The 142,626-nt window shown below is 46.3% G+C and overlaps 4 protein-coding genes, 1 long non-coding RNA gene and 2 pseudogenes across 11 annotated transcripts; 3 read left to right on the top strand and 4 right to left on the bottom strand.

Annotated features, from left to right (window-relative positions):
- Positions 1–5,496: 5,496 nt before the first annotated feature.
- GDF6 (growth differentiation factor 6) lies at positions 5,497–21,451 on the bottom strand. The gene is made up of 2 exons (XM_070392382.1): positions 21,037–21,451; positions 5,497–6,485 (listed from the first exon to the last, which is right to left on the bottom strand). Exons 1-2 carry the CDS (start codon positions 21,449–21,451, stop codon positions 5,497–5,499), a joined length of 1,404 nt encoding a protein of 467 aa, XP_070248483.1.
- Positions 21,452–58,095: 36,644 nt separating this feature from the next.
- Positions 58,096–62,678, bottom strand: UQCRB (ubiquinol-cytochrome c reductase binding protein). Its single transcript, XM_070392179.1, has 4 exons — positions 62,589–62,678; positions 59,745–59,816; positions 58,959–59,125; positions 58,096–58,295 (listed from the first exon to the last, which is right to left on the bottom strand). Exons 1-4 carry the CDS (start codon positions 62,605–62,607, stop codon positions 58,218–58,220), a joined length of 336 nt encoding a protein of 111 aa, XP_070248280.1. The 5' UTR covers positions 62,608–62,678; the 3' UTR covers positions 58,096–58,217.
- Positions 62,679–62,807: 129 nt separating this feature from the next.
- LOC138993113 (uncharacterized) lies at positions 62,808–69,084 on the top strand. The gene is made up of 3 exons (XR_011468228.1): positions 62,808–63,229; positions 64,225–64,270; positions 67,865–69,084. It is a non-coding gene; the product is annotated as an uncharacterized lncRNA (long non-coding RNA).
- LOC138993134 (large ribosomal subunit protein eL30 pseudogene) lies at positions 63,471–63,851 on the bottom strand (annotated as a pseudogene).
- Positions 66,749–84,243, bottom strand: MTERF3 (mitochondrial transcription termination factor 3). The gene is made up of 9 exons (XM_070392214.1): positions 84,149–84,243; positions 83,496–83,523; positions 82,069–82,411; positions 80,599–80,751; positions 76,597–76,786; positions 70,726–70,873; positions 70,103–70,174; positions 68,267–68,428; positions 66,749–67,010 (listed from the first exon to the last, which is right to left on the bottom strand). Exons 3-9 carry the CDS (start codon positions 82,394–82,396, stop codon positions 66,816–66,818), a joined length of 1,248 nt encoding a protein of 415 aa, XP_070248315.1. The 5' UTR covers positions 82,397–82,411; positions 83,496–83,523; positions 84,149–84,243; the 3' UTR covers positions 66,749–66,815.
- Positions 84,244–84,592: 349 nt separating this feature from the next.
- On the top strand, positions 84,593–133,333 carry PTDSS1 (phosphatidylserine synthase 1). 7 transcript variants are annotated; one of them, XM_070392165.1, is made up of 15 exons: positions 84,593–84,861; positions 93,224–93,315; positions 100,414–100,470; positions 101,756–101,833; positions 104,322–104,366; positions 107,529–107,653; positions 109,628–109,786; positions 112,665–112,816; positions 115,815–115,956; positions 116,743–116,855; positions 118,442–118,507; positions 123,429–123,528; positions 129,614–129,682; positions 130,387–130,456; positions 132,291–133,333. In XM_070392165.1, exons 1-15 carry the CDS (start codon positions 84,683–84,685, stop codon positions 132,389–132,391), a joined length of 1,548 nt encoding a protein of 515 aa, XP_070248266.1. In that variant the 5' UTR covers positions 84,593–84,682; the 3' UTR covers positions 132,392–133,333. The 7 variants fall into 7 exon arrangements, with proteins under 7 accessions (XP_070248266.1, XP_070248267.1, XP_070248269.1 ...); XM_070392166.1 differs by lacking the exon at positions 100,414–100,470; XM_070392168.1 differs by lacking the exon at positions 101,756–101,833.
- LOC138993093 (small nuclear ribonucleoprotein G pseudogene) lies at positions 88,077–88,966 on the top strand (annotated as a pseudogene).
- Positions 133,334–142,626: the final 9,293 nt, after the last annotated feature.

Genomic DNA, 142,626 nt, shown 5'->3' with positions numbered 1-142,626 from the left:
TCTTTTCTTCCAGGGCTTTTATGGTTTCACAACTCACATTTAAGTCTTTTGTCCATTTTGACTTTATTTTTGTGTCTGGTGTAAGCTGGTGATCTCATTTCATTTTTTGCATTTTCCCAACACCAGTTATTGAGGAGACTATGCTTACTCCATTGTATGCTCTTGCCTCCTTTGTCATAAATGTCCTGATTGACCATAAATGTGTGGGTCAATTTCTGGGATCTCTGTTCTGTTCCATTGATCTATATGGCTGTTCCTGAGATAGTACCAGGCTGTCTTGATTACAATGGCTGAGGCTATTCAGGGTCTTTTTGGTTCCATGTAATTTTTTAAAAATATTTTTTCTAGATCTGTGAAATATGGCATTGGTATTTTAATATGAAGTGCATTGAATCTATAGATTGCTTTGGATAGTAAGGACATTTTAATGATATTAATTCTTCCAATCCATGAACACGGTATGTGGTTCCACTTGTTTGTATCTTACTCTATTTTTTCTTCAGTATAGTTTTCCAACTATAGGTCTTTCAACTATAGGTTTATTCGTAGGTACCTCATAAGTAAAAAAAAACATATTTCTAAATTTATGTATTATATTTATTGAGTGTTTGCTATGTGTTGGGCACTATTGTGCAGAAGATGCTAGGAATAGAGCACTAAACAAAACAAGGACAAGAAAAATATATTTATGGGGTCTCATTCATTAAACTTAAAAGTTTTAGAAAAGCCGAAACCGGTTTGGCTCAGAGGATAGAGCGTCGGCCTACGGACTGAAAGGTCCCAGGTTCAATTCCGATCAAGGGCATGTACCTGGGTTGCGGGCACATCCCCAGTAGGAGATGTGCAGGAGGTGGCTAATCGATGTTTCTCTCTCATCAATGTTTCTAACTCTCTCTCTTCCTTCCTCTCTGTAAAAAATCAATAAAATATATTTTTTTTTAAAAAAAGAGTTTTAGAAAAAACTAAGTTATTAAATCTTTTACTGCCGAAACCGGTTTGGCTCAGTGGATTGAGCATCAGCCTACGGACTGAAGGGTCCTGGGTTCGATTCCGGTCAAGGGCATGTACCTGGGTTGCGGGCACATCCCCAGTGGGAGATGTGCAGGAGGCAGCTGATTGATGTTTCTATCTCATCAATGTTTCTAACTCTCTCTCCCTTCCTCTCTGTAAAAAATCAATAAAATATATTTTTAAATCTTTTACTTTTATACGCTGCATATTAATGTTAAAAACAAGTTAGCTAGTCACTTCAATGCACAAAATGTCCACTAAGGGACACCAAAATAATCATATTGACGAGGGTCTCCATTCATCCTTGTATCACCAATGCCTAGCTCTCCTACAATTCTCAAAATTGTGTGCAGTTTGAGTGTTATCTCCTCCTAGATTGTCTAATTTTTTTCACATCACTCACAAGTAATCTGAGTTAACCATGATTGTTTTCTTAAAATGCAAATGTCTCCAAGGTTGAGGAGCTAAGAGATATTTACATCTTCATGTATTTCAATTAAATTGTGTTTCTCCTACATCTGAGTTAAGGAATAAACTTTTGATGGAGGGAAGAGAAGAAAACAACTTTAGAGATAGAAACGTTTACAGAAAGGGAAATCTCTAGATTGAGGACATATTAAGGTGCAGGGCTGGGAGTCTTCTGGGCAGTTGGGAGGATGGGGGAACTGGGTGAGTGGTACACAAAGAGTGGTGTGAAGATGCAAAGAATTCCTCCACTCAGCAAAGAGAAAGACCTCTTTTTTGTTTTCCCAATGATTATCTGTTTCCCAAATCCAGAAGAAGTCAAAATTGCTTTGTTAAAAAAAGTCCATTTGGGTTAAAAAAAAAAAAAAAAAAAAAAGCTTTTACAAAATAACCTGAAAATGCAAATGAGCATTGTTTCCATAGGAAAATGTTTCTCAGCTATAAACAGCCCTCTTACAACTAGTCTATTGAAATATGACCTATTTGTAAATTGACCATTATTCTGACTATCAAAACACAAAACCCACACCCAAGGCAGTTTCAGAAACCTCTAGAGCAGCGGTTCTCAACCTTCCTAATGCCGCGACCCTTTAATACAGTTCCTCATGTTGTGGTGACCCCCAACCATAAAATTATTTTCGTTGCTACTTCATAACTGTAATTTTGCTACTGTTGTGAATCGTAATGTAAATATCTGATATGCAGGATGTATTTTCATTGTTACAAATTGAACATAATTAAAACATAGTGATTCATCACAAAAACAATATGTAATTATATATGTGTTTTCCGATGGTCTTAGGCAACCCCTGTGAAAGGGTCGTTCGACCCCCAAAGGCGGCGCAACCCACAGGTTGAGAACCACTGCTCTAGAGAATCCACAGAAACTCATCAATGACCTAAACTATAGGTTTCTCAAGGCAAGCCTGAAGCTAAGAACTCACTGAGTTTTGCAAGCTATACACAACTATCCCAGCAGCCACAACTCATATATTCCAAAACCACAGACCATGCTGGAGGCCACTGTGGTAGCTTCTCCTCCACCAGCTGGCTGCCCTGTTATCGTGGCTCATGGCAAATTTCTCACACTGACATTTAGGGACCAATTACAGAGCAGATAGATCATCTGTGGGCACAATTATTTAGAGGTTAACTCCTTGGGCTCTAGGGTGTGAAAGAACTAGGTTTAAATCTTAGCTACTACTTCCTGGCTGGATGACCATGGCCAGTTAATTAAAGCCTGCACCTATTTCCTCATCCGTAAAGCGGGAATTATCATAACGCCTACCTCACTGGGTTTCTGGAGGGTTTAAATGAGATGATGCATGGGCAACAGTATTTCCATCATGTGGTAAGCACTTGGACTTACACTTGTACATGGGTTCCCTGATTTACAGCAAGTGAACAAAAAGAAAAACATTTCATATCTTCTGCTTCCAATGGGCCATAAGTGTAAATAGTAATTACCGACATCTTGGTTGGCCTAGGTAATTTACAGCTTTCTTTTTTCAACATTAAAGAAACCAAGAAATAATCTAATTCCTATGTGGGCTCTTGAGATGCTGAAATGGGGCAAAGGCCTATAAACACTGTTCTAATAGCTGAGAGGGATTTGGTGAATGAAAATTTCATGAAAAGAGAGTTATGGAAGAGTTATGAAGCAAAAGTGTCATTCCCTAAATTATGGCTTTTAAAGTAACCAGTGTCTTTTCAGACATTCAGTCTCATACTGGAACAAAATACCACTGACAACTATTCCTTGACAAAGTAATTTTTCTAAGTAGATTCATATAAACCAGGCTGAGTTTTTAAGGGGGAAAATGAGTTTAATAATACAGTATTAGATTGAGTATCACCCAGGAAAAGTATACTGTAAAAAATGTTTTGAATATTAAATTGACCTCCGGTAAATTTAGTGTTGTAAATACTTGTATTATAGTGAGGTAGACAGTTAAAAAAAAAAACTCTCCATTAGACAGACTTAAAAATTTTTGTAATAATATTTAAGAAAATGATAACATTAAGAAAGAATGAAATATCTGATTAATGTTTAACTTTGTACAACTCGAATATAAACTTTAAAAATATTAGAAATTATAACATTTGAGTGCATATAACGTTTTGTACATTAAGATGAATTGCATGCTGTCCATTTCCTCTTTGCATTTCCAGTCACCTTAAATAAACAAATATATACAGTCTTTAACAGAACAACAGTGCATCCAAAGCAAATGTGCATTTTAAATTATTTCTCCTGGCCAACTCTTTTTCTTTTTTCCTCTCAGCATTTTATATTAGCATTTACTATCATTCTCACCCTTTCTTTGACATGTAGTTCTCTGAACCAAACAAGCAAGAGGTTTAGATCCAGAGAGAGCAAAACCACTTTGGAAAAACAAAATGTTTGTCATGATTGGTGTAAGGTCCCTTGTTTAAACCATTTCATGGTCAAAGATGAGGAGGAAGCAAACTTTTCAAAGGGCCTGCTTATGGGCGATGTTTGAAAATAATACTGGTGCAGGCTGGGGGGAAGTTCATGTTTTTGACGATCTGGGAGTGGGCATTCCAATTGCTCTGTGCTCTCTCCTGCTTCCTTCCTGAAGATGAATTCCACCCCCTGCCTCCTTCCTCACTGCCAGGTCTCCCATCTCCCACCCCAAGCTCAATGTAACACTTTGCTCTTTTCACAGTTTCTCATTACAAAGCTTTAAAAACATTGCCTAACTGGTAATTACAATCTGAAACAATTCTTTGGAGGGGAGCCCTGGGCTATTGCTGGCTGGTAATCTTTCAGGAATGTCACAGACGGAGAGGAAGAAACACAGATTTTAAAGAAACTTGGGAGACAGGGACTTGGATACCCTTTCATCCTTCCCTTCTCTGCTCCCGGCCTGCCCCTTCCGCCTGCCCCTTCTCCCCATCCTCCTCGGGGACCCACCACCTCACCCTTCTGTTTCTGGGGTCCTTTTCCCTCTGCACCTCTTCCCTTGGCTATATAGTTCCCCACCCCTACCCATTTTTTGTTTGTTTGTTTGTTTGTTTAACTGGGAAATTGCCTTCCCCTTAAAAGCAGATGTCTGAATTTTGGCAAATTCTGTTCAAAGAAATCAATGAGAAACTGACACCAGGAGGGGCTTGTCCTAGGTTACCTCCAGCCAGGGCTCATGCACCTGAGTGTCAGGCGTCACAGGCAGGCCTTGCGGTTTCTCACTATCCTCAGGGGGTTCCACTTGGACTCATTCCTGTCATTCCATCCATACCAGCTCCCCTTTCCCCACCAGGAAAGGCAACTGTGAAGGCAGTGTGACCTGCGCCCCTGGAGTGAGATGCAGGTTGCCAGTTCCCTATGCCGGGGGAGGCCAGGGCAGAGCCGGGTGCTCCATGAAAAAGGCCCACCTGGCCCCTCCGCCCTCAGTGCTCCTCTAAGGCCTTTCTCGGCTTCCCTCTTCCTGGTGCCAATTCCTCTACTTTAACACGCTCTGTGTGGGAGGTCACGGGGCATGGGCCAGGACGTGGCGGGAAGACACCCCTTCCTTACCCAGGAAGAAAACAATCAAACCAAGATGTGGTCAGAGGGGATTCTCCCTCCCACACTGTTTCTCTTCTTAAATTATTTCTCTCTCTCTCTCTCTCTCTCTCTCTCTCTCTCTCTCCAATCCACGAAGCAGTTGAGAAACAGGTACGTGTCTCCCCTCCCCCACCTCCTACCAAACCCTGTGAGACACACCAGGAAATCCAAAGCCACGATCACAAAGATTAAAAAAAAAAAAAACGACAGACAGACATCCATCGTCCTTGGCTTGTTTTTTCCAGGGCGGCCAGGCGGGGTGTGAAAACGCGCCTCTCCCTCTGGGCTGGCAGGTGAAAGGTTCCGGGAAGGCCGGGCGCCCTCCGCTCCCCTCCGGCTGCCGCAAGTCCAGGCTGCTGCTCCCTCCCCTCTGCTCCCAGGCCAGCTCCTCTCCCGACGCGGCGGTCAGGCCTCCCCTGCGGTCACGGGCCACGGCGGCGGGCCCGGCGCCGCTACCTGCAGCCGCACGACTCCACCACCATGTCTTCGTACTGCTTGTACACCACGTTATTGCCCGCGTCGATGTACAGGATGCTGATGGGAGTCAATTTGGTGGGCACGCAGCAGCTGGGCGGCGTGGAGCCGGGGTCCATGGAGTTCATCAGCGTCTGGATGATGGCGTGGTTGGTGGGCTCCAGGTGCGAGCGCAGCGGGAAGTCGCACACGCCTTCGCAGTGGTAGGCCTCGTACTCCAGGGGCGCGATAATCCAGTCGTCCCAGCCCAGCTCTTTGAAGTTCACGTGCAGGGGCTTCTTGCTGCAGCGCAGCCTCGACTTCTTGCCGTGCCGCTTGCCGTGGCGGCTGGCGAAGGCCGTGCGCCGCCGCCGCCGGCCGGGCGAGGGCAGCCAAGGCCCGACGGCGTCCGCGTCCGGGGCGCCCGACGGCGGCGGCGGCGGCGGCGGCGGCCACGACCCCGCGCCCGGGGGCCCCGCCGCCTCGGCCGAGTCCAGCTGCTGCTCGCGCATCTCGGCGAACAGGTTCTTGCGCTGCGATCGGGTGAACACGACGAGCAGGGCGCGCTCCTGGGGGGGCCGCCTCCTCCGGCCGAAGCCCAGACTCCGCAGGTCCGGGGGCGGCGGCCGCTGGGGCCCCGGCGGCGCGGGTGCCTCGGCCTCCCCGGCGGCGTCCGGCTCGTCCCCCGCGGCCCGCAGCTCCAGGCACAGCTGCTTCCCCGGCTGGTGGCGCAGGCCCTGCCCCACGTCGAAGACTTCCCAGCCGGCCCGCGGCGCCCCCTGCGGGTCCAGGGTCCGCGCGTCCAGCAGCCGGGGCGACAGGCAGGGGAAGAGCTGCACGCGCAGCGGCCCGGCGGGCGGCCCCCAGGGCTCCGCGGGCGCCTGGCGAAAGAGCCGCAGCTCCGCGCCCACCAGCTCTTCTTTGTCTGAGAGCGTGGACACATCAAACAAATACTTCTGTCTCCGGAGAGCGGTGTGCGGGAGATCGTCTGCGAGATAAAAAATAATTACCGTCAGTTTCACTTAAGGGGGAGATCAGCCCGGTGCTGGGCGGCTGCCCCCGGGAGGGAAGGGCGGGAGCGGGGCCAGGCGCGGGCCTGACCACCCGGGCTGGGGCCGGGCGCACGGGGCGGGCCCCCTCCTCCCTGGCACCCCGGGAGGACCTCGGTGGCTGCTGGAGAGCGGCTGCGGCCTCTCGCATTTTCCCCCCAGGAGCTGGCAAGCAACCAACCACGAATGCGCCCTTTGTGGTTGCGAACGTGGGGCGCACTTCCCCCCAGGTCTCCTCTCCGCGGGCTCCGGGTCATCGTTCACGTCTCCGTGTAAACGTCACCTCCTCCGAGAGGCCATCCCGGACCACCTGGATCTAAAGCGCCTTCCCTCGCTCTTGCTGAAACCGGTTTAGCTCAGTGGATAGAGCGTTGGCCTGCGGACTGAAAGGTCCCAGGTTCGATTCCGGTCAAGGGCATGTACCTGGGTTGCGGGCACATCCCCAGTAGGAGATGTGCAGGAGGCAGCTGATCGATGTTTCTAACTCTCTATCTCTCTCCCTTTCTCTCTGTAAAAAAAAATCAATAAGATATAAAAAATAAGATAAAATAAAGCGCCTTCCCTCGGTCTCTATCAGGGCAGGACGCCGTTATCTTCCTACACTTAGTACTATCTCGGATGACCTGGTTAATATTTCTCCTTCGTGGTCTTTTTCCCCAGCACCGGGCCTCCCCCTTCCACCAGCCCGTGGGAGCTGGGACCCTGCCCAGTCCATCTTGCTCATTACAGCACTTAGAGCCGCGCCTGACCTAGTGAACGTGCAAGCCAAGGAGTGAGAAGCTTCTAGAATAGCCATTCTCAAGCTGGCTGCCCGGTTATGATCATCTATAGACTAGAACCTAAAAATCACCAGCTGCCTGGGTTTGCTTCAGACAACTGAATCAATGTGTGAGGACTGGGCCTGGGTATTGGGTCTTGTTGGGGGATTTGTTGTTGTTGGCTTTTCTAACAGCTCCAGTATTATTTAAAGGTGCAGTCCTAGCTTAGACCCACTGTGGTCTGGGGGCGGGGGGAGTTGCTGCTCATCAGGCAGTTTTGCTGGAGCATTTGATCCACTACCAAGCATACAGGATAAAGAGTTAAGTGATTTCTTTCTTTCTCTCTTAAATTCACCATTTAAAAAAAAAAAACAACACAAAAGAGCAATGAGGTTTTCTGAAGTCGTTTTTCATTTGCTGCCGGGTGAGGGGGTGGGAGGGGGGTAGCAAATGAAGAAACACAAGCACCAGGCATCTATCCATTCAGAAGATCCTAATGGACATTTCTGGAAGGAGAAAACCACAGCCACAAGTACACACACACACACACACACACACACACACACACACACACACAGAGTGACCTTCTCCCCTCCTCCACCCACACAACTTGAAGATAAATCTTTTGGTTACAGGTGAGAAATAAAAATTCAGGGTATGTGGCGTGGGGGGTGGGAAGGTAGGGGGGGTGTGAGGGAATAACAGGCTTTTAAAATCCCAAGTGAATTCTTTGGGATGAAGACAAAACTGGACTTTTTTTTTTTTTTTTTGACACATTTGTCTATAAAGCCAGCCCCACTTCAATGTGCAAGGCAGAAAGCTAACCAGATTTTTCTGGGCTGCCTTCTCATAAAATATTTACAACCCAGCAAATACAAAAATCCCCAAAGCCCCCAGCTTTCCCCAGAAGCCAGTAAAATGTGGGTCAATTTCAATAGTAAGTGTCACTGGGTCCCTGGTTGGACCCTCACTGCCAGTCCAGATGTGGCCCCAGGGCACCAGGTCTGGAGCCTCAGCCACACCCAGTCCTCACTCGGGGCGACTGAGGGCTGGCTGCCTCACTCTTATACACAAGTCCGGACCTGAGGGGAGTGGCGGGAAGGGTTAGAGAGGTGAAAAGGGAAACGCTCCTGGAGGCAGCTGATTTATAGAAGCCAAGACCTTCAAAACTACCAGGGTCACGTGAAAATCAGTGGGAATTCAGCACACTTTCTTCTCCTCCTTTAAAGAAACCCGTGTCTGACCATGCTCAGCCACCACCCAGATCTCTGGACCTATGGCCTTAGGCTTCACTTTCCTGCCTCTCATATTTCTCCCCAAACCGAGGATGTGGTGAGAGGGACAAACCTAAGACACTTCCTGCACCAGCTAAATTTCTGAGGGCTGGCTGACATGTTTTTCACCCTTACTTTATCCACAAGCACAGAACAGTTCCCATTCTACAGATGGGGAAACTCAAGGCTTGGAGACATTAAGTTCATTACCAAAGTCTGAGAACTAGTAGTCAGTGGTGAGGTTGAAATCCAACCCTAGGTCTATTTAATTCCAAGGTGGAAACATTTAGCCCAAACATGTCAAACTCGCAGCTTGGCGGGGGCGGGGGGTGGGGGGGGGATGGGGGGGGGGCCCTGAATGCCTTGTTTATTTGGCCGTTGTTAGCCTTTGAGTTTGACATGCTTGATTTAGCCCCTAAGCCTCATTGCCCCATTGCCTCCCCATTATAGTCCAGGTACAAGGATCTCAAAGCAACCAGTAGTTGCCAGGGTATAAGGGATGTGATATAATCCAAACTGTATTTGCAGGGCTTGCTAGGATAAAAGCCATGTCCGCTGACATAATTCTTAGGAGAGTTTGTCAATGACCGGAGAAAGTTAGGCAGGTATAAAGGATGATTTATTTCTCTCTAGTGCAATATGGAGAGATCAGCCTGCTTCTGTTTGCATTTTTTTTTAAGTGTGGGCTCATCAATGGCTAGCCTGCATTTCTCTGGTCCTCAGGAGTGGTCAGAACAGGAGAAAGTATCTACAGAGAGAGATTCTGCAACCAGGGGCACTCAGTCTTTCAAGGCATGGGAAAGAGTACAGATGAGGGCTTCCGCCTGCATCCTGCTCCTGCTCCTCCCACGCCAGCTCCATTCCATGCCTGACGGACTTCACCTGCATGTGGGCACCCGCACCCACAGGTGCAAGCTCCCAGGCTACAGGTGCACACATGGGAGCTGTGATACACTCTGATGAGGACAGGTCTGATGGAGAAGCTCTCCAGGCCCTGGAGGTGGGCTCATGCTATTTGGGCAAGAACTCTGTGGCTGGCGTATCGCTATAGAGTAGTAGCTCTCAACCCACTAGATTTATAAAGAACAAACAAACAAACAAACCCTAACTCTGCTGGGAACCCTCCATCTGCATCCTTAGTATCACACAGGAAGTTGCTAAAAATGTAAATTTTTAGCAACTAATCTAATCTAAAAAAAAAAATAAAAATCTAGAATCCTTGGCTCTTCGGATTCCCCACCTTTTGGGGAGGGCACCATTGGAAATGGATGAAATAGGGCTCTCTAAAGCCAGGTCCAGAGCAGGATCAAAGGGGTTACTCCAGAACCAAGTCACCGTCTTGCCCCAGCCCCTGCCTGTGCCCCCGACCCCCTGCCCCAGCCACCCTCACATTTTTTTTACTCTTTCATCGCCCCCATTCTCTCACTGGGTCTCCAGAAGCTCTAACCCCTACACAGAGGGTCCAAGAAGGTGGCTGCTCCGTGCAGCTCCCCTGCAGACCGCATTCCCCGCCTGTCTGGACCTGCTCTGACCCGTGCATCACAGAAATAGCCCAGAGGAGGCATCTGACCTGGAGAGTGCACGCACCGCTGTCCGCCTGTCCGCTGTGACCCTGCAGACACTTTGCCTACTGACCGGGCATCACAAGGCCTGGCTCTGCTGCCATGGCCACCTGTGGGTGGGAAGCTGGCCCTTCACACTCCTTTTCACAAAGCCTCCTTTCCCATTAGGTTCTGTATAACTCAGGGCTGGTGTTATCAAAGGACCCTCTCTCCCAGGCCCTTGACATTGGGAAACATTGGGCTTTTCATTTCACAATCTGTTTGTGACACCTTCTTACATCCTGGAAGTGACTCATTTGCTTTAGACCTTTAAATAAAATTGATCAGGAATGCATCATGGAATTCTTTTGTTTTTATTTTTGCTTTTCATTTGCATCCGCCTCGTTTGTTACAGCTTGACTCAGACTCCAGTTAACTCGGTGTTGTTGAGTATTAGACATGTAGACCTTTTAAGTTACAATCACTGGATTTGGGCTTATCAACTTTCCCTGGTGGGTGGTAGAGGAAAAAGAGGGAGGGGAAGAGACGGAGCAAACCACCTGCATATTTGGAGAAAATCCTTCATAAAGAGGTCAGCTTTTTTTGAGTTGAGAGCAAGTTGGTAAAAGGCACAGGACACCTCAAACATGCACATCTGGTGTGGAATTGATAGAAAATAAAAAAGGGCCCTAACCGGTTTGACTCAGTGGATACAGCATTGGCCTTCGAACTGAAAGGTCCCAGGTTCGATTCCAGTCAAGGGCATATACCTTGGTTGCAGGCACATCCCCAGTAGGGGGTGTGCAGGAGGCAGCTGGTCGATGTTTCTCTCTCATCGATGTTTCTAACTCTCTATCCCTCTCCCTTCCTCTCTGTAAAAAATCAATAAAATATATTTTTAAAAAAAGAAAATAAAAAAGGAAAGCAAATAACTAAACAGGAAGCAAAGAGCTGGTCACTTGCAAGGTAGGGACTATCACTCCTACTTTAGGTGGGGAAACTGGCATCTAAGAAAGGCATCTGTGCAGAGTCACAGTATGGGGCTGAAGGAACCGAGAGAAGCAAAGAGAGACTAGATAGAAAAGGATGCCCAAGGCACCCCAAACCAGACCCCCTGGGAACCTGAGCCCCTGGAGGGTGGCCTCGGGGCCTAGGGATAAGCAGCAGCGTGGGAAACGCGCCTCGCCCAGGGTTCCTCCTGCTGCCAGAGGCTGCCCTGGACCACCCTGGAGGGTTTCCGACAATCTGCCATTTCGTTTGGGCTCAGGCAGAAAGGGCCCACTGAATTTTTTCCAAGACATCTCTGAGAAAAGCTTGAGATCCCTTGTAAGAGTCTAGTTGGATTTTGTCACTCACTGGCCCCGGGGTGTGCCGGCGCTCCATCTCTCCCAAAACCCAGGGCCCTTCTGGCGCAGGCTCTGTGCCTCCCCAACGCTCCTGCGCACGTCTGGCTCTCGGTGACCTAGACCGGTCTGCCCCCACCCACCTCCTCCAGCCATCCCGCCTGCCCCAGTCCTCCAAAGCACAGACCCTGCTTTCCCACCCCAGCTCCCCTAAGTGAAGGGGGGGAGATAATCACCATCTTTAGGAAACTCCAGAAGTCTTTGAAGCTAAGCCCCTCCCTCACCCCTCTCTTGAGCCAGCAGGCAGCAATGAAGCTTACGGGGTCTTTGTCCCAGGCACGTGCTCAGGGCTTTGATGGCCTCTGTCCCTGAATCCTCCCCTCGAGTGTCCAAGGTCCACCCTACAGCTAGACTCGTGTATTGATGAGAGAACTGGGGCTCCAGGAGGTGTCTTAACTTGTCCACTCTCCTGCATCTAGTGAGGGACAGGATCTGAAGGTCCTAGTTCCAACCCCCACCTTCAGCCCTCAGCCTTGCCCCTCTCCCAGGGTTCCGATAGGGCCAGGAGCAAAAAGGGAGGGAGGAAATGTGTCCCGTTCATCATCAATGTCATCAACACTAGGTGGGCTGGAGTCCCCCAGGAAATTTTTAAAAAAAAAACAACCAGGGAATTCATGGCTGGGTTGGAGTCACTTCTTCCTCAGGTCCCTCAGCGTTAGCACTGCCCTGAGATGCCACAGTTCACACAAGTTGGAAACAGAATCAGGTGCACTGAGTGAGAGCAAGATGAGCCACCAGCCCTCCGCCTTCCACAAGCCCGCTTGCCCAGTGAGTCCTGTATAAAAGCGGCCTCTCTGGATGCTCCAGCAATCCCCCTCTCCTCTGCACTCTTGTCCTGAGTATGGCCTCAGCTGAGATCTGAGCCTTGCAAACTGCTGAGCTGCTAAGCATCCTCACAGAGGCTCAGCCTCAATGGGGAGTCCACACAAGTCGGCCTCTCCCGGGTGCTCTGGCTTGACCACCCAGCATGGTAATCATAACAGCGAACACTCGTGTGGCATTTACTATGTGCTGGCACAATCTCAATTCTTAACTTACAGACTTATTTAAGCCTCAAAACGGCCTATGGAAAAAAGTATCCCCATGATGCCCGTATGATGGTTCAGAAAACTAAAACAGAGCTTATAAGTAACTTTTTCAAGATAGTAAGATAGTCTATGCCCCTGCCCTGGACATCCCAGGCTTGTTCTCTGTGCCTGGTAGCACCCCCGAGAAGGTTCCAGCTCTCTTGCTGCCGATCCGTGGTCTCCAAAAGTCACTCACTTTCTAATCAGCAGAACTGACGGGATGCGAACAATTGGACTTTGGACAGAGAATTTACAAGGAAACTTAATTTTCTCGTCTACAAAACGAGGATGATAACATGAGCTCACAGTCACTAAAGAATGGTCGGAAAATGAGATAAGGAGCAGGAAAGATATCTGATGACATATGCAAGTATTAGCTACTTCTAACAACAGGGGAATGAGCACAGGAACCTGGAGTCTAGGAGTTACTGGCTGGATGGCCTTGGGTGAGTCACATAATCGCTCCCAGTCTCACATGCCTTAACTGTAAGGTGAGAGAACCACCCCTACTCTACACAGTCATTGCCAAGGTCAGGGCCAAAGCACCCAGGGCAGTGCATGACACAGGGAGCTCCCAATGAAGGCAGCCAGTATGACTACAGCTACCCGCATCCAAGCAGGAGAAGACGCCTGCACCTGGTCTCCTCTTGGCCTTATTCAGGTCAATTATAGCCAGAGGATTTCCAGGAGTGAGTGGAAGAAAGGGGCTGGATGAGAGAGACAAAGAGAGAAGCAGAAGCTTCCATTTCTGGCTCATCTAAGTTCCAGAGAAGGGCAAGGCCTCACCCCCATCACCTTGATCTTTTCCAGTCCCCCCACACCATATCCACCACCTGGGTCCCACCCACAAGGCCCGGTGAACACCTGACCTCCAGCCTGAACCTCGGGGAGGACAGGGACCTGCTGACAGGTGCCCTCCTCTGTGGGATCAGGGCCAGTGCTAGCCCCGATGCTAACCCTTTTAGCATCCTGGCTGAGCCTGGCAGACCTAAGAGAACTGGGGGTTAGTCTTCTTGACCCTCCTCCTCCTCCCCCCTTTAGTGCCCTTTTGTGAGGTATGGCCTGTCCGTGTCTGGGTGGGAGTGGGGGCAATGTTCCCGTCTTCTTCACTCTGCAAAAGCCAGGCACCTGTTGGAGGGGAGAGTGGGGTTATAGCAATGAATGACCCCTTGGACTGCAGCACCTCCAGGCCAGCCCTGTGAGTCACCCCAAAGTTCCAGTCGGTGGGTCTAAAAGGGTGAGTGCCTCCTAGCTGCACACACCAATCAGCCCGGCTCTTCTCTGGGTCTCTCAGCTCCCCCAGTCTTTCCCTACAATAGATTGCCCTGCATTTTTCAGCTTCTTCCTCTTTTCAAAGCCTGAGGTGAATCCTCCACAGTCTCGGAGGGGCTTGCCCACCCCCTCTCCGCTCCTCTCCCCACCCTCCTTCCAGGAGGGGCCTGGGCCTTGCAAGCCCCACGGGATGACGCGGGCCTGGTGGGCTGCCTGGGTCCTGCAGGGAAACCGGTGTGAGCCAGGTGAAGCGTGAGGCACAGGAGTGAGGCTGGGAGCAGGAGGGGAGGCGAACCCGACTTCCACCCCACAGAGATGGAAAGCGTAACTCCGCAGGCCCAGGGAGCCAGGGCCTCCGACACAGTGAAGCAGAATGTGCGGGGATATGCGGGCCGCCCAGCAGGAGTCCACACGCACTGCAGGCGGCTTCTTTCGCCTCTAGAAGGACACGGATTCATTGATAAAGCGGTGTCCATGCACTGGGTGCAAACCTTCGTGGCCCCGCGCTCTGAGAGGGACCCAAGAGCCCGGCCGCGACCCTGAGATCCGGGACACTTCACAAGGCGTTTCTTTTCACCGGGGTCCCACCCTAACACCCCCCCCCCCCCCCCCCCGCATTCCACCGCAGCAGCTCAGATCTTAACTTGACATCACTTTAGAGGCGTCCCAAACAGAAGCACAGTATGGTCCCCACACTTTCCTAGTGTCCCCCGAAAGTCGCTGCTCAGGGGCCGCCCTCCAAGCACCATCAACTAGCCCCCTCCCTGGGGCCCAGGAGAGCGCCGCAGGCCCAGGGAAGGGCGAGGGGGGAGGTTGGATGGGGGTAAGGGGCGAGAACTCAGGAGGAGAGAGTCGCCTAAGTAAAACCAAGGCTTGGGCAGGAACGCGTTTGGGCCTTTGGACTTGCGAGCTTCAAGGTCAAAAGTAGAAGAAAAGGGTGAGTGGTTTCCCCTCTCCCACCAGTTCAGAGGTTGCAGGTGGGGGGAGGGGTTCAGATGGGCCGTTGTAGGAAGACACGGGGACCCCCGGCGCCCAGGGGTTCTCCGCTGGAGAAAACTCTCCCACGACGCGTTCCTCCCGTGGGAGGCCGGGCGCAGCTTCCGAAGAAGAGCTCGCCCGGCCCCGCTCCACGTGGGGGGACTCCCTAGATGACGTTGTAGCAAAACGAGATTCGTGGTGGCAGCTCTGGGCCAGGGCCTAGCACCCTTCAATATGGACCCCGCGGGGTGTGGAAGCGGCAGTGGACTGGGAGGTGGGGCGGGGACTGGACCAACTTGCTTGGAAGCCAGATTTGCAAAGCGGACCGTGCCGATTCGCTTTGGTTGCTACAGGACATAGGAAAGGATGCGGACACCATCGCCGCCACCATCACCCCCAAAGCCAGCACTCTGAGCTGCCCCTGCCCCCCACCCCCTTTCTGCTGGGCTCCTGAAGCTAAACCCAGCCAGCTGGGGCCAGAGGTCCACCCGCGACCCACCCCCCCCTCCTCCCGGGCTTCTCGCGCTGGCACCCTGTCCTGCCCCTAAACCGCGCCCCGCCCCCAGGCGGCCGGGCCACTCGGTGCGCGGCGCGCAGCTCCTGCAACTCAACCCACCGCTCCGCGCCTCCTCCCAGCGCCCGCCGCCCCGCACCCCACGCGCTCCCACCCCTCGGCCCCCAGCGTCGCTAATGGACTGTCCCGGAAGGCAGAACACAGCAACCCTGGGGCCCATTAGGGGAAGAGGACCTATTCAATTCCTGTAAACAGGAGGTACCATGTAACCAGCATCGAACTTAAAAAACAAACAGCTGGGGCTTTAGACAGTGGGGAAGGAAGCGGTAGAAGCCAAGCAACGAAATGGCCCGGCGGATCCAAATTCCCGCTCTCCACACCTCGCGGCCTCGGCTCGGAGCCCTCCTTCGGGTCCAGAGCGCATCGCTTGAGCAGGGTTACTGGACACGCGAGGGGTTATCGAACGAATGCCCTTCACTCTACTCAGAGCCCCAGGGTTGTTGCTGATTTGCTCTAGGCCGTCGCATGCACGCAGCAGTCCTGGAGGGAAACAAAAGTCCTCATTCTGCCCTATTTCTACCGAACCCTCTTCCTCCTCTGCCCGTCCTGGTCCCTCTCCCTCTCCCCCCGTCGCTCCGGCAAGATATCTCCAACATCAAAGAGGCGTGCCACCCCCAGAACCCGGAGAACTCCGACTGGAGAAAAACGGGGTGCGCTAGGGCCTCTGCCAATGCAACGCCCCACGTCGCCCGGGGTCCTGACCTCACGCACCCTCTCCTGTGCCCTAGAGGAGCGTTCATTTCTGGGTTCGGTGTTCTGGGAAAGGCATTCCCACGGCCTGTCATGGGCTGTGGCTTAGGTCATTTTGTTTTAAAGTGTGCAGAAATGACACAACTCTAGGGTGCAAACTCCCCGGGCCAGGGAGCCGCCCGCGTGGGGGACACGCTCCTTGTCCTGGGATTAGCCTATTAGCCTCTCCGGTTCAGGAAGGTCGCCCAGAACTCCCGCGCCGGCTTGCATTCTGGCTGCAGAGGCCGTAGGTGTTCCTAGCTTCTGGCTAAGGCGGCCCTGGTCGGGGGTCGCCTAAGGAGTCCTCAAGGCCTTAGGGATGCGCTGACAATAACTGATGTTGAACCACAAGCCAATCAATGGCTACGGGTTTGGTTGGGGCCTTAGTGTTTTAATCATTCCAACCAGAAGTTCAGAACAAACTTGTGGTTTAAGACTTCCTTCCCTGACTCCCGGACTTTTCCCCAGGACTTGGTGGTTCCCCCGGCTGGAGGAGGGTCCGGAACCTGCTGGGAAACGCACACCCCGCGCCGGTGCTGACGCGGGCGCGCGCACAGACGCGCACACACTCGGACGCTCAGCAACCCTTTACCAAAGCCGTTCCCTCTTTCCGGGGAAATAAAAGCCTAGATTGGAACCTTCTGCCGGCTTCCTCGCTTGGCCGTCTGGTCTGCATTAGTGTTTTTATAAGGGACTCAAACAAATCGAATACAAGGTCACCAAATAATTAACAGTTGTGAATTCCCTCCGTCCCCATTAAAATACTTCCCCGCTTATATTTCATTTTCCGTTTGCCAACGACAACAGGGTCCGGGCAAAAGCGCTGCTGCGCGGATTACAAAAGCGCTCTGCGGCCCAGGTCCACCCAGAAATTCGCTGTTAATGCGCTGTTTTGCATAAACTTGCTGTCCCAGGCGAACCTCAACCGTGAGGGAACTCCTCCCCGCAGCACTGCGACCCTGCAACGGGCCGGCCCTGCCCCCAGAGAATCACGGCCCAGAAGGTAAACCAAGAAGCCAGCAATCAGCTTCACACTCTCCTGAGATTCACGTCTAGGGTGTCGAGTTCTCCAAGGATGCTCCTCCGATCTCGTTTTGGGTTTTATCTGTTCCCTACTGCCTCCTTTTTGAGCGCACTATCGTGACAACAACCAACAAGGACTTCTAAAGCGTGTTCTTTCAAAATCACCTGGAAACCTAAGTCTCAGCCATAGTCTCAGCCTCGTTTTGGTGTCCTCCTCCTTGGGAAGTGTGATTGCCCCCCTTGTTGGAATTGTGTGGCACTTCTCACTGCATAAACTGAACGTCCAGTTTTGTTTCTCTCCCTCTCTTCCTCCCTTCTATCTCTCCAGTCACGTTGAATTCATAGAAGTTCTAGTTGTCCAACTCTCCCAGGCCCCGAGTTCGGGGGATCCAGACTTGTAGTAAGTTATATCGTGTTCTAACTGTAATTTCTCTCTATCCAGCCTGGTCCATTCTGATCCCACACACACATGCACACACACTTTAAATCTTTATAGATTCAAAAGAATTTAAAAAGAACAATGTGAAGGCATTTTAAAACATCAGGGATCACACAGTTTGTGCCCTGCACAAGGGATATACAGAGGAAACAAGGCAGACTCTTCAATCCACAGTTCCCCTCCGACTGCTGGCTGGATCTTAAGAGCCTAGGGAAGGAGATCTGTCCATTGTTGTGCTTCTGGCCACAGTCTTTTAGAAACCTCCCCACCCCTGTACAGTGTTCTAGGCAAGCACAAGGGTCTCCAGAGATGAGCTTCACCTCTCACTAGCGGTTCCCTGTCTTCCTTAATTCACCTGTAAAACAGTGATTGCGCCACGTTCCTGGAGGTGGTTGTTAGAATGGAATAAAATGTAACTCATGTGACAGGGTTTAGCCTAATACTCGGTACACAGCAAATACTCAGAACATCTTGGTTTGCTATTATTTGCATAGCAAATCGAAAGGGGAGGACATATTACTTTTTTTCAAGTGCATTAAGTTCTCTTGGGGGCTCAGGGGTGGGGAGGGTGGAATGGGGGAGGTAGAACAAGTCTTGCTGTCTTAATAGACCCCAAACGCTCTTCATTCACTGTGGAAGGCGTTCATCCCTGCTCTTCCGCTCTTACTCGCAAGCTTCAGGTGGAATGTCTAGGGCTCCGGATTCCCGGGTGAGGGAAGCTTTTTGGCCAGCGCTGCACGTGAATCAGCAGCGCTCGCCTTTTGCCCTGCGCGCCGGCTTCGGGATTCCTGCGATTTGCTTTGCTCCTCCCCCTGACCGACCCCTGCTCCTCGCAGCCCGGCCCGCCACAGCCGAGGGCGATTTAAACATCCTCCAGGCCAGGCGGCCAGGCCCCACGGCCCACGGGGTGGGGGCGGGGACGTTGGCGGGTCTGGCGCGGCGCAGAGTCCCCACGTGGGAGGGGCGGAAGTCCTGGCCAGGGGCCGGGGATGCGCGGCCGGCGGGTCCCTTCCATCACGGGAGACTAGACACCGTTTGATGTGTTATGACATGAACCCTCAATTAGATCGCTGAGTGGAAACACGCCAATCAGGGGCCCGATGCTAAGCAAGCCCCGGAAGGTCCGGCCGGAGGTCACCGCCGGTGACACATCAAATCAAAATCAGTGAGAGGGAAAGTGAGGCTTGCCCTTGATCGAGCTGGAGCCGCAGCCCGCGACGCGCCCCTCCTCCGAGCGCCCCCTCCAGCCTCGGCCCCCGCGCCTTCCCCGTCAACTGCCCGCCTTTCTTCACGGGTCCTGGGGACCCGCGGGCGTGGAGAGGACCGCGCATTGGAAGCTGCGGTCCAGGCGCCCCAGCCGCGCCTCCTCCTGCCGGGGACCGCGCGGCCTCGGCTCTCCGCGGCGTTCCCGAGCTGAAGCCGGACGGCTGCGTCCCGGGCCAGCGAGCCCGGAGACCTCGGCGGGGAAACTGAGAGCCCCCCTCCCCACCTCCCCTGCCTTGGCCTGGGCGCGCGGCCAGGCCCTCCCCCGGCTCCGGAACCCAGGGGCTCCCAGCGCGGCGCCCCGGGAGGGGCTGCGGCTTAGGCAAGGGTGAAACCAGCCCGCGCCTGACCCGGACCTAGAGCCCCAGAGACCCCTTACAGACACCTCCGACCCCCTGCGGAGTCCCCTGGTCACGGGCCAAACTCCCTGGCGAGGGGTGCCGCTTCGGGGAGGGGCGGCGTTGCTGGGAGCCTCCCTTGGGGGGGGGGGCCGTCCGCGGGGCCTCGGGGATTTCTTCCCCAGGGGAAAGGCCTCTGGAGCGATGTTCTCCCCGCTCCTCCGACAAGGGCGGCAGAAAAGGCGGAGGATCAACGGGAGATCGGGAGGGAGGGGGACAGAAGCAGAGGTGGCAGTGGAGGGGGCAGTTGGCTGGTGGTACGGTGGCCGGGGACCCGGTTCCGGCGCTTCGAAGCAGCCAGGGCTGTGCGCAAATGTGCCGCTTGTAGCCCTGCGATCACCATAGAACGCCCGGCGTTCACTGGCCGCCTGGCCTTCCAGCGGCCCCTGAACCTCGCGGGCCTCCGGCTGGGCTGCAGCGGCGACTCTCGCACGGCCAGGACCCGGCTCCAAAGGAACACGACTGCCGGCGAGGAGCCCGAGGTCCGGAGCCCGGGAAGCCCAGGGCCGTTGGCCGGCTCTGAAAAAGCCCCGAGGACATGCGGGCACCCCAGGCAGCCAGGGCAGCGCAGCCCTCTCCGCCCGAACCCCGGCGTTCGCAGGTCCTCGGGGGACCCCACTTTCACTGGCCAGCAGTGGGAGTCCGGGAGGGTCCATGCGCAAAGCTAAAGCCGGGCAGGATAAAGGAGCAGATAACAGCCTACATCTCCTTTATCTCCTTCCTTTCGTCCCCTCGCCTCCCTCCCCATTTCCCCTTCCTTTCCTTTCCTTTCCTTTCTTCCCTTCCTTCCCAGGCTCCATCCACGTTATTCTCTCTCCTCTTTAGGAGCTGAGTTCTGGCTTCTGCAGCTCCCCCTCCAATTTCTGGGACCAAGGGGAGCTCGAGGTCCTCTCTCAGGCATCCCAATCCAGCACAAGCACCGGCGGCAAGGAGGGGGCGCGCGCTTCTGCACCCCCCACCCCAGCCAGGCGCCCCCGCCGCAAAGGGCCAGGGACTGCGGCCCTGGTAGGAGCGACAGAGGCGCGTGGGCTGGCCGAGGGAGGTGGATGTGCACACCCAGCACCATGTGGACTAAGTGCCAACAAACCCCAATCCGAGCTGCCCTGCCCCTGCCCCTGCCCCTGCCCCTGCCCGGGCTCCCCTGCCAGTTGCTGCCTCTGCAGAAACGACTCGGAGCAGCGGAAAAGCAACCTGCGGCAGCAACAAAAAACAAAACCAAACCCGAGGGCATAGGGCTCCAACCCGGCTGACGAGCCCAGAACCCCTGCAGCCGCGGGGAGAGGGCCCTGCAGACGCGGCTCGCTGACGCGCTGCCGCCGGCTTGTCCCGGAGCGGACCGGGGCTCCGGGCGCTCCAACGCGCACTCTGGCCCCAGGGCCCGCTCGGTCCCCGCCGCAGGTCAGGCCTTGGACCGCGCCCCCCGCGAAACCCACGACCCCGTGGCACGGTTCCACCGCGGATCCACCGCGACCCTCTGCGGCTCAGGTCGCTTGCCCGCCACCTCCCGCCCTCCACGCTTCCTCCAGCAGCCACCAGAGGGGCGGCCACCACGCTGCTTTCCACAAAAGACAAGGGGAAGGAGGAAGGGAGGAGGGAGGAGGGAGGGAGGCTGCGAACTGTCATTAAAACTGCATCCAGAAACTTACTCGGAGTTTTGGGGAAACAGTGTAAGAAAGGAGAGGTGTCTAGAGCGGGAGGGGAGGTCACCCGTGCCGCGCCCTGGCCTCGGGGCTCCCGGGGAAAGGCGTCTGGCGTCTTCTTGGCCACTTACCGAGTCCCCTGTCTACAAAGCTAGTGATCGTGTTGGCCGACTTGGAAGACTGGAAGAAACTGGCGTTGATGCCCAGCTTCTCCGCGATGGAGTAAGTCCTGTAGATGGACAGCATGTACTCGTGGGGCACCACGCGCGGGGTCCCGCCCGGTGGTTCCTGCGCCTGCGGCGGCGGCGCCTGGGGCTCCTCTTGCGCCCGCGGTGGCGGCTCCTGCAGCTCCGGGGGCGCCCGGGCCGTGGCACTCTCGGGCGGCGTCCGGGGCATCTTCCCTTCCCGGCGGCTTCGCATTCCCTTGGCGGAGCCCGGGTCGGCGGAGGACGAGGAAGAGGAGATGGAAGCCTGCTGGAAACCCGGCAAATCCCACAGGAAGCTGATGAGGAACACGGCCGAGAGCAGAACCCTGGGAGTATCCATGGCGAGCGGGTGGCAGCGTCTTCCCCAGAGACGGCGGCGGCGGCGCGGGGCGCGAGAGGCGCGGGCTGGCTGGACAGCGGCCGGGCCGGCTCCCGGGGCGGACTCCGAGTGCGAGGAGCCGGGTCCCAGCCACACAAACCCCGGCCCTGCCACGCCCCCTCCCGCCCCTAGGCTGGAGGGGGGAGAGGGTGAGGGAGGGGAGGGGAGGGGAGGGGAGGGGGGCGGGGGTGGGAGGAGAGGCCGGGTGGTACGGCCGGAGGGGAGGCGTGGGGGAGAGGGTCCGCGGCGTGCGGTGTGCGAGGGAGACGCAGCGCCCCTGCGGGACGCGCTCGGGGTTGCCGGGCGGAGCGCGCCGAGCGGGCCAGGGGCGCCGGGCAGGGGAAGGCGGGCGCGGCCGCCCCGCCGCGAGGAATCCAGGGGCATCCGCAGGGCCGGGGTCCCCCTAGCCCTGTCTGAAGCTCGGTCCCTCCGCAGCGCCAGGCAGGCTCTCGATCCTCGCCATCCGCCTCCCCTTTTCTGGGAGCCTGCGGCCCGGGCGGCGGCGCCCCCCGGAGACAGCTCGGGGCAGGCACCCCTGCCGGCCCCTGCGCGCCGGCTCCGGGCGGTGGTCCCTTCCTTCCCTCCTCTGCCCCCGCTTCCAGGCCCGCCGTTCGCTCCCCTTAGGATCCAGCTCTGGGCCGGAGAAGCCTCGCCGAGCGCCAGGCCCAGGGCCCAGCCCTCAGCAGCCCCATTCCCTCGGCTGGGCACAGCTCTCCACCAAGACAGGGCGTCTGTTTCCGACCCGCAAGGTCAGGCAGAGGTCACTCTCTAGAGCCTGGATGGATGCTGAAAGCCACTGCGCTCCTCCAGGCCGCAGCCCCTCTTCGGGAAGTCCCCGACCTCCTCTGACGCGGGCTCGGCCGCTGCTTTTCTCCGTCTGCCCCCCGGGTCCTCTTCCCGGGGGCGGTGTGTCCCCCGCCTCCCCTGCACCCCCATCTCCCCTCTGTTCTTTCCCTCTGCCTTCAATCCTTCCTCCTTCCCCGAGCGCTCTCTGCATTCCAAGCCCTCTTTCCCTAGCCCGCTTCTCTGCTCGCTCTGCCCTCCCATCGCTCTCTGCCTTCCCACTCTCTCCCGCCCGGCCTCCACCTCCCGGGCTGCGGACCCTCCCTTCGCAGCTCTTCCCCAATCTGTTTCTCTTCAGCCCAGCCTCGCCCCATCACGAGTTTCCTTTATCTGTCCCCAGATTCTTCGGGCCGGCCTTCCCGCCCACTGCTCCGCTCCGCTCCGGGCCGGACGCTGCAAGGCGAGGTGGGCTGCTTCTCTCCCGCAGCGAGCGGGGTGCCCCCGGGGCCCTGAGGACAGGCGTTTCCCCTTACATGATTCGGGTGCTCGGGCCCCAACCATAACATGCTCTCCCTTAAGGTCCCAACAGCTCTCAGGTTGGCCTCACTGTGTTCACTTTCACAGATTTTTTAAAATGATACTAAGAGAGGATAGATGACTTCTCCAAGGACACTTGGCCAAGGACAGAACCCAGGGCTCAGGCCCCAAACCCAGTGTTCTTCCCCTTCCCGGACAGCAGAATCCATCACTGGCCCAATAGCTTGATCTCATTCTTGCCCTTGCCCTTCCTTTATGGTTTTATTTGAGCTCAGACAATGTCTTCCCACCTTACTGTGTGTGCGCGCGTGTGTTCCCACTCCCTCTCTCTTTCTTCCCTGTTCTCTCCTTTGCTGTTTCATTTCTTTTCTTGTCCCTACAGGGACCACTCACCTGACTGCTGGGGGAGGGGGGGCGGGGTTGTTGGGGGTGGAGTTTTGCTTCCCTGCGCCCTTCAGGCCTTAATTCCTTCATGTCTGGGCTGTACACTCCACCCCCCAGAGCCCTGGCCTCCCCCAGGTAATGGGGAAAAAGAGAACTTGTGAATTGGGCGGGTCCTAAGCCCTTTACATATATTATCTCATTTAATCTTAAAAAAATCTTTCTGAGGTAAGTACATATTACCTCCATCTTACACAGAGAGAAACTGAGGCCCAAGTCACCCTGCCCCAGAGTCTGGGCCCTTAACCCCTGGCCTGTGGCACTCTCCTCCTGATCTCAGAAGGGACGCCCCTCTGGCCAGATCCTGGTGTTGGTTTCATGAGCTTTAACTTCTGAGTCTCCTTGGTGCTTTACCATGGCCTTTTCTTCCTTCCGCTCTTTGTGCTTTAAATTATTTACTAAATTAACAGTATATAAAAGGAAACGGAACTGGTTGAAAAAATGGCTTCTCAGGTTTTTTGCTACCACAACGAAGCAAATAGTTTTGCTTTTATGGGTTCCCTTCCATTTCCTCTTAATTGTTGTGTGCACACATCGTCTTCATAGGCTGTGTCGTCTTCTTCCTTTGTAAGTTAACATTATGGCAAAGCATGTATGTTGGTCCTTTGGCGGGGGGGTGCCAAGCCCATTTCCTTCCATGTCTCTTTTCGGTGCCCCCTGCTGCTCCCTGCAGGTCTTCGCCACCCTGACATGGCCCACTCAGTGTCACCTCTGCAAACCCCCTCATTTCTCACTTGCAGGCACAGCCTTTTCCCTTCTCCCTGCCTGTCAGCCCTGGGATGATTCATGTGTGTTGTTGGGCCTGCTCTGCGGCTCAGCTCCCTCTGTCCATCTGCCTGAGTGTCATCCCGTAGAGGCCTTTTCCTGGTGCTGTCTCTCCACCTCTTCCTCCAGGGCAATGAATACTTGTGGTTTGTACTATCAGTATTTTAATTTCTATCAGTATGGAGTCTGGTGAACTGATGATTCATGGTTTCAGTCTCTCCGTCCAATAAAACGTTTCCTGCCGGCAACTGAGGGTTTCTGTATTCCCTTTCCATTTTGCCCACAGCAACTATTATCTGTTTCAAGTTATCGGTAAACAGGAAGCAAAGGGATGAGCCTATCTGCTCGGGCTGAGGGCCCCTCTGCGCACTAGATGGGGTTCTGTGTAAGAGTAAATGACACCAGGACAGGGACCACCCAGGCCTGGCTTCCCGGCTTAAGGATTCCCCTCCTTCATTGCCACCAGCCTCTGGTCTATGCAAGGAAAGTGCTGGCTGCCCTTTGCAGCACTGATTTCACAGATGAGCAAAGAGAGGAACAGACAAACTCAGTGGAAGGGCTCAAGGTCACAAGCTGTCAGAAATCTAGCCAGGACTAGGAGACAAGTCTTTCTAACTCCTAATTCAACTCTTCTCATCTATTGAAAAAAAACACATTTCATTTTCAAATATAGTGACAATGATCCACAGTAATGTAGAAAGCCTTTCTCTTCCTCCCTTTCCAATAGGAATGTTAACAGGCCATGCCAAGGCCTCTGCTGTGTGTGTGTGTGTATGTGTGTGTGTGTGTGTGTGTGTGTGTGTGTGTGTTGTAAAAATGAAGATACAAAGAGCACACTACAAGTCAGAGTCTGCCTTTAGATCTCACATTTGGAGAATTTGAGTTTTCAGTCCTAAGATTCTCTCATAATTTCTTCAGCACATTTATCTACGAAGAACATGAAAAAAAGGCGAGAGGCTCTTGAACTGAAGTGAGAGGCAGTTTTAGCAGCTTCACCAGGGCATTCTTTTCCTGGTTAGATTTCCCCCCCCCCCCCCAAAAAATTAGAAGGAAACAGAGAAAACTGTGCAGTCTGGTATAGCCTGCCCCCTTGTGGAGGCTCATGGGATTATCCCTGGAGAACCAAAATCATGTGAACATGGGAATATTTATAGGAGGTTGCAAGATGGGCAAGGAAAGCGACATCTATTAACGTGATTTTAAGAAATTAGAGAGTCACATTTTAGGTGTGTGCAGAATTTGGCAACAAAACATCTATCAATGCAAGATCTGCCTGCCCAGATACATAGGACCAAAAGCAAATAGAACTTCCCTGTTCCTACCTGAAATCTGTGCTGTTTTGTCCTTAAATTCTTATTTTATATTAACTCAAGAAGAGAAGATTCTCTTAAATAAATAAAGGAATTTATATCTTTTATTATGTAGTTTTCATTGAAGTGTCACTTGAAAAGGCAACTTTTATTACAGTGACTGAGAAGGTTTGACTTTTAGCATGGTCCCTCCTCACAGTCGAAGTAACTTAAAGGCTCTGGAAATATATCCCAGGGAGACATTCTAGCACCTGAAATTTACACAAATAAGATCTTTAGTTTGAGGTACTATCTTCATAAAATCCCAGTGGAAATGAAAATGTTGTCAGCAGGATCCCCATTCAGATTTTACACCACTATTATGCTATTCTGAATAGATTGGTAAATGGATCATTTGATAGGGTTCGACAGCTGTCACCTATGTTGTCCAAGAGAAATGAGACGTAAGTCTTGTGGATCTTGATTAAAAGAAGGGTAATGACAAAACGGACTAAGGCAGTGGGTTTAAAATGTTGTTCCTTAGCATTTCAAGAGCTTCCGGCAAGAGGAGCGAGGAGGGATTCATGTTGCCCGCGATTGCTCCCACCTGAGCAGCTCTGCTTTTATGTTTTGGGTATTTCCCTAAAATTGTGCCTGCAGAAAAGGTCCCTCAACAAAGGAAAAAAAAAAGGAAAGCCATTGGCTTAGAATCCTGAGCAATGGTTCTCAAAGGGGGTCCTGAGTATCAGAAAGAAAGGTGAAGACTGTTTGCTTTGGAAAGGCAATAAGATAAACTTCTCCTTCACAACGTAGACTGGGGGCTGTCAGCCCTGTGATTCCTCCTGCTTCCCCCAGTTTATATTGAGACTGATCTTTCCGTTTCCTTTGTTTGTTTGGGCGCTGCTATTCCTTCACAGAAAGGGTTACAGACAAATTCAATGTAATGGAATGGAGGGCTGTGCCCAATGACATAAGCTCTCTGGGCCTCAGCTTCCCCACTCTATTAGCTGAGCCTGGTGTGACCTGGAGGCCCATGTCTGCACCAGTATGAGAGCACTGAGATGGGAAGGTGATTAGATCCAGTTGTGTATATTGAAAGAAGCAGGAAGACCCAGGGGGAAGGGGGGATCAAATCCATCCAATCTCTGCTCTCCTTTGTTTGGTTACACATGGGGCACATAGCAGTCCAGCCATCACCAGTGATTCTGTAAATTCTCAAAGCAGCATCAACATCACCTGGAAATGTGTTCAAAATGCAAATTCTTAGGCCACACCCAAGACCTTGTGGGGGGCCCGGTGATCTATACTTTAACAAGCTGGGAAGGTGCGGGATTCAGATGCACGCTGAGGTTTTGAACATTGGTCCACACCATGAAATAGGGGCAAGTTACCTGCCAAGTATTTCAAGACATGTTTTGATTTTTAAGAGAAAGCTATAAAAGAAATGCATAGTATGCAACTTTATTACCAAATTAATGATTCTCATTTCTAACGAGCAAATAATTTTCATTCCTCATGCAAACCAGGGGTGTTTAATTGCTTACCGTCATGCCAGGCCAAATGCTGCTAATCTGGTCGGATCTCTAACAATCCGTAGGGCTGTGCCTGTTTAGAACCTGAAAGGGAGGCAGAAACTGCATCAGAATGAAGTTGACTGTCAACATCTTCTTACAAACTCTAGATGTTAAATAAAATAGGGCCTTGGAGCTGAAGGTTCGGATCCCAGCTCTGTCACACTCTAGCTATACAAACTCAAAATCTTCTAACTCTAGGTTGGTCAGCTCAGATGAAGGCGAACCTATGTCCCTCTAGATCAGGGGTGGGCAAACTTTTTGACTCGAGGGCCACAATGGGTTCTTAAACTGGACCGGAGGGCCGGAACAAACGCATGGATGGAGTGTTTGTGTGAACTAATATAAATTCACAGTAAACATCATTACATAAAAGGGTAGGGTCTTTTTTTTTTTTTTTTTTAGTTTTATTCATTTCAAACGGGCCGGATCCGTCCTGCGGGCTGTAATTTGCCCACGGCTGCTCTAGATGTTTTAATGCAGGATATATACAACACCATATGTAAATTCTTATTATATTAGTAAGCATAATGATTATCATTGGTTACTCAACCATTTGGGATTTTTTAAATATCAAATCATTCTCTGTTCATTTTAGCAGTTCTCAATCTTTATACTTTTGCCCTGGAATTACATTTTAAAACACTCATTTTAACTAACTTTCATATCCTCTGAAGAATTTCTTTTTGTTAAGTAACTTCTCTCAAAAGGCTAAATTTGTTTGTCGTCGTGAGCTTTCACTGTATTTCACTGTGAATTTGTGGCAACACTTTTCTTCTGTAATGATTCGACATGTTTTATGCTTGTCCAAACATTCTAGATTGAAAACACATTGCAGCTTGCTAATGGGTCTTGGGATACTTAAATTGAGCAAAGTGCCTTCTCAAATGAGCATATAGGTTGCTTATGAGAGTGAAGATGATTACGTTCTAAGAATGATTTGATCCGTGCCAAATCTTGCATAGAAAATTACAATCATAGGAAATTGTCTTTCCTGTTGAGGATCACATTTGGTTTTTAAAATTACTACCAACTTTGTAAACATTAAAATAGAGGCAATAAAGATGCGAAACTTCACACAGGGGATCTACAATATTTGGGTAATTATGAGCATATGGCCATTTTACATGAGATCTCTGTTAAAAGTGTATTTACTAGGGCTCTGGGAAAACAGAGGTTCTGGAATTTAGGGCTTATTTACATGTACAGAGAGTATCACATTTATTATCGATATGTCATAATCTACTTTTGCTTCAGAACTCCAAATAGTATCAGCTAAGTGATTGCAGTATCTGTTGTTTATTGTTCTCTTGTCTATTTGTTAATATGCCAGGTTTTCGTGTAAAAGAAATGACAAGGAACAACAAACGACTCCATCGAAAGTGGTGAATGCTTTCTCAGTCATTTCAGAAATCATTTCATATATTTTATGGCAATATTTAAGGCATGAGACTACACTGACTAGCTTCAATATATTCTAGTCAAATAGAAATGATTACTGTAACTATTTTATTTCATGTAGTTAAAAAGTAATACTGCCGAAACCGGTTTGGCTCAGTGGATAGAGCGTCGGCCTGCGGACTGAATGGTCCCACGTTCGATTCCGGTCAAGGGCATGTACCTGGGTTGCGGGCACATCCCCAGTGGGAGATGTGCAGGGGGCAGCTGATCGATGTTTCTCTCTCATCGATGTTTCTAACTCTCTATCTATCTCTCTCCCTTCCTCTCTGTAAAAAATCAATAAAATATATTTTAAAAAAAAGTAATACTTTACTGTGCTTGTTCCTAGGAATCACTAAAAATAAAGACAAATCATTTATTGTTTTTTCACTTAGAATTAATTTAATGAACACTTAAATCTGAGAAATGGTTGAAATTTCATTTTGAAATTGATAAATACAGGACTTAAGAATTTGAAAGTCAGTGTAAGCCCTACTTTTCCTCAAAAAGCCTTCCATCCAGGACTTTGCTTCTCAGATGCTAAGAGTTACAAGTTAGAATGACTTAATCTTAAAAACGAAAGTAGAGACTGAAAGTAGAATAGTGGTTGCCAGATGCTGTGGGGAGGAGGGAATGAGGAGTTAGTGTTTAATGAACACAAAGTTTCCGTTTGGGATGAGGAAAATGCTCTGGAGTTGGATGGTGGTGATGGTTGCGCAGCAATGTGAATGCCACTGAACTGTGCACTTAAAAATGGCTAAAATGGTCATTTCATGTCCTGCATATTTTATCACAATGAAAAGTACAAAGATTTCACAGAGCAACTTAAGAAATGCCCCTTTTGTAAATTAATATGCTTCAAGACAGAACTTTCTAGACAGCTTTGTTGAAAATTTTGGCTTTTTGACCTCTTTGCACAGACTCTGTTAATAAGAATAATGACTGAGGGTAAATTTATATCGATCTACGCAACTGTCAAGTGGAAAATCCGTGTTAGCCCTTTTGGGATTAAAAAACAACGCCCCCACCCCGCTTCTTCAACTACACCATGTGAGCCGTCCTTGATTCCTCTTCTTATTTTTTTTCCTGAGATAAGATCTTTTCAGTTTTCTTTCCGTTATTCCCCCTTGCCTGACTCCTTGACACTTTTGGATCACAGCCTCTCCCACTGTAAGCTCTTTCTATATGAGTCACCCCTGCCCTGTTTGGCCTAAGTGGTTTCAGTTGGGTTTTTGGATCTCATTGTCCACACTCTTGCTCTGTTATCCTCTCTTTCCGTTCCCCCACCTCCTCTTTCTCCCTGCCTTTCCTTTTTCTCTTCCTCATTCCAGCACTTTTTCTACTTCTCTAACTAGCTAACATTTGGGACGGAAGCACATTTTAAAACGTTCCTTCCATATTGATCCTCATTTAAGCACAGATGAATTGAATCTTATGTTTTTTTCTTTTAAAACAAACCAAACCCTACCACTTGAAACTAATCTACTTTTGCTTTTATTTAAATGTGTCCCTTGATACATTTATTTTCTCACAGTGGCCCTGGAAGGGGGCGGGGCTGTCTTCCCATAGGGCTTTTATGATTTGATACTTGTTTAATTCCTCCCCTGTACAGTGCATTTTTATGATTGGAGCCACCCCTACGATACCCTTGCTGTATTTTTTTTGAAGGTTCACATGGCTGCCATCGATTGTTTGACCCTCTCTTAGAAGTTAGCTTATATTTTAGCAACGACTGGCAATGCTTAATCTCCCAACACAACAATACCTGAAATTATAATGCTAAAGGTCTCTTCAATAGGCATTTTGGCTACTCATGGCATTCAAGGCCTGCTACATTCTAGCCCGAATGTTGTCTCCCATCACTCCTGAGTACACACCTGGCAGTTGTGTTGTACTTGGTGCCCGGATCCTTCTGAACCTGCCCCTGTTTTCTCACCGGGTACTTCCTGCACATGCCTGTATGTGCCTCCTCTAGAAGGCTGGCTGGCCCACCTGCGTCCTCCCTACACCTGTTCTTATCCTCCCTACACCTGTTCTTAATAGCAGTGGTGCATTTTAGTGCTGGCCTCTACCATAGCTCTTGCTATGTCTTGCAAGGAGAGGGGGAGGGTATTTGTGGACATGAAGGATCATTTTTAAAACCTCATGGGTTATTTGATCAGCTTTCCCGTCTTCCATGTTCTCTGACCACCTACACCTACACACACATCCTCCACTGCTTAGGGATTGCCTTATAGAAGCCATCATTCGCTGGGGCCATATATCACAGAACTTTCCCGAAGAACCACAACTTGGTCAGATGGATACATTAAGGAGTATTTGGGAAGAATATCTTTGCTTTGCCACAAAAAAAATCCTATTATACCTACCCTTCTGCCTGAGCCCAGTGAGGGCCTCCTCACATGGATGTATCTGAGAAGGACAACCAGGTGACTTTTCCCTGCCAAAGAAGAGACGCGCCTGAGTGACAGTCTTCGAGAAGAAATAAGCAAGTTCCCTTGCTGTCCAAGACATGGTCATAATGAAAGTTAAAAGTTAAATTCCCGCTTATCATACTGTGTTTAAAAAACACACATGCACTTGTAAATAGATTTCCCCATTAAAGTCTTTATTGTTGTTCTTTCTGGGGGACCAACTAAAGCCCTCATTAGAGCTTTGGAGGATAAATTCTCAATAAAGTAAACTTGGATTTAAATACAAATATCAGCATGTGTGAGATATAACACATGGGCCTAGCACTTAATAAAACTTTGTGTATTTTGTAAATTTCCTCCCCAATCTATTTCTTTAGTACCAGAGCTCTGTTTTGTTTGTTTGTTTGTCTGATTGACCAGGTGCCCTTTACCCTCTCTTGTAGACAGAACATTATTTGGGAAATCTGTGTTTCCCCACTCCAACAAACTCTTACGCCAGCCATAAGGAGGGGCAATAGGCCCAGGTTGGGACACTCCAGTCATAGTGCTCCAGCTGCCCACCCCCCAACCTCTGTGATTGGTTTAGCATTGGAGAAAGACAGATGCTCAGCCAATCAGGACCCTTCACCAAGATTTTTCTAAATGGAGTTGGGGAAGATGACCCTTTTCCATTCTACTGGCTAAGAGAACTAACTGCCAGCAACCTTGGTTCAAGCCCCCTCGGAGAAAACGGGAAGTTCATAGAAAAGAATGGAGAGCATCCCAGAGAGGCTAAGGTGGGAGGAAGAGAAAGAACGATGGCGTGGAGTCTCTAGTTCCCTCCATCTATGGTCCCTCCCTGCCCTGCTTGGCCTAAGCCGGTTTCAGTTGGGTTTCTGTCACTTGCCACCAAGAATCTTGGCTGATACAGAAAAGTTGATTCCAGTCACTGACGTCCCCACGTGTAATCCTAAAGCTAGCATGGTCAGGTGCTCTTTCGATTCGGTGAGCCATGCCAATGTCATTCCAATACATCCCAGCTTCAGTTTAAGATTGTTCAAGCTGGATTTCTGAAAATCGCATTGGACTTTTTTTGGATTCAGCTCCTCTTCCCTCAGTTTCTCCACAGCTCAGTGACCTTTAGGGAGAAAATGTGTTTCTGCTCCTCCTCTGGAGACACACAGCACATTGGGTTCCCTGAAGACGGTCCAGGAGAGAAAGAGAAAAGATGGGAAGAGTCTCCCAGAAGTTTCTCCTCAGGGTGAGACTTGGCTGGTTAGTGTTGAGAGCTTATGGCGGCCCCATTGCTCCAGGCTATTCTGACCTTATAACAGATCCTTTGCACTTGCCTGCTTTTGGAGCGCGCTCCCCGCCTCCCAGTGCCTGGTACCAGAGGCCCTGTAGTGTGGAATGAATGAGTGCATGACTAGGCACGGCATTATTCTTATTTTTAATATATTTTTATTGACTTCAGAGAGGAAGGGAGAGGGAGAGAGAGATAGAAACATCAATGATAAGAATCATGGATCAGCTGCCTTGAGCCTGCAACCCGGGCATGTGCCCTGGACCAGAATGGAACCCGGGACCCTTCAGTCCGCAAGCTGATGCTCTATCCACTGAGCCAAACTGGCTAGGGCCACAGCATTATTGAAGGAGAAAGGCACTTATCCCTCCACTCTGAGTTGTTCTCTTCCTACGTCCCAGGAGCACTGCTTGCATTCCAGTCCTTACCCTCTGCTTCCCTCTCAGCGTAGTTCTCTCCCTCAGGCCAATGAACCACAAGCTCATCTTCCTATGGGGCACCTAGGAGACACGGTGGCAAAGCCGGTGTTTATTCATTAGATGGTGAATGAATGAACAGAGTCTGAATGACACTTTTTTAAAAAATGTGTTTTTATCATTGTCAAAACCTTGACTGCTGCCAGTCTGTCCAAGTGAATGCCCTGCTGGCACCAGCATTTGTGGCCCTGGGAGACTCATTTAGAAGTTCAACCTGTTTACACACAACTAAAAAGCTGTGGCCCCTGAGACCTTCTTGGGGGTTTTCATTTGCTCAAACCACTGTTTTCTCCATGAGCCTGCTCTGGACCAGGCAGGGGTCAATGGGAGGGCCCTGCTGGCTGCTATTTGTCTCTATGGTGGGCTATTTGCAAAGGGAGCTTTGGGGGTGGGGGTGGGGGCTGGTGGGAATTGTGGGTCCACAGAGCAAGGAAGAGGATCTGTCTTTGGTTTTGAGATGAGTGTAGTGGCAGAGCCCGGGTCCGCTTCTCACTGAAATGAGGTAAAAGACTTCCTCGTCCTCCACAGAAGGTTCTGTGCTTCTCCCTAGAATCACTATTACCCACTGTGCCTGGAATTACTATTCCTCGGAAACCATTTAAAAGAGACGTATGCGTATTTACTCCTCGTGAAATCGGGCAGAAAGACATCAAGGAGTGTGTGCCCCGTTTTACTGGCCCTAAAATGGATCGAAAATGCTGGGTTTTATTCCACCCTGTCACATCGGTCAGGTTCTTGATGATGAGAGCGGCGGCAGGAATCCAGAAACCAGGCTGAGGGCGCCCCCTGGTGTCCAGACGGTAGCGTGCGCCTCTCTAAAGCCGCCAGGTGAGGGCCAGTCTCCACGCGCCTGGATTGTCCTGTGTTGTTCTTTTCTGAGGTGGGGCAGGTCCTACCCTGGAAACTCAGCCTCGTAGACCAAAACCATCGGGGGACTTTCTGGCTGTGAGGAGTCCAGTCAAACCAGCCTCCTTTTATGATAAAAAATACAGAACGTCACTGTCCTCCACCCACTGGGGAGAGCAGTGCCCCAGGTCCCCCACTCGGCGTCTCCCCCACATCCCAGCTGAGACGAAGCTGGGGGCCTGTGTGGCTGTGTGTGTGTCACTCTGTTGGATGTGAGATGGTTGAACACACCAGCAGGGGCCTGGGGCGGGGACGGGCTGCGGAGAGAAGAACGCACAGGAGAGGTGCCCCCCTGCGCTCGGCTTCCAGGTCTGGGCCCTGGACAACCCACCGCACAGCCCGACCTCCTCCCGCCCGGAGGGGAGTCTCCCCATCAAAGGTCACTGTGAACCGACGTCCGCCCGCTCCTCAGGGTGGCCCGGGAGCAGCCAGAGCAGCACAAGATCCTGGCCCAGAGGGAGCAGGTGCTCCCAGAGGACTTGCTGGTGGCAGGGTGGGCCCTGGCACCTGGGAAATGGGCATCGCCATGGCAACCACGGGGGAGCGCTCGGCAGAGGATGAATCCTGCCCCCTCCAAAGTCCTGACAACCAGTGGTCCAAGGACGGAGGAAGGAGCCACAGTAACTAATTTACTACAATGCATGTCTCACCGACTGAGAGAACAGAGCCCAGAGCAGATTTTTACTTAGAAAAACAAGGAAATGAAAGGTGTTTTTTTTCACCTTGTGGGCTGGAGCCATTCACATCTGTTATATATATTTATCAGTTTCCCACTTCATTTCATAAAGGCTTTGAGGTATCTACATTTAAAAAGTACCCAGATAAAAAAAATAAAGGAATGAACAGTTCATTGGGGGCGGGGCTTGTCTGATACCTGAACCTTTTCCCACGTTGGAGGAATTCCTCTACGTTGGAGTCCGGGTGGGGGGCAGGGCCATCTCCTCCCGATTCCTCCAGGCACCCCGTCTCCTCCCGATGCCTGCAAGGCCAGGCACCCCGCCTGCACTGCTCCCCGGGCCGTGAGGGGCTGTGCACTGACTGCTCTTGTCAGAATGAAGCTCCCACTCAGGCCTCCACCCGCAGGGACCCAGGCCCGTGCCCAGCGGCTGTGGCAATAGTGTCCTCTCCAGGTTGCCCCTGTGATACCATTAGGTTGTGGTTTTGACTCTCCAGCCTCCATTGGACCTGTCCTTTCCTAAATAAAAAATAAAACTTTTTAAAATATAGATTTTTTTTTTTTAATTTCAGAGAAGAAGGGAGAGGAAGAGAGAGATAGAAACATCAATGATGACAGAGAATCATTGATCGGCTGCCGCCTACACTCCCCCCACTGGGGATCCAGCCCACAACCTAGGCGTGTGCCCTGACCAGGAATGGAACCATGACCTCCTGGTTCATAGGTCGCTGCTCAGTCACTGAGCTACGCCCATGAGGCCCTAAATGAAACTTTTTATTTTCCTAGAGATTAATCATAGTGAAGATGAATAAAGAGTATGAAGCATAGACTAAGGGAAAAGACAAATGCGAATATGCAGACCATTGTAGCTGCTCTCTATGAGTTAAATATTTGGTCCTGGCTTCCTGGCAGCTTAGGTGAAAGGGGGAATGTGATCTGTTACTCAAACTCTTGAAGATAATAACACATTCTATCTTCCTCAAAGGAAGTAGAAATTTTTCTAAGAGTTGGACTTTAAAAGGAATTTCTTATCATGGGGTTTCTCATAGTGGCTCCTGGAACTGTACTGTACCATCTCTCTAATATTATGCAAACAGCAAATGCTTTTTTTGTTTGTTTTTTTAAATAAATCTTTATTGTTCAGATTATTACAGTTGTTCCCCCTTTTTTCCCCCATAGCTCCCCTCCACCCAGTTCCCACCCCACCCTCTGCCCTTACCAGTGGTTCTCAACCCTGGCTGCACGTTATAGAATTACCAGGGGAATGTAGTTTAAAGTCTCATCCCCTAGGCTGCATCCCAAACCATTGAAATCAGAAGTGTTGGGGTAAAATCCAGCCTCCAGTACTTTTGAAATTATGCAGATGGTTTTATATGTAGCCAAAGATGAGAACCACTGCTTTAAAGAAAGCTGTGGTTCAAATGATCACCATCATCACCAACATCATCATCATCATCGTCGCCATCATCATCTCCACCCTTATTTATTTAACATCTTGCCCCATCTTCTCCCAGAGCTACATATTTGGACATAACAGGAAAATCACTTGGCTGGGAATAAGGCAACAAGGAGTTTTTTACATTCTATCGGTAACGAGCTGTGTATGACTACCGCTACAGAGGATGATGAAGCTTACATTTACTGCATTCTTATTATGCGCCAGAAAAGGTGCTCAGACCTTTGCATATTTTATTTCCCTGAATCCTCACAACCACCCGTGAAGTAAGCGTTAGTTTACAGAAGAAGTAACTGATGTTCACAAAGGCCTAGTCCAGGGGTGGGCAAACTTTTTGACTCGAGGGCCACAATGGGTTCTTAAACTGGACCGGAGGGCCGGAACAAAAGCATGGATGGAGTGTTTGTGTGAACTAATATAAATTCACAGTAAACATCATTACATAAAAGGGTACGGTCTTTTTATTTTTTAGTTTTATTCATTTCAAACGGGCCGGATCCGGCCCGCGGGCCGTAGTTTGCCCACGGCTGGCCTAGTCCCTTGTCCAAGATTATAGAATAAGTAGCAGAGCCAGGATTTCAACTCCAGCTGTCAGACCCAGAACCACACCTTCCTCACCATCTTTAACACCACCTCCCTCCATGACTTGCCCTAATTATAGAGCTGGTAAAGCGGAGAATACAAGATTCCCTTCCACGGTCGCCCAACTTCCAAACTGGCAAACTTGAACTAATATGCCGTTCTTTCCGTCATCCACACAAAGTCAGGTTGATCTCTCTCCTCCTGGCCTACTCGGTTTCCTGCAAGAAACCTGAATGGCAGGGAAAAAATACTCCTGGCTAGAGAAATGGAAACAATCTAATCCAGCGAAGGGGGTCACTGCATGGAACTACAATTCAAGGGAAAAGTGAGTCCCCCAATTAAATGATCAGGGGGTTCCATTTGTATGAGGAAAAACACAATTCATAGATAAGATTTAAGACCAGAATCTGCAGACTGGGAAATTTTTCTCGCACTATATTCCATATGGCAATAGCAAGGGGAGGCTCTGATTTCTTTAGAGGCCATGAAAAAGTATACATGTGCAAAACTCAATTTGTGTTTTCTTTCCTGCCATTTCACGAGATAGACAAATACAAGCTCATCCTACAACAGAAAGCACATTGCATTTCGATAGCCCCAGAAATATGTAATAGCGATGTCTAAACGCACAGGCTGTTTCATTTCAAAGTGCCCTGGTGTCCTGGGTCACAATTTCGTGGGAGTGAACGTTCAGAGGGTTCCTGGTGAGCTTCAAGGATATCTAAGGCAACGTCTGAAATTGATTAGAGTGATATATTCCAGGAGGAATGTTTCGTGCGACCTCCCTGGAGGGGACTGTCATCACGCTCCGAGGAGCCCTGCGAGTACACAGTAACTCACACCTGACAACAGGACCTGGTAGGCAGGGACAGGCGAGAGGCCACGGTCATCCCAGATATGAGACCAAGTGATGCGTGTCTCTCCCTTTGCAACCAGGTGAAGAAAGCCCCTCCAAAGGCCGTATGCCCGGGAAATTTTATTACAGATTTGTTCTAAGCAGGGCAGAGGGAGAGGGGGGCTTAAAAGGGGGTCCCTCGGTAGGTTTCTCTTCCCAGTGGGGGGCGGGGGATCAGGAAGTGGCCGATGGATGATTCTCTCTCATCATTGGTATTTCTGTCTCTGTCTCTCTCCCTCTCCCTTCCTCTCTGAAATCAATAAAAATATATATTTTTTAAAAAAACAAAAGACTAAATTGGAACATTTAAAAATATTAAAGGAAAGGATGTAATTACAATAGGACCAACAGATGGAAGAAGCAGGAGGGAACAGATAAGCTTCCTTGGTATTTGCTGCCCATAGCAAGAAAACAGGCGACGGTAGAAGCGGCCTGATTCTCTAGCTGTATAGACATTGCTGGCTTGTTTTTATTCTCATTACTCAAGTGAGTCCTAGAGCGTGTGCTGGGCTTTTATCAGCTTACATGGCTGGGCCAACTTTGCATAGTGCACATATTCTGTAGAAATGAATATTTATGCTGGGATAGTTGGACAAATACACAACTCATTGGAATTTCTTTCCACAAAAGCTCTCAAACGGAAAGAAAAGCTGAATCCACATATAATGGGATTTGCTGAATGTTTGTCCCAGGGTCGTGCCAATGTTGGGACGAGTAGGAAAGTAATTCTATGTCTATTAGGTGGTTAAAAAGCAGTTGCATAAAATCATCACCAAGTATCATTTTCATAGGGCCCCAATTCACTTTCACCAAGTAATTCTAGAGTTAGGAACCTTTCCAAAGAATTCCTGCAGAGCTATACTGGGATAAAAGCTGGCCCATTGTGAATATAAAATGGCAATTTTATTTAAACAGTTGTAACTCCTTGGGTCTCTTCGGGCTGACTCTAATATTGCTCCTTGTCTATGTACTTTGGACACATTTTCACTTTTCTCTAAAAAGAGTTCTACTGCTTAGTCATCTTCCTTTGCTACCTCTGCCTTCTACCGAGTTCTTTGTTGAAAAAAATTGAATAATTTTTGCTTTGCAGTATTTGGACAAATTCATAAGAAAGTTATCACTATTAATCCCTAATGCATGTCCTTAAATTTGGCACACTGACCAAGCCACTATACTATCAATTTTTCAGCTGTTAAATTCAGCTGATAAGTCTTAATACCTCTAGTTTCTCAACTGCCAAGGGTTCTGCTCCATTGCCTTCCTACCATTTCTTTGCCCAGAGTGAGTAATGACTTTCCACAGCCAAATTTAAAAGGCTGACTTAAATTATGGTCCCACCTGTGTCACTTCTGTTGCAAACGTGGGCTAATAAATGCATATGACCTAGAAAATTTTTAGTAGTTTTTTGCAAGGCATTTCTAGTTTATGACCTTGAACTTGAATTGACTATGCATTGGCCAAGTAATCTCATCATCAGACTTTAGCCACCAGAATTAGTTTGAGCTTCATCCAATAATAGATTATGATTTAACTTTTTAAAATGTGTTTTTATTGATTTTAGAGAGCGGAAGGGAGAGGAAGAGAGAAACAGCAATGAGAGAGAAACCTTGATCTGCTGCCTCCTGCACGGCCCCCGCTGGGGATGAGCCCACAACTCGGGCATGTGCTCCGACCAGGAATCAAAGCTGCGACCACAGGATGATGCTCTACCAACTGAGCCACGCTGGACAGGGCTGATTTCATTTCTGATTAGAGGAAAAAATAGATTGATTTGTGCAGCCAAGAAATAATTATTGGGTATGTACTATGTGCCTAGGGTGATGAAGGGTGGTGAGAGTGTTGGTTGTTTGTTTTTCTTTCCTCAGTGGTGGCAATGAGCTAACCAAAGAATATAAGTCATGATTTCTACTTCATGGGTGAAGTAGTTTCCATGGCAATAGGTGCTAACAAAGGTGCTTTATAGGTGCCCAAAGGTAGTCTAAGCAAAGGCTCTGTCCCTAGTCTACTCTCTCGGTACCAACTCGGGATGGCCATGATTTTACCCTTCTTCTCTACTAACCCTTGAACAGATTAAAGAACCGAACCCGACTTCTTGGGAGTAATTGGTATCTATGGGGAGGCATATCACATAAGCTGTACCAGCCTATGCTTGCAACCTTGCCTAAAACCTATCCTAAAAACTCCCCTCAAATAACCACCCAGTTTGCAACCGAATGTCTTGAAACAGAAACCCACATTACCTGCGAGTATTTTCACCCTACTTTGTCTCCTCTTGAGTTCGTCTTCACCGCCATTCCCACCACAGAGCTTTTCGCTTTCTGGGAACTCTCTTCCCCAGATCCAAGTGGCTCACTCCGTCTTCCTCCAGGTTTCTTCTGAGGGTCACCTCCTCAGAAAGGCTACCTCACACCTCCTATCAGAATAGCAACCCTGCCATGGCTTTCTAGCTCCTGTTCTCTTTAGAGCACTGATCCCTACCTCCTGGAACTATCCACTTCTTTGCGATGTGTCATCTACAGAAAAAGGTGAGCTCCTGGAGCACAAGGATTTTGTCTATTCTTAGAGCAACGCCTGACACATAATAAGCACTTAATAAATATTTGTTGAATGAATGAATGAATGAATTATCTAAGAGATTGTGAGAGCCTCTAGAGCAGCGGTTCTCAACCTGTGGTTCGCGACCCCTTTGGCGGTCAAACGACCCTTTCACAGGGGTCGCCTAAGACCATCCTGCACACCAGATATTTACATGACGATTCATAACAGTAGCAACATGACAGTTATGAAGTAGCAACGAAAATAATGTTATGGTTGGGTCACAACACGAGGAACTGTATCTAAAGGGCCAGAAGGTCGAGGACCACTGATCTAGAGCCAGAATGTGTCTGACTTATTTTTCAACCTCCAGGTAACAGTAGGCCTGGGGCAAAACTTGATGATGCCAAGTAGCAGTGTGTGCAGCAAAGCAACTGACCTTTACTGAGTGTCTGCCCTGTGGCCGGTCTCTGCTGTGTGACTTAGGCTTGGCTTCGTCCTCACAACTTTATGAGGTTGTTGCAAGGGCCCCCACTTATGAGGGGCGGAGACTCAGTGTCAGATTACTGATGTGACTTGCCCAGCGTCACACGGCTCGGGAAGGGCAGACTTGGGATTTGAACCCAGTCCTCACATCAATGTCTATATTCTTTCTTCCACTTGGTTGGCTCCCCTAAGGCCCCAGCTACAATTAAACAAATGGATACTGGACCCATATAAAGTCCTGTAATTAATGACGAAAAATTAGAAAACTGTGTTCTAAGGAAGTTATTTTATGTTCCCTGGTTTTTTTACTTTACTTTACTCCTGGTCACGGATATTTTCAGGTTCCCTGTCAAGAGGAATAAGGCGGAAGTCATTATGATAATAAACATGACAGCTCTTGAAACCAATTGTGAATGTAAAGTGCTATATAAAGCAGCGATTGTGAGGATAAAGTCATTGTTATTATTTTTAAATTAGCCACATGCTTCTCTGAGAAGTTAACTTGCTCTTGCAGCTCTTTCGACTTAACCTAAAGCATTCACAACTTTATTATTTTTTAAAAAAAAAAAACAAGGGCTTTGAAAATACACTCCAACCCTCAGGTCTCAATGAAAGACTTTCTTTGCTTAGAGGTGCACTGTTGCCAGTGTGAGGACGATGCGGCAGCAAACAGCTCTTCCTCAAACTGTGTGCAGTGAGGGCTGTTTGGAGACTTGGGCGGGGTGCGGCGGGGTGGGGGTGGGGGGGTTGCAAGAGAAGTGAACCCTAGACTGATTAGATAAAATGACTGACCTTTAAATATTTTACATTTTCCTAAGTCTGAAGTCAGTACCATTGCCAGATGATGCTATTGCCTGGTGGTTGTGGTCCATGCACTCAGAGTCAGCTAAGGACACACCAGGAGCCGAAACATCTAGAGGCAGTTGTCTGTGCTGCTTTGACTCAATAAAGGTTTTGCCATGTGGTGCTCCTGTCAAATAAAAGAAAACAACACAAAATAAAACAACCACTTGGCCCTGCTATTTAAGAGCTAACTACTCGTGCCCTAGCTGGTTTGGCTCAGTGGATAGAGCATCAGCCTGCACACCAACGGGTCCCAGGTTCAATTCCAGTCAAGGGCACATACCTTGGTTGCAGGCTCCTTTCTGGTCGGGCCCTGGTCAGGGCCTCGTGCAGGAGGCAACCGATGGATGTGTTTCTCTCACATTGATGTTTCTCTTTGTCTTTCCCTTCCACTCTCTCTAAAAATTGATGGGAAAATATCCTCAGGTGAGGATTAACAAAAATAAACAAAAGAAAGGAGCTAACTACTTGGTACTCAGCTTTAAATACAACCTCTATGCTACTGACTCCTCAATTTACTTGTCAGTCCGAACCCCTTACATGGACTCTAGTTGTCCACATACCAGCTGCTACTCTGTATCTCCATTTGGATGTGTAATAGGGCATCTCAGCGACAGCACAGCCAAACTGAGCGCTTAACTGGCCCTTCACCTCAACTACCCAAACCAGCTCCAACTGCCCTCTGCCCCATCTCAGGAGTGGCAACTCTCTTTTTCCAGTGGCCGAAGTCAAAAATCTTGGAATGTTCCTTCTCTTCACAGCATGTGCCTGGTCTACTAGAGCTCTTGCCAGTTTTACCATGAAATATATTCAGAATCCGGCCCCTTCTCACCACCTTCACTCCGCTCCCCTGATCCTGGCCACCATCATTGCTCACTTGAACTCTAACAATTGTCTCCTAATTGGTCCCCTTGCTTCTGCCCCTCTACCCCACACCCCAATGTAGTTCCCATAGTGATTTGTAAACAAAAGTCAGATCATGTGGTTCCACTACTCAAGCCCTCCAATGTTTCTCCATATCATTCATAAGATAAGTCAGATTCCTTAATATAACCTCTGGGGCCTTATTACTTGCCTGGGGCTTCTGTAACAAATTACCGCACCCTTCGTGGCTTAAAACAAAGGAATTTTATTCTCTCACAGTGCTGGAGGCCAGAAGTCTGAAGTCCAGGTGTTGGCAGGGCTGGTTTCCTCTGAGGCCTCTCTCCTTGCTTACAGATGACCATCCTCTCCTTGTGTCTTCAGATGGTCTTCCCACAGCGCATGTCTATAATTCTCAGACTTCTAATGAAATCAGTCTGCCAACTGTGAAAGGCCAACAGGGTCCCTGCCCCAGGGGTCTGGAAGACGGGGGATCCCGAGGGGTCTGACACTAGGGAACATGAGTAATCTCCCAAATTGGTTTTCAAGGCTTTTCTCTTCTGACTCACTTTCACTCGCCAATGTATTTGCTCACAGGGCGTCAACTATCATCTCTGTGTGGGTTTTCCCCGGAATCACAGAGCCTGGCCTTCTCTGAAGCACTCTCCTATCTGTATGGTGGACATTTCCACATGGTGCCATTAGTGCATTAGTTCAACCATTTGTCACACATTTATTGGCTAGTAAGTGTTCTAGGTATAAAAATACATGAGAAGTCTTGCTGTCTTCATGGAGTTTATGTTCATGGAGGCGCACAATTTCAACACATCCAGTATATTACCATCTTCTATCCCCAAATCAATTCCATCACCATCCCACCACCTGCTAAAATTTACAACTCCAAAATCATACTTATTTCTTCTCTTTCTCCATCATCTCCTCAATTCCATTACCTTTCTGTCCTTGATCTGGTTAAGTTACCATTTGCTAAGCAAGATATTTAACAATATAATAGCAATAAAGGTTTGCTGGCTTGAGCCAAATTTTATTAGAGCCCCTTAACTTCCATCTCCAAACTTGTCACCCTAATATTTTTATCAAATTATCATTCTTAAGGTCCCCTTTAACAGAGATTATTGTCTACAAGGACTTGTACTTCGTGCGTTAACATTTGGCTTATATCTTTGAAACATATCTCCGAATCAAGGTTCTCTTTATTGTTAAGGTTAACTTTCTAAGACTTCAAAAGGTCTGAAAACTTTATTGTCTACAAAACGAAAACAGGCCAACAGACATGGTCTGGTTTTTTAAGGCCAGATCTGATGTAGAAAAGAAACATCTTTGCTGCTTAAAAAGATGCTGATGGTTCAGAAGGGGACTCTAAGGATTCCAGTTTTAAACAAACTCTAATAACAAAACACTTTCAGCCAAAAGAGAAAGCTGATCTCCAGACATAAAAGGTGCCAGCAATACCACCTTCCTCCCAATGACGCCCGATGACGCATCTTCCACCCGGGTTGTGGGAGAGCCAATCAGTTCCCTTTGAATGAAATCTTTATTCAACTGTTTAAACACTCCTGGGGGAAGGGAGGGGGTAGACAAGAGAAGCATTTCAGAAACAAATGGAGACCCAAATGCCAAGTTTCTGTTCTTGTTACTGTTCAGGTTTTGGCCCTGTGAAAACAGTCTCAATTCCATGTTTTTCATTAAACTGGTTTGTTTGGCAAAATCCAATGATAAATACAAATCTCTGAGGTCAGTCTCACCTTACTCGGGAAGCTGGAGCTGGGAAGTTCAGCTTTCTGTGGTCAGGGAACTTTGGAAGCTGCTGATCTGCCATTGACAACAGGAGGCAAAGATGTGAGCCAGATAATTTTTTCTTTACAAATGTACAAATCTAGGACTTTTCCCCCTTAAAGCCCAACAGACAAACAATCCTTTGTTGATAGTTCAGCACCAGGTGGGGGAGGAGGAAGCAGAGTGGATGAAAAAGTAAGAGCCATTGATAGGCCAAAGTCTGTTCTTTAGTTGCTAATAAGCACCAAAACTGAGCCTTGCCTCTTCCCTCAGTTTTCCTTATCCTTCGCTACTCATAGGCAATCACACCCCTAAAAGGGTGAGCCAGTAAGGGAACATGGGAGGGAGCAGGGTCCTAGGTATTCTGCAGAACAGTTTGTCAATCTGAAAGAGTTGATATTGACTATTGACTTCTTGGTACCCAGATCCCCTTTCCTGGTATTGCCTTCCAGATCACGTGCCCCTGCAGCTGATTTTCTCCAGGTCAGTAAAATATACTCTATTCCCCCTCCTGGCATTAAAGACAAAGGAGTCTAAATGTAAAAACGAATCTGTTTTAGTGTTAGAAATCTGAAGACCAAGGTTAATGTTTAGTTCTGTGTCACAACTTGTGAAATTATAATGGCCAGCATGTATTAGGTGCTTACTAAGTGTCATGCACCGTTCCATGTGCTTACCAACCTATCACGCAGTCTTATGAAACTAATCATGTTATCATCATCTTTTTTTTAGAGATGAGAAACTAAACAGCTAGGAAATGGCAGAGCTGGAATTTGAACCCAGATAATCTGACTTCCGTGACCATGCTCTTAAACAATTCCAGACAGATCTGGCCTGCCCCTAAGTAAAAGTATGTGACCAACAGCCAAGTGATTGGGCAACACTTCTCCCCACCCTTATTCCCAAGGGTGACGGGTTGTACATGAGGGCCACCTAGAAGAGCAGAGAGAACCACACGAGGGGAGAGCAGCAGCAGCATTCATTCCTTGGGCCAGGTCCTGCCAAGAGTACACGTCTCTGTGAGGAGCCAGACACAGGGCCCCTACATGCCAGCATGTCAACCAACCAATCAGAAAGGCCTGAGAGGTGCCTTAAAATTGCACTGTTGTTAATGGGAGAGAATGCAAAGACAGCAAGTGCCCTCAAATGTGGATAAGATTGAGGTGTTGATGCTGGACATCAATATGCATAATGAGATGAGTGCCCTTATAAGAAGAGACGTGAGAGAACTTGTTTCCCCTTTCTCTGTTTCCTCCATGTGAAGATACAAGAAGATGGCTATCTACAAACCAAGGAGCGGACCATCACAAGACACTGACCTGCTTGGGCCTTGACTTTGGACTTCCCAGCCCCCTGAACTGTGAGAAATATATCTCTCTCTCCAGTGACCTACCAAAGATATGTAGGTAGGATTCAGTGTGTGGTCTAATACAACCAAAAGATCTATTAGAAGTTGTCAGGCTGCTATAACAAATACTATAAGACTGTGTGTCTTAAATAATAAATATTTATCTCTCACAGTTTAGGAGGCTGGTAAGTCCAAGATCAAGGTACCAGCAGGTTGGTGTCTGGTGGGAGTAGAGAGAGAAGAAGCAAGTTCTCTCACGTCTCTTCTCCCATCATGACAGCTCCACCCTTATGGCCTAATTACCTTCCAAAAGCCCTATCTCCAAACCATCACACTGGGGATTAGGGCTCAACAGATTAATCTGGGGGGACTCAAACATTCAGTTTATAGCAGGTGCCATTCTATAAGACTTCATCAGCAACAAACAGCAATTACACAGAGAGAGAGAGAGAGAGAGAGAAACAGGGAGAGAGGCGAGAGAGACAGACAGACAGAGAGAAAGAAGGGAGAGAGGAGTGGGAAGGAGAGAAAGAGAGAGAGAGAGAAACTGTGAAGGCCAGGACTCCGATCACAAAGCCTTTAATTCCCACACTATTCCCAAAAGGCTTATTTCATGTCACTGTGTCACTAGGGCAGACAGCTTATCTGTTTTGTTCACCACTGTACGCCCAATGTTTCACTGCCTGGGCCATAGAAGTACTTAGCTAGAAGTGTTGAATTCCATTACTCAGACTATCCCATTCCTCATCTTCTTTCTGAAACTTTCAGTGCATTCAAACCTCACACAAAGTCTCAAGATTCCGACTAGACTAAGCTACTTCTGTTGACTCACAGCAGAAATGCTATAATTTATAAGTTATTACCAATATTTTCATAATTGAAAGGAAGTCAACATTCCAGTGTAAGGATAATATTGGGTGGGTCAAGTTTAACTTAAAGATTTTCCAAACTATCAGAGAGAAAACCAAAAATACTCTATCTCTACTTTTGTTTAACTCAGGCACAACCTCTACAATTGAAATACAAATTTTTTTTTTTGTCCAATGAAAGAATCTCTTTAGATATTAAAACAGCTGCCTTCATCAGTCCCTCTACTCTCAGATCCCTATCTTAAATCTCTGAACTAAAGTCCATAGGCCCTTTTCTCCTAGGAATGACGAAGCTATGGAATCAAAATTATAAATCCAGTCAAGCCCCAAGAACAGGCTCCAAGTTGAAGTGTTAAGGTCTAATGTTGATATTTTGCTTTTAAGATTAATCAAGTCAAAATTTGAAACAGCTGTTCATTGGCAAATCGCTTTTCTTACTTTTCCCTGATCTTCAGATAACAGTCTCAACAGTTAAAAGATGAAAATATAGGTCAGTGAACTAAGCCATGTTTTTAGGCCTCAAATCTTTATACCAAAATTTCAGTGTGTGTTGGAAAGAAAAGAAACTTGGGGAGAAAAAAGACAAGTGAACCATTGCCCCCAAAGGACTGTTCCTTCTTTTGGCTCACCCATCTGTGCTGTAAGTATCTGAGTAAGGTATAGACACAAGGCACTCTCTCTAACCCCAGAGACAAGGTCCAGCCAATGGTTAGCATGTGCTTTGGCTTCTCAATCAATTTCCAGTAGGAAGCTCCTCCCACACCCAAGAAAAGGCATCTGAGTGTGTTGCTTTTCTACCAAGTTTAGCTCATGAAGTTATGTAACCTCGTCTTGCAATTTTCTAGTTTAAGGGCTTTAAGATTTGATCCTTGCTGTGGAGGGCAATTTAGGACTTATTCCTTCTGCAGTGGACAAACTGCTCCCAGAATTCCAAGGGGCTATGAAAGCAACTTTTTGATAGTTGGGTACTTAATGTTATGCAAATGGCAGGAAAGCAGCAATGGCTGCTACCCAGGAGTGCTCTGCCAGCAAGTTCAATCCAAAATACTTTATAGATGACAACAATGACACAACACATATTAACGAGTGAGAGATTTCCAAAATACACTTCAGAGAGAATAGCGCTTTCTGGTAACATGCATGCTATTAAAAAGTAAAAGAAGGTGAAAAAAAAATGAAGAGAACTGAAGGCACATTAGATATCTTACTTCATGAAGAAATGAAGAGAGATAAGGCACTGGCACCGAGAAAGGTTTGGAGTTTGCTTTTTTTTTTTATGTGAGGGGCATACATACTGTATCAGTGATCCTTAAACTAGATGATTCTGATTATATATATATTTGCATACTGAGTTAGAACCTCTGGGTATGTGTATTGCAGAAAAAGCATCCAGATGGTTCTCATGTATACATACCCCTGGTTAAGAAAATTTGTACTGTATACTTATTTTTTATTCTTTACTTTTTCCTAATACCATAATTTTCTCCAACGTCTTTAATCTTTTAATGTTCTGACTATAAAAACAATTCTTTGAAAATATGGAAAAGCACACATTAAAGTATTAAAATCACCTCTAATCTCATTAGTGTTTTTATTATTTTAGTGTTTATATGTCTATACATACTTTTAAAATTGAATTTATCAGGGTTATATTGGTTAAGAAAACCATACAGGTTTCAAGTGTACATTTCTGTAACACATCATCTACATACTGCATCATGCACTCACCACCCAAAGTCAAGTCTCTTTCTGTTGGCAGTGAAAATGTCACCAGTTGTTGCTGGCATTGGAGCTGGGTTCATCAACCTCAGTACTTGAGTTCTGACTAAGAAAGAATTCAAAGTCAAGAAGAGGGTCTCTTGTAGAGAGCATATATATGGTCATGTTTTTGTATCCATTCAGCTACCCTCTGTCTTTATATTGGAGCATTTAAGCCATTTACATTTAAAGTTATTATTGATAGGTACTTATTTATTGCCAGTTCACTTTTTATACCTATGTTCCTCTCTTTTTCTACTTTCTTTCTTTCTTCTTCTTAAAGTAGACTCTTTGACATTTTTTTTGCAATACTGGTTTAGTGGTAATTAACTCCTTTAGCATTTTGTTTATTTTTTTCTGGGAAGCTCTTTATTTCTCCTTTAATTTTAAATACTAGCCTTGCTAGGTAGAGTAGTCTTGATTGTAGGTCTTTACTTTTCATCACTTTGAATATTTCATGGCAATCCCTTCTGCTCTAAAGTGTTTCTGTTGAGAAATCAGCTTACAGCCTAATGTGAGCTCCCTTGTAGGTAACCATTTTAATTTTGATGTGTCTTGGTTTGTGCAAAAAGGTAGAAATGCCTTAAGAAATAAAAAACTTTTGAATAGAGAAACATATTAGGCTCCTTGTCTTTAGACAATGGACATTTTAAATAGTATCTAAAAGAGAAATTCAGGTCTATGACAGATTTGAACAAGCTGACTTTTATGTGAACATAAAATACAAAACATACAATATGTTAGCTAAATCTCTCGAACAGAATTGAAAGCAGAGCAAATGTAATCAATTTGTGATATTATTAAAACCTAAGGGGAAATGAAATGTCTGCTTTGGTACCGCTGGGTGTGTCTGTGTTTCTCACACCTCAAGTGTTATTGTGGATATTCCAGTGGCTGGTTGCAAGATCCTGATGGTCTGCTAAACCTGGCTTTGTCCAGGCTTGTGTGGAACACACATTGGAGATATTTGGGTTTAAGAGATCTCTCTCTTCCTTGCATGACAGAGAGTTTTAAAGGATTTTCTCCCCTCCTCACCAACCATGCTCCCTGTCTAAATTCTTTAAACCTTTGGACTCTGTCCTATAAAAATGCAAACGCACAAGTGCACAAGGAGTCCCACTGCAGCTCCATTTGTTATAGCATTCCACTGGAAGCAAACCAAGTGTCGATCAGCAGGAAAGTGGTTGAATAAATTATGGGACATCCATAACCTGGAGGGTTACACTTTTCTTAAAAAGAATGAGTTTTACACATTCCACTCACTGCTCTGCTTAAAACCCTACAGGGTTTCCCATTGTATTCATGTAAAATTCAAACCCCTTCCCCTGGTCTAAAATGCCCTCCACCAGCTGGCTACGCCTGCCTGCCGTTCTGACCCCAGGGATTGCACTCACCCCTCCTCTGTTCAGATTCAACACGATGGCTTTCTCCATCAGCTTCTCCTTGGCCGCTACCAGCTTGTTGCCACCACACGTCCTTTGCACTTGCTGTTCTCTTTGCCATGAGTAATCTTTCCTGGACCAATCTTTTTCAGCCTTGGTTATACATTAAATCCATCTGCATCCCAGGCTGTATCCCAAATCAATCAATTCCAAGTCTCCAGCAGTTCCTAAGCATCAGGCTGTTTTGGTTTGCCTGCTTGTTTTTAAGCTTCTCAGGTGATTTTCTGTGCAGGCCAGCTTGAGAATCAGGATGGTTTCCTATGGTGGCTCCTCTTGAACATTTAGGGTATAATTAAATGTCACATCCTCAGAAAAAGTATGATTACATGATTTTAAAACTAAATATTTTGTTTAGTTGGACGAGTTAAAAAAGAAAAGTATCTATATATATAAAAGCCTAATATGCAAAGTGTCCCCTCGGGAGTTCAACCGACCTGGAGTTCAATCGCTCGCTATGACGTGTGCTGACCACCAGGGGGCAGCGTGGAATGAAGGAAGGCCCTGGCCAGCAGCCAGCAGCCGGGGAAGGGAGGCCCCGGCTGGCAGCCGGCAACCACTAGGGACCCTACCCGTGCACAAATTTCATGCACAGGGCCTCTAGTAAGTAAAGATGAGCACAGAATGAAATTGTACATGTAAAGATAGTATGTGACAGCATACATTGAAAAGTCAGCATAGCAATTCCAAGGGGGACAAAATTTAAATTTCATTTTGCTCACCTGCTGTGATGTTGTACCAGTTACCTAACATCTCTGAGCCTCTATGAAAAGTGGATAGTCGTACCTGCTTTAGAGAGATTTTTAAGGAATAATGAGACCACCAATGGCACGAAATGAACACTAGGTAAATAGTATTAGGTATTGTTAGTTAACAAGTGGCTGGTTAAAGCAGTAAATTCAAAGAACATAGAAATGTCAAGTGTCTGGGGATCAGAGAGAGTTTCTCCGAGTAGCTAGAACTTGGGCAAGTAGAGAGAATAATGAGGGTTGTGAGTGGCATCCCAGGATACAGGAACAGGAAGGACAAGCATTACAGTGTGTTTGGGGAAGAGGGAGTTAAACAGGAAAAAAGAGCTTGCCCAGTCAGACAGTACAGCAGCGGTATGTCAGGATGGGCGAGCCTTCTGTTTTCTGTCATGCAGCATCTTTTTGGCACTGGCATTTCCCTGAATTAAATTGTGTAGAAGAGTAAGTCTCTGATTGGAAGCAGATTCATTAGGCAAAGAGGTTGGGGGAGAGGGGGGCGCTGGAGGGGACTAGAAGATGGGCTTTGGAAAGCCATTCTCTTCAACAGGAATGTGTGTGGTCTCTTGGAGGCTGACTCTGAGCCATGAGTTGGCCAACCTCAAAGAAGAAAGCTTGTAAGGTTTCCTAGGGACAGACCACAAACCAGCTCCTAGTGGCAGTACTCGGGGCTCCCACTGGGAAAACCTTGTGGCGAGCCCAGCTCTGTGTGACTCAGGGTCCTGGGAGGACCCAATTCGGCAACTGAGAAACTTCAAATGAAGGGACTACTGATAAAGGACTGGCAGTTGAACCAACAGGGATGAGGGTGGGGAGGGAAAGAGCTGTAGGAATCCTGAGAGGGGCTGATTGACAGAGAGTGGCCTTCTGCAGAGGAACACAGCCAACGGCCAACCTCTGATCCAGTAGTGGGTGGGCTGGGGAATAAATTCCACGATTTTTCTCTTCGTGTCTGCTGTCTCCTGCAGGTGACTTCCCATTGGCCAAGTCCAAGCCAGAAGCCAGACGGCAAGGGTGTTATTTATATGTAATTCACACAGGTCAGCATCTGGGGGTGCAGAGCAGAGTGAAGTGTAGAGTGCCTCTGGAATATCCAGCACAGCAAACAATCTTACACGGAAGGGGCTGATTACCAGCCTGCATCCCCCTTAGGAGGTCTCCCTTAGTGGGTTCCCTCCATGCCTCCCTCTCTACCCCCCAACCCCACCCTTGCACATGTCATTGGACCTTTTAATATCTCTAAAAAGATTGACAATTGGACCTTCTAGTATCTCTAAAAAAATATAGCCCAGCCCTAAGAGGGTGGCTCAGTTGATTGGAGTGTTGTCCAGTACACCAAAAGGTTGCAGATTCAATTTCCAGTCAGGGCACATACCTACGTGGTGGATTCGATCCCTGGTTGGGGCATATAGGAAGGCAACCAATTGGTGTTTCTCTCTCACATTTGTTTCTCTCTCTCTCCCTCTCTCTCAAATCAATAAAAACATATCCTCGGGCAAGGATTAAAATGATATATATACACATACACACACACTCTGCTCATACCATATACCTAAATTCCATTGGGATTAAAGATTATGATTTTATTTCTTATAACTAAAAGTACTAAATGAAAACCTCAATGGATATTTATATAACCTTGGAGTAAAGGGAGGACTTCTCAAAGTATGACCTTAAATGCAAAACCACAGGAAAGAGGACTGATTGCACTACATAAAAGATGGAAACTTCCATTTGACAAGAACCACCATGAATAAATTTGAAAAGTTGCCAAAAAAATAACCAAAACAAATTTAAAACAAGAAAATACATTGTTAGAAAATTTAAGTAAAAGAAGTACTGTCTAAATATATAAAGTTCTCATACAAATAGATAAGAATTGACCCAAATTTGGAGTGGAGGATATTAGGAAGAGAACTAAACAAATAAGGAAAAAGCTATAAAAGTAAAAATAGATGCATAGGCAAAGGACATGAATATGATTAATGAGGAAAAACAACTTGATAACAGCATATGGAAAAATGTTTACTCAATCTAAGAAATGCAAATTTAAACAGAAAACTCTCCAACTAAACTCACAAAGATTATCCTTTAAAAAAAATAGTTTACCGATTTTTAGAGATTGAGGAAAAGAGAAATATTGATGTGAGAGGGCAACATCAATAGGCTACCTTTTCCATGCCCCTGACTGGGGATTGGGGATCCAGCCTGCAACCTAGCATGTGCCCTTGACCAGGAATCAAACCAGCAATCTCCTCCTCATGCACGGGACGATGCCCAACCTGGCCAGGGCCACAGAGATTAATTTTAACTAGAGGCCCAATGCATGAATTCGTGCATGGGTAGGGTCTCTAGGCTTGGCCAGTGATCAGTGCTGATTGGGGCCTGCCGGCAGGAGGGAAAAACAGGGCAGGGGGAGAGAGGGGGAGAAGGAACTGTGGGAGGTTGGCCACTGGCCCCCAAGGAGGAAGCCAGCCCTTGGCCCCCATGGAAAGGGGCCACATCCCGTTGCCACCCCACCCCCCCATCCCCAGTTCCCCATCCCTCCAGGGCTCGAAGGCCCCGGTGGGGTTGGGAGAGGGAAAGGGGCTGCGTCCACCACCACCGACCCCTAGATCCCCATCCCAGCCTGAGGCCTGAAGGCTCTGGTGGGGTCGGGAGAGGAGGCAACAGTAGCCAGGCCGGGTGCAGAAGGAACAGACACTGGACACCGACGCTGTGTGGTTCCCCACCTCCCCCCGTCTCCTTCCGTCTCATAGTGACTGGTCGACTGACTGTTCCAGTCGTTGGGTCATAACGGTTGCTTAGGCTTTTATATATATATATATATATATACTAGAGGCCCAGTGCATAACATTTGTGCACTGGAGGGGGAATCCCCTCAGCCCGGCCTGCACCCTCTCACAGTCCAGGACTCCAAGGGGTCCTTAGTGCTGCCACGGAGGCAGAAGAGGCTCCTGCCACCACCGCTGCACTCACCAGCCATGAGCCCGCTGGCGAGCCTGGCTTCTGGCTAAGCGGTGCTCCCACTGTGGGAGCACACTGACCACCAGGGGGCAGCTCCTGCATTGAGCATCTGCCCCCTGGTGGTCAATGTGCATCATAGCGACCAGTCATTTTGCTGTTCAGTCAATTTGCATATTAGCTTTTTATTATATAGGATGAGAGCATTCAATGCAGGCAGGGGTGTAGAAAAAAGGCCCTCAAGAATTCTTTAGAAGAGCATAAATTATTACAAAACTTTGAAAAGCAAATTGGCAGTTCAGTATTGAGAAACTAAAATTTATCCCCTTTAACCCATTATGAAAATTCTGGGAACTTTCACTTCCTAGAATCTATCCAAACACTTTCTTGCTCACAGCATCCAAACATCTCAATATGGCAAATACTTTTCCAAGTTTAATCTCCCAGATATTTGCCACTCGAGCAATGCAATGCCTGTTCTTCCATATGCCTGTACTTCCATGCTTCTGAGCATGTCCCGTTTATTTTCTTCTTGTAAAGCACTTCACCACCTTCTTGGTTTGACTGGCTTTGCTTACTCTATAGACTCATCCAGGTTGTCAAAAGGTCTTCTCTGATCACCCTCCAGGCTGAGGGCTGAGTTAGTTTCCTTTCTCCATGTTTCTATAACACTGGGTGCATATTTTTTAGTTAATTTACATATCTATTTACATACAGATGTGTCCACCATCTTGATTTCTCTCTTGGTGGTTTTCAACTGGTGGCAATTCTGTCCCCAAGGGACATTTGGCAATGTGTGGAGACATTTTTGGTTGCCACAACACGGGGGAAACTAGAGATGCTGCTAAGCATCCTATAATGTACAGGTAAGCCTCCCCAATAAAGAATTATCCAGCCCTAACCGGTTTGGCTCAGTGGATAGAGCGTTGGCCTGCAGACTGAAAGGTCCCGGGTTCGATTCAGGTCAAGGGCAGGTACCTTGGTTGCCGGCACATCCCCAGGAGGAGGTGTGCAGCAGGCGGCTGATCAATGTTTCTCTCTCATCGATGTTTCTAGCTCTCTATACCTCTCCCTTCCTCTCTGTAAAAAATCAATAAAATATATTAAAAAAAAAAAAAAAAAGAATTATCCAGCCCCAAATGTCAAAGTGCCAATGTTGAGAAACCTTGTCCCACACTTAGCTTCTGCCTAGCTTGGCACATAAAAGCATACCCCCTCTCCTCCCAACCAAAACCATGAATAAGGGTAAAATGATATTTATAAGCCAAATTTCTTCTTCTATAGAATAGGTGTAATAGCTATGCCAGAAGTTTGCAGGGAAGATATGAACAGGGCCTGATTCTCCCATCAATATTAGTTCATACTAAGAATAAAGTGCATAAATAAAATTACAGACACAGAATCTTTTGGCGTTGAAATGAATCTGAAAGATTTTGTAGTCAAAGCCTTTCATTTTATAGCTGAGGAGCACCAATCTGTAAAGGCCAATGATTTGCCTAGATCAGTGGTCGGCAAACTCATTAGTCAACAGAGCCAAATATCAACAGTACGATTGAAATTTCTTTTGAGAGCCAATTTTTTTAAACTTAAACTATATAGGTAGGTATATTGTTATTAACTTAATTAGGGTACTCCTAAGGCTTAGGAAGAGCCACACTCAAGGGGCCAAAGAGCCGCATGTGGCTCACGAGCCGCAGTTTGCCGACCATGGGAAACTGATCATTGGTATCACATTTTAGTTTCCAGTTTAGTGGCAAACCACATTTTAAATGCATGCATAAGAAAGGAATGAGAAACTGACTCTTTTGTAACAGAAATAATTATTTGGGGGGTTTGGCTTGTAAGTACAATTTTCATGTATATTTATAAAATGTTCTTTAAAATAGAATACTAAGAGAGCAATGATTCAGTTGAATAATGTTACCAGAATTTCACAGGGATTTATTTTTAAATTACTTTTTGGCATTTATGCAGAAATGGGCAAATGTATTAAAATACAAAGTTAAACAAATACATTTTTCAATTGTAGGAGAGATATCCAGATATCAGAATCCAGAATAACTTAGTTTGTCTTAATACAAAATACCTAAGTCCCTCAAATACTAACAGGCTTTCTGGAATTTATGCTGAAAATTACCTTGTAATGAATGATTCAGTTCGTCTTCTCTGCTCAATTGCTAATACATACAATAAAATTTCTTAACAAAATATAATTCAGAGGCACCATCCAACCTGACATCTCAAATTCTAATATGTTATGGCTTTTAATATGAACACCGGTATAACCAGAATTTAAACAAATTATGGCAAATAAATTAAAACATTTAGATTTTAACATCTATAGACTTTATTAGGTGTTCCTTATACAGTCATCTGGTATGTTTAAAGAGTGAGCAATCATATAAGAGGAAATATGGTCATAACTGATTGAAGTAATAAAATCCTGAAACTAAATAACATCTCATAATTCATTGCACAGCATATATTAGATTTCATTACATCAGTATATAGCTTAGTAGTAAATTCTCCTGATGGCCATAAACTTCTAAGGTGTTGTCATCCTGAAAAATGAAGGGGAGGGAGTTGGTGAGGGTACAGAATGGTAAATCTTCAATAGTGTGGTGTGGTGTACTTTTAGGTTGTAAAGTTGTAGCGCATCACCACCTAGTGGCAGAATTTAGTACCTTATTCTAATAGAGACCTTTCCCCTGTATTTTCTAGTTATGTCTCATTCACCCTTTAAGTATATTCATATCTGATACTTTATTTCCTAAAACTTATGTCACCCAAAAGGGTAAACCCATTTGCACTTCACCCACCAGACTTTCAAGTACTTAGTTAGTATAGTTTTTATGTTCACCTAGCTTTTATTATTTTTTCAAATATGTTTTTATTTATTTTAGAAAAGAAGGGAGAGGGAGAAACATCGATGGGCTGCCTCCTGCACCAACTCCCACCCCAAGAGGGATTGAGCCCGAAACCCAGGCATGTGCCGTGACCAGGAATCAAACTGGTAACCCTTGGGTTCATGGGACGATGCTCAACCAACTGAGCCACTCTAGCTGAGCTTCACCTGGCTTTTAAATTCTAAATTCTTTGGTTATTTTCAAAGCCATAAATAGGTCTATGTTAGCATCATCCTGTTTGGGAACACAGGATTATTATGACTTTGGTAACTTTAAGCTTTGGCCCTGTTTCCATTCTTATTACTGAATCCTGTAGCAGTCAGAATAGTGCTTACCATGTGCCAGGAACTGTTCTGAGTACCTGATATATAATGAAATTGGTTAATTTCAAAACAACCCTCTAAAGTAGGTTCTATCATTAGCCCTGTTTTAGAGCTGAGGATACTGAGGCACAGAAGTCAAACCATCCTATTAAGTTACCCAGTAAGTGAATGGATTCAGATCTGGGTAGTCGTACCTAGAATTGGCTATGAATCACTTTATTATTCTATCTACAGAATGATGAGCCAAATAGGTTATATGAATATAATACTAATCAACCATGTAGGAGATTCAGGTTTACTTAAAAAGGTCTGAAGGGAGAAACTGGAGCACTGAAATACTGGGTGGTGCTTGGTTGTCTGAGAATTTATTTCAGTTACCTACTTAGGTCTAACAGGGAAGCATCCTGACTCAAAAATATTTATTCTTCAACTGACCCTTATGCAAATAGTCCCTCACTAAGATGTCCCTTAACATTGTCATCGACCACTATCTTTATCAGTTTCTATGTGGTTTATAATACTGTTCCAAACATGAAATTCAAATGTATTGCAGTCAAATCACAAATCTTACAAAATATTGAGCCTATTAAAGAACTGATGGCCCAAGCCGATTGCTCAGTGGTTAGAGCATTGGCCGCAGACTAGAGTCTCAGATTCAATTCCCGTCAAGGGCACATACCTCGGTTGCAGGCTTGATCCCTGACCTGATCGGGGTGTGTGTGGCAATCGATGTGTCTGTCTCCCTCCCTTCTACTTTCTAAAAATCAATGGAAAAAATATCCTCAGGTGAGGATTAACAAAACAAACAAACAAAAACAACTGTGTTTACCATAACCAAAACCTGTACATCAAAGGAAAATTTAGGCAACTCAGACCAAATGAAAAAAATTGACATGATTCAGAATAGGTGTTTCAGAAAATAATCTGAATATCAAAGAGAAGGGAGGCTCTTAGGAAATTTGATCTAATATTTTAGCAAATTTTTAAGACAATTATGTTCATGTTGCAAAAGTCAAACATAAATAAATGTGTCAACATACCTAATTTTCATGGAAAACAAACATAAAATATGTACACACATGCTTTTGTTTTAGGAATTTTGCCTGACACAAAACTTTCCGGTTTTGTTCTTCAAGGGAAGATCCTACAATCCACACAGGGGCTTGTAGAACCCTGTGCAGGCTGCAGGTTCCAGAGTTCCTTTCCCACTTGCTGGGCTTCTAGGCACGCTTCCATCACAGAAACCATTTTACAGTTTAGGGGTGGCAATGACATCATTGAATGGTTTTAATATATGTATTTCTTAAAATTACCATAACCTGAAAATTTCAAACTATTATTAGTATCTAACCCTTACAATATACTTTCTAACAATCATTTCGAAAGTAGAAAGTCTCTGGGATATGGGGAGAAAACACAATGTCTTTATATTTTTGTCTGATTTTTGTTTTCTAATACACAGGAACACAGATACCTTATACAGACCCTGGGGCTGTATACACAATTTTAAAAGATAGGATGCGAACTCAATTCTATTTTGAGAGCAGTGGTTGCAGAGGGCACAACAGTGGTCTCGATCCCGGCACACCAGGGGGTGGATACTCGCTCCTGCATTCAGTAACTTTCGAAGTCTGAGAGCCAGTCTGCTCACGTGCAGTTTGCTTCAGATAAAATGAAGTGATGGCACTTGTTTCTCGATCCACTCCATTCCTGCAAGTTAGGCCCCAAGGCTATTAGCTATCTTGCTAATCTGCAAATGTAATATCAAGGTGACTATTCTATTTGGAAGAATATTATCTCTCTCAGTAAATCAAGAAGTTATCCAACCAGTGAAGGAAACTGATTAAAATGGCTGAGTAGCCCTGGCCACATGGCTCAGTTGGTTGGAGTGTTGTCCCATGCACCAAATAGGCTGCGGGTTCGATTCCTGGTCAGGGCATGTACATAGGTTGCAGGTTCAATCCCCAGTCGGGGGTGGGTGCATGTGGAGGGCAACCGATTGATGTTTCTCACATCGATTTTTTTTTCCTCTCTCTCATATCAATAAACACCCTCAGTTGAGGAATAAAAATGAAATTTTTAAAAAATGGCTTCTCTTAGCTCCAGGAGGCCATTAAACACTAATTGAAGAATACCTTGTAAGTTTGAAAAGAATTTAACAGATAAGTAAATTCAGTAGTTATTAAGAATAAAGTTTAGAATTCAAAAACTCCAACAAAAGTTATAATAGACATTTATTTATATATTTGAAACCAAGATGGTTTCAAATTGTGCACTTCAAGTTTAACCAACATAATTAAAATACTGAGGACAGATGCATCCACAGATTGATTCCATGATTATTTCTTTGCCCATTCTTCTCTTTCTTTTCTTTCCCGAATAACCTCTTTCAGATACGGTTCAAGGTAGAATTTATCCTAAAGAACAAATAAAAGAAAAATATCATATGCTACCATCACCATCGCATACTGGTATACTTCAAACACTCAACAGGTCTTAAATAACAAAAGAAAGTCACTGAAAATTTCATTTCCAACTTAAAAAAGTATTTTCTAGCAAACTAAGAACTGTCTGCTTTTCTAAAATGTAAAACCCATGAAGATATTGTAATCAATTGCTTTGATAGGTTATGAGAGGAAAGTCTGACAGAAAAGCAAAGGAAATGAGAGTCTGTAAGCTTTTGCCTAGTTTCAATGCACTTAGGGGCAAGGGTTTGCTTCACTGAGTCCTTCCTGGGAGCTAGAGCGCCACTCAATGGGCTGATCACATGAACAGCATTTTTTCATCTGAGCAGGAAGCAGAGTGTAGAGGGAGAACACAGCCCGGGAAAGAAAAAAACCTGGATATTATATATTAGAAACTTGCTTAGTGACTTTGGAACAGTCACTTCACCTTTACGTCTCAATGTTTGTCTCTAAAATGAAGTTAACATTTGCTCTATAACCTCACCGTACTGTCATAAGGACATTTATTTGCGACAACATTAAGAACCCTAAAGCGCTATGCAAATGAATGTTTCTCTGTCTGTAATACTCAATCCTTAGTGGCCAATATTGTCAGATACACAGAAGCTGTTCTACCTCCTCATATTTTGTCCACTGCTCTTTAGGCAGGATCTGCTGCCTCATGGACAGGTCCAGTGCTCTCTTAATGCGAAACACCCTGTCGTTGTACAGGTTCTCAGGAAGCCTTCTGATGGCTTCTTCTACATCTTCATTCACATGTATTGTATCATCTCGCATTAACCCTATGATAGGAAACAAGAGAGATTGAATATGTGTCTCAAAAATCAGGAATTTTTAAAAAACGAGTAAAATATCTTTATGACTTATAAACTTAAGACTTGGGTGAAATATCAAGAGTTACGTATGACCAAGCTCAATGTATTTCATACATAATCATGGGTTATTTAGTGGATTATTTCTAAAATGGTACTTTGGAAACAATATACACGCCTTTTAAAATCTATTGCCACAGAATTCACATTTTATCTAAAACAAATTTTAAAATGTCTACCTTGTTTTTAAACACAAATCAAACTGGAAAAATCTCTACTTTCAGAGTTCACGGAACTTAAATTTTAAACGCTAAGTGAAGGAGGGAGAGGGAGCGCATACTAAGGAAAATGTCCAGCTACTATTTCAAGAACATAAATTATTTCACCTCAAACATTTAAGACAATTCCATCCCTCTCTTCTCAAAATAACTGGCGTGATTTAACATAACAATAAAATGTGACCGAACTTTAACATCTTCTAAGGTACACAAGCATAATTAGCTACTTTTCTGGACCCATAATGACTCTTGCAAAAATACTACTCTCAGAAAAAAGAAAAAAAACAGAAGGAGGAAGTGCAGACACTCACCCAGTTTATTGAATCCTGCAGCATTGTAATACCATTTTCGAATACCCTCCAGCCACCGGCTTGATGCTGCAACTGATATTGTCACACTGTTAGCTGCTGCAATTCACTTGCTGTACTATATGAAAATGCTGATAAGTAAGCAGCTGCTTTCTGATAGTTAATCTGTTAGAGCGTGCAAGCATAGGAAGGTATTTCCTTTCAACAGTGTATACTCTATATGCTGTAGATAAAAATTCCTTATTTTATCTATGAGCAAAAGAAACTGCGGGTAAAAACAAGTTGGGCAAGTCATAGAAAAAAAGGTAAACTCAAACACCTAATGTACAAGATTTACGAGTACAATTATTGCCACTCAAAGGCAAGCGTGCCATTCCTTTATGTCCCCCTGCAACTATCGGAATTAAAGGGGTGGGGGATGGGAAAGAAACTCAGAACTTCTCAATTATTTGTCGTTTCAGAACTAGATTACAGGTAACAAATTTAAACTTCCCTTTTAAAGGGACTTGGTGTTGTAAGAAAAGAAGGCGACATTTCAGGATAGGGTGGCGGTCTAGATGACCCTCCTCCTCCAAAATTTGTATTCTACATTACCTTTTTATTACTTGGCGACCCTCTTTAGAACCACATGTATTTCTGGGAGGGTTTTGATACCATTACTTAGTCCAGTGATGGCGAACCTTTTGAGCTCGGCGTGTCAGCATTTTGAAAAACCCTAACTTAACTCTGGTGCCGTGTCACATATAGAAATTTTTTGATATTTGCAACCATAGTAAAACAAAGACTTATATTTTTTATATTTATTTTATATATTTAAATACCATTTAACGAAGAAAAATCAACCAAAAAAATGAGTTCGCGTGTCACCTCTGACACGCGTGTCATAGGTTCGCCATCACTGACTTAGTCACTTAATATTGAAAAGGATCAGCAAAAGAAGCCCATTTTCCACTCCCCAAGCTTTCCACCAAGGGAATGGATATTTGAAAACGGATGAGAATAGGTCATGCTAAAACTCCTTGAGGAATAACATGATAGTGCCTGAGGTTTACAGGAGAAATGTGGTCCAGACGGGGAGGTAGAGAAAGCTTACAATCGCCTTGAAAATCTTGTCTAGGGTTAGCCCCTTGCCAGGCAAACTCCTTTTCCTCCAACCCCGCCTTGCCCCTACTCCTCAGTACATCAGAGTACAAGGCTTCGGTAACCCTCCTTGGAAACGAAGCACCAGGGATAACGTGGCTTCTAGCAAAACAAGTACCAGAGAGCCAACAATCGACAAGCATACTTGTAGACAATCAATGACTTGTGGGCTTATTAACCGGTGATGGTGAGAATGATTACCATGCATCCAACACTTATTGTGAGCCCAGCACCGTCCCATCTGCTTGACCCAGATTCCCACGCCTATCCCTGAAAAGGGGGAACAGGTCTCACAGACGTCACCCCGCCACCCCGCCGGAGATGGAAGCCAGCCAGGTCGATCGAGCTCCAAACACTGCGCAAGGGCAGAGCGCCTTCAACATTCGCAAAGTTCAGTTAAACAATGAATTCTCAAGGGCCCCCCCCCCCCCCCCCCCCGCTCCCAAAAAGCTCAATGTCGCTTAGGTTGATGAACAGCTTCACGATGAATGAGGGCAGGGAAAGGGACCGATATTTTTTTCAACAGCGACGTCAATTTCCAGCGGTTCTCAACATGTGGGTCGCGAGCCCTTTGGGGGCTGAACGACCCTTTCACAGGGGTCGCCTAAGACCATTGGAAAACATATATAATTACATATTGTTTTTGTGATGAATCACTATGCTTTAATTAAGTTCAATGTGTAACAATGAAAATACATCCTGCATATCAGATATTTGCATGACGATTCATAACAGTAGCAAAATTATAGTGATGAAGTAGCAATGAAAGTAATTTTATGGTTGGGGGTCACCACAACATGAGGAACTGTATTAAAGGGTCGCGGCATTAGGAAGGTTGAGAACCACTGAAACCGTCAGAGGGCAGAGATGAGCAACAACAACAAAAAAGCAAATAAAATTCTATTTGACGTTCACGTTCTGTTTTAAATATTCCGGCAATTTCAGTTTCCTATTCAATAACAGATGTGTCTGCCTCGGTGCCTACCATACATCCAGATGTCTTCAAACCCACAGACCACGCTGACGTGCCGACAAGGTGGACTCGAAGCTCCCCGTCCCCTTGGCTGCCCTCCCTCCTCCAACTCCCGGTTTGGGAAGCGCGAGGGGTGCAATGCCGCCTCCAACCCCATTTCCTCCGGCCACTCTTGCCTCGGTTATCAGGGTCAAGGGCAAACTAACACCGCCCTCGGGACCAACATATTGGTTATTGGATAGGAAACTGAAATGACCGGAATATTTAAAACAGAACGTGAACATCAAATAGAACCGTGCCTTTCCGTTGCCGTTCTTGTTGCTCATCCCCGGCGGGAGCGTGCCCCGCGCTCATGCACCTGCGGGCACCTGGCTCACAGACAGCACTCGGGTCCTGTCGGCTGAAAGTCACCCAGTGACGTCCTTGTGCCCTTGAACTCTAGTTCTCAGGCCAAGCGGCGGCAATGCCCAGCGCAGGCAGATGGGACCCAGGGGTGCCCAGGCCGCCGCGGGCACCTACACCACCAGCCGGTCCGCACCCCAAGCCCCTCGGCAAGCCTGGCTGGGGTCGCCGGGGGGCAGGCGGAAGGCGGCCTTCACGCTGGACCGGAGCCGCCCCTTCCCTTCTGCCGCGGAACCCGCCAAGGAGAGAGAGCAGAGGAAGAGACGCAAGCTGCTGCGAGAATGAAAGGCTGGGCGCAGCGACACCCAGCAGTTAGGACACCAATTACCTACCGGCAGGCCGGCTCGCCATTTTGACCCGAGACTGAAGCGTTGCCTACTGGGTAAGTCCAAGAGGGCGCGCGGGGTCCAGTGCGCAGGCGCCTCAGCTCTGAGCGCGAGGCTCGGGAGGACGCCCGCGCAGGCGCAGTTCCCGCGGCGACGTACGGTAGCTGTCACGCGGGCCATTCCGTCGGCGTCCTTAGCAACGGAGTAAGCCGGCTGTATGACGCGCCCGGTTCCAAGAAGCATTCCGCGTGACCTGACGGGAAAACCCCAGGGAAGGAATGAGGGCGCCGGGGCCATATCCTGGGTCCTGTTAGTGACGAGCGGTGAGACTTTGGGCGATATTAATCGCGCCCTTGTGCCAAGCAACGCACTAAGCATAGTCTGGGCATATTCTCATTCAATTCTCTCATTTAATTCTAATTCTTAAGTACTATGATTATCCCTATGGGAGAGAGGAGAAAGCAGGCTTAGAGGGTTGGATAAATTGTCCAAGGACACGCAGCTAGGAAGAATCCAGATACAACTTCGGGACGCCTTCATTCCAGGGCCATATGCCACACTTCTAATCCAGAAGACACTAACCCTCTCTGGCCTTCAGCTTCTCCAGCTGAAGATCTGCATCAAACCATTTCAGTACAAGGTTAAAGGTTGGTTCAGGGGAGGGATGGGGGCGGATTTAATGTCAAATCTAAGCTGTATCGCAGAATTTGCATGCAACTAAGGTAAAAGCAAGTACACTTTTAAGGCTCAGCACCAACATATTCAGTTTAGGGCATAAAAATCTAGGGACAGAAAAAAATCAAGGGAGTTAGTATGACTGGTGCTTATTCAGTTATGGTGAACTACCATTACTACTTTTTTTTTTTTTTCTTTTTAACCATGCTCTGGCCAATTTTATTAAAGAAAAATTTCCCATGATTTACTTTTCACCAGTCTGTCTGGCATGAATCTAATGATATCAGAATCACCTGGGTCAATGATAGCCAGTGTGCATACCATGTAGCATTTTCCACACGATGCGCCCGATTCAATATTATTGCCACTGTGGTGATGGACACCAGTCTTGGCCATCATGGCATAGTACCCTATTTCAGATTTCCTCAAGGCCCCAGCTGTTGTTGGCGAGGATGACCAGCTTCGCTTTGCCTTGTCGGATTATCTTCAGTGTCTGCTTGTACCTCAGCCCGTACTTTCAACTTTTCATAACGAGTTGTGGAGCCTAGAGTTGATCGACTCCAATGATTTTTTTGTCTTCTTTGCGGCCACCATCTTCTTGCCTCAAGTGTGGGACGTCCCCCAACCAAATGCAGCCACCAAGATGGCCGGGGAGTGAGAAAGCTCTTTTTTTCTTTTTTTAAACATATATTTTTATTGATTTCAGAGAGGAAGGGAGAGGGAGAGAGATAGAAACATCAATGATGAGAATCATCGATAGGCTGTCTCCCGCACGCCCCCCACTGGGGATCAAGCCGACAACCCGGGCATGTGCCCCTGACTGGAATTGAACCCAGGACCCTTCAGTCCACGGGCCCACGCTCTATCCACTAAACCAAACAGGCCAGGGCCATTACTGCTTCTCAGTTAGCTAAGACTGCCATAAAATATTGTAGACTGGGTAATTTAAAAAACATTTTTCTCACAGTTCTGGAAGATGGAGACCCATCAAGGTGTCCGCATGTCAATTTCAGGTGAGAGCTCTTTCTGTGGCTTGTAGTGGGCTGTCTTCCCACTGAGTCCTCATGTGGCAGGGAGAGAGCCACCTCTGGTGTTTCTTCTCTGTAAGGGCACTAATCCCCTCATGACCTCATCTAAACCTAATTATTTCCAAGAGGTCCCATCTCCAAATGCCATCACATTGGGGGTTAGAGTCTCAACATATGAATTGTGAGGGGGACACAATTCAGGCCACTATCCACTAACACCTACTTTTGTTTTCTTTGGTCTTGAGACCTAGGACAGTAGAATCCATCTCGTAAGTTCAAAAGGTTAGATCTAATCATCTTAGTCCATTCCAGTTCTAAAATTCTCTTTTTCCTTGTGCCACTGCAATTTCTCACGTAATCTTTTTTAAAAAAAATATATTTTATTGATTTTTTTACAGAGAGGAAGGGAGAGGGATAGAGAGTTAGAAACATCGATGAGAGAGAAACATCCATCAGCTGCCCCCTGCACACTCCCCACTGGGGATGTGCCCGCAACCAAGGTACATGCCCTTGACTGGAATTGAACCTGGGACCCTCGAGTCCGCAGGCTGACGCTCTATTCACTGAGCCAAACCAGTTAGGGCTCTCATGTAATCTTTTAGGCACAACTAAATAAACACATACCTAAATGGTCAGAGAGATGTGAAGACATGCAGGACATGTGTACATTGGCACGTTGCCTTACAAGAAGTACTCAGCAACTCCCGTCCCTTCCTCCTTACCCTGTAAGCTTCAGTGGCAAGAGAAGGAAGATCTTGTGAGGGCATCAGATACCCAGGACTGTCACAGAATCCAGCTCCTGCAGGGATTAAATCTCCAGTGCCTGGAAGTTTGCTGGGATTCATTAGGGTTTTTTTTGTTGTTAATCCTCACCCGAGGACATTGTTCCATTGATTTTTAGAGAATGGAAGGGAGGGGGTAGAGATAGAGAAACATCAATGTGAGAGAGTCACATCAATTGGTTGCCGGGGCAAGAGATTGAGCCTGCAACCAAGGTATGTGCCCTTGACCAGAATCGAACCTGGGACTCTGCAGTCCAAGGGCAGAAGCTGGTGGTTTTAAATCATTTGAAGTTTTGGGACTATCCAGTACATCACCAGTAACAGGAAGGCCGCTATACTTGGCCCTGACCAATTACAAATTTAATTTCTCCGGAGGTCTCAGGACATCTAACACGCCGCAAAATACTGGTGCCCAACAGACACTGGTGTAAAACACTATTATTTCTCCCAATTCTGAACTGAGCCAGTAGTTTTGCTCCATGTATCAGCTGAGGCTGGAATATTCAGATAGCTTTTGCACTCACATGTCTGGCACGCAGTTGGTATGGCTGGAACGGCTGGGAGTTGGCCAGGAATCACTGTACACCAAGAGGATAAGACCCAATCTGCAAGGGCTTATCAATCCTCCACTTCAGAAGCTTGATAATGTCCCATGGACCAAATCACACTGGCTCAGTTCCATCCTGGAGGAAACTATGTGAGTGCAAATAGCAGGTGTGATTCCCTAGGGGTCCCCAGTGTTAACATTCTGTTCAGTCTTGAGAGTGTAAGGCAGATAACTGAAGTCATGATGCCTCATTTTCCAAAGACTCACACTCACAGGTTAAATCATTTGCCCAGGATTACACATCTCAATAATAAATGTAAAAAAAGTCTCAATTTGTTATAAATCTTTGTATACAGACAATAACTCAAAAGTTTGTTATGACCTTTTACTGTCTCATTGACATCTACTTTCCTTCAAATTGCTTTCCTCCCTATGCTTTTTGCTTTTCCTGATTATCAGTAGCCACCTGTGGGCAACTCTGAGCATGTGTGTTTGGGAAGACAACACTGTAAATAGTCCAAAATTGCATGTTTTGTAGCATTAGGTGAGTAGATATTAGATAAATAATACAGTATGCTCCAGAAACTCATTTAACATTTCAAAGAAAATACAGATGTTTTGTGATAAAGCCACTTTAAAACCCCTGTGACTGCCCAGCCAGCGTGGCTCAGTGGCTGAGCGTCGACCTATGAACCAGGAGGTCACGGTTTGATTCCAGGTCAGGGCACATGCCTGAGTTGGGGGCTCATTCCCCAGTAGGGAGTGTGCAGGAGGCAGGTGATCAATGATTCTCTCTCATCTTTGATGTTTCTCTCGCTCCCTCTCCTCTCTAAAAAAAAGAAAAGAAAAAAAATAGATTAAAAAAATAAAATAAAAGCCCTGTGACTTTAAGAGGAAAATCCTCCACTTCTCATCTTCACCAGAAATGGCAACGCCAGCCTATATATAGCAAAACCGGCTGTTTCTCTAAACTTGCTATATTGTGAGTTTTCTCCTTCCCCAGAAGGAAGGAAATGGTTGAGTCAAAGAATTAAGTCACTAGGAACTTTTAAGAAAGATCTACCAGAAGTGTACTCAAATTTATAATATCAAGAAATTGTTTCCAATATCAATTGAGGTTCAAGGCATTTCTTTTGAAGTATATTAATTTATTAATACATACTTTTATTTTACATGATTACATTTTAACATTCATCAAAAACTAAAGAGTTTTTAAGAATTTTTCAAAGTCCTGTACTGAGGCTTTGGCAAGATCTTCACAAAATATTTCATCAGGCACTGATACCAATTTGTCCAAAGAGATGTAGTTAGCTTTTGCTGGATCATACTGTGCTCTTCCTAAATAGGCCAGAAATAAATGTCTTTCTTGGACTTTAAACAACCTTGCATTAAATACCTACAAAAGAAAAAGAGTTTTAAAAAATTATGCACTGAAAGATGAACTATTAAAATGTTTATATGGCTAAAAATGTTAATAGGCTAACAAATGTAAAGTATTGACCACATGCTCAGTAAACCTGATAAATGCCCAAGGTTTATAGCTTCCACTAAGAAATTATGGTTAAAAAGGGACTCAAAACTTACAAACAGAACAATTATAAAAAAAAATGAAGGGCTACACTGTAGTCAAAGAACACTGACTAATCAATCCAGAGACAGGAAAATTTCATTCTGTTAATGATCCATTAAAATATCAGGGAGTAAAAAAAAAAAACACAAAACCTGGCCTGAGAATTACTGATTCCCTGTTCCCTGATGTGGACTCCAGCTCTGCCTCAGAGAAGCGCAGAGGGAGTGGGGAGACAAAGTTTTATGGAATCCTGAATATAACCAGAAGTGTACCAATCTTTCCTTAGCGAGATATTTCCTCATGTCATTATCCTTTACCATCCACCATCCTGCTCTGAAATGACAAATTAACCATACCTATTAAGTTATAATTGTTTCCCATGTTAATTAATCATAAAACTGCTGTGCCAACAATAACTGTTATTTGCTTGAGACAATTAGTTTCACACCAGAAATTTAGTCTATATCAGTTTCCTCACAGCCTATTGTCAGTTAATGTATTTTTCCATTGATAAGATTTGTTTTGTTTTCCCAGCACTACCACCCAGACCACTAGGAGTCTAAGAGTCCCAATACGGTAGCAACAGTTCTACGACTGGGGTTTCAAGAATCTAGAGTTTGGGGTGACTAAAATCTATGTGTGTATGTTTTTATTTTTAAATGTATTTTTATTGATTTCAGGGAGAAAGTGAGAGGGAGAGAGAAAAAGAAACATCAATGATGAGAGAGAATCACTGATTGGCTGCCACCTGCACGCTCTACACTGGGGATGGAGCCCGAAACCTGGGTGTGCGCCCTTGACTGGAATTGAACCCAGGACCCTTCAGTCCCCAGACTTATGCTCTATCCACTGAGCCAAATCAGCTAGGGCTCAAAGTGCTTTTTGAGCCTTTGCTCCAAAGTGTTATCTTGATAAAAAGATGGGCAAAAGAAATATGACTTTCACACAACCCTCACCACCAGACTGCATCTGGTCCAGTTCCTTCACAAACAGCACGGCATTGTCACAAGCGAGCAGCATTATGCTGGAGAGCGGCAGCAGATGGAGGGCAAGGACGGCTCTCACGGAGCTGTGCGCATTACCTGCGGGAACCTGACAATGATGTGGTGGGGAATGCTCATCACATTGTGCACAAAATCAAAAGTCTCCGTAAGTTTCCTTTTATTCGCAGTTAACATCTTTGGGATTTTGGTGATCATATGTTGAATTTCGTTATGTTTAAAACCTAGTTCAAGACGATAAACCTAAAAGAAAGTAGAGTTGCTATAAATCATGAATAGAAAGTTATCTTGGTACTATGGTAGAGGACACATTGATTCTTCTAATATTTAAAATAAGGACAGTAAATTCTGGAGACAGCTATGCCAATGCCCTCATGAGATCGTAGCTTCCTACTTCTGGGGTAACTTGAATTTCAAATCCCTCTCCTGAGAATGAGCTACTCACAGCATGGGCAGATCCCAAAGGAGCTCTCATCATTATGCGACAGAATGACAGTGGCTTGGGAGACCCGGTCAGGTTGTCGTTTTGGGCCCTACCATACAGCAGTAAGATTTTCAAAGTGCTTTTTGAGCCTCTGCTCCCAAGTGTTATCTGAAACACTACATGTCAAAATTCCAGACAGAGATGAAAAAACTACACACCCAAACGTGGGTTCAGTCTTCTATGTGCAGCCCGAGTGCCCCCACCAATCCCCGGCTTGTATCACTCCGCACACTCTCCCCACTAGACTGGAAGCTCCATGAGAGCAGGGCCTCCCCCCAGCACAGTGTGGGGGCAGGTGCTCAACAACTTTTGCAACTGAATATAAAACACTGTGAGTGCCTCAGAAAACACTGTGAAGCCTTAGGTAATAATCCTATATAATAAAAGGGCAATATGCAAATTAACCATCACTCCATCACAAAGATGACAGCACCCAGTCCTGGGGGGGGGGAGGTTGGGGAGTGGCGGCTGCTGAGAGTGGGCAGCGTGAGTGACCTGACGGAATGCTTGCTTTGTTGCTGTGCCCAGCTCGGGCCGGACCCCCAGAGCCAGAGCAACATGGACAGGGACAAGGGGGCCGGCCCGCAGCCTCCGCAGTGCAGGTCCTTCCCGCCTCCTGCGGAAGCAGCGTGGCTCCCACAGAAGCAGTGGGCGGCCTACTGCGTGCGATATCACGCGATGGGCTACTAGTTTCAAATATTACTAAAGCTTTGTATACTAACTAGTCAGCTGCCCTTGGCTCTATGCTATTCGCCGGGAGAAAAACGGTGAAGAATATCTGGTATGCTCCATGTAAGTTCAAGTTCTGAAAAAAATCTCATTGGCACAGGTGTAAGGAGAGCCATGTGCTGGCCACTGCTCTCCCCACAGAAGCCTTCTGGATCCAGTCTCCAAAACTCATCTCCCATCTGCACCACATAGACCAGTGATTCCCAAAGTGGGCGCTACTGCTCCCTGGTGGGCGCTGCAGCGATCCGGGGGGCGGTGATGGCCACAGGTGCATTTGGGGGCATATATCTTTGTTTAATTGCTATTAAAATTTAAAAAAAATTAATTTCCAAGGGGTGCTGAGTAATATTTTTTCTGGAAAGGGGGTGGTAGGCCAAATAAGTTTGGGAACCACTGACATAGACAAAGACTCTCGTACTGGCAACGGAAGCAGTTTCTAGGGACCACCCACATACCTAGGATTACAGGCATCTGTGTCTGCAAGGTGACTTACTCATGTAACACCTGGTGAACATGTGAAAATATTATCACCGAAAACAAATAGCTTGCTAGATATTTATCATTTTCTATTTTCAGCTTTTTAGAAAGAACCTCATTTATAACATAGTTTTCTTTAAGATGACAATAGGAAAATATGTCCTCTTCAGAGGACTCAAACACTTCAAGAAAGAAGCTGATTTTTCAAAAGCTTAAAATCATCCTACCTTCATATTTTCTTTCACGGGCTCCAGACTTCCAGTTAGTAGCCTTGGGAGACGAACTACCAGATCTCTAGTCTGCAGTTAGAAAACAGTCTACCATTACTATATGTGCAACTAGTTTGGGAAGCCAAAGCAATCAAGAAAATACAAAACTAAAAATTCTAAAATGACCCTCAGAAAAGGGCTAAGAACTGCATAAATACATAAATGTAAAACTGAGGAAAAAAACATACTAAAAACAAAACTTAAGGTAACAATTTGATGGAATATTATAAAATAATACAGCTACATGTTTAAGCTAGCAGGTTTCTTCATTCATAGCTGTTAGAAATAAGAGATTTAACAATTACTAAATATAGCTGACATGGAAATATAAAAATTCTCCCCCCCCTTTTTTAAATATATTTTTATTGATTTCAGATAGGAAGGGAGAGGGAGAGTGAGATAGAAACATCAATGATGAGAGATAATCATTGATCGGCTGCCTCCTGCATGCCCCCTACTGGAGATCGAGCCTGCAACCGGGCATGTGCCCTTGACCAGAATTGAACCCAGGACCCTTCAGTCCGCAGACCAACGCTCTATCCACTGAGCCAAACCAGCCAGGGCTCTCCCCTTTGCTTTACCTTTTTCACACTAAGTTCAAGTTCTTTCTGAAAAAATCCCAGTCTGTTATCCAGTCTTTCCACTGAAAAATTCAGCAAAAATGGCGCCTTCCTGACCATCTGTGCGATGTCTGCCTTACTGAAACTTTTTGACTGTAGATAAGCCACTCTAAAGAAATACAAATACACATATATGATAAACATCTACTAGCGATGCTACTTTCCAAAATAATTACTGTTTTTAAAGACTTCCATACCCCCAAAATAAAATAATAAAAAAATCCCATCTATAATAATAGAAGTGTAATATGCTAATTAGACCGGACAGCCGAACGACCTTCTGGACGTCCTTCCAGACGACCTTCTGGATGTCCTTCCGGATAAAGCCAGGGCTGTGAGGGCCGAGTTCCTTGCACAAATTTCGTGCATTGGGCCTCTAAGTCAACAATAATAGCCCAACTATGGTTAAATCAAGCATCCATCCAACTCTAGAATAGTTCCCATTTACAGTTAAAAGCAGAAAATAATTACCTTTTTAGTTAATCTAACTTATTTTGTTAGTTGGTAGGAAAAAAAAGAAATGGATTCTGTTTAAGAATTTTTTTTGGGTCTAAGAATAGAAAATACACAAATTAAGAAAATAGATTCAGAATTCTTTTTACAAAGAAAGACTCTTAAGTATGAGATGAAATTTATTTTAGTATCCCAGAGAAACTGAAAGGAATTTTAGTGCATTTACTAAGTATGTATTTTCATAATTAATTTTTACTGTAGTTTTTCAATATGTATTTTGTTAACAATGAAGACATTTCCTGCTAAATTCCTGGAAACCAAAATAAGGTAGTGAAATATAGAAAGTGTGACTATAAAATAACAGTATTGATTTTTAAAAATCTATAAACAGAGTAAAAGTCAGTGTTATTACTATAGTAAATGTCTAAAATATATCAGGGCATTATCTTGTTTAATTCTTACCAGGAAAAAACAACAACAACAAAAAAACCCCCACACAAACCTTGTGAACCAGATAAAATTTCGATATTACATTTGAAAACACATAGATCCAGAGAAATTAAATAACTTATAAAACTACCAGCTACTTAATGGCAAATTGAGATTTCAACTAAGTTCTATGCCTCCCTTTAACACTTACAATATTTCTACACCATGTATCAGACATTATATTTTACTAGAGGCCCGATACACAAAATTCATGCAAGGGTAGGCCTTCTTTCCCCCGGCTGCCAGCTTCGCAGACCCAGCTTTGTGGCCCAGCTTCATGGCCCCGCCCGCTGCCTGCACCTGCCTTGGCCTGGTGCTGCCCGTGTCCGCATCCACACCGCTCCAGTTCCCCAGTTCTGCAGAGCACTCCAATCAATTGCCCCGCAGAAGGTGGCCTGGGCCTCCCTCTTTTGGGTGATCTTGGACCCCCCCCCCCCCCCCCCCCGATTGATTGCCCCGCCAGCCAGTGGCCTGGGCCTCCATCTGCAGGGTGATCGTGGGTGATGGCGAGGCCCCTGGAACAATCGCATTGCACCAGCCTTGGCTGGCCTGGCACCAGTGCGTGTCATAATGTGGTCGGCCGTTCGGTCGATTTGCATATTACGCTTTTATTATAGATATTCAAATGACTGTTACTTTGGAAAACATTTACATGTCACAAGGAAGAACACATTTTCTTATATAAAAGAATGCTTACCAAAAAAAGACGAAATATAGACATATGAAAAATGCTCCAAATATTTGATGTTCAAAACATCATTTCAAAAACAACAAGGCATTATTTTTATCTATAAAATGAACTGAAATCATAAAATTTGGTAACACCATTTTAGTGAGAATAGGGCAATTGGCACTCTGTACAATGTTGGTGGGAGTATAAATGGGACAACAACCACCTACACAAGGGACAATTTGTCAACACCTATTAAAATGACAAACCCACACATCCTTTGACCTATAATCCCCCCCACCCATTTCTAGAGATCTTTCCTACAGATGTGCACCAATACATGTGGAACGATGTCTATACAAGGAGAGTCACTGCAGCCTCATTGAAATAGTAAAGATCACAAACAATCACCATGTTTACAAATAAGGGACTACATAGACTCAAAGTATGAACTACACGAGGGATAAAAAAATAGGAAGCACCAATATCAAACTATCTACAACATACTAGTATAGCTAACATAAGAAAGTGGGATGCAGAATCTATACTAATAAAAGCGTAATATGCAAATCAACCGAACGGCTGAACAGCGGAACGACCGTCCAGACCCAGACGACCTACCAGATGAAGCCAGGGCTGGGAGGGCCGAGGCAACTGGGGCTGCAAAGGCCTACTCTTGCACGAATTTCGTGCATCGGGCCTCTAGTAGTATGTATAAATGTTACCAGTTGTATGTATGTGTGCTCATGTGTATGCATGTACAAAGAAATGCATATATGCTTGTGTACAGTAGAACATTCTTAGCAGGTTGAACAACAAACTTGATAATAGTAGCTGCCTCCATGGATGGCTTTTAGAAGGACGATGAGGGACAGGAGTAAGTAGGCAGAAAGGAGGGTTACTTTTTTTTCACCGTTCATTTGGTGCTTTAGTTGGTATGACACTTGGACAGTTGGCTGCATTATTCATATGTAGACTTTACTTTATACATTATATGGCAATGTATACTGATCTGATACATCTAGTACACAAAATAAGATCCTTTCGGATAGTTATGCACAGGACATTTAATATTCAGTCTGTACATTGGATCCCAGGATGTGGTGGATCAGAGAAAAAAATGTTGGCTGAGGCATGTTGGATAAAGGAACCACAGTTCTATAACACAGTGAACACACATCTACTTTGCAAGGCAACTGTACTGTGTGCAACACTGGCGCTTTGAGGAAGTGGGACTGTTTCACACTAACCAGTTTAGGACTACAAAAGACAAGCACCATCCGCATCAGGATACAGATGTTGGGTTTTACGAACCACTCCTATTTCTATATTTAGGAAACCAATGTTTTTAGTCAGAGATCAGATAAAAAGGACAATAGGTACAATCTCCAACTAAAATCCTGCTGTAGCCTAGACAGTGAGGTGGTAGGACATTAGGAGACTTTAAGACGGCAGCTCCTCTGGATCCCCCAGTGTGTCTGCACTCTTCTTCAAACGGGCCTCTTCCTCAGGTGTCAGAGTCACCTTCACAACATCTGAGATGCCACTCTGTCCCAAGATGCAAGGAACACCGTAGAAGACGTCTGCTTTTATTCCACACAGATCCTTAATCATGTGGAAGTTGGACGCACCTGCCTAAGTTTCTTCATTATGCTTGCAGCCAGATCTGCCACAAATAGTCCAATGGCCCAGGATGTGTAGCCTTTCAGTTTGGTCACCAAGGAGGATTACCCTTTGTGTGTGTGGCAGTAAAAGAATCAATATCTGATTAAAACATCAAAACTGTTGTCTACATTGTGATAATTTTATCAATAAAACATTATACATATAAGGCACAAACAGAAAAAATAATTAAATGCAGATTATTCACTTGAAAATTCTTATAAAGAATCAAATAACATTTTACACATTTAAAATTTTCTTCATTATAAAGAAAACAAGTATATGAAATCAGTGCTGTTTTAGAAATTCTAGAAAATAAGAATCCTGTACATAAACCAAAGCCAGAAGCTAAGTTCAATTAAATAGTTTCTTTTTCATTGTACACCCTTTGAGTACATGTGGATAAATTACTGATTAAAATACTCAAATTAATTTAAAAAATGCTCCACAGTTTAATTTATCAGCCAGGTTTTAGGAACCATTCAACTACCATCTGTATGAAAATACTCCTTAGTTGTTAGGAGAATGTGTAACAAACTCCTTTTACACTTAAGTTTCTTTCATAGAATTAGAAGTAAAGAGACAGTACAGCCAGGTGTAGTAGCCAGGACTCTGGAGTTAGACTAACTGAGTTTGAATCCAAGGCCTGCCACTAGCTACATAATCTTGAGCATATTATTTAACCTCTCTGTGCCTCCCCTATAAAATGAGGCCTTTATAATAGTACTACAATAGGAAGTACTGTAATGGCTCCCAATGATCCCCACTTCCTGGTATGCACGATTCCTTGGAATTCATCTTGAACAAGAAGGGCAAGTGGGTTTTTGAATGGGAAGAAAATAGTGTTCCAGACAGCCAGGAGGAGATGTGGGTATGTCAGACTGAGTTTCCTAGAGTCATTCTTTGCCTCCTCTGTACTGTAATGAAATCCCATGAAGGGAGAGAGCGTGACTGTCTTACATGACTGAAGTCTAGCCCAGTGCTTTGCTTTATAATAAGGGCTCAAGTTGTTCAATATAAGGAATGTGCTGTTCTGTTTTTTCCTAGTGCAAAAAAAGACCGTCAAACTAAGAAGGTTAAGGAACTGCAAAGCTCTCTGAAATGTGGTGAGACCAACATCAGAGTGAGAAGAGTCTGGGGGAGAAGACTGGAGGCAGACCAGCTAGGAGATTGCTGTAGTAATCGTGGTGCAAAATGATGAAGACCTGAGGTAAAGCATTCCAAGTGAAGATTAAGAGAAACGCAGTGACTCGCCCTGGTCGGTTTGGCTCAGTGGATAGAGCGTCGGCTTGCGGACTGAAGGGTCCCAGGTTCGATTCTGGTCAAGGGCATATACCTTGGTTGCGGGCACATCGCTGGTAGGGGGTGTGCAGGAGGCAGCTGATTGATGTTTCTCTCTCATCAATGTTTCTAACTCTATCCCTCTCCCTTCCTCTCTGTAAAAAATCAATAAAATATATTAAAAAAAAAAAAAAGAGAAACGCAGTGACTGACTGGAGAGATATAAAAAGGTAAAATAGACAGAGCGAGGTGACTTATTGGATGTGGATGCTAAAAGAGTGGAGCAAGTTAATACCAGCATTTCTGACTGGGGCAACAGTTAACAGCGCTCCATTCAGCAAACCTGGGAGTACAGGGAGTCACTGAGGTGAAGGTGGGGGTGCTGATGAATTCAAAGTGTGAATTACAACAGGGGCTGTTTTGTTCTCTATGGTGTTCCCAATGCCTAGCAGAATCCTTATCCCATAGATCAGTGATGGTGAACCTATGACATGCGTGTCAGAGGTGACACGCGAACTCATTTTTTTGGTTGATTTTTCTTTGTTAAATGGCATTTAAATATATAAAATAAATATCAAAAATATAAGTCTTTGTTTTACTATGGTTGCAAATATCAAAAAATTTCTCTATGTGACACGGCACCAGAGTTAAGTTAGGGTTTTTCAAAATGCTGACAGGCCGAGCTCAAAAGGTTCGCCATCACTGCCATAGATCAATACTACCTCACTGTATTCATATCACAGATTCAGTAAATTCTTTGGATGTTGAAGGAAGCACAAAGGTGTTTATAGAAGTGGTAATGAAAGACAAAAAAAGGAACTAAAGTAGCTAACTTATGAGAACGATTAAGCAAATGATATAACAATCTGCCAAGAGAATGTCAAATGTTTACCTTCAAAAACTAGCTAGTAAAGAACACAAAAATTCAGGCTTTCTTAACATTAAATGTACTCTCAGATAATCCCGACATTTGTTAATGGATTTAAAAGAAAACTTATTCCAGTTTCCAAATAGAAACAGTTAAGTACTGACTCAGCAAGAAGTTTTTATGTTTGATGTTTTTGTTTTCAGATAAAAATAAGAATGGGCTGTTGAATTAAAAAAAACAAAACAACCTGTTTTAGATTCTTAATTTTGATCAAAGTCCAAACAAAACAATAACATTCATGTTCATTATCTCGGTTGATTCTTGTGCAGCTGAGACTTAAAAAAACAACAGATATATTTCCTTTAGAATCACTTCGTGGGTTATGTGGAAGTCATTCTAAAAACCCTACCTGGTCTTAAGATTTTCAAGGTCTTCTGAGAAAATAGCATAATTTTTCGTCAGGAATGCTCCCAGTTGGCTATCCTCTATCCCCAGATCTTTTAGGAACAGGAGTACTTGGTTAATGTCTTTTTCGAAATCCAGTCTCAGAAGGAGATTGGCTGCTTCTGGGTGTTTCTCTATCTTGGATAAGTCCACTCCTGTAATAAATATAAACATTGAAGAGAACTGCTTAACTCAGTCATTAAACTTCAGACACAGACGTTTAAGAAATTAGTGATGGGAAACCAACAACCTATCCAAAGGAGAACTGAGAAAGGCCAATAGAAACTTCGAAGTATTTTCAACTAAACTGGTTGCAGAAATAAAAATAAATAAAAATGAAAACACAGTATTTATTTCAAAGTCATATATAGAGGAAAACTGTGTATTTGGGGCTAAATTACCACTCCTAGGTGATCTAAGTAAACCACACAAGGACAGGAGAGAAAGAGTAAAAAGAAGCAATATCAAGGTGTTATTTCAAATCATTCTTTGGTTATGGATATAATTAGGTGTCAGCATTAATTAGGCAGAGAATCAAAGTAACCTGTAATTCAAAACTCTCATTAAAACCGAGCACTTGATTCTCTCATTTTTTTCCTTTTACGTGATTTAAAAAAATAAACATGTGTAGGAAAGGCCTATTCCTTACTTTAGAATAAACATTTAAGGATAATGTAAAACCCTAATTTTAGATTCAAATGTCATATTCATTAACATATTTCATCAGGTTAAAAATAACTCAAACTGATTTATAGATGCCACTTTGCAGTGTAAAATATAAAAGCAATGAAATAAAAACATTCTTTAATGGTATCTACAAATAGAAAAATTATTATTTGATATTTTTAGATCCATATTCTAAACTCAAATTTCTGGGTATTAATCAGGTATTGACATAAGATGGTTGAAAGCAGAAAAAGACTATAGATACACACACAGAATGAAGACCAGAAAAAGAGCCAGGATGAATTAAAAATCTGGCCTACAGTAACAATGGCATTCAAATCAAAAGGGGAAAACTATTCAGTAGAATACAATGGGACAGCTAGGAAAAAATTAAGAATTCCTTCTATATCTGATTCAAAAATTAATTTCCTGTAGATATAAACCTAAAGTATACCAACTTTAAAACTACTAAAAGAAAACACAGAATTTAAAAAATAACATTAAGTTTAACTACATAAAAGTACAAAACCTAAGTATAGCTTTCTGTATGGTAATATTTGCATAGAAAAAGGTTGATAATGAGGGTTACCTTTGGAAAAGTGGAACTGACAATGTAGAGGGGTTAAGAGCTCTTTCTTTTGTAATATTTGCACTTTTAACAACTCGATACAATTTTTTTGCAATTTAAAATATTAAGTTAAAAAATGAAATTTTTGAATGGACAGATAAGTAAATTAGAAACCAGTTTCAAAAATCTGTGCAAAATGGGGGAAGGGATGCTTTAAAAATAACATAAAGGGTTCAGACTTCAAATTTAACTAAATATTACAGCTTACATGTGCTAAAGTGCCTTGCTCAGCATGAGCTGTCACATCCTGACTGTGCTGAAACAAAAATCCTGAAAAGCTGCTTTTTCCCAGCAAATGGAGAACTGAATCTCATCAGGAGGGCACACTGCTGTCAGCACAAATCATGGGCTTACAATTTCATTAACTTGAAAAATAGTCATGAATGCCTACTATGGACCAGGCCCTTCCGGTAGGTTCTGGGGATATATAAAATGAGTAATAAAGAATGATTCTAACTTCTAGGTGACCACAATCTAAGTTGGCTTTATCCCATCATTTCAGTAACTACAAACATTACTGCTGTGTTTGGTTAGTGTTACACATATTTATTTACTGTATCCATCAGGGTCTGGCAGGCAAAAGAAACTGCCCTAGAAAGTTCAAATGAAAACAACTTTAATGGAGAGACTGTAGACAGTGGTGTGAGCAGAATTAAGAGAACAAATGAGGGCACCCCTAGAGCTAAAGACACAGGGAGAAAAAGTATTACCCAAATCAAAGGGAGCTGGAAGCAATTAAGAAACGGTTTCTCAGTAGGAACTGTTGTCATGGAAGAGAGTTACATGACGCAGAGCAGGGAGGGAACAGGAAAAAAAATATTCCTACCTGCCTCCCTCTCCGCCTGCAGGTGCCTCCCACTGGGCTCAAGCAGCCCAGAAGTCAGCTGGCAAAGGAGCCCTAGTGCACAGACGTGAGCCTCCTGGGAGGGAGAACAGGCAGAGAAAGGCAGAAAACAGATCTGGGAAGCAAACAGAGAAGTAGATCACTAGGTCCTCAGAAATACTGCCTGACAAGGCAGTCATGGTTCCTCTACAGTACTGTTATTCACGTTACCTCTTAGGTGTGCACCTCCAGTATCAGCAGACAGATGAAGGAATGCCTGACATATTCCACAGCTCTAGGTGCACTGTAAGTTATCTGAAGGTAGGGACCCTCTTATTTTATCTTGTCTTACCCAGAGCACCGATCACAAGGCTGGGATAGCTGTTCTAAGAGGAAGGACACTGGCTCCCCCTTGCCGCCGAAGTCATCTTTCTCTCCCCTTTGAGCCCAAACATCGCTTTATTTGTGCCCCTTATATGGGACTGACCATTTTCATCCTTGCATTCTAGCTATTTGTATGTGTGTATTTAGGTGCTTGTGAATTCTTGAAGCTTCTTGAGAACATGGCCATTCCCTATATATTTAGGCACTTGCCCAAGGACATGAGTCAACAATCGCAATGTTATTAGTGCTAGGATCGAAGCAAGGAGGGGGTGAGCCCAGAGAAAGGCCACTTTGTTTGGAAGGTCAGAGAAGATATTTCAGAAGTTACATGAACTTGAATTAAGTTCTCCAGTTGCCCAAGATGACCAACCAAAGGAAGGGTGGCAAGTAGTGAAGCTAAGAACTTTGAAGCCACGGGAAAGCTTTAAAGGATTTCAAGTAGGTTACTGACAGTCGGATCTGCATGTTAGACAGAGCACTAACTTAGAGAGATTATCAGGGCAATATTGCTGATGAGAAGACTATCAAGTTAGGAAGCTCCTAACTTTTCAGTGAAAAGTGAGGACCTAAACTAGATGGATCTGAGATAATCCCTTACTTACCTTCCTCTCAATCCTCCAGGAGAAAGAAGATTCATCATCTGGGAAAATCAAGTAAGAGAAGTGCCAGACCCATAGACGATGGAAAAAGCATAAGGCTGCAGTAAGGTGCTAGACTGAAAACAAGAGGACCAAGTAAGACCTCGCAGATCCCTAGGGTGCTTTCAACTACCCAAATCCAAGCACATCCTATGTCAAGAGCTCAGATACTTATGGAGCAGTCCTAGAGAGAACCCATCACATCCAGGGGAACAGTCGGCTCCAGGAGGAAGGCTGAGGTAGTGGGGAAATGGAACAAATACATCATCTATGGTTAACTGTAGGAAAACTGTCCTTAGAGGCCACTGGAAGGTGTGGGAGAATATGGCCCGAGGAACAAAGAAAACTAATAAAAAACAAGACAATTATTACTCATGGAAAAATGAAAAGTTTTACAGGAAGGAAAATAATCATAATACACTTCCTGGAGAGCAGTGAGGAATATTTATGGTCACTATGTAAGCACTGACTAAAGACTCATCTAAAACTTGTTACTATAACTATATTGGGAGAATTGACGAGAACAGGGGGAACATGTGTATATATATGAGATCAACTGATGTCTGAAACGAATGAGCCAAACAGCAGCACTGTACCAGTAAGTAACTACAAAAACATTTAGGGTTAAATACCCACAGAAAGAACTACAGAAGTGGACCCTCCGGGGAAGGGGATGCCATGTCAGGAAGGATGAAGCGGGAGTACAGTTTTCACTAGAAGCCATCCACACAGTTTGACTTCTGCTCATGCGTATGTACTACTGTGATAGATTATAAATGCTGGATTTAAACCAAGTAAAAAGAAATGAAGAGTACACTCAAGACTTACCTAGAAGCACTAACTTCCGCAGAGTCTCTGAATGATCCACATAGTCTCGAAGTGTGAATGAATCGGGGGGCAAAGGAGGGTCTGCAATAATCCGAACAGCCTCCTGTTCCGAAATTGGCTGCAAAGGAGACAATGGAGGCACATCGTCCAGGCCTGTGAAGCCAGCCATATGGAAAGAGAGAAGCAAGTCAGCTCTCCAATCTGTACACTTCAAACTGTTTCTACAACAACCACCTGCATTCTAGCTATTCTTATGTGTGTATTTAAATGCCTGGCTTCCCTAGTTGGCTTATTTATAAATCTTGGGATCACTGCAAGATTAAACATCTAAGAAGTACAAATATTTTCTACCTTCTGATAGGAAAGGTTAAGATCATTTAGAAATCAATTACTCTTTCTCCAAGATAGGAAATTTCTTGGTAAATTTCTATTCCATAAAGATGAGTCCTTCCCCTTTCCTTCACTTTTAATCAACAGTTGAGTGACTCTCTCTAGTACACTGTTGATTCTGAGGTTTTAGTCTTAAACAATTATGGAAGATACTGGAAACTATAACCTACCTAAGAAATAAGGACTGATTTTTTTTTTCTTTTTGCCTCTAACCACCACTTTCTAATTTCTTATAGCCAGTCTCTCCTCCTGGCCTCCCAAATCTCCTCCTCTTATTGTCTTTCATATTCTACTTAACCTAATATCTCATTTGCAGTGAAATATTCTTGCATAGAAACATTCCTAGACTAGGAATAGCAGGAGGGAGAAGACGGACTAAAGAGTGACACAAGGGAGCTTAGGAAAACTGTCCTTAGAGGCCACTGGAAGGTGTCCTCATGATATAACTGTTGTATTGGTTGAGTGTGGTAGTCATTACATAACTAAATGCATATGTTAAAATTCATAGAACTAGCCCTAACCGGTTTGGCTCAGTGGATAGAGCGTCGGCCTGTGGACTGAAGGGTCCCACGTTCGATTCCGGTCAAGGGCATGTACCTTGGTTGCGGGCACATCCCCAGTAGGGGGCGTGCAGGAGGCAGCTGATTGATGTTTCTCTCTCATAGATGTTTCTAACTCTCTATCCCTCTCCCTTCTTCTCTGTGAAAAAAATCAATAAAATATATTTTAAAAGTATTTATATAAAAAAAAATCATAGAACTATATACCCAAAAAGGATACATTTTTATTGATATAAATCATACCCTAATAAACCTAATTACCTGAAAAGAATTTTCAGATCTAAATAAAGTATGTAGAAAGCAAATGCTGTAGATAGAGCTATAAAGTAATTTTATACGTATTACCCTATAAACATTTTATCTTAGTAAAATAGAGGCAAAGTAGAAGTAAATAGAACTGGCAATGTTATTTTTCTTGCCTGGTACGAAATATGACTTGCAATAGGCTAAGACTATAAACAGGTAGCTTATTCAATCTACTAGTGGGGCAAAAGGGACTTTTCTGAAAGTTCAGAATTACCTTCTAGAGACAGCTCAGAATCAAAGGTGGGTATCTTTTGTGACTGCTCATTCACGGAAGGAAGCATAGTGCTTTGGGCAGAATTAATCTCTTGCCCACTTGATTTGGTAAACTGGGAACTATTATTCCATTTGGAGGAAGTCCTGTAAGTCTTAAATCCCCACTGGAGAAAGCAACTGTCAGAGGACACCTGAGGCTGAGCAGAAAGTCCATGCAACCATATTTGTCCTGGTCTCTGAAAACGGTTTCTGAGTTGTGCAGCAGTAATTAAGCTGCTCCGTTTAATTGAGTTGAACCATCTGGGTATCTGTTGGGCCGACAGGGCCATTTTTCTTAAAGTGGCCTGCAAAGGATATATGAATAACCATTAAAAAAATAGAAACGTACTTTATTTAAATGTTTAAAACAATATTCAAACAACCAAAAGATAAACTGAAAACTATTTTTTCAAATTAAAGGGTCTTTAATAACTTTAGATGAATAAAGTAGTCAGATGTTTCATAAAGACAAGTAAAAAACAAGGCAGTCTCATTTCCAAACCAAAAGACAGGATCTAATAAAGTTATGCTTTACAATTTAAAAACAAAAAACAAAATCACTGGTGTAAGAAAAATATTTAAAACAAAAATCTGTAAACATTCAAATTACAGCTGAACCCAACAATCCCTGTTAATTTAATAATTTAAAGGAAGTAAAGTGATGCAATTTAAGTGTTCTTGAAATTTGGTTTGTAGGACATTTAAGAAACAGATTGCTCATCAAAACAACACTGAATTATTCAAATGTATTTTATGTATATACAGCTGACCCTTGAACACCATGGGAGTTAAGGGTACCATGCCCCACCACCTGTAGTCAAAAATCCAGGTATTGCTTTGACTTCTTCAAAACTTAACTACTAATAGCCGACTATTGAACAGAAAAAGCCTTATCAATACATAATGAGTTGATAAACAAACATTTAGTATGCTATTTGTACTATATGCTGTATTCTTACAATAAAGTAAACTAGACAAATGAAAATATTAAGAAAATCGTAAGGAAGAAAAAATATCTACAGGACTGTATTTATCAATATTGTAAGTTTACTTGATAAACTGACAGTACCTACATATCAACACTGTCTTATATGATACAAAACACTGCAGATGTTATACGTATTACTAACACTAGACATGAAAGATAAAAAGATAACGTGAAAAAGAAATTTGCATTAACAGGTATAACGATTCATGCATTAACAATAAAGAAGCACCAATATAATTGCTTCATGGTTATTGAGATGCCTCGTGTAATTGATATGATTGTTTTGATACAACCTATACACTAATGAAAAATGGTTATGAAATTTTCAGGGCATACAATATAATTCATATTCATAATATAGTGTTGAAAACATTGTTACATTCTTGAAAATAACCACTTACCTATGATAGTATGCAGTTTCTACAAGTACTGGAGGGGAGGGGGAGGGGGGAGAGACAGAAAGAGAGAGACTTTATGGTAATGTAATTCTTTGAAAGCAATGTTATAAAACAGTAAGAAAACTAACACATTATTAATTTTAAATTAAATACCATCCACCTTATGGCTATGTAAGGCTAGGCTATTCACTTCCCTACAAGTCTCACAAATGATGTTCTACACGATGAATACTTTGTCTTAAATGAATCATTACTATCAAGGTTGCTTCTTGCTTCATCCTCAGGACTAAACACGGTTGCTTATTTCAGACACAGCTGTTACTCAAAAGGGAATTGAACAAAATCAGTTTTGTCAAATTCTGTTTGTAGGAAAAAAAGAAAAGCCTTAAAAAAAAGTCAAAACTCCCAGCCAGTGTGGCTCAGTGGTTGAGCTTCCGCAGGCAGACAGCCGGTCAGCCAGACACTACACTTCCCCGCCGTCCGCAAAGCGGGCTAATGAGCGTGGTCTGGGTCCCATCAGCCACGGGCAGAAACAAAACAAACCCCCCTCGATTGGGCCGCGAAGACCCCAAAGGCCCCGAGGTCAGGACCAGGCCGAGTCCGGACCCCAGCCCCGGCCGGGGCAGCGCCCTCGCGCCCCACCGGCTTCGCTTTACCTGCGGTGAGGCCTGGCCAGCCCGGCGGTTCGGTTCGCGGAGGCGGTCCCGGCGGTCCGGCGAGCATTCGGGTCCCACCACCCCGAGCCCAGCTCGGCCGGCGCAGGGCCGGCACCGGCGCCGCCGCGCCCACGTGGGCTGCGCGGGAGTGGGCGAGACCATCCGGGCGGGAGCGCGGGGGGGGGAGCGCGGGACTCGCGGGGCAGAGAGCGGGCCGGGGCCCACAGCGCCCCTTCTCCCGCTCGCCACGCCCCTCGGCCTCGGTCCCCGGAAGGCGAGGACACCGGGCGTGCACGGAGGTGCCGGTCCCGCGGCGCCAGCCGGGGCACGATCGGCGGCGGCCCCCGCCCGCGGCCGCGTTGGCGGCGCCGACCCCGCCCTCCGGCGCCCGTCCTTCCTCCGCTCTCGGCGGGCCCTCCGCGCCAGACCCGGCCGCGCCGTCCGGCCTCCCTCGCGCTGCGGCTCGTCACCTCCGGGGTCCCAGCCCCCCAGGGCCGGGGCCGCCGCCGCCGCGGCAGGACGGGGAGGCGGGCCATGGCGTCCTGCGTGGGGAGCAGGACCCTGAGCAAGGACGATGTGAACTACAAGATGCATTTCCGGATGATCAACGAGCAGCAAGTGGAGGACATCACCATCGACTTCTTCTACCGGCCGCACACCATCACTCTGCTCAGCTTCACCATCGTCAGCCTCATGTACTTCGCCTTCACCAGGTGAGGCGGGCCCGGCCGCGCGGGGGGCGCGCCCTGGGGCGGAGGGAAGGGGCGGGAGGCGGCGGCGGGAGCGCGGCCCCGGGGGGAGCCGGGAGGGGAAGCGGGCCGGCTGCTCCTCGCGCGCTCGCCGCCCACGCAGCTCCTCCACCGGCCGGGTGTCGGGCCGCACACCCTCCCCTTGCAACCCCTGCACCGGTGCGCTCCGCGACCCCGGCCCCCACCCCATCCCTGTCCCTCCCACCTCCCCGGACGGCGCCTCGGGCGACCCCGGCACCCTCGCGGGGTTCGCACGCTGCCCGTCTCCTGCCGCGCTCGGCATCGCTCCCCACTCCCATCACGACACCGGCCCCCTCCTCTCCAGCCCGCGCCTCCACCAGCGCAATCGCATGAATCATCTCGATGCACCACTTCCAGGACATGGCACTGCACCCCGAAAACACCGCGGCCCACCGCGTCTCCAACGCACCAGGCCCAGGCCCCAACCGAACCCCTTCCCGCGGAGCTCCTCGGGGTTGGGCACTCCCCGCCATGCAAAAAAAAAAAATGCACATGCGAGGCGTGCCGCACCTCCCGTGTGCACGGTACACACACATCAGCTAGCACAGCCCTTCTCTAGCCCCAAGCACGGCCGTCTCTCTCTACAACGCAGCCTGTCGGCACAGATCTGTGGACCTTCTGGCACGCCAGTACCCATCACCGCTCTGTCCGCGGCTGCACAGACACAATGCCCCGTTAATCACCTAACATGCTTGCTGAATTAGATATTGTCAAGCAGTTGTAACGACCCCAGGGCACAGTAAATGCTGTGGAAATGTTAAAACACATGAACCTCACACAGTATAGCACAACCCTTATCTCCCTGAAAACACACACACACTCACTCACTCACTGGGTACTTGCAATAGCCACACCTATGCATAGTTGCTGCTCAGCCCATTTCTTGACACTTTGTCAGGAGCATGTGGCCCCCCCCCCCAGCCCCAGCCCAGGGAACTGATGTATCCGTAGTTCATAAGGACACACAACCCATGGGTCCAACTTACCAAAATTTATATCTTCTGAACAAACCTCTTTAAAGAAAGGCAAGGCATACCTACCACACACCATTGTGGCTTACAAGATCAACCCAAAGAAATGTGGTTTTGGAGAGAGATGGAAAATATATATATATATATATATATATATATATATATATATATATATATTTTATTGATTTTTAGAGAGGAAGGGAGCAGGAGAGAGAGATAGAAACTTCAGTGATGAGAGAGAATCTTTGATCAGCTGGCTCCTGCACACCTTACGCTGGGTGGGAATGGAACCATGACCTGGTTCTTAGGGCGTTACTCAACCACTGAGCCACACTGGCCGGACAAAAACTATGTGTTCTTAAGTTACTTAACCTTTCTCTAAGTCCCAGGATTCACACCTGTAAAATGGGGATAAGATTCACACCTCATATGGGGTTATCAAGGCTGAATGAATATGTGTGCATGTGCTTAGCAGAGTATCTGGTGCAGGATGCACAGTTCATGTCAGTTACTTCTCTTCCAACATTTGAATCCAACAATCGATGGTTCTCAGTCTAGGTCGGCAGAAAATGTGTAGTGGTCACAAGCTTCGGGAGAACTGGTATTTTGTGGGCATGGGGTGAGAATGCTCACTGCCTGGCTGGTGTGGCTCAGGTGATTGGAGCAATCTCCTGGGCACTGAAAGGTGGCGGGTTTGATTTCTGGTCAGGGCACACACCCAGGTTTCGGGTTCCATATCCGGTTGGGGCATGTACAGGAGGCAACTGATGGATGTTTCTCTCTCATAGCCACATTTCTCTGTCTTCCTCTCTCTCTTTCTTTCTCTCTCCTCTCTTTCTCCCCACTCCTCCCTTCCTCTCTCTAAATTCAATTTAAAAAAAGGAGAATGCTGAATGTATTACAACATGGAACAGCATTGAACAACAAAGAATTAATTGTCCTCTACGCACACCCATGTGTGTACATGTGTGTGTATATGCAACACAAGTGCCCATGGTACCTCCCTTGGGAATCATTGCAGATTTTCATAAAACTAATACTCTCTTCCCACATTATACTTGTTCTTTACCGCCATAATTCTTTTGACTCTTGGTTTTTATTTTGTGAAGTGTTTCTTTGCATGAATCTACCTAAAGCTTTAAAGCATATGTGACAGTCACTCTTAATGATTGAAGATGCAACTACTGTTATTGTAATATCTTCTGCTAATGCTGTGCTGTGGGGTAAGACCAGACCTTCCCACAGTGTCCAATCTCTCCCTCTCCCTGCCTCTCTAAAATCAGTAAGTGTCCAGGAGCACATTTCTAGCTTTGGAGAGAAATCAGTCTTGTCCTAATTATGGTTACCCTCAAATATTTCATCTTGTTAACTGATTTTACAACTTAATAGCTTCGTGGCCACTTAATTTTGCCAAGCTCAAGTTCCCTTATCTGTGTGTAAAAAAAAAAAAAAATACCTAGTAATACTTCAGGATTGCCTGTCATGAGGGTTCAATTATATTTTATTTTATTTTTAGGTAATCTGTGTTTAGCACAGTGCAAATAGTAAGTGCAATATTAGCTGTTGTTATCATTAAATCATTTTATTGTATGCTAATACCTTCTAATTTTTTTTTTTTTCGGTGATTAAGGATGTAGTATGCTCTCCAGTTGAGAAACAGGATAAAGGCATTGGAAAAATGGACATTGCTTTGCTTAGATAATACACCTGCCTGTTTCATTTTAACTTCATCTCATATGTGGGTTGGCAATTATATATATATTTTTAAATAGAAACAAGAATGACTAGTTTGCTTCAACCTTTTATCTTTAATACTAGAGGCCCGGTGCATGAAAATTCATGCACTGGAGGGGAGGTCCCTCAGCCCTGCCTGCCCCCTCTCACAGTCTGGGAGCCCTCAGGGACGGGAGGCAACCTGGCGATCAGGGGTAGGCGACGCCCCATCACACCTCTGCTGCTGCCACTGCTGGCAGTGCCAGCCTCGGCCAGGCCTGGTTACCTGAGCCTCGGGCGGCCCTGGGCGGCTGGTGGGGCTGAGGAGACTGGGGGACTCCGGCCAGCCCCCAGGTGGGGCTGAGGGGACTGGGCTCCACCATCTTGTGGCTGTGGGTGCCGCCATCTTTGCGATGGTGTGAGGGTCAATTAGCATATTCCCTCTTTATTAGATAGGATTATTCTAGACCCATTCAGAATAGGTCTCCCTTCCTCTTTTCTGATACAGGAAGTCACATTCTTCTGGAATTTTCCTTTTACAGCATATTCTGCCCAAACAGTTGATAAATTGCAGCAGTGAACATATAAGAAATAAATATGAATTTTAACAGCTTGTCAAAAGTAAAGGCATAATTTAAATCTCAAACTATGGCCTTTTCTAAAAATGATAATTTTATCTCTTTCACTAATTTCATAAAGAGACAGAAATCACACACTGAAGAACTAACTAATAATAAATCTTTCCTTATGTGAAATCGTAAGCGCCATTAATACAATTAGTAATTATTATATCTTAGTCATGTTTCGTAATGATTCGTCGGCCTTTAAGGTGGGACATTACAGTGATAGCTCTATCTTCCTCCATAAAAATGTAAAGCACTTGTTTGGAGGTGTCTTTGAGCTCGTTGAGTGGACACCACGAGCAAAGCTCACTCTCCCTAGTTAATAAATTTATGGACAAGCAGTTATCCTTGAAATTAAATGGTGGCAGAAATATCAGGGAATATTGCGGAGATTTGATCCCTTTATGAAACTTGTGATAGATCAGTGTGTAGAGATGGCAACTAGTGGGCAACAGAGGATTGGAATGGTGGTAATACGAGGAAGTAGTATCAGCATGTTAGACAGCTTGGAACGGGGGTGAAGAATGGCTTGTTCACCAGAGAAATCAGCTGTTTCCAGTCGCCCATCCACAGCACCTGTTTTCCTGCAGTATAAAAATCGAGTCGTGTACATTTTCACATTACGCTTTTGTTAAATAAACTTTTATATTGGTTAAAAAAAGATTGAGTCATAGCCAGTTTGGCTCAGCGAATACAGCATGGGCCTGTGGAATGAAGGGTCCCAGGTTCAATTCTGGTCAAGGGCACATGCCCAGGTTGCTGGCTTCATCCCCAGTCGGGGGTGTGCAGGAGGCAGCCTATCAATGATTCTCGCTCATCATTGATGTTTCTGTCTCTCTCCCTCTCCCTTCCTCTCTGAAATCAATACAAATATATTTTTTAAAAAGATGGAAAGCCGAAACCGGTTTGGCTCAGTGGATAGAGCGTCGGCCTGCGGACTGAAGGGTCCCGGGTTCGATTCTGGTCAAGGGCATGTACCTGGGTTGCGGGCACATCCCTAGTAGGAGATGTGCAGGAGGCGGCTGATCGATGTTTCTCTCTCATCGATGTTTCTAACTCTCTATCTCTCTCCCTTCCTCTCTGTAAAAAATCAATAAAATATATTTTAAAAAAAAGATGGAAAGTTGTGACTTCTTAATGAAAATTATTCTGTTCTCTTTTGTGATGATTATCTCTGATACCAGATTCTTTTTGTACCAGGTTTTAGTTGGATGACTGTTCACTGCAATTCTGTAAAACTTTAAAAATGTCTTCAAGTTTATTTTTCAAAGACTTGTAGTGTAAGAGAATAGGAGAGAGAATACGTTCGGGCTGTCATAGTATCAGAGAACATTTTCGGTGTGTCATATACCAGTGTGAACCACAGTACCTGGGGCATGTCACATGCTCCAGAGGCACAGTAAGAATTTGGGATTGGGACGGATTAGACACGTCATGCAGAAGTCTGAGACAAGTTTGGATTTGTCAGGTACTTTTGTTAAATAGCAACTAGGCCAACTCACTGTTAAATCATAGCATTTAAATGTCCTGTCCCTATCGCTGTCATTCAAAATAAAGCCAGATGCTATTGAATCATTCTCCCCAAGGTTTACCAAAGCTCATTCTGCTACCTTTTAGAGTATTTCTATAAATTAAATGCTTGAGCATGTGTCAAAAAGTTTGTTCTGCCAAAGTGGGGCAAGGAGAACCTTTGTCTCAAGCTCAGAGTATAGTAATTACTCTGCTTACAGAGGCTGGTAACCTTGAAAATGTTGAATAGCCTTGGTGTAAAAAACTCCAACTTTAGATTTGAAAACACAGAATCAACTAACTCCCATTCACAGCAGCCCACCTCTCCTGAAGAGGCACCTGGCAGTAGAACGGTGGAGTCAGCCCTGGTCCAACAGGCGCTGTCACTCACCCGGGAGAGGTTGCCTCCCTGCAGCTTGCTGTGTCCAAGGAATTTCAACTTGTCCAAGTTAGGTTTCTCCTTGACATGGGACTAAGGAGATGGACAGGGTTAAAGCTGGCTAAGGTAATCATTTAGTTTTATGTCTCATTGTCCCTTTTGTTTGTGATTCAAGAATAAGGACAGTGTCTGTTCATTTTTGTCTTCTTAGCCCACAGAATAATACCTACCCCACAGCTAGCATTAGCCACGTGAGGGAGGAAGCAGACACATATGAAGAGCATTCAGACATTGTGAACTAATAGCTGGCACTTCCTCTGTGCTGGGCTCTAAATACTGTGCATGTGGTCAGTTATTTTATCTTTACAACCATCCTGTGAGGTGGGACTATTATTATCCTTGATATACAGGGGAGGACACCAGGGCACGGAGAGGTTGGGTAATCTGCCCAAGGTCACACAGGCTGATGAGTGTTGAAGCCAGAATTCTGGCCCAGGCATTCTGGCCGCAAGCTTCCTACAGGGGAGAAAACTTGAACTTTGGAGCCAGGTCCCATCCGTAAAATGCAGATTGTGATTATTCCCCCTTTTCGGCTGATAGGAAGATTAAGAGAGCTATGATGCACAGCTAGCATTCCGAGTGTGGCAGAGATATGGCGGTTGTTCAGAGCTAACTAGTTCCTATCCCCTAATTGGGTTTTCTAGAGTTACCGATGTGGTCTTGTGGCCTTTGCAGCTAAGTTGCTTTTCATAATTAGCTATAGAAAATGTTGGTTCATACCCCATTTTGCAAATGAGTTTGACAGTTGGAGATAATGTTTATAAACTGCTGTTCAGTGCCTGGCACACAGGAGATGCTTGATAAAGAAGAGCTATTATTCTTGTCTTTATCATTACCAGTATCAGTAGTGTGATGCTGGTCTGAAGGAGGACGCTGTGTCTCCCCACTCCCTTGGTGTAGCCATTCTTCAGTACAAGCTGATGGACCTGGGAATTGGATTTGACTTCCCTCCTTAAGCCAGAGGGCCTCACAAGTAACCTAGTCATCTTCTGGCTGGCATTCTCATCAGGCTGGCATTCTTAGGCCTGCGCTCATAACTTCTGAACAGATGTTAAGTCCTTAGAGTGCCCATTAATGTAGGACTGCATTTCTCTACAGGAGGAAGTCTGTCTGATTCGCCAGTTTGGTTTTGTAATCAGGTCTATATGAACTTAACAGTCAAGCCTTGTTTGTCCAGCATCAGTGTTAGTGCTGTTTGGCCATATGAAGATCTAAGAGACATTATTACCTGTATGATCTCTTTATTTTAGTACCTTATGTTCAGTCCTGTTGTAAGTCTGGAAATTATTAAATAGAGTGCAGAAACTTACTATAAACAGAAGTTCATATTTGCATTATAAAACAACATCCCAGGACCTGTCTTTAATTAGGTAATTAGGTAATATTGTTTTATTCCATACCTCTTCATGTATTCTGATGTTCTAAATTTTTTATGCTAATTTTGTTTTCTTCTAAGATATTTTTGACATTTTTTCCTTTAGTGATGTTTAATCTTAATTTAATATTTGTCTTTTGAAAGTTTTTTCACTGCAGCCCTTCCCCATATACTAGTAAACTCAACTTTTTGTAAACTCAACTTTTTATAATCATTTTTAAATTTATTGCTGTATCTCATTATCTCTAAAATATCTCCTTCCACTCTTTTTCTCTCATTCTCTGTCTACTCATCCTGTATATTTTTAAACTGAATCGCTGAACTTCCCTTTCCCAAGCTTCTCAGTAATTACCAATAATTCAGAAAACCTTACTATCTTATAGTTCTCTTTTCCCTCTCCTCTTTTGTTTGCTTCTCTTGAGCCCCAAATATGTTACTAGACTCTTCTCTGGGTGTGTGTGTGTGTGTGTGTGTGTATAATATATATATATATAATATATATATGTATTATAACATATATATATTATTGATTTCAGAGAGGAGGCAAGAGGGAGAGAGAGATAGAAACATCAATGATGAGAGAGAATCATTAACTGGCTGCACACCCTCTACTGGGGATTGAGCCTGCAACCCTGCAACCCAGGCATGTGCCCTGACCAGCACCAAACCGTGCCCTCCTGCTTCATAGGTTGACGCTCAATCACTGAGCCACACTGGCCGGTTGGGCTCTTCTTAGTCTTCTTTTTTTTAAAATGTAAACTCTCAAAACCTAATTCTTCTCCATCGATATTAAGAAAATTTTCATTTGAGAATTTTTACTTTGTTTTACACAATAAGTTTTCTCTCTATCAATAATTAGTCCATTAATATCTGCTTGAGGGCCTACTATGTGCCAGACTCCAAGGATACAACAAATGAATAATTCCCTGCCTTTAGGAGGTTACTTTATACAGGGAAGGCAGACAACATATAAACCAACAAATGGAGTCATTTCAGCTACTGGAGTTATAGAGGCGATGAATACAGTAATAAACCAGAAATGACCAGGCATGACACGGAGGAAGCTCATCTCTTTTCATTATAATTTTTTGTTGTCTGGTGTGATTTTAAATCTTGTGTTTTGTTTTCTCTTTTAACGTTTTTTTACTGGTGCCTTCTATTCCACGTCCCCCCTCCCCCCCCCCTTTCATTCATCCCTTAGATAGTTAATTGCTCACTTACAAGGATTGAGTATATAGTTCATTGCATTATGCCTTCCTCCTTATAATCTTTTGCTTTCTTTCTGATTCCTGGAAAGTTTCTTTGCCACAGTCTATATCATGAAGGTCATCTTTAGTTATTCTTGAAACCAAAAGGCATTTCGTAAACCTTACCTTTCGACATCCTGGGTATTTTGTGTTTTTTGTTTTTTTTTAAAGAAGAGCGATTCTCAACTGTTTGTCTGAACAGAATGTGCGTTGGTGTGTAAGGTTGCCAGGTGCCTTTCTTACAAGAACTGGACTTTATTATGAGATTGAATTATTTTAGGAAATGATAATGAGTAGTATGTAGTGTGCATAGTGACTGCTCAGTAAAATAAATTTTAGCAATCCCCCGGTCGTTATAGCATGGAACTCTGACTTCCTCTAGGTTTAGATCTGAAAATGAATACTCAGTGTTCTTTTTCTGTTTTCAGGGATGACTCTGTCCCAGAAGACAACATCTGGCGGGGTATCCTCTCTGTTATTTTCTTCTTTCTTATCATCAGTGTATTAGCTTTCCCCAACGGTAAGTGATGTACTACTTATCACATTTCTCCTATGCCTTGTGCCCTTTCGGTAGTTTTTAGCTGTAAGCCATCTAGAAGATGAAACTTAAAGGTGGAATAAAAAATAATCAGAGTTTTGTGTAATGATGGAGGCACAGGCTCTGGAGGCAGACTGCCCATTCTGCCACTTCCTAGCTCTGTAGCCACAATAAGGTCTCAGGAAACCAGATTACTCACTAAATGAACCTGTCAGTTTATCACTCTACAAAATGGAGGTAACAGGTAGGTACTGTTGTAAGAATTAATTCAGTCACTGCCTGTTAAGCTCTCTGAAGAGTGAATGACAGATTGCAACCTCTCAGTGAATGTCAGCTGCTGTTCTTGTTTCTCTTATTTTTATTATCAGCCCAGTCATAAATGCTCAATTATTCAGTTACTCCTTTTTGCTCAGGACAGGGTCAGTGCTGTAATGAGTATTACTTAATAATTTGTTGTCATAGTGATCTTTTATCACACTAAACTTTGCTGATTATATGTTTGGATATGAATTTTCATCAGCAGGCAAAAAAGACATTATTACCATGAATTTTACTCCCTATCATGTTTATAGAGTGAGGCAAAAACTTGGTTTAAAGAACTAGTTTGGTATTCTGCCATCCTTAAGATTCATTCTTTCCTCTGAACTGTCCCTTGCAAATCACTTTCATTTTCCTTATTCCCCTTCATCACCTTCTTCCTAGGATATTTTTCTCTGTAACCATTTTTAAATGCTCACTTTCTATTTTCTACTTCTTTTACAGTTATGGTAATTTGAAATCCAGTCTTTCTTATGAGTTATGCTCCATAAGCCTCATTCGTGTTTTAAATATTTAAATTGTTTCGTCTCTATCCTGTTTATCCAGTAGAATGTAATGCGTGATATGAGAAGCTTGTTATGAATGGTACTGGTTGCTGCGTGGAAGTGCACCATGGTAATAGGAGTCCAGTACCCACCCCGGTGTGTATGTGCGGGGTGGTGGCGTGCCTCCGCCAACAAGCAGTGCTCCGACACCAGCTGGATGCCCTCCATTCGCCTCCATTCTGATGCTGTCTGCCCAGCGAGAGTGTCAGTTCCACAGGTTAAGTGCTCAGACCCCACTTCAGAGGCCAGTTGCAAGTTTAGGTTGGTACCTGCACTTCTTCCTAGAATGGCTGTAAATCAGAGGTTCCCACAACCTCCTCCTTGGGTTCCATTGCTTTGCTCGAAAGGCTCACAGGACTCAGGAAGCCAGTTTACTCATTGAACCTGTCAGTTTATTACAAAGGCTGTTCATGAGCAGCCAAATGAAGATGCGTGAAGCATGTGGTCAGAGTACGTGGGGAGGGCCAGGCGCTTCCGTGCCTTCTCCAGGAGCAACGCTTTCCTGGCCTCTATGCTACGTCATGGCCCAGAAGCTCTCCAGCCCCATCCTCGCGGGGTTTTCTGGAGGTTCTGTCACGTAGGCACGATTGATCAAAACATTGACATTGGTGATTGGATTGATCAAATCGTTGACATTGGTGATTGGAGTTCATCTCCAGCTCCTCTCCCCTGGACTAGGTCTGGGAGTGGGACTGAAAGTTCCAACCCTCTAATCACCTGGTTGGCTCCACTGGCAACCAGCCCCACCCTCTGGTGCTTTCCAAAAGTCACCTCATTAACAGAACAGGAGACACTTTATTGCCTTCATCACTTTGAAAATTCCAAGGGTTTTAGGAGCTCTGTGTCAAAAACAGGGCACAGATCCTGTTCCAAATATATATTTATTATAAGTCACACTATCACCCATGGCAAAGCCTTCAGGCTTTTCGGGAGGGAGGCAGTGGAATTTTGTTCTGTATTTTTGCTTATTTTGTGCAGCACTCGAGGTTTTTTGCTGGCAGCATGATAATCCAGCCAGTAAGCCATGACTGAATCCTTTAGGGAATGCACTGTTGTAGATAGCAAAGTCATTGTGGAGTTGAACTCCAACCGCTCAAGCTTTTAGATTAAATATTTTTTTCAGTGAGATTCTGCTGTCCTTCTCAGTGCAGACTATGCTAACAGAATACTATAGACTAGGGCAGTGATGGCGAACCTATGACACGCGTGTCAGAGGTGACACGCGAACTCATTTTTTTTGGTTTATTTTTCTTTGTTAAATGGCATTTAAATATATAAAATAAATTTCAAAAATATAAGTCTTTGTTTTACTATGGTTGCAAATATCAAAAAATTTCTATATGTGACACGGCACCAGAGTTAAGTTAGGGTTTTTCAAAATGCTGACACGCCGAGCTCAAAAGGTTCGCCATCACTGGACTAGGGGGCTTCACAGAGGATTTATCCTGAAGCACAATTTTCTCTGGCTGTGAACCTGAAACCGGATACGTTATGTGCTTCCGAGACGAGGAGACATAGGTTTTTGTCTTCTTGAAGGAAAGATTTCAATCAAGAGACAAAGTATAGAAAAGCAAGCAAGAATTTATTGACAGCAGCAAAAACATACTTAGGGCAGGGACACAAGGAAGGGCATAGAGGAAACCACAGGAGAGCCTGGGCTGGGCCGCCTTGGCTCACAGGGAAGTCAGAGAAAAGGGGGCCGTGGAGACAGGTTCAGGGGGTTAGCCCTGGACTAGCTGCTGCTGCCCATTGCTCCCCTGGTTGCAAGTCTCATGGGGTCCCTTAGAGGTTAGGGGATACGTGCCTGTGGGAGAAGAAGGGGGAGTGATGGCATGGAGATGTTCCTTGAAAGAAGAGTGCACTGGGGCCTTCATTTTCAGGGATTTTAAAGGCTGGGCATTTAAGGGAGATCTTAGGGGCAGATCAATAGAATATTCATCAGCTTTATGCTGATGGACCAAAATGAGATTTATTCTCTTAATTTGTCTTTCCTTGGTGTGGTTGGCAAATGGCACTAGTTTGATTTCTGTATCTGTCTCCCTGCGTAGGGTGATTTAAGCTGTTTACCCTCTGTTTGAGGAGAAGTGCAAACCATTTACTCTTCAGTGTCCCTGGTCCCTGGTTAGGGATGATAGGATTTACTAGATGGCTGCAAAGTGCTGTTGAACTATCTGTCTCAGTTGCCCTATTCCTTTGTCCTGGTATTTCCCTAGCTTCTTGCTGTTCTATAACACTATAGTGGGACAGGCAGAGGATGGACATTCCTGTTCCAAAGGAGAATGAGAAAGAAGGGAGGGGTGATGGGTGCGAAGCTAGTCCAGCACCTAGGAAGGCCAATTCTGTGAGATCTTAGATCAAGAAGTCTTAAGGTTTGAGAATAGTTCTTTTTACCTCAGTGCTTGCCCTTGGAAACCAAGGTGAAGGCTGCCCCCCTCTCCCTTCCTCTCCATGACCTTTGCCCTCTGAGCCTATGATGGAAGTGATGGCTCAGCCTGGATAATCTCTGAATCGCCTTTGGGGTCCTTCTTGTCTTAAAGAATAGCCAGCGTTCCCGTCAGGTAACTCTGGTTCAGTCTCTAGGAAGTCCAGCAGTCTTCGGAGTTAGGATTTCAACATCAGAATTTGGAGGGACGCACACATTAACACTTGCATGTCTTGTGCACATATTGTAAACATAGTTGGGCCTTTCTATGACCACGGGGGTTCTCATGTGCATAGTTATTGGGGCAGGATGACAAGACGTCCATGATATGGAATGAATTGGCCTTGCTGTGGGATTCACTTTCTAGGAAAAGACCCTGATGTCAGTCAGCTGCTTGGCTATTTGCCAGCTTCTTTTCCTTCTCACCTCCAACGCACAGTCTCAGAATTTTAGGGTTAGATCGTTTGGACATTGCGTAGCCTGGCCTCTTTCAAGGGTGCCATGTTGCAGTGCCAGCTAAGTGGCCCCCTGCAATATACATCATTTCACACGCACTGGAACCACCAGGCAGTCCCCCTGAGCTCAGGAACCCGGCCTTTCCATACAAAGGCAACTGAAGAATACAGCCCAGTGCAAGAAGATTGTAAGACTTGTCCCAGGTGGGATACCAACACAAGGCCAGCTGCCACCAAAGCCCCAAGGGAAGGCGAGTAGGTGACAGTTCAGGTGGTGGTGGTGACTGCCACTCCTCCCGGAAGCACTCTTATCTTCTGTGTCCTGTGAAGGCCTGCTGCTTGTTTGCTATCAGTGGATGCCAGGACCCTTACTGGCCTGTGTCCTCTGTTTCTGTTTCTTATCTCACCTGTCCCCAGTCCCACTCCTTTAAGTCAATCAGCAGAGTACATGCTCAGGAAACCGATCCGTCCGAAAGTGTCAGGTCTGTTCTTTAAGTCTCCTGCTTTCTTTGGCTCTGTGTTAATTTGTTGCTTAGTTCTTAAGGGTTACTTCTTCACACTTTGAAGGTTTCTTTCTTTCTTTTTTAATTGCTATTTCTTAAGGCTTTTTGATCTAAGATCTCAGAGCCGTTTTGGAAGTCTGCCAGCTCAATAGCCGTGATGTTACAGCCACCCATCCATGAAGCTTTAGTGGGAGCTGGGTTTGGGGCTTCACTAGCGGTTGTTTTTCTTAAGGTACCAAAGGCCCTGAAGGTTGGGGGCTAAAATCTATTGGAGGTAACATTTTGTGATTTCTGCTGGTTTTTCCTCTATTTGCTAATGAAGTCTTATATTCAGAGCCCACTCAACCTGCCCAGTCTCCCATGTGGAGCTGTGCTTTTGTTTTCTTTATGGAAAGATAAAAGTTAAGTTTGTTGTATGCTTTTCTTATCCTGGATGTGGGGACTTTGTGGAACATACACATACAATGAGGGGGGATCCCCTATGGCTCGCCTAGTTCAGCCTGCTCGGTTCACAGCTGAGAAGGCTGCACCCATAGTCGTCATTCCCCCAAGAGGTCACGGCTACTTGATGTCAGCCTGGTGATCTGGCCCGGGGCTACTTGATGTCAGCCTGGTGATCTGGCCCGGGGCTACTTGATGTCAGCCTGGTGATCCAGCCTGGCTCACGTGTTTTCCTGTACTCAGCATTGCTCTGGTCATTTTTTCTATCAGGTTCTCTGTGAGGTGTTTTCTCTCTGCCTTCCCCTATGTTCCTGTCTCCCTCTGCTTCTCTTCCTCTCTATCAGTCTCTGGCTTTCTTTTCTCAGGAGTGTGGTCTTAGGCAGTGTGCCCTGGGTCCTGCAGAAGGCGGATGTGGCCATACTCCTGTGTTGGCAACATCCTCCAAGACCAGCAGAGGCCAGCAGATCGATCCAAACCTGCATACTTTCTCCCTTTCCTACTCTCTTCCTGCCTTTCCTTCCCCCGCCACCTCTGGGCACATGCTCACACACAACACTCACCTGGAGGTAGAACATCCCCAAACAAGGTCTCAGATAGACCAGGGAAAGGACAATGGCAGTTCGGTTATCTTCATATGCAGGATGGGGTGTTAGGCACATGGGAGAGGAGTGGATACTCAACTAAGGAATGTAATCGACTGTGTTTAAGTTAGGGGTGGCTTTGGGAGGTGCCTTGGAGTTGACGGGGAAGCCAGGCCACTGGGAAGGGTGCTCCTGAGCTGTGTGGCTGTCCCCTCCCAGAGCCAGCCGACTTCAGGCCGCTCAGGAGCCACGTGCCAGACGGCTGCTTCTCTGAGTGAAATATTTATGCCCCTTCTTGCTCCAGTCTTGTCATCTATTCTCCATTCTCCCCACCCATGGCACGTATTCTCAAATTAAGTAGTGAAATGAATGAAGAGACAAAGCCCAACATTTGTCTTCTCCTTGAAAGACACTTTGGGGCAGTGCCTGCAGTGGATGGCATTCACAGAATGGTTCTGTTTTGGCAACTTCAAATGCATTTTTCCTTGACCCAGTAAAGGCTGCCTTGCATGCTTGAGTAGAGGCCTACATATGATTGCGTCCATGTGGCTCATGTGTGTGAGTTATACGTGCTATCTGTGTGGTAGAATCGGTCAACTCCTACGGGAAGGGAGCCCTGTGATTTTTTTGTGCAGACTCTGAATAACAAAGAAGCCCTTGACATTCTCCATAGGGTTTTATAACAGAGTCTTTTGGACCGCAGGTAATAGAAAATCCATTTCAAAATGGCTTAAAGAATAAGAAAAATGTTGCCTTCCATACATCGCCAGCAATTCCCCGATAGAGTGGTTCCTGGGTTGGCTGTTTCAGTGGCTCGGGGACCTCTCCGTTTCCCACCATCTCCAGCACGTTGGTCCCAGCCTGTGCTTCCTGCCCTGATGATTTTGAGGGAGCTGCTCAGCGCCAGACGCGGGTCCTGACAGGGTCCAGCAGAAGATGACGTCCTCTCTTCCTGTGTTTTTAAGAGTGAAGAAACCTTTTCTAGAAAGCCTCCAGCACACCCACCCTCAGACCTCCTTGCCTAGGGTTGGACGTCGAGCCTCTTTCCAAGGAGACCTGAGGACAGGAACTTACAGTGCCCAGAGGAGTAGCTCACAGTAGATCTTCAGTAGCTCTCATTGACTGAAAGAAGAAAAGAAAGGATTCCCTCCTTCGGCTTGGAGTTCAGCAGAGGCACATGGGAGAGGAATGGATCCTCAACAAATCCTTTGTCAGTCAATAGGATGAGTAAGAGGCGAGGCTCTCCAGTTCCTTCCTTCAGCCCTGTCCACAGGCCGGAGGGACAGACCCGGGTTGACGGGAAGGATGGTCTGGTCTCCGGTCGACTTCTCTCCCGTTCTGCTTTGGTTCCCTTAAATCTGGTTCGTTTGTTTGTTTTAAATGCTACTTCCATCATCTCATTACAGCAATTGACACTCAAATATAAGTGTAATTTTATAATTGAGTGTAATCATATCACTGTCAGGGGAGTGAAATTTAGAAACCTATTTCAGTCTCCAGTTGGCTTTGAGATGTCTTTCAGCAGATAACTGTCTGGTGGACTTTTCTGGCTTCTGAAGACTTCCTTGAACTGTTCCTCTTCCACCCCCTCCCAAAGCACCCAAGCCTGCTCTGCACCCCAGTGCCTGGCCCTCAGAGGATCGATGTTGAATTAAGTAACGAATCTGTCAGCAAAAAGATTCACAGCATTAGCCCTCCTTTCCCCTTGACTTATCTGCAAGACAAACAGCCCTCAGCACTTCTGTAAGGTATTCTGATTAGAATGAAGTAGTATTTCCTGATTTTCCTGATTTTATCATTCTGTTTGTCCTTCAGGCTCATTTGGCTTCTCTGAGCTCAGCGTGGTGCCAATTACATCCCTGAGATTTGAAGGTGATCCAGAAGGTTCACGGCTTCTAATTTTTTTTTTTTCCAAGTTCTTATCTCCTCATTCTCTGCCCACTGCTCACTACTTTTTCTCATTAAGTTTTTTTCCCTTAGGTTGAAAATATGCATAGGGACACTTTTATTTACTTTTCTTGTTTCTTAGAGACATTTAAACTTTAATCTTAAACAAATATCTTCCAGTTTTATCAATTATACCTCAATAAAGCTGAAAAAAATAACAAGGGAAGAAGCAGACTAAAAGGGCCTGAGGACAAAAGTGCAACTTCTAGTTTTTGTTTAAAGAATTATACCTCCTGAGGGGTTTGGTCCCTTAAACTTAGTTGTAGGTATTACGGTTGCTGGCAAGACAAGCCATGGCCTTCTTTCTAATTTCTAAGGTCGTTTTGAAAGGCTCCTCTTCTCATGATGAAGACATTGTGTTTCTATGTCTTTTGAAATTCAGCTTGCTCTGAACATCTGATTACATGTCCTCGAGATGCAGGGCCTGCTGAAGAAGAGAAAACATGTGGTTTGAAATGAGCCTGGTAAGAAACCAGAATCCAGAGCAAAACAGGCCTCTTTCTCCCCACACTCAGTGCCTTCCCTGTTTCCGCTGCCTGGGCATGGAGAAGAGACCTGCTGGGCTCCAGGCTCCTCCAGGCACACTTGTGCATAGCTTGTTGGGAGATGAGGTCTCTGCAGAAGCCTTGAGGAAAGCACATGTTCAGAGGAGGCTGCGGTGGTACTAACCCTCCTAGGCAGACCATGCTTCGGAAAGCATGGCTTTAAGAAGGCGGCTTGCATGGAGTAGCCAAGCGTGGGTGACTCAGTGAGCATAAATACCAAGGCTTCTGGTATAGAAAAATGCCAGCCTCATTTTTGGTTCTTAAAAAGTATAATGGTATTTTAGTAATTACTGCCTGGTGGAGAAGGTGGTTCTCTCAGTGAATAATGTTACTAAAGTGCACTTCTCAGAAGGGGGCAGCTCTGAAGTTGGCTGCTGAGACTCACCTGCGCCATTGGTTCCCTCCAACCTGATTGGGGACAGAGCACCTTGTACTCTGTCTCTTCTGAAACCCACCTTCCTAAGCCTTTTCAGATCCAGTGCATTTCAGTTTGCAAAGCTGATAGGTCCTTTTTAAAAGTTGTCTTTTGTGAGAAACATTGTGATGTGAAATTATGATGTGTAAGTGGGAAACCTAGAAAAAAGAGGAAACAGATCAATTAGGGATAAGTCAAGGCTTAAAAGCAAACAAACAGCACTGCAATAAAATGAAAATTCTCTTTCCAGGTCCTGGAACAGCGTGGGCCTGTCACAGGGAATCACAGAGTAACAGAGGGAAGTACCCTGGGGCTGAAGCAGTTGTGTGTAGGTTAAGTGAGCTGGAAGGCCCCTCGGCTCCCAGGTTCTCAAGCACCTGTCTGTCCTCTCACTTTGGAACAGCTGCTTAGGGTCAGATAAGCCGGGGCGGTGTCTGCTTTCCGGAGGCTTCTCTTACAGCAATGGCAGGTGGAAGAGGACTTCGGGGCCTTTCTACTAGTTGATGTGAGGAAACTCCCATCAGCTGCCTGGCATTGCCCCATCCTTGCAGCTCTTGACCTTGCACATCAGTTCCAAACTGCAGGACCTCAACAGCTCCCAGCAGCTTGCTTCTCCCGCCTTGCTCTCCTGACCCTGAGACAGTCCTGGCTCAGGCTCTCCACTCCTCCTGATAGAGTTGATAGAGAAGTACTCTGTGCTCTCAGACCAAAAGGAGTCCTGTGAGCTGTGTGACCCTGGACAAGTTCTTTGGGGCTCACTGTATTATCTGTAAAATGGGGATGATGGTACCCAGCTGTTAGGAGAACTAAGAGAAAACGTGGGGGTGTCTCAGGCTTCAGCCTGGTACCCAGTGAGTGCTCAGAAAGTACTGCTGACTATTATAAATTAACATTGTGATTGCTCTTGAGGAAAAACAACAGCATATGATTTGGAGTGTTGATTGGGCATGGAATTCTATTGCAAGCCAAGTAAAGTATAGAGTTGGACCTTGTAAGAGGAAACCATAGAGAAAGCTGGGGTCCCCTGTTATGAGAGGTTAATTCAGTGGCATGGATGAAGTACTGGTAATATTTCAAGCCAGATAGCCATCAATCATAATACGGAGATCATTCATTCATGGTGACAAGTCAAGAGACATCAACTCAAAATCAGTGAAGAGTGAAGAGAAAATACTTAAAAGATGGCAATATTAGCTGTCGGTTTTCCAATGGCATGTGAAGAAAGTTAACGACGTTATGTTACCTAAAAGGGGATTCAGGCTTCTCTGCTTCATTTCTGAGAGAGGAGCAGGTGATTAAAAAGACCATAGGTATCTCTTCCTCTCTGGGCTCTCACTACTTGCCATCCAAAACTCGGGCACCAGATTAATTTGGATAAAGCAAAGTCTCTCACAAAGCTAATGTACTTTCTGAATTCTCACCATCTATACTCAGGAACTGTGAATTGGATAGTGGGGATACTTGTAACAGATTTTCCTTATGTGAACTTGATACATCAGAAGAAAGCAGTTCATATATGTTTTAATTTAGCCTGTGTAAGAAGAGAGGGATTTTGGAATGAGTTCCAGAATAAAAACTATAGTGTAAATATTTGCCTCAGACAGGATCCCGGTTGCAAGCAACAGAAGCTGACTGTGCTGATTTAAAAGCCTGTTAACTGATATTGGCTGGCTTGAGGAATTGTAGAGGCTGGGAAACAAGTTCCCAGGGAAGCTTCTAGAACTGGCATGTCATGCAGAGCTGGTCAAATGAGGCAATCCCAGTGAGCTTAGACTAGACTGTTCCCCTGTCACTTCTGCAGTGAACTTAATGGAACCTCATGCCACAGTCAGCAGTGTGAGGAGTGCCACCTCCCACCACGCTAGCCAGCACCAGAGGGAGGAGAGGAGGGCTGTGCATGGTCACCTCTTCTGCCGCCAGCTCTGAGGCCAAGTCTGGCATGGGTGCTACTGCAGAACCAGGCCCTAGTTATAAAGAATCCTGGGCAGCAAGTTCTGGCATCTCCCCGGGAGACGCGGGACGCATAACGCTGGAAATTCTCCAAGTGTGGGAAGGCTGTCCAAAGGCGCGGGCAGCTCCGGGCAGGTCGGGTGCCCATTAGAACAGTGTTCAACATTTTCGAGTTGTAACCCTTCAGTTGGTCGTAAATCACTCTGGTGCAACCAGCTTGCTTGCCTTCTTCTACCTTTTTTTTTTTAATGAAATAAAATAGAAAAGTGTTGTGTATCACTTATAGTAAGTTTCATCTTGTGAAACTTTTCATTGAACATGATCTGCATTGGTGTATGGAAACTGACTTGCCAGGTAAAAGCTATTGTTACCCCAGTTCATGATCTTAAAAGCCTGCACAGTCCAGTGCTCAGAGTTTATTTTCAGTTTCACTACTCACCTCACTTATTTTCAAAGCATAGTATTTGTCTTTTCTCTTTCGTTTTCAGAATAAGTCAGTGCGCCCCCACCCTGACTCACACACACACACACACACACTCCTGTGAGCAGGGCGCTTTCACTTGTTAAGGAACAATCTGTATGACTTACACTTACTTACAGGTAACCTACTTACTGTTATAACATTGTTTCCCTGGGAAATGATGACCTGAGTTCCAAAGAAAAAAACAAAACACACACAACGTGAGGAGACTTGGTGCCTGTTATGTGTATGGCAATAGTTGTTACAATGTGGATGAATCATGTCACCCTAGACTTGGACCTCAAAGTATCTGTCAGAAAAAACAATTTAAGTAAAGGGCCTTTTACTGTCCTTAGTCTTGTCTCTGAAATGAGTTCGTTCTAACCCTGTAATGTTACCTCTGCAGGTCCATTTACTCGACCTCATCCAGCCTTATGGAGAATGGTGTTTGGTGAGTTACCCATTGGATTTTAAAATATATGCTACTTAAAAAGCTTTTTTTCCCCTGCATATAATCATAGCAGTTTTGCTTACCACTCTATAGGAAAAAAACTATAGCTTTTTACTTCTTGGTGTTCCTAATATAAATTTTTTATTAAAATCTTTGCCACAAAATCAAGTACTGGTGACAGTCAACATCCTGGTACATGTGAACCGTTTTAGCTCCACTTGCCCCTTCTTATGCTGTGGCTCTACTGTACACAGGACTTGACATAGGGATGGTGGCTTGCTTTTCTCTAACCAGTTAACCACCACACGTCCAAAATGGAAACCATCCCCACCCGCCACGATATTTTGAATTTAAAAAATCAATTTGCAATGAATATTACAAAAATAAATATATTACAATTCGGGTGTTCTTGAATATTTTCAGCTGAAAATTCTCACAAAAAAATGATTTTAAATTTGGTCAGGGCTGCCACTTAGGGAAAACTTTTTTTTTTTTTAATAGACACGTGTGGCGTGTGGGGAAGGTCCGCCGCTTGCGTCTATAGACGCTTATGGTAGACAATGGGTTAAGCATCTTCCTGTTTCTCTTCGCTAGTGCAGCTCAGGTGTATCCTAGGAGCACATTGGTCTCCTCGGCATCGAGGAGGACTGAAAAGTCCAGCGATCTCAGTGTAATGAATGGGAAAGAACTTGGGCAAGGTAGTCTTTTAGACAAAGAGCCCTGATTTGAACTACAGTTTAGTGATCAGTATTTTATATAAATACTGGCTGTCTTATTTTTATTTGATTTCTAGTCCAAATATCACCTGAATGGATTTAACACAGATCTTCAGTACTATAGACATTGGCTTTATCTTGCCTAAATAAGACATCAAATAAATTACTTTAACTTCAGAAAATGTAGTCTTCTGCATAAGGACCCTAACGGACCTTTCTCTCAAGGTTGCCTGTTTTTCTTTCAATGTTCAGGGATCAAAGGTAAATCCCTTTGAACTTAGTGGTCATTCTGGACCTTCGTTCAGTGCCCCGTGGGCAGGCGCTGCTCTGCCCGAGGCTGTGATGGGCAGACAGCCCAGGAGCCGCTCTGCCAGTCAGGAGGGAGGACATCTGCAGCCAACACACTGTTAAACCAGTCATCAGAAAAGTCCGATGTGGCTTAAGTGTTAGGACCATGTGAGGTGATAGTGACTGGGTGGCTGCTTTTGCCTGTGGGTGAGGGGAGGCTGGAGGCAGGGTGCTTCATCCACAACCTGCATGCAGAGGAGGATCGGAGCGTGCCACGGCGGGGTGGGAGCCAGACAGAATGAGCTCAGTGGTCCGAAGCTAGGAAACGTTCGGCGTGTTCCAGGCCCGGGCGGCTGGAGCTTAGGCCTGGGGAAGCTGTGAGTGGTCAGAGTTAGGCACAGTCGGAAACCTGCAGGGCTTGTAGGCCACTCAGGATTGTGGGTGCGAAGGGCAGTCGGAGGTCATGGGAGGATTTTTTGCAGAGAAGTGAGATGGTTCATTTACATTTTTAAAAAAGTATATTTTATTGTTTTTTTTACAGAGAGGAAGGGAGAGGTATAGAGAGTTAGAAACATTGATGAGAGAGAAAGATCCATCAGCTGCCTCCTGCATGCCCCCCTACTGGGGATGCACCCGCAACCAAGGTACATTCCCTTGACTAGAATTGAACCTGGGATCCTTCAGTCCGCAGGCCGACTCTCTATCCACTGAGCCAAACCGGTTCGGCGGTTCATTTACATTTTTAAAAAGACAGTCCTGGTTGCATCATACTTTCACCTCATGGACTTAGTGTATCTGCTTGAAGTTAAAAGTTATTTTTAGCTAGTTGGGTACACCTGAGCTTTTCCTATTTCAAATGGTCCACTATAGGAAATGAGCAGTTTTGTTTCTTACCTGAGATCTTTTTGGGATCTTGGATCCCTTTGCTAATCCGATGAGAACTATGGATCCTTTCCTCCCCTAACAGACACACATGCATTCATGCATGTTTGCTTCACACACAAGTTCTCATGTTCTTCATGGACCTCGAAGCCCAGCCATGAAGTAATTATTTTGAAAGGATTATAATAAAAAGGTCTGGGGAAGTGGGGGAGCATTTGAGTTGAAAATTTGTGTGAAAATAGCTGGTGCATAAGTGCAAACCCGAGGAGGTCCTCACACCTATGTGCCTAGGCCCAGGGATGCACGACCTGGTGGGAATGCTCCTCTGCACCCCCCGCCCCCAACCCCCTGTACACCTGCCCCAGGCCCGGGACTGGCAGCTCCCTGTTGGAAGGCCTGGTGCTGTAGCCGGTCCATTGCATTCCAGCCACGACGTCCTCTCCTCTGGAGTGGCTCCCTGCAGATGAGTGCTGAGCCAAGTTTGGACGGGGTGCTGTGGTCCAAGGTCATTTGTATCACAGTGTCTAGATGTCCTACATTAACACATAAATTCTAGCAGGTTCGACAGAAACAGAAGTGACAAAGCCCCAGTGGTTGGTTTTCAGACCTTTCTAAAGTGTATTAGCAGGCTTTTGCCTTCTTAGAGTAGATTAACTTTATTTTTCAATGACGTGGGAAGATTATGAGGAAACCAATTATGATAGGATGTGACAGTAAGGTAACGCCTGCAAGGGCTTATGTGGGCCACCTCCCGCACTCCAGACCTGTCACTGCTGAACTGTTCCCCCAACTATCTACACCGGCCTTGCCCACCTGCACCCCCTCTCCACACAGTGGCCAGAGTCGGCCTCGTAAAATGTTCCTAGATCATCGTATCCCCCACTGAAACCCTGTCAAGTGCTCCTTGTTTCACGTACGATAAAATCTGAAACCTTTGCCGTGGCCCCCAGCTGATTGTCACTTCAGGGCCACCGCACCCCTTCCCCATGCTGATGGCACCCCAGCCACATCCCGGCTTCCAGACACTTCTCTCTCCAGGGGACCTACCTGCAACCTTTCTCGGCCTGAAAGCTGCACTCACCCCTCCACCCCCACCCCCACCTGACCCCTCTGCCTGCCAGTCCTTCAGGTCTCGGCTTCAGCATCCTTTTCTCAACACTGTTGCCGACCCTCTCAGTCTGAACTAGGACTGTGCATGAGACTCCCACCGGGAAGCCCAGATTGTACCGGGGGGTCCAACACGCTGTGTCACAGTGACACTTTCTGTTTCCCTCAGGACTCAGCGTGCTCTACTTCCTCTTCCTGGTCTTCCTCCTTTTCCTGAACTTCGAGCAGGTGAAATCCATAATGTACTGGCTAGACCCAAATCTCCGCTATGCCACAAGGGAAGCGGACATCATGGTATGTACTGGTCAGTGGTTCCGGGCATTGCTGGGCTCCTGGGTGTTGGAGGGAGTCCGTGCACATTCCAATGGCTCCTGCTCCGTGTCTCCTGAGTAGAGAGCTAAACACAGGTCTCTGTGCAGGTTGGTGAGGGCGTGGCTTCCCTGAGGGATAGTCAGGGAAGCAAAGTCCTCTCGGAGCCAAGGGGGTGGCAGGGAGCGTGTGAGCGTGATCGGGAGACGGCCTTGGGTGTGTGTCGGCTTCCGTCACTTGGTAGCTGTAGGACTTCGGGTAACACACTGTATTTGGGGAGTTGACTGCGAACTAAGGAAGTAACATTATCCACGAGGCCTAGCACAGCGCCTTGCACACACAGGCCCTCAGTGGTGGAGCTGCATCGGCTCCGTCACCTCCAGCCTACACCACGATCCTTCCCACCTGCTGCCATGAGGAGCCACTTGTCATGATTTAGGCCAGTGGTCGGCAAACTCATTAGTCAGCAGAGACAAATATCAACAGTACAATGATTGAAATTTCTTTTGAGAGCCAAATTTTTAAAATTTAAACTATATAGGTAGGTACATTGTTATTAACTTAATTAGGGTACTCCTAAGGCTTAGGAAGAGCCACACTCAAGGGCCAAAGAGCTGCATGTGGCTCGCGAGCCGCAGTTTGCCGACCACGGATTTAGGCCATTGCATTCATTAGCTTTACTAAATCACAAAACATAACTTTATTCTTGACTGAAGCTGCTCTGTGCTTTGGTGTAAGAGGCTATTTTATACGGTAATGCATTTGCTCCGCACCCCTCCCTTCAGTGCCTAACACTTGGTACAGTTTGGAGAAAGAGCTGGCGATGCTCACAATGGGAGGTCAGGCATGTGGGCCAGAGACAGACCCTGTTTAACAAGCAAGATACAGTAGGAAGGGACTTAATAAAAGGCCCGAGAAGTCATCCTTCTACTGCAGTTGAGATTGGTCAGACCCTTCGGAATGGTGTTTCCAGACTTTAACGTTTATAAAGGACATGCTAAAGGCAGGAATAAGAATGCCTGAAATGACTTCGAAGTCTTGGGGAGAACAGTCTGTTGGGGGTTCGGACTCTAAGGAAGAGGATGGTGCAGGGTGACTTACAGCTTCTAATGATAATGATTGTGACAGTTGGGGTGAGGGTGATAGCAGGGGCTGATTGGGGTTGTCTACTCTGCCAGGCACTGGGCTGGGCGCTTTATATTGAATCTATACAAGCCTCACGCATGCATGGCAGACAGTCTTATCCCCATCTTACCAAGGAGAAAATAGAAACTTAAAATAGATACGTATTTTGCTCAGAGCACAAATTGGTTAAGATCCCTTTGGCTCTAAAATCTGTACTTGCCTTTTGGGCTAGTCTTCAGTTATACAGTTATAATAATAATAATAAGAAGAAGTGCTTTCATGCTCACTGAAGTCTATAAAATCTTAGAGATTAGGAGAAAGATGTCTCAGATATATTTCCCCCACAATTTTCTTGGACTTTTAAAAATATATATATTTAATGATTTTAGATAGGAATGGAGAGGGAGAGAGAGATACAAACATCAATGATGAGAGAGAATCATTAATTGGCTGCCTTCTGCAGGCTGACGCTCTATCCACTGAGCCAAACCGGCTAGGGCTTTATTTATGTTTTGTTACTGACCTAACACAGTTGCCCTGTGGTCAGGTGACAGAGCATATGTGATACCTCTTTGAGATGTGTAAGCCTTTGTAAAATTATTTTACTTCTCATTTTAACCCAGCTTTTGCAGTTCAGAGCAAAGCAATTTAATTCATAAACTCTAATTAATGCTTATCCTTATTTCCTCAAGAATCTCCAGTTATGAAAACATTTTTGTTGGGCAGGACATATATTAGTTATTAAGGTCACATCAGTTCCTGTTTATTTTCAGAATCTGGAAGCCAGTTGATTTCTAGAGTATCATTAATTATTCCCCTTTTTACTTCAAACAGGAGTATGCTGTGAACTGCCATGTTATCACCTGGGAGAGGATTATCAGCCATTTCGATATATTTGCATTTGGACATTTCTGGGGCTGGGCCATGAAGGCCTTACTGATCCGCAGTTATGGTCTCTGCTGGACCATCAGCATCACCTGGGAGCTAACTGAGGTAAGTAGGGGGTGGGCCGTCATCTGGACCCTGCAGTGTGGATAGTTTATATGGAGGAAGAAGCTGGTCCTTAAGTTCACAGTCAAGTATCCATTCTCCAGCTCGGGAACAAAACTGCATTGAAAACACCCCCTTAGGAATATTTTTGTGAGAAAGAAACTAGCTTCTTGCTAACTTAAACTATGCCTCTATGTCACAAATCTTAAAGAGAAACAAATGAGCCCTGGCCGGGTAGCTCAGTTGCTTAGAACATCATCCCCATTCGCCAGGGTTGCAGGTTCGATCACTCGTCAGGGCACATACAAGAAGCAACCAATGAATGCTTCATAATAAGTGGATAAGTACGTGGAACAAGTCAGTGTTTCTCTCCCTCCCTTTCTCTCTAAAATCAATAAATAAAAAATTAAAAAAACACACAAATGAAATAAAGCTAAAGAATGAAATTGAAATCCCAAGTGAGACAAATAAAGGATAATGAGATCTGCTTAGAAGTAAATAGGTAGTTTACCCAGTAACTAGTTTCCAGCTTGAAATAAATAGGATTGTGTGTTTAGGAATTACTAGGGCATAGATGATGTTTTGTAGCTGAAGAATGAGTTACCGGTGCAGCGTTGCATCTCAGTAATCAAACGTATTATCTCATTTAATGAATGAAAAAAGATATATTCTTGAAAAACCATTAGCAAAATGAAACGGGGAATGAACTCATTTATTGTTTAGTTATTATATTACTCTTATTCATTCACAAGAAACACAATTTGGCCATGTGCACAGCCTGTTTCTCCAAGCCAGTCATCATCCTGACCCTAACCTAGAGGAGCAGGGTTCTCCCCAGGCTGCGGTGTGCTCCACGCCACCCCCGCAGCCGCTTCCTTTTAGCAACTGTGTCATCACCGGCTGCCGAGTAAGAGCTGATGCTCCGCCTCATGGCTGGAAGCCTGGGAAAGTGCCTCAGGGTAGTGACCCACCTGGGTCAGAGCGCAGATCCTACCGTCACCTGCAGGAGCTGCTTTGTACCTCTTGGCAGCAGGCACGCTAAGGAGGCAGGCGCCCCATACACGTGCATTGGTAATGTTTCACAGTCCATGAAATGCTCTCATGAGTAGTTTTATTTTGTAGTATTTATTATATTACTCCAGAGTAATTCTCTTCTCTTATATTACTTTGTAATTACATTACTTTCTAATTATGGGGTTGCCTCCTTAGAGAACCCCAGGCAGTTTCTCTGTAATTTCAGACTTGGGCCTTCACACGGCAGGGCGTTCTGTCCCGGACACAGCTGTTCTGCCCTTGTTTTGAACAACATTGTGCAGTAGACTTCTGTTCCACCCTGGGCATTACTGTTCCCCTTTCTGAAATGCCTCGTCTCCATCTCCATCTCCGTCTCCCGAAGCCAGTTGCTTCTGACCTTAATGACCCCACTTCAGGACACCTTCCGTGCAGAAGCCTGTGCAGTTGCCATCTCTCAGGATGACTTCTGTCCCCTCTATGCTCCTTTTATGTCACCATGGTAACACTTCCACAGCTGCCCTTTTGTGTGGTTCTAGACCAGTGATGGCGAACCTTTTGAGCTTGGCGTGTCAGCATTTTGAAAAACCCTAACTTAACTCTGGTGCTGTGTCACATATAGAAATTTTTTGATCTTTGCAACCATAGTAAAACAAAGATTTATATTTTTGATATTTATTTTATATATTTAAATGCCATTTAACAAAAAAATCAACCAAAAAAATGAGTTCGCGTGTCACCTCTGACACACGTGTCATAGGTTCGCCATCACTGTTCTAGATGAACATCTGACTCCTGCCCTGGAGAGCAAGCACCTTGATTTTATTTTGTCTTACCACCTGCTCATCATCGGTGCTTCATAAAAGATGATCATTTTGGGAATCAGTTAGTGTGAGATTTCCCATTAAGCTATCAGTTCCGTATATCATGTCATCAAGGTCTAGCTTTTTTACTTTATGTTTACAGCTTCCTCCCTGTTTTACCCAAATAAACAGGGAGTGGAATATTTCTAAAATGCACAGCTTCAATTTTCAAGCTGCTAATTTTGAGGATTATGCCAACGCTTTGTTGGCAGGTCTGAGAACTTCTCTCCTTTACCCTCCTGAGTTCTTGTCGTGTTGACCTTAGCCAGCGCAGCTCATCAGTAGTATTTTGTAAAGAGGGGTCATCATTTCTTTAAAGGCCTCTATCAAAAGGTGAGCTGGCTGCATCAGTACTGTTTGCAAACCACTCGCAATATAAAAAACAAGAACTAGATTACAAACCCTACTTTTTTTTTTTAATACATCAGGAAAAACTGACATATCAACAACTTTTTATAAAACATGTATTATTAAAAGGAAATTGGCTCGGCTGGTGTTAATCAGTGGTTGAGCATTGACTTATGAACTAGGAGGTCACAGTTGGATTCCTGGTCAGGGCACATGCCTGGGTTGCAGGTTCGATCCCCAGAAGGGGGCATGCAGGAGGCAGCTAATTCATGATTCTCTGTCATCGATATTTCTATCTCTCCCTCTCCCTTCCTCTCTGAAATCAATTAAAAAAAAAATATATATATATTTTATTTTATTGATTTTTTACAGAGAGGAAGGGAGAGGGATAGAGAGTTAGAAACATCCATGAGAGAGAAACATCGATCAGCTGCCTCCTGCACACCCCCCACTGGGGATATGCCCGAAACCAAGGTACATGCCCTTGACCGGAATCAAACCTGGGACTCTTCAGTCTACAGGCCGACGCTCTAGCCACTGAGCCTAACTGGTCAGGGCAAAATAAATATATGTTTTTTTTAAAAAAAGGAAATTTATCTTTATGTGTAGTGCTCCATTTTTTATTTTTATGTTACCACCATCGTCTGTTGTGTCCTCAGCTTTTCTTCATGCATCTCCTGCCCAATTTCGCTGAGTGCTGGTGGGACCAGGTGGTCCTGGACATCCTGCTGTGCAACGGCGGCGGCATCTGGCTGGGCATGGTCGTCTGCCGGTTCTTAGAGATGAGGACCTACCACTGGGCCAGCTTCAGGTGAGCCGCGCCCCTCTGGACAGCGCCACAGCTTTCCCCGCGAGCACGGAACTGCTGTCATAGATGCAGCCTACGGCACAGTCTTTGATGACAAGAAGTAAATTACACATTAGTCATTGAAACTCATAAATGATTAGAAACCTAATTTTAGGCATTCATCTAGAAAGTACTATGTCATTTATGATTTTCTCAAAACTGTCTCCTTTCCACCTGTGTGCCTCAGCCTGCATTCAGACTGCCGTCGCTGGATTAATTAGCCCCCTCTCTCCAAGGTAACCCCTCAAAGCCTCCTCACACATTGCTGGACTGATTTTTTAAAGAATGTCCCATTCGCCGAAACCGGTTTGGCTCAGTGGATAGAGCGTCGGCCTGCGGACTGAAGGGTCCCAGGTTCGATTCCGGTCAAGGGCATGTACCTGGGTTGCGGGCACATCCCCAGTAGGAGATGTGCAGGAGGCAGCTGATCGATGTTTCTCTCTCATCGATGTTTCTAACTCTCTATCTCTCTCCCTTCCTCTCTGTAAAAAAAAATCAATAAAATTAAAAAAAAAAAAAAAAAAGAATGTCCCATTCACCATGTCATTCCCCGATGATAGCTTCTCGTGGTCTGTAGGACAAAGTGTGCTTCCGTGGACTCAGCAGGGTACCTTTCTCCACACCCTCCAGGGAACCGAGCGCCCTGAGCCCATGTATATACTCCCGTCCGCCTGGGTCTGCCTGTGTTCCCAGGGGCCACGGTCCTTCACTTTCCTGACCTGGCTCACTTGTTACGTCGTCAGGCAGTTGTCTCTGACTGTCTGGTTGCGTGTTCCTCCTCTCCTCCGTGGAGAACAGTGCACACCCCGTCATTCTTTATCCTGCTTCTCTGAACTTGCTCCTCAGTTTGACTGGCAGGAGCCATGCCATTGATAAGGAGGAAAAGAACGCGGTAGAGATAATGAAAATAGTCGTTTTTATTGTGTTTAAAACTTTATATAACAAAATATGAGCATTTTCCAGCATTTAAATTTTTAAAAAATATAATTTTAAAGGGTTTCTTAATACTCCAACATATGGATAAACCATAAGGTATTTAAACAGTTCCCTTTTATGAGCATTTAGTTATTTCAAACTTTTCACTTTTATAAAAAAGTGAACATTTTGAATATGTATCTTTGTGTGCATATCTGATTTTTTTAACATAAATTCTTACAAGTAGAATATACCAATTTATGTTCTTACCTGTATACACCAATGAATATGTGTTCATTTCATTATTGCTTTGAATTTTATTTTTAAGCTTTGTCAATTTTATTACACATAAAATTGTATGATGTTAAATTTCTAGTGTATTTCTATTAGATTTTTCTCTTTCATTGTGCTTTTTCTGGATTAAGGATTTTAACATTTGTCATAAATGTGATTTTCCATTTTGCCATCTCTTTTAATTTTTTGTGTGGTAATTTTGTCATTTAAACTTCAAAAGCTTTAAATCTTTTTGTTTAGGTTAATGTTAACCCGTATTTTCTTCTAATTCTTCAATGATTTAGTCTTTTTATTATAAGAAATTTTAGAATTGTTTCTTTAGTCAATGACTGGAAAGGTTGCTTGTCAATATATTTAAGGCAGTACATATATAATGTAACAACCCGCAGTTGTGCTGGATACTGCTCCAAGCAAGCTCTGTAAGCAGTATGGCATTAGAGCTTTCTATCAATCCGAGGGGTAGACACTACATCCTTCTCATTTTAGGGATGACCATACAGAGACTTAGGTTTAGTAATTCGCTGAAGGACATATAACCAGCGAACTGTTGAGTCTGAATTTGTGTCAGACTGTCTGGCTCCTTAAACTCTGACATAATGCTTCCCTACTTTCATATATTTATGCTTCAAATTGGACTTGAGAATTGTTTTGTCAGGTCAACAAACTAATCAACAGAAAATCCCATTGGTGCTTTTTTAAAAGTTCTATGAAATGTACAAATGACTATAGATTCACTTAAGTTGAATTAACAACTTCTTTACTATATGAAGTATTCCAGATCCCAATTATGCCGAATTTCTCTATTTATTCCCAACTATCCCTACATCTTTTGACGAAGTTTGGCCATTTTTTAAAAATACAGGTCCTTCATAGTTCTTGTTTACTTTGGATAGTTCTATTTTGCTATTTCTTTTTTGCCGCGAATGTGCTTGCTGCAAGGTTTTCCCACTACATGCTTGTCGATGGGTAGGTGAGTGAATGAGGAACAAACCTGGTTTCCTTCCACTTCCCCCACCTCCCTCCAAAGGAATGAAGGCCTGACTTGTTTGCACTTGTGCCTTCAGCACCTAGCACAGTCTGAGACGTAAAGATCCTGACGTAAGTCGGCACTGCTCACTGCTGTGTACCCTGGGTTTCGGCACCCCCGCGCCCAGGCTGCAGAGTGGGCCTGCGTCCTCCAGTTGCTCTCTCTGAGCCTAAATGTTCTCATCTGTAATATGGGACTTTCTGTCATGGGCATATGACATTTTTAATTGAGTCCATCCTGGGATCAAAAATAAGGTTAAAAATCACGGCTCACTTATCTGAGGGAGAAACAGGGTGAGTGCAGATGTGGGAGACCGCGAGAATATGGAGCATGTTCTCTTACTAAAACGCCCCGATCTGGGAGGCAAACAGTGGAGGGAATCGGATTCTTGCTGGCGCCCTCCTTCCTGCCTGGCTCCGGAAGGTGGTCTCCAGTGCCTCTCAGCTTCTTTCGTCAGCCACTCACCAAGCTAGGCCTCTCCTGGCTCTGCGGGACCTGGGCTCTGCGCTGTGCCTGTCATCCCGGACTTCCCCGAGTGTCACCTGTGCAGAGAGAGGCCCTGGTTGCAGAGACAGTTCACAATGAAAGGCATCTTCTTGTGCGGAGCATTGGTTGTAAACAGTCAGCGCAGAGGGGTTTTTTGTTTGTTTTTTCTTGTTTTGGGGTTTTTGTTCTTCCCCTTTCTTCTCTCTTCGGATGCTCACTGGAGCTGTTCTTTTCTTACAGGGACATCCACACCACCACTGGGAAAATCAAAAGAGCCGTGCTGCAGTTCACCCCTGCCAGCTGGACCTACGTTCGGTGGTTCGACCCCAAGTCTTCGTTTCAGAGAGTGGCTGGGATATACCTTTTCATGATCATCTGGCAGGTATTCTTTTCAGGTGCCCAGAACTAGGGGAAAAGAAAACTATCCAAGAATTTAGTTGACATTGCTTACCAGCTGGCTGTTTCATCATGAAGGCATTTTAAAATAGGAATCTTTGAATGACAAGGAACAAATTAAAATTCTCCTAAAGGAGCTCATAATAAGCATCCATCACCCAATGAGTTAGGCATTGGATTGCTTTTTAGAAAGATCATTTTCAGGACCAAAGGAACAAATGCAAGGCTTTTTTGTGTGTGTGTTTCAAATTCAATGTGTGATTTTTAAAATTGTGTCTAGGCTGTTGCCACTTTGGGTAATTTATTTTTTTAAATATGTTTTCATTGATTTTAGGGAAAGAGAGAGTGAGAGATAGAAACATTAATGATGAGAGAATCATTGATCGGCTGCTTCCTTGTATGCCCCCTACTGGGGATCAAACCCGAAACTGAGGCGTGTGACCTGACCAGGAATTGAACCATGACTATCCCAGCAGATCACACACCTGACCCAAGTGACAACTGTGTGAAACAGGAAGCATGACGACAAGTAGCTGGTGCCCCCATGTGCCTCTCCCAGCACCCCAGTGCCTCCCTCTTGACCCCCGTTGGCTGATGCCCATGTTGTACCGGCTATTACAAGTCTCAGTAGCAACCCTTGGAAGACCCCAGGTGTCCTCTGAAAATGCTTTGAACAGACCAGTTATTTTCAGTTATAGAATTCCCATGAGGGAATATATGATTATGACTTAGAATGAAGTACCAGGTTGACTGCTGCCTCCTTCTTTTTCAGCTGACTGAGTTGAACACCTTCTTCTTGAAACATATCTTTGTGTTCCAAGCCGGTCATCCACTGAGTTGGTGTAGGATTCTCTTTATTGGGGGCATCACGGCGCCCACAGTGAGGTAATGCTGTATGAGTCTGACTGTCACTTGAGCATGTTAACCTGCTTTGTATGTTCCTGTTTAGCATGAGGGAAGTCACATAAACTAGCAGATTTTCCATGAAACGATCATTGTACAGAATTATATGTTCATAATATGAAGAAAATGTTTTGCTCAGACCTCAGTAACAGAAGTGAATAATCAAAACCACAACATTATTTTCAAACCCCTTATAATCTCCAGTGCTTATTAAAAAACATGAGTAGCAGTGATGTTGAGGTTCCCTTTTTAATGAGATTATTGAAAAATACAAATGTTTTTATGGTAGATCTGAAGTCATAAATGATATTTATTTTTTTAATAACAGTTGACATTCAATATTTTTAATATATTTTTGTGATGTATTTTTATTGATTTCAGAGAGGAAGGGAGAGGGAGAGAGAGACAGAAACATCAATGATAAGAGAGAATCATTGATCAGCTTCCTCCTGCATGCCCTACACTGGGGATTGATCTCACAACCTGGGCATGTGCCCTGACTGGGACTTGAACCGTGACCTCCTGGTTCATAGGTTGACGCTCAACCACTGAGACATTGGCTGGGCAAAGACCTGAATTCTTTATTACTAGAATTCTTCAGCGGGGTCTTTGGGGTGAAGAGATGATAGTTCTGGATGAGCTTTAGGTGTAAGTGAATCCCCTGAAGTGTAATGCAGAGTTCTGTGTGTTTTATATGCCTTTATAGATGGCTTTCATAAATCCTCAAAGTTTGTTATCCCCAAACGATGATGAGCTCCTGGTTCGGATGCAGCTTCTGTAGGGACGGGTTGAGCACTAGCGTGTGGCTAGTCCACACCGAAATGTGCTGTAATGTGAAACCCCCGGACTGTGGAGACTTAATACAAAACAATATGCAGCACTTCTTTATAACGTTTCCAATAGATTGGGTTAAATAACAAAGATTATGAAAATTTCATCTGTTCGTTTTTGCATTTCTTCTGTGGCTATTGGAAAATTTTAATTTGCATTTGCGGCTTATATTGTATTTCTGTTGGGTAGGTGCTGCTCTAAGTCTTCCAACTCTATATCATTGCCCACCCACTTTTTTAAAAAAATTTTTTATTTTGTCAGTAACATTCAGAATCGTTGGCATTCAGTGACCTCGAGGTCCATTCTGGTCTCTGAGAGCCAGGAAACATCTATGCTTTTTGCCTGGTTACCATCAGCCACCTTGGCCTGGAGGGAGCCAGAGGAGACCGTTAATGACAGCACCGGTGACTCTCAGAATCGCCTCCACAGAGGGAGACTGAGGCGCCCGCCCACTGGGGCTGCTTTGGCTCAGGGCTCTGGGAGCCTGTCCCTGAACCAAGACCATCTTTGCCAATAACCAGGCTCCCCTCCTTGCCACCCAGCCTGAACTCCTACCCTCTCACAGGAACATCTCAGCAGTCACCAGCTTCCTAGTTCCTTAAGTAGAACTAGACCAGGCAGCTGGCGTGCGTGGAACAGGGCAGGACATCTGTCTATTCATCTGTCACAGTAATTCAACTCCGTGTTGACTGGCTGGTCTTACAGAAGCTCAGTGAATTCCCCCTTTGTCCTTCCAGACAGTACTACGCTTACCTCACCGACACGCAGTGCAAGCGCGTGGGGACGCAGTGCTGGGTGTTTGGGTAAGTACCTGCCCAGTGGAGGCTTAAAAAACATGTGCGCCTCGAAATCACTTTTGCTATTTCCTGACCCTGTGTTGAATGCCTTTCAATGCAGGTTTCCTAGGAAGGCTTGCTGATGTTTTTAGATGGCTTTCATTTGTGGAGGTTTTTTTTTTTTTTTACCTTAATTCTTTTTATTCTCAGAAGATAAAGTATAAATACAGTGAATTAGATAATTCCCTTATAATCCCTTTCAGTTAAGGTAGATTAAAAGCTTCAAATTTGACTTTTCCAAATGCTAGTAGATATTTTTGCTTGTTTGTTTTTATTTTTTTACATTTATTTTTCAATTAGAGTTGACATTCAATATTATTTTATATTAGTTTCAGCTGTATAGCATAGTGGTTAGACATTTATATAATTTACGAAGTGACCCCCCTTGGTAAGTGTAGTACTCACCTGGCACCATACGTAGTTATCCCAATATTATTAACTGTATGCCCTGTGCTGTACTTGATATCCTCCTGACTGTTTTGTAACTGTCAATCTGTACTTCTCAGTCCCTTCACCTTTTTCACCCAGTCCCCAACCTCCCCCTCAGGGAACCATCAGTTTGTTCTCTGTACCTGTGAGTCTGTTTGTTTATGTAGATTTCGCGTATAAGTGAAATCGTATGCTGTTTGTCTTTCTCTGACTTATTTCACTCAGCAAAATTAATACCTTCTAGCCGAAACCGGTTTGGCTCAGTGGATAGAGCGTCGGCCTGCGGATTGAAAGGTCCCGGGTTCGATTCCGGTCAGGGGCATGTGCCTGGGTTGCGGGCACATCCCCAGTGGGAGATGTGCAGGAGGCAGCTGGTCGATGTTTCTCTCTCATCGATGTTTCTCTCTCATCGATGTTTCTGGCTCTCTATCTCTCTCCCTTCCTCTCTGTAAAAAATCAATAAAATATATTTAAAAAAAAAAAAATTAATACCTTCTAAGTCCATCCATATTGTCACAAATGTTAAGATTTCATTCTTTATGGCCAAGTGATATTTCATTGTGTATATGTATCACATCATCTTTATCTACTTGTCTATTGATAGATACTTGGGTTGCTTCAGTATCTTGGCTATTGTAAATAATGTTGCAGTGAACATAGAGGTGCACATATTTTTTCCAATTAGTGTTTTGGGTTTCTTTCGATATATACCCAGAAATAGAACTACTGGGTCATGTGGCAGTTCTGTTTTTAATCTTTTTAAGGAACCTCCATACTCCTTTCCATAGTGGATGCACCAATTTGCAATCTACCAACAGTGCATGAGGGTTCCCTTTTCTCCACATCCTCACCAGCACTTGTTTTTTGTTTTGTTTTTAAAATATATTTTATTAATTTTTTACAGAGAGGAAGGGAGAGAGATAGAGAGTTAGAAACATCGATGAGAGAGAAACATCGATCAGCTGCCTCCTGCACATCTCCTACTGGGGATGTGCCCGCAACCCGGGTACATGCCCTTGACCGGAATCGAACCTGGGACCTTTCAGTCCGCAAGCCGACGCTCTATCCACTGAGCCAAACCGGTTTCGGTGGCCAGCACTTGTTTGTTGATTTATTGGTGTTAGCATATGGTTTCCTTTATTAACGTTACCTTTTCTGACTTAAGATTAGAATAGTTAATTGGCAAATTATAGAAAGAGGGTATAGAAACTGCTTTTAAAGAAATATTAGGAAGTCAAAGGTATCTCCCACCTAGAACTCAGATGCCTTATTTTATTAAATAAATTAGATACAAAATGGATTTTTCCAATATCATCTGAATTTGGTGATAAGTTTGGGACATCATTTTGTGATGGCATTACCTATACTTTTTATGTTTTTCACATCAAAAAGACCTTGTAAAGCCCTAGCTGGTTTGGCTCAGTGGATAGAGTGTCGGCCTGCAGACTGGAGGTTCCAGTTCGATTCCAGTCAAGGGCACATACCTGGGTTGCGGGCTTAATCCCCAGTGGGGGGCATGTAGGAGGCAGCCAATCAATGATTCTCTCTCATCATTCTCTCTCTCATTGATGTTTTTTTCTCTCTCTCTCCCTTTCCCTTCTCTCTGAAATCAATAAAAATATGTATTTTTTTAAAAGACCCTGCAGCCCTAACCGGTTTGGCTCAGTGGATAGAGTGTCAGCCTGCGGACTGAAGGGTCCCAGGTTCGATTCCGGTCAAGGACATGTGCCTTGGCTGCGGGCACATCCCCAGTAGGAGGTGTGCAGGAGGCGGCTGGTCGATGTTTCTTGCTCATCGATGTTTCTAACTCTCTATCCCTCTCCCTTCCTCTCTGTAAAAAATCAATAAAATATATTTTTTAAAAAATCAATAAAATATATTTCTAAAAAAGAAGACCCTGCAAAACAGCTACTTGATATATTCCAAGGTGTAAGTTCATTATCCCCAAGAGAATTAACACTTAGCCACATGGTCACAATTTATTGTCTTGTTATGGATACAAATGCTGCATCTGAATTTACTATTATTTAAGTGATGAAAGAAACCACAGGTTATCTAATTTACAGTACCCCCCCCCCCCCATGTGAAATGTGAGACCATCTTCAATATGCCAGGCCAGTGGTTCTTAAACACCATGAATGATTCACATGCCATTTAGCATTTGAAGTTCTAGAGACACCCTTCCCTCACTGCAGCCTGGAAGTAAGCAAAGCTTTGCTGCCCTCTAGTGTCAGCTCACGCTCTAATCCTCAGGACCACGGGAGCTCAGACCTACCCCTAAAGCCTCCCGGGTCCCTCAGCTAAAACCGTGCTTTGTTGGGGTTGGGGTAGTCTCTACAGACTCAGGCCAACCACTCCCAAACCTCGTTTGGTGAGGATGAGGGGAAAAGACAGCCCCAAACTCTACGGATACATTCCGGAGATTTCCCGTTTTGCTGAGGTGTCTCTGGCTCCAGGCTCCTGGCTGTTTGGAGCGCCCACACATTTGATGATTACAGTGACCCCCCTGTCAGCCGGTGGTAGGGGGACCCAGGGCCTCTGGGCCCTTTCCCTTTGAGGGTGTCTGTGCAGATGCCCAGGCCTCGACTGCAGATCCCCCCTCGAGGGGAGCACTAACCCGGATGTGTCTGGAACCAGTATGTGTTGAGCAGTCTTTGGGATCACAGGCAGCTTTGTCACCCTCACCTCATCCGTTCTTACCTTGAGCTCTGAACCTTAATACATGTTTGATCTTTATATTTGTAAGTGAAGATTTGAACATAAGAGTGGCTTTTTTTCTTTGATGTTTTAATTAAAAGAATAAAACATGAAGTGTTTTTTTAAACATTTTTGTATTTAGCAAAATTGCTTACAGATCAAGAGAGGATAAAAAGATGCCGAACCGGTTTGGCTCAGTGGATAGAGCATCGGCCTGCGGACTCAAGGGCCCCAGGTTCAATTCCGGTCAAGGGCATGTACCTTGGTTGCGGGCACCTCCCCACTGGGGGGCGTGCAGGAGGCAGCTGATTGATGTTTCTCTCTCATCGATGTTCCTAACTCTCTATCCCTCTCCTTTCCTCTCTGTAAAAAAGCAATAAAATATATTTTAAAAAAAAAGTTTATACTGTCAGCAAGCATAGGGGATAGTGAATCTGGAAATTCTTAGAAGGCTGGAGGGACTGTGATTGCAGCCTTCAAGTTATTGGAAGACTCACTTGCCGGCTCAGACTCAGCCTGTGTGCCGCGGAGGGCAGAGTTAGGACCCACGGGTAGAAGTAGGCAAATACCAGCCTGAGACAAGGGAAGGCTTCCCAGCATCCAGAGACTGGGCGGCAGTGTGGGCCTCCTGCAAAGGTAGGGGGTTCCCTGTCCTTTGAGGTTCCAGCAGGTGGTGGCTGTCCATCCTGGGGTACCAGGCCCCAAGCTGGATGAGACCAGTGCCTCCAGCTCTGGAAATGGATGAGCTGAGATTTTAGTCTTAGAGGGAAGGAAGAAGTAAAACGTAATTTATTGTGTCTGGGGAGGGGTGGAGGGATGAATAGGCAGAGTGCAAAGGATGTTTAGGGCCGGGAAACTACACTGCATGATTCTGTAGTGGGGGATATGTCGTTGCACATTTGTCCAGACCCCAAGAAGGTACATCAGGAGTGAGCCCTAATGTCAGCTGTGGACATGAGATAATATTGACGTGTCAGTGTAGGTTCGTCAGTTGTAACCCGTGTACCACTTTGGGGCAGGCTGTTGACAGTGGGGTGGGAGGCTATGCGTGTGTAGGGGGGCAGGTGGTGTAAGAGAAATCTCTACCTTCTCAATTTTCCTGTGAACCCAAAACCACTCTAAAAAATAAAGTCTTTACAAAAAGAAAAATGGAATAATAGTAAAATAAACTTTTTATTAAATATATATGTGTATGTGTATATATAATTGTATATACATATTACACACACACACACACACACACACACACACACACACACAATTGACCCTTGAGCAACATGGGGATCAGGGACATCAACCCCTGAAGTTGACAATTTGCATATAACCCTTAACTCCCCCCAAACTTAACTACTAGTCGCCTGCTGTTGAACAGAAGGCTTTCCAATGACATAAACAGTTAACACATATCTGTATGTTATATGTATTGTATATGCATTCTTACACTAAAGTAAGCTAGAGAAGAGGAAGTGTTATTAAGAAAATCATAAGGAAAACACATTTACAGTATTTATAGAAAAAAGTCCACATGTAAGTGGACACACACAGTTTAAACCCGTATTGTTGAGGGGCCAAATGTATTTTATGTTTGAAGGAAGTGCAGTGGGGTAGAACAGTGTCATTTTGTGGGGGACCTGCTACCACTGTTTGGGCGGAAATCTTATGACCAAATTCTGTGAACTTTTTAATGGAATAATGCATATTTCTGGGAAGGTATATGCGCTGATAATGTGAATTCGTATTTAACCTCTTGTTCTTTAACTAGGGTCATTGCTTTCCTGGAAGCTATTGTTTGCATAAAATTTGGACAAGATCTCTTCTCTAAGACACAGATACTCTATGTTGTGCTTTGGCTTCTTTGCGTGGTAAGTCATTACTTTTTTTACCCAAAGGGTTAGCTAAACTCCCCATGGTGTCTCTTTGGGGGAAAAAACACCTCTCTTGTGTACCAAGGTTTCTTAGAAATTCATAGACAGGATATTCTATTTGTAATAACCTAGGAATGGTCACCAGTCCGAAGTTCAAGAATAAGCACACAGAACCACATGGCATGCAGAAGGGTCCCCTTCAGGGGTCCTGGTCGGAAGCCCACTTCTCTGCAGCTGCCTCATACATGCATTCATTTTATTTATAACGGGCATCGTCTACACACGCTGAGCATCCCAGGCTGCCACAAGCAACAAGGGCAGTTACAGTGCCCATAGCATACCCATCCATGCAACCGTTTATGTACCAAATGCAGTTTATAGGCCATGGGAGATGGTTTGAAGGTAATCTGACAGTGTAGTTTCTGCCCCACTGGCCGCCGGCTCTCTAGGCCACGCCTGGGCGGGGTGAGCGCCCTCTATTGATGGGCAGCGCACTGGCCTGCAGCTCCATCGTCCTCGGACTCTTCCCTCGCTTCTAATGGGAAGTGAGAGCTTACCTCGCTGACACATTGTGACTGTCCTTCTTAACTTAGGTGTTTTATTATTTTGGAGAAAAGTCTCATTTTACATTTAAGCTTAGGATTCTTTATTTATTTGGTCTAGAAGATTAATTTGCACTTTCTTTATAATCATTGAAAATTTCTAATATATTTGGAAGTAGAGTAGATGACTCCTCATGTACCCATTATTTATTCAGTTCCAACAGTTATCAGCTCACAGCCAGTTTGTGTCCTTCTATTTCCTACTCATGTCCACCCCAAATTATTTTGAAGCAGATCCACCTATAATATTTCGGGGTGTATCTCTAAAAGAAGAAAAAATTGCTTTTTTTGTTTGGTTTTTTTGTTTAATGCAACCACCATATCATTATCACATTTGAAAAAGCATTAACAATAATTCCTTAACGTAATCAAATATCTAATCAAAGTTCGGATTACTAACTTCTTCTTAAATTTTGTATCAGGAAGATGTGTTTGAAGCAGCACCCGCCCTTTACAGTTGTTGGCCTGCCTCTTAAGCCTCCTTTAATTTATAATCCCTTCTATCTCTGGCTCTCTCACCTTTGCAGTTTACTTGTTGAAGAAACCAGTTCTTTTGTCCTGTAGGTTTTCCCACGGTCTGGATTTTCCTGATTTCATCCTGTATGTAATTGAACAGATTTCTTTGTCCTCTATATTTTCTGTAAATTGGTAGCTGAATCTAGAGGCTTAATCAGATTCAGGTTTTTTGTGTGTGGTTTTGTTTTGTTTTGTTTTTTTGCAAGACTAAACTTTGTATTTTTATGTGTTTTTTGTTGCCTTTCACGGTTTCTATTTTTAGGGTTACTTGTGAGAAATTCTAACTGTGCCAGGGTACCTGCAGCCGGTTCTGTTCTGTTTTAACTTGAACAACAATGGTTTCCTTTGTACTGAAACTCCAGAGTTCGCACTCTGTCCCATTGAGTCTCGGTGCAGGGATTGGTTAGGAGAGTGTGCAGATGTGCGTAGAGATTGTAACAAGTGCTGTGTTACAAGTGCTGTGACCTCAGGTGTGTGGACTGCGGTGTGACTGACTGACCTCACCTGGTGCCAGAGGGGACACAGAGAAGTGGAGGCAGGGGCACTCCTGGGACGTGGGCAGGTGTCCAGCCAACCGGGCACAGTTCCCCCACCTCCTCAGCCCCCACTGCATCAGTGGCCTCACGACCATGCCCAGGAAGCCCGCTGTGGTCACCCCACCTTCAGGGACCCCATCCGTCTCTCTTTAAGTTGTAGAGACTTGCTCTCTGTTTTACTTATTTGACACTTCACATAGGCCTCCTTATGATGGTGATTTGGGATTTGCATTGGTGTCTGTGATTGTGACCTTATTAAGGACATGAAGCACTTCTGGTCCTCCCATCGATCTCTCCCTCACTTAGCAGGGTCCCGGGGTGTTCGTGATTCCTTCACACCTCGAGTGCTCGTCAGCGCTGCACTTGGTGCGGGACGCCCACAGATAGATGATGGGGTGAGGCATTACACCGTTCTCAGCCCTTCTCGTGAACTGCACAGCTCTTCACGTTGAGGGGAGGCACTCTGTTGGCCCTCTTTTGTTGATGAATGAATAAAGGTGCAGGGAGGTTCATCACTTGCCCAGGCAGAGGGTGCCCCTCCAAGGGTCTCCACATCTGGACGGGAATTATATGTACAAAGGAGTGATGTTAACGTGTGCTAAGTTCCAGAGCTGAAGGAGCATTGGAGAGAGCACGTATGAGGTGGGGAGTTGGCCAGGCTCCCAGGAGATGAGTGAGGAGTCCCGTGAACGGCTCTCCCATCCCTTGGGTGCCCCCACTCCTCTCCTCTGTCACTCTCTAGTCAGCAGGTCACCAGGTTCTAGTCATTCAACCATGTGGCCCAGCTCCACCCTCCTCTTCCCACTGCCTGTGTAGCCGTCTACACACCCATGCTCTCTCCATCCTGCCCTTCAGATCCATTCTCTACACCGCCTCACCGAGCGATCTTCCAGAATTCAGGTCTCAATCCCTTTCCCTGCTCGAAGTCGTTCCCTGTTGTTGGAGGGTTGAGAGGCCCAATCATACAATATATCCTCCCCCCAGAAAGATGAGGAGAGAGTGGGAGGAGGATCTGCAGATCAGAGGAGCATCATTGATCAGCTGCCTCCTGCACATCCCCAACGGGGGATCAAGCCCACAAACCCGGGCCTGTGCCCTGACGGGGATTGAACTGTAACCTCCTGGTTCATATGTCAACGCTAAACCACTGAACCCACCAGCTGGGCTCAGGGCCTTTTTTTAAAGACTGAGATTGATCTCAAACTCAGGAGTGAGGTGAACATGACTCAGTAAAGGAATATGAAGTTATCACACCAGGCTTCCCACATGACTCCGAGGAGCGAAGCCCCTCCTATTCCCCTTGCTGGGTAAGAACATACCAGGACGTTAGGTTAGCGATTAGGGGGAGAGAAGATCGCCTGCTGGCTCAGAGCGCCCCGCAGCGGCTGTCTGTCTCATCAGTGTTGGTGAGCTGGCACATGGTGAGCTGTGACCTGCCTTGTCCTGACCTGGAGGCCAGCCGGGTTTGACACCCTCAGTGCCGCCACAGCCTTGGCTCTCATCCCGAATATTTTTCTTCTTTCTTCTTTTATTTCCTTTCTTTAAACAAAATCTGTACAATTGCTGTTTTAAATTTAGGCCTTGACATTTTAAGTGGGTACTTGCCTAGATTTCCACAGGTGTGATTGCAAACCCCAAATTATAAGCTTTTGTCTCCTGGGAAGGTGTGAAACGGGCCTTTTGTACCAGGTGAAGTGGTAGGTTGGCAGCCACAGTGGGCTCTTTGTGTGGTGACTGTGCTGATAAGCTCACCTCCCGCCCACTCAGCCTGCCCCCTGCAGAGCTGTCTGCTGAGCTGCCCTCCCAGAGGTGGGGGTGGGGCTGGGGACTGAAGCAGAAGAGCCTCTCGCACCTGCCCTCTGGTGGACAAAATTCGAAGAGACAGCGCAGCCCTCACTTCCCACTGGCCTAGTGGAGTGACCTTTCTCTGGCCCGCCTCCCCACCAGCACAGCAAGCAACCGACTGGTCTGGGGAGGTGGGACCCATCCTCCCCAAAGGCCCTCCCGCCCCGCCCCTGTGAAGCGTAGGACGGCCTGTTTTGCCCCTTGGAAAGGACCTCGCACATACATAGGCCAATACACTGCAAATCCTCTGGTCTCTCCCACTCTTTGCAAACCTTGAAGGTGGTCCATTCAGTGGGTGGTGTATGTTAGAAATCTGAGCATGTACTCGCATATGGTAAAGATGAGAAGAAGTTTTTCTTTTATAATTTTAATACATTCATTCATTGCCTAATTTTTTGATGGGGGAATCTGAGCCTTTTTTCTTTACGTCTCAAATCTATAGGTGGATGCCAGCTTGCATGTGGATTTAGTGTAAATGGACTGATGTCCTGTGTGTGTCATGTTCTCTCCACCAGGCTGCTCTTCCCACTTCCCTGATCTGGGGAGAGGCCAGTCGGGCTCTTGTTATCTCACAGACGCGTAGTAAATGTTGGTAACTTACAGGAGCCGGGCGGAGCTAAGCTACCAGCTGCCGCGCAGATTTCCCAGCCCTGCCTCCCGCACTGGCTCCTCCTCCCACTGGGCAGGGCGGATGCTGTGGCTGTTGGCCGTTCCTGTGGTCTGTCCGTTCTGGGGCTGGATGAGTGGAGGGATGAGTGGGGAGCGATGCGAAGATGTGAGGCATGAAGCCCTCTTTATCCCGACAGCCATCCCTGCACCGGGATGGGGGTAACCGTAGGCCTGTGCTCTGGCTCCAGTTCCGCCACACACTACCTATGTGTCCTCCTCAGGGCCACGTTCATTCCTCTTCTGTGAAAGGAGGAAACTTAAAATTAATGATCTGTGGGGTGACCCTTATAGATCTAAAGTTATGATTCTTAGGAAGAATGGAAAGCATTCCTCAAGAAGAGAAGGCTCCCCCATGATGCCACACCTGTTCCCACGCTGGGCCGAAGTGCTAGGTCCTCAGCAGGAAGGTGGGGTTAGGCAGGAGGAGAGCGGTGCCTGAAGCTAGGCTTTCTGTCTGAAGAAGTAGTGGGAGTGTGCAGCCGTTAGGTGCAGGCTGATCCACCTGCTGTCAGGGGGCGCCGGCAGGTGCTGAAGGGTCTGGCCGGGCTCACCTGTCCTCACTCTCCAGGCACACGCCCCCTCTCCCCACCACCACTCAGGCTAGGCGGCCAGGAGCTTCCCCGACTCTGTTTTGTGACCATTTTTAGACTCTGGGTTCCTGTAGAAGCTGTTCTTCCCTTCAGTTAGGGCAGTGGTCAGCAAACTCATTAGTCAACAGAGCCAAATATCAACAGTACAACGATTGAAATTTCTCTTGAGAGCCAAATTTTTTAAACTTAAACTTAAACTATATAGGTAGGTACATTGTTATTAACTTAATTAGGCTACTCCTAAGCTGACCTTTGCTAAAAACGCCCTCAATCAGGTACGTTCGCTGAGCTCGACCCTTTCCAACCACTAACCACCTCACATCAGACTGCTGACTGACTGGCTCACTCAACTCGTGCATGAACCGCCCGCCTCCCCCGCTCTGCGTATCCCGCGGCCCGCCTGCACCCGACCGACCCACAACCCCCACTTCTTCTAACGCCACTTCTTCAAAATAGACTCGCCCAGGCCGAAAACCGACTTCTGAGCATGGGCCACAAAGTTTCAATCGCACTGTACGTGTGTGCCCACATGTGGTATTTTGTGGAAGAGCCACACTCAAGGGGCCAAAGAGCCGCATGTGGCTCGGGAGCCGCGGTTTGCCGATCACTGAGTTAGGGTATAATGGAGAGTGTGGTGCAGAGTGCGTGGGGTTGCTGGGGAAGTAGGGTGTCAGTTTTCCCTGCCTCGTTCCCATGGACCACTCCCTTCTCACCTCACTGAGGAGTGTACAGGGCATTTTTAGTTCCTCTTGACTTGCCTGTCTACTCAAGCAGCAAAATCAACAGCCACCAGAACCGGGGTCCGCGTGGGCCACCGAGGCTAAGCAGCACCAGAAGGCCGTGCAGAGCCGGGCAGCAGCGTCCTGCGTGTTCCGTCCTCAACACAGTGGCTGTTTGTCCCGGATGCCCTCCAGACTGGGGCCCAGACAACGAAACTGCCCTTTGTGCAGAAGTCCTCTTCCCCTTGGACGGCGACAGACGGATCCTTACATCTCCCCCCGGGGTGGAGGGGACAGGGTGGCCTGTGGCGAACCCTGTGTCTCTTGAGCAGAACCGCAGTTGCTCAGAAGCGCCTCCCGCTTATCCTGCGTCCAGACACGGCTTGCGTTCTGCTAGTGCAGCCTCCATTCGGAGCTGCTCGCGTAACCTCTTGGCAAAAGCCTCCGCGATGCTCCCAGCTCCTCTGCGGCTCATCTCTGCCCCTTCCCAGGGGAGGTGGCCAGAGCGCGTCCAGCCGCCGTGTGTGAATTCCCGTGGACCCCCAGAGTTCTGGGGCGTGGGGTTTGTGCAACAACATCGATGAAATGTGCTGTTTCCCTTGCAGGCTTTCACCACCTTCCTGTGCCTGTATGGTATGGTGTGGTACGCGGAGCACTGCGGTCACCGGGGAAAGGTACGGCGGGGAGAGGCCCGTGGTCACCGTGGTCAGGGCAGCTGAGCGTAGCCCAGCGCAGGCTCCTGGGGGGACATGCTGCGGCCTCACCCTGTAGAAACTGAACCAGTTAAAAAAGAAAGAAGTGAAACTGAACCAGCCCGGCATTCACTCCCTGTCGGTGGCTGTCTGTGCTTGTCACTCCTTGTTCCATACGTCAGAGTATTTATCCTCCTTTTGGGAGAGGTTTAGAACTTGTTTGTTAAAGCGTGTGGGGAGGGCCTGGATCACTTTGGGGAAGGCTGCCTCTTATTCCCAGCCCTTCCACTTTGTCCCGGTCTCTTCCGGTGCCCAGCCTGGGATTCTCCTTGACAAACACCTGCCTGCCCACCTGAGTAGACACGAGGATTAACGAGAGAGTGGTTGTGTGCGGGCTTAAAGCGCTATAGCAGTCTTGTCAACTGTAATCTTTTAAAAAGTAACATCTTCGCCCTTTATTCATACCTTGAGTCTAAGGAACTAAAGGTACTTTCTAGAAGCGTATTCTGCATCACCTGGGAGGGGACCTTGGTTTCATAGCTGAGACATAGAAGCGTGAGGAGGTCCTGGCATGGGGTGGCCCGAGCCGCTAGGGGGAGGGCAGAGCCTGTCCGCTTGCTTGCCCGCCACGTCCTCCCAGGGAGGGCTCCAGATTCCTCACTAAGCCCGCCCGCCTCTCTCCCCAGACCTTCTCCGAGTGTGAAGACGGCAACTACAGCCCAGATATTTCCTGGCCTCACGGGAAAGGGACAAAAGGTATCTCTTCTTTGCTCACTGTTTAAACTTTACTGGCTCCTGCCCTTCCCCAGGCCCAGTAAGGAGACTGAGAGTCAGTATTTCGCTGTGCCTGTTGATAAACGTGTGCCCTGAAGGGTCTCAAGCTTACTCATCGCGTGCCTCCCCTTCCTTCTAAGAAAACATGCCACGTGCTCGCAGGATCTGCCCAGGAAACTTGCTTAAGAAGAGGCACCGCTAGTTCCGCCTCTTCTGAGACAGGCAGACGTCACCAGGCCCGCATAGCTCCAGCTTCCCGCCAGGAGTGTTCTTCCCCGGGCTTGGTCCTGAGTGAGCGGGTTAGGAAGGTCCGTGTGCCCGGAGGAAAGCCTTTCCGAAGGGGTAGATGGATGGACCCCATTTATCCCAGAGGCAGGCCAGCGGGAGAAGGATTTCAGTGGTGAAGTCAGGGATCTCCCGCTGGCCTCTCTCCAAGGAGCGTTTGGGGAGGATTTGGGGCCACCTGGTTATTTTAAAGAATTAGGGACATGAAATAATGACACTGAGGACGCTCCACTAGATAGCAGCAGTTCCTATGAACCCACTGGGAGGCCTGACTGAAGGAGAGAATGAAATCAGAGGCCAAGTTTCAGCTCCGAGAACGGCCCAGAATGCAGTGGGCCGGGGAGAGGAAGGCGCAGTGTCCTGATTGCCCCCCGAGTTCTTTCGGGGTCAAGCCTCTCCGAGCTCTCCCTCAGGAAGACACTGGCATACACTCCACTGCTGCGTTGCCAGCCCCCCCCCCCCCCCCCCGTTGAGATGGTTTTTGCCAAATCCAGGAGTTGATCAGCAAGCTGTTTGGGAATGTTGATAGAAGCGGGCAGAGGGGTTCCCCAGGGCTCCCTGATTCACAGCCCCACCCCTCACAGATCAGTCTTGGGACTTGCGGCACTTCTCCATTGAAAAGGCTAAGAGAAGTAAGCAGTGCTGGAGATATATGTCAATAAAAATAAAAAGAATAGTAAAAAAAAAAAAAAGGAAAAGATCTAAAGTGGGAAAAGTCTCCTGGACTAAGCCAGATGCCCCTTCCAATGGAGGCCACACCCTCCGAACTTTCAACTCCCAGACCACACCGCCTGGCAAGCGATGTGTTGTCCTTGGAGACAGCGCCTCTGGAGGGCATGTGGCATCTTCGCTGCGGCTCCAGCGCTGTTTGTCATGAGCAGATCTGTAAAGGGGCCTCCAGGTCAAATGACCAAGGGCATGTGTCTGTTTAATTTTGTAAAGTCGAGAAGCCTGTCCAGCTTAGGGGTTTAGAGATGGGTGTGGAGCGTGTCAGGTGTGGGAGGGAACCTGGATCGTGCACTCTGGCTGCGAGGACAGACGACACCCATGCAGTTTCCATTCTCATTGCCCCTCCCTTGTGCTTTGATTTCATTTGTACGCTCACTTCTGGTTCCCATCACCATTCACTCTGCACATCCTTCTAGGGGACGCCACCCCACTCCCCCCAGGCTGTGTGCCCTGCCTTCCCAGGCACCAGCTGAAGCTGAACTGGGGAGGGCCCCCTCTCTTCTAGACAAAGGAAAAGGAGGGCTTTTGCGTTACTGTGCAGCCAACCTCATCCCCCTTTATGGCCTGAACCCACCCAGCAGTGAGGGTCACTGTGGGCTCAGCTCTGGGGTGTCCCTGCCGTGCCTTCGTTCATTAATGAGGCCACTAGGTGGCGTGCAAGGATCAGTGGAAGAGCCTGCACTTCACCCACAGGCCTAGGGCGGCTGGGCAGCTGCCAATCTGAGTGAGCCCGGGAACCCCAGCGCCCACGGTGACCCCAGCGCCCACGGTGACAGTGACCTGTACCGGTTCCTTTGACCAGGTTCTGAAGACAGGCATCCAGGCAACAACGAAAGCCATTCTTCCAGAAGAAGAAACCGACATTCCAAGTCAAAAGTCACCAACGGTGTTGGAAAGAAATGAAGACCTGGTTAATCCGCGTGTTCCGGAGAGTGCCTAGGACTGAGGGAAGCGGAACCATTGCACCTCCCGCGAGGAGGTCGACACGGACAGTGCGGACGGGAGGAGGAGAGGGGACTCGGGGGGTGTGTCATCATCTGAGGGTGCAGTCTTTCCCACAGACACGGCCACAGCAGGCAGACACTGCCTGGGGCCCTTTGCCAAGGCGGGGTCTCTTTAAGGTCAGCACTTGGCATGCGGTCACCAGTAGCAAGCAGGACATGTTCGAAGGAAAAGGTCGCTGTCCTCACAGCTGCCAAGAGCCGCGTGCGCTGGCAAGTCCTGTGGGCACAGGGGAAACTTCCCTCGCCAGGGTGTTAGCCATAGAGCTGTGCACGGCCCCAGGTGTTAGGAATCTGCCTTTCCATTCGATTGATTTACACTCAGGCCGCTTGTCTGTATTTTATTTTGTTATTTGTTTTTAAGTCAGGATGCTTAACCCCCTTCAGAAGCCACTGCTGGAGCCGAACTGGGAGGCCTCCTCTCTTGTAGACAAAGGAAAAGGAGGGCTTTTGCGTTACTGTGCAGCCAACCTCATCCCCCTTTATGCCTGAACCCACCCAGCAGGTGTGAACCAATCTGAGGAGAGGTAAGCCACCTACGCAGGAGCCTGGGCTTCAGATCAGAACCGGTTTTGTCCCAGTTGGACCCTCACTGTCCACACTCGCCCACAGTGCACTCCGCGGCCCTGCTGGAGGGGCCGCGCTCGCCCTGCCCACAGCCAGGTGCCTTTACATGTGTTTCCTTCCTTCCGTGGCGTGTTGCTGACATCGTCTTTTGCTCCCTGTGAGGTGCTGTGAGTGTGCCCTTCACACCATGCTCCAGAATGTTCACCCCACAGCTCCTCGCCTCTGGCGGCTCCTGTTTCCAGTCAAACAGTCCACATTAAAGCCTGTCCAAGACCCATCTGCCAGGTGCTCATTTCTCTGCCTCACGCTGGTCTTTTCCACTGCTTCCCAGCAATCAGTGTGTTTTCAAGGGACTCTAGGAGAATGTGACTGTGTGTTTTATATAGATGTACAGAAAGCCGCTGAAAGCAGGCCTTTGGTTCCCTCATTTCACAGAGCACTGAGGGGTCGATGTCTTTTCTCCCTTTAAGGAAATCTCTAACCATGGAAGTGTCATGTTTTTCTTTTTCTGCAGAAGAATTCCAGGGTGAAGGGGTTCAGTGAGTCATGCATGCCGGGTCACAGCCTGTGTCCGGGCCTCTGGCGGCCACTTGGTTGAGGGTCAGTGAGGAAGGGCCGCTGCTCGGGCTGCCGTGCGCTGTGTGAGCAGCGGCCATGGGAGCACTGAGGAGAGGCGGCGAGCTGCTTGTCTCAGAAATGCGCCCACTGGCCCGGCTGGTGTGGCCCAGTGGTTGAGCATTGGCCCATAAACCAAGAGGATTTCTGGTTGGGTTCCTCAGGGCACATGCCCAGGTTGTGAGCTCCATCCCCAGTTGCGGGTGTGCAGGAGGCAGCCAGTTCGTGTTAATCAATGTTTCCATCTCCCTCTCCCCTCCTCTTTCTCTAAAAATCAATTAAAAACATTAAAAGAAAAAAAATGCGCCCACGGCACTGTTAGAACCCAGCAAGCAGGCCTTTAGGAAACGGGCGCGGAGGAACCATTGTGTCCGTTGAATGTAGTGCATTTGTTTGCCCTGCACTTTGCTGTCTGGCACTGAGTACTTCTGTCTCCTACACATGCCTGCCTCCACCCTCCTCCTCTCCGGGGCCGCTTCAGTGTCTGCACGTCTGTTTTCTGGGGGAGTCGGGCCCAGCGCCTTCACGCTCCAGCTGGTTGTGAGTTGGTGAATGGCTCAGTCCCACCTGAGAAGCACGCTCCCTTCTAGGCCAGCGGAGAGGCACCTGTTAGCCCAGGGGGGTGACCCTGCCTTTCCTGTGGGCTGTGCAAAAAGCCAGTACACACGAGACCGTTTTCCCTATGCGGCCGTGTATGAATCGGCCAGGAAAGTCCTCAGGTACACTCCATGCCTTTTCTTGGAGTTTAAGCTTTTCCAAAACCCCTTTCAGTAAGCGCTCCTGACTCCAGTGGTTACAAGACCGGTGCTTTCCATGACCGGCCAGCCCCACAGTCCCCTTCCTCCTAGAAACCATACTGTGGCTTTGGCCTACTTTCCCCACCCGTTTCTATGGAAATGGGCCTCACACTGATGGAAATGGAATGTATGTTTCAGAGACCTCATTTAATATGGGACATTATTTGCAAATTAGCACACGCTCACCATTTACAAACTGTCCTCCCAAAAGCCCACTATTTTAGATGGAATGCAGGAAGAATGTTTTATGTATTTTTCTCCTTAAGTAGCATTGCCCTGCGTGTTAGATACTTTTCTCTTTTTGTCATTGTGGGTCTTTCCGTGGCCTCTCCCGGCTTTTCTGTCTGTTTCCCATTTGTAAAAGCCTTGCCAAACTGCTCCCACTGCGAAGCCGGGACGTTTCATTGACCCGTTAAACATTTTGATGATAAAAGACATCCTGTAAATGCCAGTCTTATTTGTGCTAGGACTTGTGCGGACAGCACTCACCCAGGAGAAATAAAATAAGATTCTCTGCACCTGTGGGTCTCTCTCCGCAGCTGCTTCGAGGCCCTTCTAAGTGATGCCTCTTGTCAAGACTCCGCCTCTGGGATGGACCCGCTGTTCTGTGTATAATAGTGCACGCACGCGGGCAGGCCCTCTCCGCGGGCGGTTGGACACAGAAAAGGCCAGACACGAGGTGGAGAAGAAAAAACACATTGAAAGCCAGACTGAAGCGAGCGCTTCAAACACGGATCTCACTTGCGTGCCCTTGGAGTTCTGCCGGGGGAACTCCGGCTGCCACAGTTTGGCGGGTGGGCTTCCCGTGTAGCCTTGTGCTTGTTAGGAAAACTGGGACTCCCCCGGGCAGGCTGTTGCAGTCTGGAATATTTCTCCCATTTATATGATGAAAATCAAGGTCAGCCAAGACTTCTAAGTTCATCGGGATTTCATTGCAAACCCACCTCTCCTTCAGGTGTGTTCACTGAAAGAATTGGGTGTGGGATTTTGTTCTCAGGGGGTCAGCCTTAGTCATGGCGAAGACCGCTCTGCCGCAGTCTGCTTGCCCATAATTAGATATTTACAGCTCTTCCCCGGGTCACATTTTATTCTAAACCTGATGCCACAGCAATCACAGGTGACTTAATGCTACAACCATTGCAGATGAAGTAAAGAAAATGTTCATTGAACTTTGGAATTATCTTTGATGCAATACATACAGCTTTTTTATTTTGCCATCTTCTGTGAACTTAAAGGAATTATGAGTGTCTACAAAAGGAGGGCTGTGAATTTTTAGTTTGTGGAGATGCTAAGAGGTAAAGTCCCCCTTGCCTCCTGCTTACTGAAGACTGCCTGTCATCCATTTCAGAGGCTCACCGTGACTGGGTCTGCCTGGACTTCCCTCTGTGCCTCAGTCGGGCGGGTTTGGAAGCTTTCTGACCTGAGATGTTTGCCGTCAGTATCTAACACTCAGGGATGTGCAGCAGGTCCACATAGCTCCAAGGCTCAGGGCTGAGCTGTTTATACATCTTAATACTCGGGGTGAAGACTGGCCTGGTGGAGGGTGTGACAGGCACGCTTCCTGCCCGCGGTGCTGGCGCAAGGGACTCGCAAGTCCCAGCATCATCTCTTGGAGCCGCAATGGGGACAGGAACGTCATTCAGAAAACAGGGTCTGCCTGAGAGGTTTGCTGCCACAGCTGATGTAACCACCCAGCCAGCCTCAGCACTGCTGGGCTCAGACTCAACCTCTGTGGCCGGTGTGAATCGTTTGCCTTTGCTACGGGAATGCTCTGAAAACACCCTGCCCCGAGGCCTGCCACTGGTGGGCACCCTCATGCCCAGAGGTGGCAGGAAGAGTTCCTTCGAGCTGCCTGGCCTCCTGCCCCTCCTCACAGTCTCCCCAGCGCCTCAGATACCATGTTCCCTGCCTCCATAGGATGCTGAGCAAAGGGAACTGTGGCTTTACAAACCACAGGAAATGAGGTTTGTTTGCCATTAAACGGAAAATAGAAACATTTGAGACTGAAGAACCAAAATGGTGCGTTTTCATGTCTGAAGCAGACACACAATAGCCGTAATGACAGTGTGGAGTCGCAGGCAGAGTGCTCGTCAGTCCACATGGCCAACCCTGGATGGCAGACCCTGGGCCTGCTCGCCCGACAGCTGTTTCCGCCCGTTCTCAGAAATCCAACCGCCTACAGCGTGGACTGGAGAGGTGCTGGGTTTCACAGTGCAACCTGGGAAAGGCTTAAGAAAGCTCCACTTTTTTTTTTCTAACATTTTTATTGATTTGAGAGAGAGGGAGAGAGATAGAAACATCAATGATGAGAATCATTGATTGGCTGCCTGCTGCATGCCTCCTACTGGGGATTGAGCCCACAACGTGGGCATGTGCCCTTGACCGGAATCAAACCCAGGACCCTTCGGTCTGTGGGCTGATGCTCTATCCACTGAGCCAAACTGGCAGGGCAAGAAAGCCCCACTTTAAAAATGTTTAGGATCCCCACCCTCTGAGTGAATCAAATATAGACCAGAAGCGGGGGGAGGGGTTCACCAGGGTCACTGCAAGCGAATCTTCCAGATGAAAGCTTGCACAGCACCGGGAACCTTTGAGAGACCAAAGGGGGCTCTGGGACCCTCCCCGGAATCTTCCCAGTGGCCACATAGGCACTGGCTTTCCTGGAGAGCAGCATTTCATTTCCAGGGGAAAGGGCACCCCTCACACAGCCCGCCCACCGTGTGTCCAGCACCGAATGTGTATTCTTTTTTCTCTCCTTTTTAAAAAAATATATTTTTAATATTTTTATTGATTTCAGAGAGGAAGGGAGAGGGAGAGGTAGAAACACCAAAGATGAGAAACAGTGATGCCTGCCTCCTGCAGGCTCCACACTGAGGATCAAGCTGGCAACCTGGGCATGTGCCCTGACCGGGAACCACTGAGCCACGCGGGCGGCCGAATGTGTGTTCTTGAGTCCTGCGAGTTTGCTGTGTTACCCCATTTTCCAAGGCCTGGAGGCTTCCAGGTTAAGCAGGTGAACAAGAGCACGCAGCCACCAGGGGGCGTCGGGGAGCCGGAGCCTAAGGTTCACTCCAGGCTCCTGGACTCCTGTGCACCCATCTCACCTCCTGTAGGATCGAGTCTCCCCTCGCACCCGCCTCGGCCTCAGCAAAGCACTCCCCCCCCCCCCCCCCACCCGTCTCCCTGCCTTCGGAAGGGGCCCGAGGACTCAGGTCCAGGCTCTGGCTGTGTGAGGGACGCCATGCCTCCGAGCCAGCCTCCAGATGTGGGCCCGGGTGTGATGGCAGCTGCGGGGAGGGGAGGGATGCCTGTCAGCCTGCGGTGCCTCTCGCTCCCAGAAGCAGGGTCCTCTCTCTCCATGCGGTTCCGTTCCTGGTGTCCTGATGCATCCTGCAAACTCGGAGGCAAGGCCTCCTGCCTGGAGCGCTCCCCCTGCCCGCAGGAATCTGATTTACGATCTGGCGAGGCCATAAACCTCCGCTCTTCACTTCTGAAAAACAGCGAAGTCTGGGAAAGAATGTAAATCATAAATACCGAATTCCTACGGTCAGCAGTACTGTAAGGGCCCGGGTCGTTGGCTTTTAAATCTGGTGTGCATATGGCTTTCATTTCTAAGGGGCTGGCTTCTCCCACCACCGTCTTTCCAGGGAGAGCAGATAACGGGGGTGAAGGGGGTGAAACGTCCCACGGAGATGCTGTTTTTCCCAAACGAAAATTAGCATTTTTCTGATGACTCGCTGCCAAATAGTTTGAAGTGCCACTCTTCACCGGGCAGGATGGGACAGTAGGTGACGTCTGTGCCCTCCCCGGCCTGCCCATGTGGTCTGGCTCCCCTGCAAGCTGGGCCCCGCTGGTCTCCCTCTGCTAGACCCTCCCTAAAGCGCTAACTTCCCAGGAGGAGGCTTTCCTGTCTATTTTTGAAATCCCCTTCCTGCCCCTTTTCCCAGGCAAGGTTCTGCTCACTCACTGGGACTTGTTGCTGCTGCCGCAAGCAGTGAGGACAGCCACAGTCTCCGGAAGACCTGCAGCCGCATGGGTTTGAATCTGTATCCCAGTGGTGGGCAGCCCCGGCTTAGATTTCACAAGCTGGGCAGGAGCGGCCGCTGGTCGCCGCGTGAATTCCGGCCGCCTTCTCCCACCACGGAATCCAATGCCCGGGATCCCTGTGCTGCCGCTCCGCATTTCCCCCCTTTCCGCCCAGCCTCGCCCAGTTCCCAGTGATGGGTGCAAGCTGAAAAAACACCCCGCGTCTCAGACTTCCCCAGCTGCTGTTCTGACGGCCCGAGCGCGCCAGAGCATCTATTAAAGTCGACGGTGTTTTCCTTTGTGTGGTTAGCAAGTCTGCTGACCGTGGAGCAGTGTGTGCGAATATGATGCTTACAATCACACACGTGTCCACCCACAGACATATCTACGCTCCCAAGCACCTAGTCACTCCTGCACTCGCCCTCATGTCTTCCTGATGTTTTCTTTGGACCCGCCAGGCCGCCCAGAGGGCGTGGAGCAGAGGCTCAGAGACTTCGAGGGGAGGTGGAAAGTCAGCTGCAGGTCCATTCTTCAATGCTGAGTCTCTGCTAAGAGGTTCTGTGTATGCGCATCTGAATAATGCCAACAGCAAAGATAAGCCCGGAAGGGACGGCCACGGGACAGGTACACCTCAGAGCGATGTCTCGTTTTGTGTGTCCACTGGGCCCGGCTCAAGGATGCCCATCGGCTAGTACAGCATCCCCTCTGGGGGTTCCTGTGAGGGTGTCGCAGGAAGAGGTTGGCATTTGAATCGGAAGGCTAAAGCAGGTGGCCCTCACCCGTGCCATGTGGTGGGCATCACCCAATCCATTGACAGCCTGAATAGAACAAAAGGAGGGAGGGTGGATTTGTTCTCTTCCTGTCAAGCTGAGGCATCCACCTTCTCCTGCCCTCAGACGTGGTAGCTCGCGATTCTCAGGCTTCCAAACTCAGCCTAGGGCTTCCCACCACCGCCCCTCCCCCAGTGCTCAGGCCTTTGACTCAAACTGAATTCACCATCAGCCACCCCAGTTCTCCAGCACAAAGACAGCACACTGGGCCCTCCCTGCCTCTGTATCTGTGAGCTAGTTCCTGTCACAAATCGATATATATGGGAACTGTGTGTGTGAGTACGTATGGGCGTTGACCCTGTGTGTGTGTGTGTGTGTGTGTGTGTGTGTGTGTGTGTGTATACAGTTGGCCCTTGAACAGCAGGAGTTTGAACTGCACAGGTCCACTTATACAAGGATTTTAAAAAATAAATTCTGTAGCTCTAGCCGGTTTGGCTCAGTGGATAGAGTGTAGGCCTGCGGACCAAAGGGTCCTGTGTTCGATTCTGGTCAAGGGCATGTACCTTGGTTGCAGACTGCTCCCCAGCCCAGGCCCTGCTCAGGGCTCGTGCAGTAGGCAACCAATTGAGGTGTTTCTCTCACATTGATATTTCTGTCTGTCTTCCCCTCCCTCTTTCTCTCTCCCTAAAAAAAAAAAAAAAAAAAAAAAAAAATCAATGAAAAAATATCCTTGGGTGAGGATCAACAACAACAAAAATGAAGGAATAAATAAAATAAATACAGTAAATGTAATTCATGATTTTTCTAATATCTTTCTCTATTCTTTGTTGTAAGAATACAGAATATAATACAATATAATACATATATAATACATACAGAATATAATACAAAATATGTGTTAATTGACTCTGTTATCAGTAAGGCTTTTGGTCAACAGTAGGCTATTAGGTGTTAAGCTTTGGGGGAGTTATCCGTGGGTTTTCCACTCTGCAGGGGGTCAGCGCACCCCTAACCCCTGCATTTTGTATGCATGTGTATCCTATCAGTTCCATTTCCCTGCAGAATCCTGAATAATACAGCCAGCCTTGGATCGGACTGAGGTTTGTAAGTTTAACTTACAAAGGGAAATGACAAAACCAGAGTGCTTGAGTAGCGACTGCTCCGAAACGTGCTTGTTGGCAGGTGAAGGAACTCGCTGGGTTTCCAGATAACATCGCGGCGAGCAGCGGAGTTGCCTTTTAAGCTTAGGACAGTGGAGTCAGCACAGTGCCCCTCAGTGGCTGCCACCGGCGTCATGCACTCACCCCAGTGGGTGCAACAAAGCTGCCCCCAGGTGAGAGACGAAGGTTCATTTCACACCAGGACTCGCCATCGTGGCCTTTCCCACTTGTCCTATTCTAACCCTTGATTAAAAAAAAAAAAAAAAATATATATATGTATATATATATATTATTGATTGCAGATAGGAAGGGAGAGGGAGAGAGAGATAGAAACATCAATGATGAGAGAGAGTCATTGATCGACTGCCTCCTGCACGTCCCTTATGGGGGATTGAGCCGGCAACCGGGGCATGTGCCCTTGACCAGAATGGAACCCAGGACCCTTCAGTCCGCAGGCCGACGCTCCATCCACTGAGCCAAACCTAGATTTTTAAAAAATTATTACAATTAGTTGTGTTTAAGAAATCCTTTAATCTCCAGCTGCTCAGACCAGAAGAAGGAAAAATCATATTTAGGTAGACTAACATGTAGATTAATTATGTGCCCAGCACTATGCTTTTGGAAAATTATCCAATTTATTCCTCAAAAGAAGTTCACTGGTATTGTTTCATATTACAGATGGGGAAATGAGAAGTTTGACAAGTTAAAGACTCAGGTAATCTAATTCCAGACTGCTATTTTTTAAAAAAATTATCTTTATTGTTGAAAGTATTACAGATGTCCCCTTTGGTTTTTTGTTGGTGGTTTTTTTTTTCCTCATTGACCCGTCCACCCCACACCCGCCCCTCCCAAGCTTTCGCCACACTATTGTCTGTGTCCATGGGCTATGCATGTGTGCATAGAAATTCCCCGTTAATCTCTCCCCCCCCCCCCCGACCCCCTACCCTCCACCCCCGCTTTCCCTCTGAAATGTGTCCGTCTGTTCCAGGCTCTATGTCTCTGCATCTATTTTGTGCAATTTAATCTTGATCCCTCTGCCTGAGAGTCAATAGACCTCCATCAATAGTGGAAATTGATTGCACCCCTTTGGAGTGTTAGTCAGGAAATTATTTCCAAGTTTCTGAGAGCATCCATTCCTTGATGGTGAGGACTGAGACCACTTCTTGATTCCCAGCACGAGGGCTGGGGCAGGCGCAGAGGCCCCCACTCCCCTCCCCCCAGCGCCTGCTTTGGTGCTGCCCAAGCCCCAAGAATGCTCCCGTCTTCTGCTTGTGGATGCCGGTTCATGGGTGCAACTCAAAACTCCAGGTTTTGTGGAGCCCTCCATTTGGGGTTCATCATTCTAGAGGTTCTTTCTAAGAAAAAGAATATAAAAATGCTTACCTCTCAAACTTGACCAAAGTAAATGCCCCGTGACCCCAATGCTAGGCAGCTGTGGGCTCGGAAGAAGCCCAGGCTAGTGAAGGGGACTCAAACATCAATTTCACCAACCGCACGGTAAATCTGCCTCTACCTTTACCTGGGGGATCAAATAAGCCACATCTCAAATTCTTCCAATTAATTGCTCAGACCCTGAGATCCAATGCCAGCAGGATGCCCCCTTGAGCCTCATTCCACCCCGTCCACCCTCTCGAAGGACTTAGGGATCTGGCCTACACTGGAGTCCCATCAGCCCTCGGGCACCACGATCCCCGGTTCTTGCCCTCGGGGCAGTGAGCAGCTGGCCACTCTGCCCTGGCACCTCTGGTCAGTTCCCAACCTGCAGCAGTAGTGGCCGGCGTGGGTGGCCCGGGGGCACCGTGCCTGAGAGTCATTCCCACAGCACTACACTGTGCCAGGAAGGGGGATCCTATTGGACATTCACGCCTCCAACAGCCTCCTCCACACCCAGCTCTTGCCCCCAGTGGAGCCCCGCTCACCTCTGGCACCTCCCTCCCTCCTCTGGGGCCTCCATAGCCATCACTGCCAGGTCCAGGCGAACTCTCCAGGGAGAGTCCCAGAAACTGCACCCACGGGAAAGAGGGGTGTTCTCAGCCCCCCACCCCCAGCCCCCTGCCCCCCCGCCCTTTGGCCTCTGTGACTCTGTCACCTCCTGCCCGGATGGCCTGTCCCCAGCGGGCATTGCAAGTGGGCGCTCGGCAGGCCCCAGGGCTCCAGTCCTGGGGGTCTGTCCCCAGAAGGATCTGCCGGGTCTGCTGCATC

Source organism: Myotis yumanensis, unplaced genomic scaffold (genome assembly GCF_028538775.1).
Source record: "Myotis yumanensis isolate MYYU_CA2020_CCGP unplaced genomic scaffold, mMyoYum1.0.hap1 SCAF_15, whole genome shotgun sequence".
Lineage (NCBI taxonomy): Eukaryota > Metazoa > Chordata > Mammalia > Chiroptera > Vespertilionidae > Myotis > Myotis yumanensis.
This window is presented reverse-complemented; position numbering and strand designations above follow the sequence as displayed.

Coding starts and splice junctions, on each gene's coding strand:
- GDF6 (XM_070392382.1), bottom strand. CDS start 21,451: ATGGATACTCCCAGGGTTCTGCTCTCGGCCGTGTTCCTCATCAGCTTC. Junction 6,486..21,036: donor CTTTGTAGACAGGGGACTCG/GTAAGTGGCCAA, acceptor TTTATCTCGCAG/ACGATCTCCCGCACACCGCT.
- UQCRB (XM_070392179.1), bottom strand. Junction 59,126..59,744: donor TGCAGGATTCAATAAACTGG/GTGAGTGTCTGC, acceptor TTCCTATCATAG/GGTTAATGCGAGATGATACA. Junction 58,296..58,958: donor AGTGGACAAAATATGAGGAG/GTAGAACAGCTT, acceptor TTTGTTCTTTAG/GATAAATTCTACCTTGAACC.
- MTERF3 (XM_070392214.1), bottom strand. CDS start 82,396: ATGGCCCTGTCGGCCCAACAGATACCCAGATGGTTCAACTCAATTAAA. Junction 76,787..80,598: donor GCGGAAGTTAGTGCTTCTAG/GTAAGTCTTGAG, acceptor TATTTATTACAG/GAGTGGACTTATCCAAGATA. Junction 68,429..70,102: donor CCGTGAAAGAAAATATGAAG/GTAGGATGATTT, acceptor ACTTTCTTTTAG/GTTTATCGTCTTGAACTAGG.
- PTDSS1 (XM_070392165.1), top strand. CDS start 84,683: ATGGCGTCCTGCGTGGGGAGCAGGACCCTGAGCAAGGACGATGTGAAC. Junction 101,834..104,321: donor TGGGGCTGAAGCAGTTGTGT/GTAGGTTAAGTG, acceptor TTACCTCTGCAG/GTCCATTTACTCGACCTCAT. Junction 130,457..132,290: donor TCACGGGAAAGGGACAAAAG/GTATCTCTTCTT, acceptor TCCTTTGACCAG/GTTCTGAAGACAGGCATCCA.